Source organism: Plectropomus leopardus, chromosome 6, assembly GCF_008729295.1.
Source record: "Plectropomus leopardus isolate mb chromosome 6, YSFRI_Pleo_2.0, whole genome shotgun sequence".
NCBI classification, from domain to species: domain Eukaryota; kingdom Metazoa; phylum Chordata; class Actinopteri; order Perciformes; family Serranidae; genus Plectropomus; species Plectropomus leopardus.
The window spans coordinates 34,307,751-34,432,252 of NC_056468.1; the positions used below are offsets into that span (position 1 = coordinate 34,307,751).

The 124,502-nt window shown below is 39.1% G+C and overlaps 1 protein-coding gene across 1 annotated transcript; it reads left to right on the forward strand.

Annotated features, from left to right (window-relative positions):
- Positions 1-8,300: 8,300 nt before the first annotated feature.
- antxr2a (ANTXR cell adhesion molecule 2a) lies at positions 8,301-120,709 on the forward strand. Its single transcript, XM_042487620.1, has 17 exons — positions 8,301-8,814; positions 16,419-16,490; positions 20,301-20,372; positions 22,509-22,590; positions 22,703-22,807; positions 23,810-23,878; positions 25,477-25,557; positions 30,572-30,632; positions 31,806-31,901; positions 37,508-37,577; positions 49,188-49,266; positions 50,332-50,427; positions 58,679-58,729; positions 60,138-60,227; positions 63,860-64,030; positions 65,082-65,162; positions 118,507-120,709. Exons 1-17 carry the CDS (start codon positions 8,642-8,644, stop codon positions 118,543-118,545), a joined length of 1,488 nt encoding a protein of 495 aa, XP_042343554.1. The 5' UTR covers positions 8,301-8,641; the 3' UTR covers positions 118,546-120,709.
- The last annotated feature ends 3,793 nt before the right edge of the window (positions 120,710-124,502 follow it).

Consider the following 124,502-nt stretch of genomic DNA (forward strand, 5'->3'; position numbering starts at 1 on the left):
ACACATTGACCGAAATGTAATCTTGGAACTAGGAACAATCGGATATGTGATGGTGATTTACCGTTATGTGTTAGCTTTATGAAAATTTTTTATTTGAATTTAAAATATTTGAAATCAGCCGAATTGACCATCTCATGGAAGTCTTGGCTCGGTTACCGTAGCTCCCAAAGGCTTGTTGATGTGTTCATAGATCGCACCCTTAAAAGTTCGTAGCACCCAGCGTCTGACAATTGTGTTTTCCAGGTGGTAAAAGACACGAGATTCATTTTGTTGCCTTATTACTCAACATTACATCACTACCATAAGTAATTGCAATGGACAAACCACCATGCTAAAAGAATAACAAACCTAATCCTGCATGTAGCACAATTTGAGCACATTACACCCACATTAAGGATCTTCTAACCTTGAGGTGTGTCTTCTGTAACACCAGTAACTGATGATGCTGATGTAGAGTAGCTGATGAGTTTACTTGTTGCTGTGAAATGAAAAATGGCTTGCTAAAAACAACAAAAGACGGTCACTGTGTGCATAATTGCCATTTACACATATCAGGCAGGGGTAGGAGCCGTCTAACTCCCACACACACTACACTCATTACACTAACACACACACTTTTGGCTTTTGTGAGTGTTGACACTTGGCCTCAAGTCATGATTGATAGATGCTGTTTACTTGTGGGCAAGGCACTCAATTTCAACTTAAGATGCCATTAGTGACAAACAATGCTTTCTCAAAGGAGGAAAAACAAGCTAAAATAACAGTTATTAAGGTAATTATGAGTTATAGATGCCATTAGGGCTCAATGGATCTTTGTTATTGTGACTAATATTTCTTTGGTTGGGTTTTCTTGAGGTGCCTTGATTTTCTGACGGCTCTCCAATTATCGATAACGAGTTTTTTTTCTCTTGATGGAGCATCATAAACATGCAGCAGCTCTGAACTTCAAGGACCCTCAGAGGACGAAGCAGGAGGCTACAGTCTCCCTCCTGCAGAGCAGTAACGAAACATTTACTGGGAACTAAACCACACTGAGTCACAGAGGGTGGGAAGCTGATTCAGTCCTGCTTTCAAGTGGGTTTTCATCTGTTTTTGCAGTAAAGAAAACAGCCTAAGTCAATCAGTGTGACCTGAAATACTTATAAATATACTTAAAAGAGTACAGCCTTAGCAGTTTTTGTCCTCTATGAGTGAGATTGGATCTACCGCCATGTTTATGCATAAATTATGTCAAGTTGGTGTTATAGAATGATATTATCAATTTTAGTAAATCCTCCAGGTGTGCTTTATAGATATAAGCTCGCTTTCTTGCTACAGCTGATAGATTCATATACTAAAATGTGCAACTGCTAAAAGTAAATGATAGCTACTTGGAACATAATAACGAAGTACTGTATATAATTTTTTTACCGTCATCTGTTGACACTGTTTCTATGCTGTCTGCCATTTCTGCTGCCCTGAAACTTCACAATCAGGTATAATCGAAATCTACCAATTTTCCACTCATAATTTTAGTTTTTTTAATTATATTTGGAATGTAACATTGCAAACATGATCTCAAGGCATAATCAGTAATTGATTATACCTTGTATATTTTATCTGTTTTCTCTTTTATCTGTATCTTTTATTATGTTTTTATATTTTAATCCTCTGTAACGCACTTTGAACTGCCCTGTTATATGAAATGTTCTATACAAAAAAAGCTGCCTTGCCTTACCTATTTAAATAAATCATCATTTCCCTGTTTTAGGGGGTTCATGGCGGTGCAGCGGTTAGCACAGTCGCTTCACCTCAAACTCACTGGCCGGTCTGGACTGTTAGCATGTCGTCCCCGTGTCAGCGTGGGTTTTCTCCGGATTCTCCAGCTTCTTCCCAAAATCCAGCGACGTGCAGGTCAGGTGAGTTGGTGCCTCTGAATTGTCTTTAGGTGTGAATGTGAGAGCGAAGGGTTCCTCTGTGTGGTGACCTGTTCAGGGTGGACCCCGTCTCCCGCCCAATGTCAGCTGGGATCGGCTCCAGCGCAACGGCAACCCTGAACGAGCGGTCACAGATAATGGAGATTATTTCTGTGTTTTTGACCCTTTGAAACCTGGAGCAAAAAAAGGGGAAAAAAAGCTAAGTAAAGGCTATTTTTATAACTATCATCGTTACATATTTAAAATTATGTTATGAATTATTCATTTTTAAACACATTTTGCCTTTTTTGTGTGTTTTACTTTCTAATTCTTCTTTTTTTTTTTTTTTTTTACTAATTCTCAGGTAATGTGCTTGTACTTTTTTACTAATGTCCTGTTAATTTTGGGATGACTTGCTTATTGCCCTCTTAACACGTGTTTGAAAGAAATCAAGCCGACCTGCTCAGGTTTCAGAGGGTTAACAATGTGCTGGATGAAGGACATTTCTCCTACCTGCATGATAGAGTAACATTGTTTTAGAAAGAGGTCAAAGGTTTGTTGGTTTTCTTTGGAAATCTTTAAAAGATCCAGGGTAGACTGTTGGCAGGGATGCTGTTCGGCTTCTTTCTTAACAATTAGAAATATTTGTTTGTTCTTCCACTTTTGCATTTTGTCATGGGTTTATCTCTTGATTAGCTTCAACACCTCACTGCTTCCATAAATTAGCATTGTTGTTTTAACTGTCACTTTTGATTTCTCCCTCGGCTTAAAAGCCCCATGACAAATTGATGCACTACAACTATTTTCTCACGCCACTGGATTCTCATATCCACGTACATTTCCCCAAATAATGGGAAATACATGCTTGTTGTTTTTTTCTGTTCTCTTTGTTTTATGGAGCCCTGCTCAGGATACATCAAGTGAGGTAGCATATACTGAAACCAAATGGCGTGCAAAAGAATTAACATTCTAATTAAAATCTAATTAGACTTTGATTTGCCAGATAATTATACTCGTGTGTCGCTGTTCTCTGGACTATTCAGATTTGATGAGGTGTGTTAGTGGTAATTACCTCGCTGATATGGAGTTGTGTGACAGCGCAGTTTTCACACTGAGGCAAAACAAAAGAAAATGTAGCTCCTTTGTACAATCCGTGTTTTGGTTTGAGTAATTGGTTCTTACACAGAATGAAATGGGAGTACTTTCTGAGCAAAAGAGCAAAGTACGAGCTTAAAAGAATCAGGATTTAAATGCAGTTTCAGACATTATTATTATTAGTAGTAGTAGCAGAAGTAGTAGTAGAAGTAGTAGTAGCAGTAGTGGTGGTAGTAGCAGCAGTAGTAGTAGTAGTAGTATTGTTGTTATTGTTATTTTTTATTCTATTCACATTGCCAGGAGCCAGTTTTTAATATTCACTATGGTTTCATTTTTGTGCTTTCATGACCTATTATATGAAGGAAAGAAAATTACAGTATTTTAAAGCAATTATATTATTATGTGAGTAAATTAACGAGTGAGAAAGGACTCTAAACAAAATAAAAGACTGACATTTCTGCCTGTCAGATGCCCAAAACTGAGTATTATTGCATATAGCTGAACATTAGTCTGAAAATATAGAAATACACTTTCAATCAACTTTTACAGTGTTTACAGCTGTTGTGTTAGCATTAAGTTTTACACAGCTGCAGACTGGGTGCACTGTGCCTATCGCTATAGGTACGAGGAAATGTGTATATTTGATTTTGGGGTGAACTGTTCCTGTAGGGTGAAAACAGTTGGGAATATTTGAATTGATTAAAGGAAAAATAGGTGTTTATTTCCTCAAAAAGGCTGCAACTTTAACTTAATACAGACTACAACCTTTAATTTGCTGCTAGATTTCCATGGATGTTGTATCAGCTGTTGTGTCGCCATCAGCAACATACCTTGTAAAACAAACAAAGAAATGAACTTTAAATTGCAGCAATGGTAAAAGATATACGTACAAAACCCCTTCGCTCTGCGTTCATTGGGAACATGTGTTGCAGCAGATACAGGTAAACCAGGTAGAGCTTGGCGACAGCTGTGGAGTTTTTGCTTTCAGTGCCTGTCAGTGTTTTTATCTAATTCCATAGCCTGAAGTCACATCCTCCATGTGCACACACCTTGTTCAAACAACAGGCAATTTCCCGTATGTGCTGGAAAACACCATCTGAAGAAAGGTATCATTAGTGTTTATTGTCACCTGAGGGGAAGGTAGTTACAAAACGCAGTTACTCATCTCAAGTCAGTAGATGTGGGATGACTGTGAGAACATTTGCATCATCTGTCTTGGTGTTCCCTTGAAGACTTTTGGTTTTTGGACTGCAACGTGTCCACATGTTCATATTGCATGTGGTTAAATGGTGCTGTGAAGCTCGGAGGGTGGAGCGTGGCAGCAATCAGATGAGGAAGGCTTCGGTTTTATGCATACAGCTCGGTGGTGCACTGCCAGGTTTAGGAGTTCAGCTCCCTGCGTAGATCAATGAGTAGGGAAACGCACCAAGTCTGCCAGGGTTGGGGATTTAAATCACACAATGAGCCATCCATGCCGAGGATGGAGGCACCTGCAGCTTCCATAATGTGCCTTTGAATAAAAAGGCAAATTTAATTAAATGCTAAACAGAAAAAAATCCCCATGCTCCTGTATTGTTGCATATCATATCTGGTACGCTCAATGCTTTCGATGAGCGGCAAAATGAAAATATGTGCTTCTAATTGCATAGCAGTATTTAAAATGTAAATCAAGGCACAACTGATTAAGCATATATATTATCTATACCATATTCTCATAGAATGGGTTGGATGATAGCAGCACTGATTGTGACAGTGCACCTTGTGGAAAAAGCATGTATTTTCTCTGTTTGCCAAATATGGTAAAAAAAAAAGACGTCATCAGGTGGAAAATAGTAAAAATGACAAATTCCAGGACAAAAGCCCAGAATGACACCAAGAAATAATACAATGCAAGTTTTCACGCTGATTTTATGAATGGGTTTTAAATGGTGCATTTTTTGCACTTAACAGTATAAACAGTAGAAACTATTTAGTGTCGACAGTGTATTTTAGACTTATTGTAGAAGCTGAGCTGGAAATTATAAGATTAAACAAAAATACACAGTATTGCTAAAATGTATGCCATGTATGTGAACACAGCCAAAACTATTCAAAAAAAAAAAAAAAGAAAAAAGAAAAGAATGAAAAGCGTGTAAAATGTGCCAAACAGTCCACATATTAATTGGTGAATTAATTTTACTAATATTTTAATATTTTTATTTTATTAATTATTTTTTTATTATTATTATATTTTTATTTTTTTTTAATATTATGTTTGATTACTTCTGTTATTGTAGTTGTTTTTTGTATTACCATTAACATTATTGTTATTTTTTTATTTGTACACTTATTTATTCTATTGATTACTATTATTACTATTCATTTTTATCACTTTTTTTTGTTGTAAAGTCTTGTTATGTTGTCTTGGACCCCGGGATTTTTGTAAAATAAAGTCATTTTTAAGAGCAAAATCAATTTTATTTTTATATTTTTGTTTTTTTTTTCCCCTCTTATCTTCTCATGTCAACTTGAATTGTACAAAAATAATGCCGAAAATAATATTCTGTTTGAGTTATAGTGGAACTATAGAGAGGAACAGTCATCAAAATGTCAGGAAGCAGCACAGCTACAGGACAGTCCCTAAGTAACAGCTTTGTTGTGATCTCTGCAGATTTACATGTTGTTCTGCTTGTTGGGAGTTGGAGGGAATTTTTAAAACAACACCACTGAGAGGCTCTGAAAAGTCACTAAATAGCAATAGAGTCAGCACGTTAGTAGTCCTCTCCTCCCGTCACCCTGGGACTTTAGATCGTCTTGTTTGTTTGTTTTTGGACGTGGAAATGTTGTTTTATTGCACAACATCTGTAACAGTGTCCCCTACACCACAGTGAAAACACTGATTGACGGAAAATCTCGTCAATGGCGGGGAAAGAGTTTTTTAAAAAAAGAAAAACAAACAATGGGGGAAACCCTGCTGCTGACTAATGACATGTTGTGGACTGATCCAGCAGCTGCAGTTTGACACGCAGCATCATGCAGCGTGTGTAGTACTGGCGAAACGAAACCATGGACACAATGGGCGAAATCAAAGCATGCAAAAAGTTACATCCAGTACCTTTAACACCATGTTACCAGTTAGCTTTACAGAAAAGTTCAGTATTTTCTCAACAGTTTTATTGCGTCCTTGGGTGTGTTTCTGTTTTATGTTACTGGAGCAGCACAGACCAAAATTATTCTTGGGTACATTGTGAGGGTCGTCACCCTGTTCCCACGTGAGCTCTAAAAACTTAGAAGGAAGGAGAGAAGAAACTGCAGAGGGGGTTAAAAAAACGTAAAACGCTCTCCAAAAACAACTTAGAGGCATAACTTTAATTGTAAATTTCAGAACTTGTCCTTATGCAACATCTTTTCTGAAGCATGTTTGGTTTCACACATGGCAGACATTACATCTGCAGCCTCTTCCTGGTCACATTTTGCCAAAATACTTTCCTGTTTCCTCTTGGGTGACTGTTCCGTATTGGGAAAAGAGTTTTGGATGCTTGCTTTGTTTGCCACGTGTTCAAACTGTTTTAGATGAAGTCTGTCAGAGATTAGTGCAAGCCAAGATGATAAAAATGAGAGGCCCTTAACGTGGATGTCAAATTAATATTTGGAGGAATTGTGAAATAATGAGAAAGGGAGAAGATGCATGTTCCCATGCCTGTGCACTTTGTGAGGTTCTTCCAAAATGTAATCAATCCTAACAGATTGAAAAATGGGAAATGGAAATCATTTTTTGTATTTAAAGTTTTCTTTCTGTGTTCAACTCCACTGTGCTGTTGTGTTTGCAGGCCAGAAAGAGACATGTGGTTTTAAATGTATTACAAATGCAATTTTAGTTTTCATACAGGGCCAAATCTTTAATTTGCAACAGGCATCACATAATCTTTTGGACCAAATTTCCAGAAATAAACTCTAATTATTTTGTACATGCTTGGGCCCATCGGGAATCAAACCCCTGCAGTGGAAGTGCCTTGCTCTTAATCCCCTAAACACAGATTGCAATCACTTTTCTTGTGTGGTGTTCCGACGCCTTTCACGAGTAATGTGCAAATTGCACATTTAGAAATATCTAAAAAAAAAAAAAAACAAAAAAAAAAAACACAAAAAACAACAACAACAAAAAAAGAAAGAAAAAAAATGGCAGGAAAAAATACCCACAAAACTATTTAATAATTATCAGAATTATATATTGAAATTATGTCTCAGCAAAATTGTGCCTTGTTTTTATTTTTCTAATTTTTCAGGTATTTTTCTTGTACTGTTTTACTAATTTCTTGCTAAATTTTTTTCTTGTTTTTTCAAGTTATTCTTTGCCATTCATTGCATTAATCTGAAAGAAATAAAGCCAAATTGTTCAGGTTTCAAAGGGTTAACTTTCACAAACAGCATTAAATCTGTGCAGTCCAGATAAAGTCAGATATCTGACATGAGCTCTGACCTGTGTGAATATTAGTAATTTAACATTATTAAGTAGCCTTGTAGTAAAGATGATACAGATGTTATTGGGTGTGTGCACTGGGACCTCCAGCTCTGCAGATGTCCACCAGCTGGTTCCAGTTCAGACATGCGCACTGGACTGGAAACTGATGAGGCCTCTAAGTGCTGTCGGAATTATTGACTTGGACCTTGATAAACATTAAAAAACACCTCGTGAAGAATGTGCACTTTACTGAAACGACCAAATAATACAAAGTAAGACAAATTGTCAAAAGAGAAGTGACAGACTGAAATTGAATAATAAAGAAAAAACAAACAAACCAGCAAAAATATAAATAAATAAATGAATGAATGAATGAAAAAATAAATAGATAAATAAAGAGACAGCATAAATAATAAATTACCAAATAGCAGATCAAAATAATGTATTGACAATATTTTGTTCTTGTTTTTCACATGTTGAAGAGACTTAAATAACTAAAAAACTTTTAAAGAGTGGGATGATTTTGCAAAATTAGATTTGTGAATATAAAATTGACCTTAGAGGATCAAGAGGTTTTTTTCATAACTTTTAATGAGTTACCATTGCTTTCAAAATAAGGGTTTAAATAAGTGTGAAAGGCTTTTGCAAAGTTAATGAGAATAAATAGAAATATATCTCTGTTAGAAGCATCATCAGTGATTCCTGTGTCAGTGCATGTATAAAACAAAACTTTTCTTCATATATAAGCATTTTAATCATTTCCAACTGTGATGAAAAGAAAGAAAAAGTCTCGTCTGCAGCTCTCAGAAGTCCGAGCTTTGCAGGAGCGCTTGAACGCATCCTAACTTTTCCCCGTTGTGTGCAACTTTAGCGCCGTGAAGTTTGTTGTTAGCAGAGATTTTAGCAGTGGGCTCCCAAACAGGGTCGGTGTGAGCTCAGGAGGAGGTTATCGTTCACAGAGAGGATGTTAATGAGTTAACGGTGAGTCAGGAGGATGAAGAAACGACACAGCTGATGACGCCGGGGCGGTGATTTCCTTTATTTCGCGGGTCAAATCAGTTAACTTGGTTGTTTTGGAGGAACTTTGACATGTAGCTGCTCTCACTGCGGGATGCGCACTTCATATTCAACTCTCCCTGCGCTTTGTGAAACTTTTTAAAGGTTATTTATTGTTTTTTTAACACGAGACTTTACGTATTTTGTGACAACGATGTTGGAGAAGTTGTCACGTTATTTCACCGCGGAGGGTGAACTTTTCCACGGGAGGAGTCGGTGGACTTGTGCGGCGGTTGCGGTGCTTCTGCTCGGTTTGTTTGCTTCGTCCTGCTGGGCTGAAGAAGCATCCTGTCACGGAGCTTACGACCTCTACTTTGTTTTAGACAAGTAAGTAACCCAAAAACTCAGTCTGCTTTTGTTTCTGCCGTCTCTCATTGAAGCAAACATGTTGAAATGTGAGTGCAGTTTTGAATTGTTGCATCTGTGGAGGGAGGATGGATGTGATGGCTGAGGGGGAAGTGGCGTTTTGTCGCAGGTGTGACAGTTTTCTGTGACCCGTTAAATTCTGATTTGTGTTTTTTTTAGCACTGCACACTCTATTGCATGGTCACATATTGTATTTTTGTCTTTGTTTTACCTTTAATCATGATACCATTGTGTTAGGGCTAGATAACACATCTGGCCAAAACTAAGTGGACACTCTTAATCACATCTGGCAACCATGTGGACAGGGTTTCTTTTAACCCTCAAATTGCTCAAATTGAAATTGTGAATATAAAATACATATAATGGAAACTCCCAACTTATCGCATTTTTTTTACATTCCCATTAGGTGATTCAGAAAAGCCATATTTGGCAGAACTGCAATGGAAACACTTTTTTGGCTTTTCTAGGTCACATGATGCTTTGGCTATGTGCTTGTTAGTAAGAACTGACTCCCTCATGATGCAGCAGGTGCTGCAAGAGCTGTTATTGCTTCGATAACTCCTCAAAATTTGAGCGGAAGTTTTGGATCCACTATTCCTCTGTGAAATCGTGGACTATCACCTCCCAGAGATCCCTCATGCGTGGCCACTCCCACGTAGGGGCTGGCTTTTCCATTATTGCATATTGCATAACACATCTACGTCGCCTTCATTTGGAAATAATGACAGCAAGTGGGATGGCTGAAATAGAAATAAACCTGCTAATGTTTTGAACATCCATCGCCATGCTTCTAGGAATGTTATTGTGGGAGAAGAAGTTGCATAATGTATCAATTATGTTTGAGTTTTGCAGGTTCTCTTTGCTGTTGCTCAAACTACGGGCTCTGCTTTCGCATTTTTGTATTGCCCGCCACCACAACGGAGACAGAAAGTATGCAAGCAGATCAGGAGAGTTACCCGTTCTTCTCTGTCTCTTTAACTTGGACTGAAATCCGATCAGACGGTAGAAATTGGCAGTGTTGATGGAATATAAATCAAGATTTTGTTAGTGGACTTTCTATTTCTCACCTAAAATGTTTTCATACTCAATATAACAACACATGGGAGTTTGTATACAGGAAGTAGGCGCCATACTGCTTCCATGTATAGTGAAAATGAAGGCCGAAAAAACTGAGCTCAAACGGAGAAATGAGCTGGACAAATATAACCTAAGATATTGTAACTGACTTTCCTATTTGTCACCTCAAATGTATTCAGAAAAATATTTTTAGCTGTCATACAATGCATGCACGAATGCAGTGCATTCTGGTAGTTGTAGGTTTCCTTAGCAGAAGCGTCCTTTTTCTCTGTTTTCTCTGCTCATATAGCGCCAATTTCAAATGTTTTTGCATCTTTTTACTACATAGACATCCTCGATTTTTGTAAGGACGCTTTTTATATCCATGAAAGTGTGAATGCTGCAGTATGCAAAGACACAGAGGTGCTCAACATGAGCGAGGCAGCTGATAGGTACTCACCAGTATACTGTGGTTGGACTGGACGGCCTGAATGTTTCACTGGAAAAAGCAAAACACTTAAACTGCGTATTGTTCAGCATACTACTGACCAGTTCTAAGCTTTAGCTTGATTCAGCTTTATCTTATGCAATATATGCATAACCTACTTGCAAATATATAACACAAATAAGGTACATACTCAAAGACAGAATACAAAATTATAACCATCAATGAATTGCATGAAATTCAGAATTAAAAGCATAAAAGCAGCAAACATCAACTTATTTTCACCACAGTGTTTCAGGATTCTGAATAATAAGGCAACCGCTGGTTTCAGTTAATTTAATATTGAAAACTAACTATGTGAAAGTGATGTTATCATTGTGTTGTAGTGCTTTACAGACCTCAATCTGCAGCCACAGCAACTCCGGCTAAATAAAAACAGACCCGATGTTTATGGGGATGCATTGACAAACTCAGTTTCAAGCTTTTTTTTTTAAGCCTGTGAAGATTTCAAGGGATTAATTTAAAACAGTCTGCTTGGAAAGTTGGAGAAAACACACTCCAAAGTTTGGTAACATTGTCAGCAGTGATGTCAAATATATTTAATGTGCAGATTACAACATAAAAAACACCTGTAATATCCCTCAGAGTCGCATATTTCTTCTTCTCTTGTGTCTTTCTGAAACTGGTCTGATTGAACCTGGGAGGATCAGGTCTAGACTCAGTGTGGTTTGTGATTAATCAGATCCGATAGATAACTGAGGACTGTCCCTGTTTGGTCTGAGCTGTGTGAAGCTCAATGGTTACATGGGAGGAAGAAAACAATATGACAGACTTCACCGAACCACTCGTCTAACCATGACCTTTGTCTAACGCCAAACAACCGGTTTTATCTGTTTAAGGTTAACCAAATTGCAATAAGCTTCCTATAATCAATTAGACAAACTTAATTTTTATAGCACTTTTCATCCAAAAATAAACAAGGAAACACTGGAGGTAAATAAATAAAATAAAATAACAGATAACTAAGTAAAATATGCTACAATAAGGTAAAGCACTAAAAGACAAAACAGTAAAATATTAATAAATTCGATAATAAAACACTAAAAGATAAATCAGTAAAAGGTGATAAAATTAGTAACACGCTAAATGATAATGCTGAAGCTAAAATAGAATAGTATATAAATCAATAAAACAGACTAAGCGGATGAAATAAAATACAGTTAAAAAGCCGGACTTTAGAGGTAGGTCTCGAGTTTGCTTTTGAAGATATTAACATAACCTGCTATAACCGATGTACTTTGTCCAATAGTGTCCACAGGGTGATATGTATTGTTTTTCTAAATATGTTTTTAGGGTGTTTTACCTCAAAAGTTGGACAGTTAAGGAGGAGAGGGGGGGAATGACACTCGCAGGTTGGACTCGAGTCCAGGCTGCTGTAAAGACCTCCTGCAGCCTTTAATGGGTGACACTCTACCAGCTGAGTTAGAGGTCACCATGTGTTGTCCGTGTATTGTTCCTCTTTATGAGACATGCGGCCAATATCAGGGAGTGACCATGAGAAAAGGAAGAATACAAGTTTGTCTCCTCCTCCTCCTCCCTCGCTGTTACAAAGGAAATGCTTACTCAACCATGTTTTGTGAGGATTACATAATTTCAGCAGTTTAGACGGAAAAAGCCATCGCCTCTCGGACATCTGAGAGCAGTGTCATTGAATTAAAACTGAAGTCTACAATGTTGCATCCCAGTTTATTAATCGTTTCTGTGGTATGGCATCAGCTGGCAGGAAGTTCACCTTTAACTCTCTGAAACCTGATATGACATCGTTTTTTTGGCTGCGTTCAGATGCTTTTACACTATTTAAACCTCTGAAATTTCAGCAAACTTGTGTGATTTCTTTTGAAAACATGGCCAAAAGGCAATTAGCATCTTGGCAAGATTGCAAGAAATTAGAAAAAAATGACACTAAAATGACTGGAAAATGAGTTTTTAAGAGAAAGAAAGTATTTAAAGTTAACAATACTAAATAAAATAAGAGAAAACTATATTAATTATTGCATTTATTATTGCATTTGACAGAGTTGTAGGTTCAGTTAGCCTGGCTGTCCTTCACACCACCTATACGTATCAGCTAAGATTAAAATGCATCGGTGTCATAACTTTTATATCCTGCCATAATATAACTAAAAATAAGACCTCAAACATCACTGAGAAGCCCTTGAGTGTCTTGTGTTCATCTTGCAAACTAGCAAGAAATAATTGCATCACCAGTTGGAACAGACAGCACCACTTCCTGTGTCTTTTCTGCCCTCAAAGTACTGCTTCAAACATCAAACATACAAACTGCGCAGCCACATTCGGTCACATCAGCGACGCTCTGCAGCAGCGTCATGCACAAAGGTCTCCACTATATTACAGGAGAGTTTACAGCCCTGACAGCAACTGTTTTTAATCCTGTCCTCCCCCGGCTTGGAACCACGCCATCACTCAAGGCCGTTGAGTTGAAACGCTGCTCCCCTGACCCATTTCCAAATCACCCCACCCTCAACCAAATTGCTAAATTACAGGATGATGACAGAGATCACTGGCACAAGTGTGACCAAGCGCATAGATCTGCAGTGTTCGTATACTTTTGTAAGTCGGTGGTCTGTTTGTTTTACATATGCACATTTATATTAGTAAAACATAAAAATCTGCAGCGATTGCTCCGTCATCAGTCGGTCAGGGTGTCAGATAGTAGCATGTCTCTTTGAGGAAGTTTACTTTGTCCCCTGCAGATAAAATAGCTCTACTGTCAGACTTCCTGATGGTACTGATAAGACTAAGATCCAGATGTCAGCAGTTTGTCCTGCACAATCCGTAGCAGCTGCAGCATTTCTCCACAAAGAAACGTCCATTTTGGTTTTCTTACTTTAGTGATGTTAAAGTCAGAGGCCGGTTTATGAAAGCTGCACTGTTTGGTTTCAAACCGTCAGGTCGCTCTTTCCAAGGAAACGTCCCGTGAGGTGATGTCTTTAATGCCACTAAAGCCTTATTTATGCAGGCAAGTTTCACTGAGAGCCAAGCTCCCTTTTGCTGGAGCGACACAATCACACTCACACAGTTACACACATTCACACCTGGAAGCCGACCAGTACAGTCCCAGTCTGATGTGCTGGTCACTGAGCTGCAGTTTGGGTTTGAGGGCCTTCCTTGACCTCAGTGAGCAAATACTGCTTGTGCACTTTTCTGTGCATTGTTTTGTGGATGTATTTATAAGGATGTGCTTGCTTTAATTTATTACAAAGTCTTGCTTTTTTGTCCATGTGCTTGTGTACTTGTGTGTGTGTGTGTGTGTGTGTAGGGGGGTCTCCTGGTTTTATTGTATGAAGGACTTTGTGTCAGAGTTTTGCTTGCTTGATTGATAAGGCTACGCCGATCATTAGCACCATCAGCAGGTTACAGATGTGTTCTGAAGCAGTAAAATTAATTTGTCAATCCTCAAACTGCTGCACCAACGTTTAACCGCCGATATTTACCCTCTGACACAATGTTATCAAAGTGCTGCAGAGTTTTCCTTCACCCTCTCGGTCTTATCTTCTCTCCGCTGTGTGACCTTGTCTTTGGGCAGCAGGGAGGAGAGAGAGGTGCCATGAAAGATGAGCCTCCTAATGGTCAAACCCTTCTGTTTTATGTTCTCGGCACATACATCGAATTGCAATTATTGCTTTAATTACCTCGTTGTCGTTACATCAAGGGCACATTTTACACACTGTGGTCAGATTTACCTATCGAGGGGTGACAAGGGCCACAGGTTGACACCCATCTAACATTGGTTTGTCCTTGGTTTCCTCCAGAAACTTGGTTTCTGCCAGAAACAATCCTAGAAGCTAAAGGGAAGATTTATTGGCCATTTTTTAAACAAAGTTTAAAAAACAAAATTACATTCATCCTTGATACTGCTACATCTTTGGAGTTGAAGGTTGAGTTGATTAAAACCAGCAGCTACTATGAAGATTTAAGATATAAAGTCTTAATTAGTTTTAATGAGACAAAGAAAGTGGTGGAAGACATAGTCAGTGCTTTTTCCCACTTCAGATAGCAATACCTCAAAGAAAAAACGACTATTTCCAGTTTTCTTCATTTATATGGGCTAAAGAAAGGGAGGATTGATGGAGGAACACATGGATGAACAGAAGGAAGGAGGAAAAATAGGTTTGAAAAAAGGGACAAAGGAAAGCTGCAAAAGTGTGAATGAAGGAAAGAAGTAAAGCTGAATAAAAACCAAGAAAGATGTAAAATAATAAAATCAGATTTTTTTTTCTCTTTAAATAAAATTAATCTCACAATCCCAGCACTTATTAATGGATCCACCCCACTGGACTCATGCTAAATAGACTTTTTATTGAACTCTTCAATCTATTTTGCTTTAGTGCATTAGTAGTGGGCATATTTAAAGGGCCAGTTCAAAGGATTTAGGAACACATATTGGCAGAAATAAAGAATTGTTAGGTTTCTAGTTAACTTAGGATGAGTTTTATATCTGCACACAGAACGGGTCCTCTTCCACAGAGTTGTGTTTGTGTATCAGGCCTGTTTCAAGAAAGATTTGAGGTAATTTCCTTGAATTTGGCACAAACATCCACCTGGACTCAACAATGAATTGATTAGATTTTGGTGGTCAAAGGTCAAGGTCACTGTGACCTTACAAAACATGTTTATATGCCTCCAACCATCTCCAACCATTTGAACATCACTCTCTTGTGAACGAGATATCTTGAGAGAGTGAGACGCTTTCAGGGAATTTCTTCAAATTTGGCAAAAGCATCCTCTAGGACTTGATGATAAACTGATTAGATTTTGGATGTCAAAGGTCACTATGACCTCACTAAACATGTTTTTTATTCCTCTGTTTTGGTGACAGCTGTAGCTGGAGGAATTATGTTTTTGGATTGTTCTTCCATCCGTAAGCACGTCCCATTCTCGTGAAAGCAGTATCTGAAGAAGGATTTTCTTCAAATTTGGCACAAACTTTCACTTTGACTCGACGATAAACCAATTAGACTGAGTGGTCAAAGGTCAGAGATCAATGTGACCATGCATGTGACTCATTCTTCAAGAACACCTTGAGGGAATTTCTTAAATTTGGCACAGATGTTCACTCAGACTCAACAATGAACTCATTAAATTCTGGTGGTCAAAGGTCAAGGTCACAACTCAAAACCTTTATTTTTTGCAATAACTCAAGAATTTGAACTTTACTTTACTTTATTACACACACGTCTAATAGGATAAATGATGCTGTTTTATATTCAAAAAGCAGAGGGTCAGCTTGTTGCATCTTAATGTTCTTCAGAAACGCTTTTCTGGACGTTACTCAGCATCAGAATTTAGGAGCAGAAGGGGAGACATTTGGTTGGTTAGATACTGAATTGGTGACACTAATGTCGGATGTTTACCTTGAAGGTGTGCTGATTGTAAAGATCTTCGGTCCTGCCGGGTTGAAGATGCGTATGAAGCATCCGCATTTTAGAATTTGTTGCTTCTTTGCAGCGACATCTTCATTTGAAGCATATTTGAGTCTTGACAGATATAAAAACTGCAGCTTGACTGGTTTGTAGAGGCGTAAAACTGCTAGAAAGTAATTCTGTTTTTTATGCTGCACATTTCTTGTTTGTTTGGCTTTTCCTGCCTGTGGCTCCGATTGCACACCTGGCCATCTTTCTCTTAACTTCTGCCCTTTTTAAAAAACATTTTTCCCCTGTGTCTCGGAGAACCTGGCTCGGTCTGGAGGAATTGTTAATGCTGGCCTAGACATAGTTAGACTTATCACTTTGTTGATTTTTTCTTCTCCAGCCAAGTAGATTTGTAGAAAGGCAAAGCTCCTGTGAACATTTGCGTGTTCTAACAGCTGAAGTGGCTGCTATAGACCACAGACTTATCAGCACAATTATCCAGCATGTGGCTGGTGTTAATGTCCAACTGTGGTTGTGGTACAAAGCACAAATAGTGTACAGTATTTTACTCCCCAGCACACAATCTGCTGCCACTGACGAGCTGCAAACTGACTGTTGTTTTCTTGTTTCAGGTCTGGAAGTGTCTCCGCTGACTGGGTCGAGATTTACTCGTTCGTGAAGAACCTCACCGACAGATTTGTGAGGTGAGTGCAAAGTCGACGGTGGCAAAGTCAGACATTTTCTTTGGAAAGAAAAACAAAGTTTTGGGGGGTTTCGTAATGCTCGTATTTTATGAAATGAAAAGTGAAATTATGCTCCCCAGACTTACGTCCTGCAGATACTGAATGAAGCGAGGCCAAGCAATGATTTAAGATAAATATAAAAAAACAATAAAAGTAGCAAATATTAAGAGCCTTTTGTCCAGATAGATAATCACCATCTCTTAAAAATAGTATGATAACTGATGATGTGTTTATTACTGTATTTATTATTCCAAGCTCAACACTTTCTGATTAAATTTTAAAAGCCTAACCAGTGCCAGGAGTTGCACATTAGCCTTTACTGTAAACCTGTAAGCATTTTATATATATGAAGCAATGTTTTATGCATTATTCCTTGTCAAAAACAAACAGAAATAGACAAATAACCTCATCAGTTGGGGAAATAGTGCAATCACTTTGACAAAATACCTTTAATTTTACATCTGTTTAATATTATAATAGTTGTTTTATCGGATAAACGGCTATAATTAAAGAGCGTACGATCTGAGTTGCAGCCCCCACCTGTTTTCCAAACTATCAAATTGCAAAATCCATGACATCCTTTTTTTTTTTTTTTTTTTTTGCACATAATTCATTAAAAAGACGAAACCAGAGAAACCGGCTTGAAACGTTCAGCTTGCATAACGTTTGAGTCAAACGGCGCCTGCCAGCACAGTACAGACGGTGGCGACCCAGCCAGAATGAAGTGGTTGGTTGAAGAAAATAGCAAAGGCACCAGGTGGGAGTGGGTGGCAGAGAGGAGCAGTCTTCTGGGCTGTGAGAATGGCCATTTGCACCGGGGGGGTCCGGCTCCACACTTATCCCCTGCTTCCACCACCAGAACGGCTGACAGGCAGACAATGTACAGTAAAGCAAAAGAACACTGGAAGGCGACGAGGACAATCTGCTAAACAATGCTCGCTCACCAAGAGCTCTTCTGTTCTGCCATGTGGAGCAAACTGGACTACTTCAGCAAGCCCCCCCTCAGTCCACAGACTCCCACCACCACCCTCTGATATGTCCCTGGCATCGCTGCCTCTTTATCTTTCTATACTGTAACATATACAATCACAAGCTCCACTGCGAGCCTTAAGTTTGACGTTAAGTCGCCACCCACGATTTATCATCTGCGACTTGAGCGTGGTTAGTTTTTAGTCCACATATGACTCTGAAACTTGCAGACAGGATGTGGATGTATACGGCTGCTACTTGCCACCAGCCAAATCTGTCCGTGTGGCTTAAAGATTGTGCTATGTTTGCGGGGGAGGATCGCGACTGGGCCATGTGTCATGTGGGTGAGAAATATCAGCACCTCTCCTTATGCTCCGAAGGCTTCGGATCTCTGAAGGAAACACTTGTACGCTTAACTATCTGAAGTTTAACTCGCTCTGTGGGATGGCATCCGTGCGCTTTGTGTTTGGAGGAGAGACGGGAAGCAACTCAGTGCAGTTATTTAAAATCCTGTACTTTGTAACACTTTATTCGCTCAATCCATCTTGGAAGACTGCGTTTTTTTCCCCAATATTTCAGACGAAGAATCACACTCTTTGGAGTTACTGATTATTTATACTATTTAATATTTTCAGTAGAGATGCTCAGATAATATTCTTACCATATTGCAATTCTGATAGCAGTTATTTTAATTTATAATCTGTATACTATGCAGAAATAATATGGTGTTATTTTATGTATAAAATGAATATGAAGCTCTGACTATGCATTTAATATACATTTAATATTTTTTTTAGACATGTGCAGATGTTAATCATACTTATTTCAAATTGTATACTTACATATTTTTCGAAGATGACCCACAGCGACTAAAAAAAGTGTATTTGTCACATCAGTACAATTCTGGAGCTTTTATAAAATGTCAGCACCAGCTCCTTATTTTCTATTCAGTGTGAAATAAGTTGATGAAGTAAAACTGCTGTCACCTTGTAAGTGTTGTATCGCTGAGATATTCACTTTAACCTTGTTTTAGCTCGATGATTAAATAATTTTTTAAGATCTTAAGTTTTTTAGAAAATATTTAGAAGAGCGTGCAATCTTTTAGTTCATCATGCATGCTTCAAAATCTGTCCTGTGTGTCTCTTTTTGTGTGCTGAGAGAACAAGCAGTCTTTTAATTATAAACGCCAATAAATATGGATTAAAGAAGACTATTATTTTAGATAAAAACACATGAATTTTGGAAAAATGATGACATCGATCTTTCTTTAATATAGTTTTGGACTTTACAACAATCTAAAAATTATTGGAAATATTTGGATCAGGGGTCGGAAACAATGTGCAGCATGTGAATTCAATAAGCAGAATACTAATATCAGTCTCGACTCATCTTTATGTGCAGCTGTGCAGAAACGCTGGTGTTATTTGGAATAAATGGACATAAACAAAAGTGTGCAGCATTCAAATGTTGATTTAGAATTTGGATGTTATGAATGAAGCTCCCAAATATTCAGTAAAGTCTTAAGTACAGTATACGTCCCCTTTCAGACATAGAGCAGTGGTTCAGATTGATAAAAAACTGCTGTAAAAATCTTTCTGAGTACAGGGAAATGACTTCCGTGTTTCGTGTTGTGTTGTGTTATCGTGTCTTGTCTTATCTTTGCGTATCTTATCTCTTCTTATCTCATCTTATCTCATCTTATCTTATCTCGTTTTGTGTTGTCTTACCTCGTCTTGTCTTGCTTTGTCTGTCGTATCATGTTGTCTTGTTTTATCGTTGCTCTATTTTATCTCGTCTGTTGTATCCTGTGGTGTCTGATCTTATCGTATTGTCATTTCATGTCGTGTTACCGTGCGTCTTGTCTTGTCTCGTCTTGTCGTGTCTTGTCTTGTCGTATCGTGTTGTATAGTATCTGATCTTGTCTTACCGTGTCATTTTATGTAGTATGCTGTCATTTTGTGTCTTATCTTGTCACATCGTATCTTGTCTCATCTCATCTCAGAGAGTTTGACTGGTTTCTAACAGTTTTTGCACAATTCTCAACACAAGTGGGTGATTTTTTCAGGGACATTTTTACAGCTGGAGTCGTATATGGTCTTCATCTCTGTGCTGATCTAGTTTTCACATATTTCAGCAGGATGAATCCTCAGAAACCAGTTGTGTTTACAAAAGAGCCTGTCCATATTTATGAGGCAATGAGTGTGCTGTAATCTGACAGAGGGATGCTGAATGTAAACAGCACTGGTTGTGCAGAGAGGACTCAGAGACACAGCAGAGTGTCCACTGTCAGTTCACACCCTTAAACAGTCACAGGTACAAAGTATATATTTGTGTAACAGGATGTGTGTGTGTGTGTTTATGTGTGACTCACCAGCACAACATGTTTCCTGTCTGCGAATTGATTAATCACTTCCTTCAGTCCCACAGAAGCTGCTTTAAGTCGTACACTAATATTAGTTGACATTAAAAGAGCCCCTTCTGTTTGGTTAATTATACAGGCCTCTTTCATTCTCCTGAACTGAGCTGAACCCACTGAAGAGCTTTATATAAAACTGTCAGTCACACTGACTCCTTAATAGCCATCCTGAGCGTTTTACATGTCAGCCTGTGTGGGCGGTCAATAGAGAGGATGAAGGACGGAAGTGATGATTTTGTGGAGTAAGGAAGGAGAAAGCCCAAAGAGATATTACAGTATCGTAGTATATTGTGGCTTGGTGATATTCCATTTTCGGAATACGATATTTTGAAAAAAGTGGAGAATTTCTGGTTTCTAATTTTTGATATTTTTGTTTTTCTTTTCAGCCCCAGAATGAGAGTCTCGTTCATCGTCTTTTCGGCCAAAGCACAAGTCCTGCTGCCGCTGACTGGAGACAGGTACTGCACTCTTTAGAATACATTAATATCGGAGTCATGTCGTGTTTTACTGGTTTAAATAAAGCACTTTACAGCCAGACTGCTGCTTTCATGAATGGCTGGGCAATATGGCTTTGAAATAATATCAGATATTTTTAGGCAATATAATGATATGATAATTTGAAATCTCTTCTGAACCTTAAAAAGTACAAAATTATTCAATGAACTGCAGTTACAAATAAAGTAGCTGCTGCCGTAAGGAAAAGTTTCATAAACTACTGTTAGAATAAAGTTAAATAAATAGAAGGTAGAAGAAGGTAGAGCCTAGGTTTATATGTCATTTTTTAAACAAAATTACATTTGATCTTGATCCTGCTTCAGAGCTGAAGGATGAGTTGATAAAAATCACCAGCTACTATGAAAAAATCCGGTTGCTTGGGCATGTTGCTGCTGGTGGCAGCATTCAATTCCTGCAGTGCATTTTTTTTTGATATATAAATCCTGTCATAATGTTCAATAAAGCATGGAGTTGAATTAAGTACACTTATAGTAAAGTTTAATAAAATATTGTTAAAATTCAATTAAAAAAGCAGAACCCATGGTGCTTTTATTTTGAAGGACACGTCTCATGCTGAAAGTGTTGATGTTTTTTGCTGTAGACTTTAAGCGTTCGGTCAACAGTTGGATGCTAGCGTTGGCAGAAAGTTAAACTGTAAGTGCAGTATGAGGATTCATCCACTGCAAGAAGGAAACAAACTAACAGCTCTCTCAGTTCATATATTAATAGTATTTATAAATCAAAGTAGTGCTCCATGGTTACAAAATGCAACTAAATAGTCATGAAATGGAGCTCTGCAAAAACCCTGCTTTTTGTGTGTGTGTCTGTGAGAGGCAGCGAGCCGGAGAAGAGAGAGGGAAACACCAAAGCGACTCTTTTATGCATCTCATTTAATTTCAAGGAAGTCTTAACTTGGAATTTAAGGAGAATCTTAACTAAAGGTGCAATGTGTGACTAACATTTTGTTTTTAACAGCTCACAGTTACAAGAAGATGTAAATGTGTCAACTGTCACAAACCCTTGTATGTGTATTTGATCAGTGTGGGCAGTGGTGTTAATCAATAATCTAGATTGTTTTATGGTATCAAAGGAATTGCACATGATTATTGCACCATTGTGATGAAGTAAGTTGATAAGTCAGGTAGTTACTCACTAGATTAGCCCATAAAAGGCCTTCCTGTCTACAAGTAGTTGCTCTGCACATCAATAACTTCTGATAAAAGTTTTTATTGAGTATCTGAGAGCCCCATCACTTATTCTTAGAACCTGTAAAAAGGATATGAATTATTTTTGTGTCAAAATTTACAAAATTGTTTATTTTTTTATATATATTGCAGAGTTTAAGGTCCTTTGAGTTTTTTCATAATGAAAACAACAAAGAGACAATCAGGGCTGACAAAAAAATGATTAAAATAGATAGTAATACGGTATTATTAAGTAGTATAAAAAACATAAACTGATGTCAATATTCCTGTTTTCTGATTAAATTCATTGCTAAGAATAATAGAGTGTGGTCTCACATATAAGTGTGATCTTTAATTTCATTATACAGAACAAAATACATTTATTATGTGTTTATGTTTTAAGTATCAGAATAAACTTGTTATTTCTGAAATCAGAATCTCATTGTTATATGAAACTAGTACTCTTTCCAAAGCTGATATATCAATTTTCCATATCTGACTGTATTTACATTCATTTTACTTTGCTGTGGTCACAAACTGTGAAAGCGTTTTGCTGTTTTGGGCTTTTCAGTGATCTTATCCTCTTCTTGCAGGCCTCTGTTGTGAATGTTTGCTTGGTGACATTAGGTTGAGGTTAGAGGTTCAATTCTCACTGGGCCTTTAAATGCCAAAGTGCTTCATAAACAGTCTCTATTTTCATCTTTATTACCAGAACAACTTGTTAACGTCTGTTTTTAGATGCTGTGGTATTCAGCGTGACTGTAACCACAAGTTTCCACTAAATGACGTTTCACAAATGATGATACATTAAACCACAGTGTGAAAAACCATCATGTGAGGACTCTGACATGATTTCAGAAGAGCAGAGTGCATGTGGAACAAAGTATCAACAATTCATTTTGTGTGTGTTTTCAGATACGAGATCGAAGAGGGTCTGAAGCGTCTGCGGGACGTTAAACCAGCCGGTGAAACATACATGCACGAGGGCATAAAAGAGGTCACTTTACCCTCACTAATAAATCCAGTTACAGCAGATTTTTTTAACAAATATTCAAATGACTGTGAAATTGAGATGTAATGAAATGTTTGTCCTCCGTTCAAACCCGAAGGCCTCAGTTCAGATACAGAAACAAGGGACGAAGTCCTCCAGCATCATTCTGGCTTTGACAGACGGGAAACTTGAAGTTTACGTTCACGAGCTCACAGTGAAAGAGGTGAGATTCATGTAATCAAACAGTACAAGTTTTGTTGTGCAAGTGTCAAAATGGTGAAATTCTGCTGCTACAAGAGAGTTAATGCTGGTTCCCACCAAGCTGATGCAACGACTGTCCTGCTTCACTTAATTTCTAATTTATTGTATTTTACTTTTCTATTTTCCCTCAGTTTTTTTCTTTCTTTTATTTGTTTAATTAGTAAAATACTTATTTTTTATTTTTGTCTTAAATGCGATTTGGTGCCTCGACTTCTTGCATGTACCCATTTTTTTTCTTGTCTTTACTTTTATTTTCCTCTAAATATAAAATAAATGTCACTGTCTTGTTTATTTTTCATGCAAATATAAAATTTCCCCTTCTTTCTTTGAAGTATACTGTTTTTTGAAACTTTAATTTATTAAACGTTTTTTTATTTTAACTTTAAGTTTTGTTTAATTTTTCTTCAATTATGAAATACAATTCCCTTTAATTCTCTCTTTTTTTAAATGTGCTATTTAAAAAAAAGTTTTTAATTTTTAGCCTTTTTTTATTTTAACTTTTATTTTTGTGGAATTTTCCTCCAAATAAATAAATTGCCCTTTCTTTCGCATGTTTTTAAAATATGCAGTTTTGTCTTTCTACTTGCCTTTTTTTTATTTAACTTTAATTTTAGTTTAATTTTTAATCCCGATATGAAACAAATGTTCCTATCTGTCTCACTTTTTGCAAAATATTTACTTTTTTTTTTTTTACTTTTTTTATTGAAGTTTTTTTTGGTCTGACCTCATATTTTAGTTTAATTACTCTACAAGTTCCTTTTAAATAAAATAATTTTACCTTTTCCTCTCAGTCTTTAAAATATATTCTTCTTGTTAAAACTTTTATATATTTAACTAGTATTTTTTTATATATTTATTTATTCTGGATATTTAGTTTAGTTATTCTTGATTGGTCTCTGGACTTCCTGCATGAATTCAGTTTTGTCTCTGTTGTACATCATCTACGCGTATGTTTGATCTGCAGGCTGATGAGGCGAGGAAATACGGCGCCCGTGTTTACTGTGTGGGTATCAAGGACTTCGACGAGCAGCAGGTAGGAAATCTTTGGTCTTAATCTGCAGCAGTGAAACACCAGTGAAGTCTGTCACTGAATGTATGCCGAACGATTACATTTTATAGCAATATAGCACGTTGCCATGTTGGAGGAGTGCCAAGAAAGGTAAACACATGTAATGTGAGTGCCATTACCTGTATGCAAAACCCATGTCTTACACCGATATCATTGAAAACTCTCTTAAATCACTCCTGCAGCATAATCCACTTTTCAGATGTTCAGCTGCATGTTCAGTTTGCTCCAAACAGTCATTGTTTTGCCAAACAAAGGTAAAATATGCTGCTCGCAGTGCAGTTCTGGAGCTCCAACAACAGCTGTTCAGCAGATTTTAATTTTTCTCTAGTTTTACTTTGGTTTCTGGTTTCCTGTGGTGATTAGATGACATGTATTTATTTTTGATGCATTTTTCTTTATTGGCAAGTTTATTGATTGGATACACCTGGCTACTGGGGCTCTTCATAATGAAAAGACAAAAATAAATAATGAATAAGATACATGGAAACAAACAATAGAGCTGAATTTTTTTTATTTATTAAGTTAAAAACAATTATTATTAGGATTGAAACACTCCAGCAATGTTCAAAGTGGAAACTTTCTATGGGAATAAAATGGAAATACAGGTTATTTTCTCTGTCATTGGGCAGATAGAAACAAACATTTTACCAGATCATAAGAAGACGATTTCTGATTTCTGATTTCTGATTTCTTTCAAAAACATAGCAGGAAATTATATTGTATGAAAATATAAAAAAAAGAAAAAAAGTCTAAATTAAGTTAATTATTAATATGAAATGAATTAAGTAAAAAAAAAAAAAGTATTATTATTAATTATTTATTTATTCAAAACCACATTTTTAGGTCATTTTATTGTCACATTTTCCTGACCTTTTATAATCTGAGGGACATTTCTTGAGTTGCTTCCTTTTTAGCCATTTTTTCGAAAGAAATCAAACGTTCTCAGGTTTCAAAGGTTAAAAAAGCTCGTGATGCATCTGAACAAGAAAAAACTGATGTCTCAAAGGGTTAAGTATAAACTGTGGATTCATTTATGTTGGCTGTTAAATCAGTTATTGGCCTGCCGCACTGTTCACACTGTTTAGAAATTGGGAGATTTACCCGCCCAAAGAAAAATCTGATCTCTACTCTCATTTTTTTTTCTCCACAACTTGTGATATTTTACATATAATATAATGATAAAATAATCTCTAGAGTCGTATCACAAAAGATGTCAGATTGTCTGAGCTGCTCCAAAGTCAGTGCTGTCTGGAGTTTCACTGTCTCTCCTCAGACATGGTGGCCTGTCCCTTGTAACCATTGGTAACCATCCTGTGATGAGCTCTTATTAAGTCAAAAAACAAAAGGCAATATTGCTCCCAGTTTGTGTTGCAGTGATTTTTTTTTTTTTATGGTTGAGCAAAGTGTTTGCCACAGTCATGCCATCTGCTATGTCTCCTCCTGCCCATGATATGAAAGGAAAGACAGTGCTCAGTCATAAAGAGGGAAAACAGAAAAAGAAGAAAGCGGCGTTAAATCCGCAGTACTTCTTGTTTACTCAACTCTTTGACGGTTACCGACAGCTTGCTGATATCGCGGACACCAAGGACCAAGTGTTTCCTGTCAAAGATGGCTTCCACGCACTCAAAGGCATCGTCAATTCTGTAAGTTCGCCTACTTTCTGCTTGTGTGTGTGTGAGTGTGTGTGTGTGTGTGGACTCGTAGCCACCTCTGATTTGAGGTTGATGTATGAGATAAATAAGCAACACTTTGACACAAAACTGGTCATTATTTAAAGTTGTTTCTTCATTTTTTTTTATTATTTTAGAAATAAATAGTTAAAATGGGTAAATTTGGGATTCAGGTGGGCGGAAAGGCAGAATAATTTACTTAAGTTGGTCACAAATTTAGGCAAAAACCTCTGTGAACTCGCTGCTAAGCTGCATGGAAAATGTCTGTGGAAATAACTGCTCGTTGTGTCCTCAGTTTGTAGACGGAGAAGGAAATGTCTTTGCCACTCTGTAGCAAATTAAGACGCTGGAACTGGAGCAGCTTGACAGTTAGTCACTGTCCATATGACATCCTCTTCGCTGTGTTTTTATTGTGTCAAAACTCTCAGTGCAGCAGCAGCAGCAGCAGCAGCAGCAGCAGCGCTACAATACAATAAGTGCTTTTATTTTAGAGGATAAATTCAGAAGTGTCATCTTGTCAGTGCAGTGCTGTAATCAGTGAATAGCTGTCAGAGCGTAAGAGTCCCCCTTAAACAGTGTTTATACGAAGTTTCCCAAGCAGCCTCCTCGGCCGCTGCCAGCCAATTAGTGATACTTTCCATTTGCTGCAGCTTTTAGCCGAAACGCTGTCAGCCAAGGCGGGGGTTTGTATGGCAACATTTTTACATGAATGTGAGCCCGGAGCCCCGCGGAGCGCGCTGACCTAAGCTGGACTCGCATCTGTGTCGGAGCCGACAAGGCCAGCAGTGTTTAGGAAAAAGAGCAGAAGTAAGACGGAGCTGACAGACATGCAGCTGGAGGGACGCAGAGCCAAAGGGTGTGTCCTGTTTCTGTTGTACAACAACTTTGATTGATTACGGAGCTTTTAAAACATGACTGTAAAGCAAAGGAGGCTCTGAAACTGCGGCTGAAGATGCCAGGGTGACAATGTGCAGAGTATCTCATGCCTTTTAATCTCTTCTTCTCGTGTTTAAATTTAAATGTACGTGAAATGATGTTTTTAAAATTCCAACAGTTGCATGACCCCCAAATGTCATCCAAGGTGCTCTAAACTGTGTCTCGGCGATGCATCTTCTATACTTTTTGCAGCAAAATGATAAAAAGTGATTAAAAATGCAACCACAATTCATCCAAAACACTTGTAACAGTTGCCGGACCATTATTAACCCTTTCAAACCTGGATCGACAACATTTTTCTCGTGCTGCATTCAGATGCATTTCACAAGCATTTAAACCCACATTTTTAAAAAAAGGCATTAAAAAAGAAATTGATAAAAAGTGACGAGAAAACCACCTGAAACTTAGTTTTAAAAAGAAAGATAGAAAATGATCAGAAAATGATTAAACAAAGAAAACAAAAAAATACATTTATGACAATTCAGTTTATTTAGAATTATGTCACAGAATATATGTATATTATGTTTGTGTATTATTAGAAGTTTTTGTTTTGTCAACACTTTTTTTTAAGATCATGGCCTTGTTCATCGTTGCTTTTTACTTTTCTTTTCCTGCTGATTTTCATGTAATTTTCTAGCGACATTTTACTCTTTCTTCGTTCTATTTTTCGTTAGTTTTTGTGCATTTCTTGTTTAGTTTCTGATAACCTTGCTCCCATGCTCTTGAAAGAAATCAAGCCAATTTTCCCAGTTTTCAAAGGGTTAAACATGAATAACCATGACTAGCACCCTGAAAAGGGAAAAAGGAAAAAATGACACAACCTAGAACATTGTCATCTCTCCGGAGCACGTAAATCCAGCTTGTAATAATTAACATTAAAATATGTTTAAAGACTCTGACTGAAAAAAGCGGATTTGATTATGCTTCTAAGCTGTGCTGAGCTAAGATTTATTTTTTATTTCAAGAGCACACACAGAGTCCTCTTCACAAGGTCGTCCTCCCCATTAAAGTCTTTTTTTTTTTTTTCTAAAATGTTTTGTACAAGACTGTCCTGCACAACAACAAAAAGCTCCTCGCCTCAGTCCTCGGAGGCTTCGAGCACTGTGACGCTTCCAGCATCCAAATGAAACGCGCAGCATTCCTCTCTGATTAGTAATACTGGATTCCTGACTAGTTGGCCTCCTCGCTCCTCTGTTGGATTTCGAGGATTTGAGATCATCTGTGCAGCCTTTTGCTGCAGGATCCACCCCGCCTCTGTGACCAGCACGACAAAACTCACAGAGAGAGCTCGGCAAAGTTGTATTTTAGCGCCCATTCAGGACATTTATTTATACATGTTTTTGTGCACCTCTGGGCCTTTGTTGTCTGAGCTGCGGGTAATTTGGGAAAACCCCAAATTGCAAAGTAGCCACATCGTTATCGTTAACTTCCTTCAGCTGCTGAGCAGCTGAATTTAGCGACCTGTTCTGTGACGCCAACTTCAAGATATTATTGTGACGCAGAACCTGAAGAACCTTCCCACCCAATTATTCCCCCTAAATGACTAAACCATCCTCGTCCTCTCAGAAACCCCACCAGTTACAGCGCTGGCTGCGATATTGGGATGACTTTGAGTATTTGGACGACTGCCTCCTCTTCCCCCTGCTGCCTGTAAATAATGTTTGTCACCAGATCCCAGAGAAATGAAGAGCTGCTGTTTGAGTTCAACCAAACTGAGGCCTCTAATCTCAGCGTTCAGAGCTCATATTTTATTATCTACGAAACACTGACGTCCTCCAGCCCTGATGAATGACTTAATTTACTGAAAGTTCCTTAAAAAGATCAAGAATTTGACATATTTAAAAGTAAATGCTGCTGTTCCAATTTCTCATTTTGGAGCAGAAGTTTTCACATTTTTGTACTTCACAGGAAAACATCTGGCCCCATGCAAAAAGATATATGAACAAATTTTGTCTTTTTTGTCCATTTGTATTTTTGTTTTGATAGTACCCATTGATTTCTTGGATTCACTAATATTTTCTTATTTTTCCCCACAAGTTGCTGAGAGCATTCTGACCAAGACAAGAGAGAAAAATGTTGTTTTTTTTAGGCCACATTTGGTTTCCCCATGCAAGGAACCATGAGTTTTAGATTTGGAAGGACATTTTAAAAAATGTATGTATACACGCAGCTAAACTTAGATTACGTTTTAAAGTTATTATAATGATTATTAAATTTTAGGGCTAAAGAATGCCTTTATACTTGGTTCATTGATTCAAATGTAATGTACGGTCATGTAAAACATGAAAAACAAAATGTACCCCCAAAGTTTTGGAAAAGCCATTTATCCATTTCACAAACCTGTATAATAACACATGTGTTCAAGGACCGTTCAAAATTTATAAATCTGACAATAATGTCTGTTTTTACGGTTTCTGGTTGTGATAGTTGGTGTCATTTTGGTGATTTATAAAAAACAAATATTAAAAAAAACCCAGCAGGTTTTTTAAAACCTTTTTGTTTTATAAAAAAAGCCAACTTTATTTTTCAAAAATTACCAAAAATTAAAATAAAGCCCAAATGTTCTTTAAAAATCATTTTCTGTAAAGAAAATATAATTCTTAATTTTTTCCTTCAAAAATAAAAACTTAAAATAAATAAATAAATAAATGGCCAAAATGTTGGCCAAAAAATGCCAAGATTTTGAAAACATTTACCACAAGTAGAAAAAAGCCAAAATGTTTTCTTTAAAAATTGCCAAAAAATTGAAGCAAAAATATTGCCAGAATATTTTAATCAAAAATCTTCAAAAAAAAGTCCAAATTTAAAAAAGCAAGTGATCCCTTCCAAACCTAAGACATTTTTCTTTTTTAGAAGACTGGCAATCAAATAAACAGAAAATACAGCCACATGAAGTCATTTGCACCTTCTTAAGCCAAAATAAAAAACAAAAGTCTGTCCCCAGTGCTTAAAAAAATATTCAACATGCCTCCCCTTTTCTGTACCACCCCTTCTCCTCTTATTCATATCGATCAATCCTTTAGTTATATTTAAATATTCTGTTATAATCCTGATCTGAATGAATTTTGTGTTTAAATAACATGTTTAAATAAGTTCTTGAAATGATGAAAAAGAGCAAAAAGGAGTATTGATGGTGTTTTCATAGACCGTAAAGTCTTCTGATTTTCAAAGTCGTGGAAATTAATTGGTAAAAATGTGAATAAATCCTGATCTCAACACTGCTACCAACCTGCCATTATTTAGTGTTTTGGGGTTATTCCCTCTGCTACTATGGTAAGAAAATTAAGAAAAAAAATCTAAAATTGTACATGAATGTTGCTGCATGAGGCCCAATGTCATTGCTCGGGTCCCTCCATCATTTTAAGCTGAGGCAGGCAAACAGTCATTTTTTTTTTTCCTTTTTATCTCGGGCACTGCCAAGGAAGTAATTAGACGGGGAAAATAGTGGCACAGAGGAACAGCAGCAGATCCTTTTCCTCCCAGCTGTCATCTACAACCCTCTCCCCTTTTAACGATTCCATATCAAACCATCATATTTAATAAGGCCGCTGTAAACACTCCCCTCTTCCTCTCCTCAGATTGAAGTTTCACCCAACATCAAATGAAAGGTTCAAGTGTCCTATATTGCAGTTAATATGCTTCTTTTTACCGACTGTGTACTGGGATTTGCATAGTTTGTCCTTTGTTGATTTATTGAATCACAGCGGATAGTGCGGCTCCATGACAGTGGGCTCACACAGGCCTCTTTATATGATAATGCAGGATCCCGGAGGTTTTTAATAGAACTGAGGAATGTAATAGTCTTGCATAATTTTCCCATAAAGGCTGACACAGCTGCCGTTTCTCCCTCCTGTTCTCCTCGCCGCTGATATTCAGCGCCCTTCTTTAGCCGCCAGGCCCGAATCAGGAGCGAGACATTTCTCAGGTGTTGCACCCTAATCTGTTTTCTAAACTTGACAGAGCCGATAACGGCCAGGACTTGATGTATTTATTCTTGGCCCTCGAGAGATAATGTACCCATTTCTTTTTTTTTCTTTCTCTCATCCTCCAGATATTAAAGCGATCGTGCACAGAGATCCTGAGTGTGGAGCCCTCCAGTGTCTGTGTGAACCGTGAGTGGATCCTCCTGCTGCTGTCAGTCCCTGGAGCAGGAATCCTTCTTTTTACTGCTTGCTTAGTGAACTTATGACGTCTTTCTAAGAGGAAAAATTCCTCAGTTCAGCAAGTCTGCTTAGAGACAAGGAGTGGATCAATCACGTACACCATCGCGGGACAGTCGAAATCCCCTCTGAACCTCAGAAAACTGAAATTATTTAACATTTTGCAGCTCTTCCCAGCCTCTTTGCCTGGTTCTTTTTTTTTAATTGTGGCTCGTCATAGCACAATCACAACAAGTGTTGTGAGCTTTTAAGTTTCGTGCTGCTATGAGTACTGTATTTCTACATTTCTAAGCACAAAATCCACAAAATTTAAGAAGTCGTACAAGCTCCTGCATTGCCAACAACACGGTCCTGCAAATATTTCAAAATAAAATACCTTCTGTCAACAACTGATGGGATTCTGTCGAAACATATGTTGTCAGAGGACTTTTATTTTGAAATTTAAGTTTGCGTAAAACAGACGTCTTTGTATTTCCTCATCTCTGTAATAGAGAGAGACTTTTAAACTGAGGTAAAAGGTGATATAGAGTCAATATAGTTATAGTTATTTTATCCATTTGAGAATGCATTGTGTGTATTCTATTCTGATTTTATTTTATTTTTACATGCAGCTTTTATTATGTCTATTTGTCCTCTGTGTGTTTTGATGTGAAGCACTTTGTGCATGTAAATTCTTTCTTATAAAGCACATTGGGCTGCAAATCCTGTATGAAAGGTGCTTTACAGATACAGTTTATTATAATTATTATTGTTTTATTATTTATTTTTATAATTATTATATTTTCAATTAAATTCAATTCAGAAAAACTTGCTGTTGATACTTCCAGCCATCTCAGAACTTGAATATTACTTTGAAATCATTAGATTTTTTTTTTTTTTAAATCCCTTCACCAAAGATGGTCTGGTTTCTTACATTTTTATTCATATTCATGAAACTTTTTATATTACAGCAGTCGTCGTTTTTTAAACAGTAGGCGGTAAAAGTAAATGAAAACACGATTGCCTGATGTCAGATCGTATCTGTTGGTGTACAGTAACCAGATACACACAAGAAGAAACTCTACATCTGTAATATTTGTGGGTTCCTCCTCTCAGTCTTATCTCGTGTTTATTTACATTCCACAGAGTCCTTCGACATCGTCCTCAGAGGGAACGGCTTCACTCTGGGCCGCAGCAATGAAGGCGTCGTCTGCAGCTTCATCGTCGACCAGCAAACCTTCAGTAAGTGCTGCAAATAAATGGCTATAGTACATCCTGCATTCATATCTAGAGCAGAGTCTGATAAAGGGTAAGTTTGGTAGTTTTAAGTGAATAATGTGGACAACAGTTTTTGAAATGTGTTGAGTATAGAGTGAGACTGCTGCAAAACAGGCTGCAGTGTAACCACTCTGGCATGCTTGCACCGTCAGTATACATCCACTAAGAGTGCTGTTTTTGCCACTGACAGGCTCAGAATGTTTTTGTGAGTGAGCACATTTCCATTAACTGCGCAAATTGAAATTGCGATTTTGAAAGGCCATATTTTGCAAAACTGCAATGGGATGCGACTTTATGGATGCCAACCACCTTTAAACCCAATAAAGAAGAAAAAGTACAACAAAGTCATATGACGTTATACAAAACGTGACTCGTTATGTCAGAGATCTTGTTAACTCTTGCACGAGACAAAGAAATTACAGCAATATTAGATCGGCTTTTTTAGGTGGCTGCAATAGAAATAAAACTGCCAATGTTTTGGACAACGATCGCCATGGTTACTGGAGTGTTATTGCGAGAGGAGAGTTGCGTAACATCGCGAGAGAAGTCACATAATGTCGCTCAATTGAAATGCGGTCACCGCGCAATTGTGTTTCATCAAAATTTCGAAAATATTGCTTTCATTTTGCACAAATCTGTAATGGAAACCCAGCTGCTGTTTGACAATTTTAAATTTTTTATTTTTTTTTTAAAGAGCAAAAACGGCCTTGAAATCGCCATCGCCAAACCCACCATCCATGAGTCCATGAAAGCAAACAGTGATTCTGTCGGCGTTAAACACACTTCCTCAAAGTTCAAACGAAACACATCAAAACTCATGGAAGCCATTTGGGTCATGTTTCCTCTATTCCAACAGTCACCAACTCTGGTATGGTTAAAATTAACCCTTAATTTACCAAACTAAATTGTGGAAATATGTTTTTGTTTTTTTTGTTTTTGTATATCAGTCTGTGGAGTGAAGCTTTGGAACAGTTTTAATATGGAGCAAATATATAGCAAATATAAAGCAGCTTAAAACAGTTGATTGAAACGTGATTTTAACGAGGTACAGGGATGAAGAGATTGCTCGCCAAACACCAGGTGTTTTCACAGATTACTGTTTATTTATTTGGTTACTTAATATTCATTTTTCCCTAGTTTATCTTCCTCTGTTTTTCTGTAAATAATAATGACTCTCAACATGCCAGAATGAGTGTTTATTTAAATGGAGTCTGGTAGAATTGGCAATAGTGTTTTTGGGGCTGTTTCTGGTTAAACAAAAAGGATCTTACCCTTTAACAGAGAAGTATATATCTTTGTACGAATTCTTTTCTCAGACATTTAGAATAACAATCTGAGACTGTGAGTGGCGAAAAATAAGCACAAATAAGCAGAGTGTTATTTGTTTATTTGTTAGGATTCCCGTTAGCTGTGCCCTCAAGCACAGCTGTTCTTAAAAGTGCAAACCTGCTCAGAGTGGTTACACTGCAGCATGCTTAGCAGCTGCTCTTGCTCAAAACTGGACCAATTTTGAAAATTGTGTTTGTCACGGGGTCAAGTTTAAAAAGCACCAAATTCATTCTCTCACCAAAGAGCTCCCCTAGGATCATGCTCCTAAACTCCTGAGCTCAAACTGCAGCTATAAAGTGTTAATTTAACACACGTTTTTCTTCGTTTCTGTCGATATTCCACATATTCTGCAGCTAAAACTGCACACTGACTTTTCTCCCCACACGTATAAGGCAGTTTCTGAAGTTTCTTTTTTCTTATCACTATGAATAAACAAAAAAAATCCAAATGTGGAGTCACATGATAAATTCCTCCGGCCCCCACTGATATTAACTTAACTGTAATGTGTTTTTAAAAAGAAGGACATTTGTCATTATAGTAATGAACCCTTTATATTTTATACAAGATCTGTTTAAAACTTCTGTCAGTTAATCCGATATGAGCCGAAGTTTGACTGGATTAGAAAACGTCTATGTGTGAGCTTAATTCAGACCAGAAGTTAAAGTTTTTTTACTTTTCTGTTTGGTGTCTATAATAAAGGAAAGCTTTATTTTTTCACCAAACAGACCCACATTGCTACTTGTTAGTCGTACAGCTGACTGCAACACAGATCCTGCAGCCTGCAGTCATGTGCTGTTCACAGTAACAAAGACAAAGAATTCAGTGCTACTAAATTTGTCAAACAAGGAAGTCATTAGTGCAGTTTGAATCTCATGCATTACTGATAAAACCACAAAGGCTCACATGTGGACTTCTGCAGAACTCAAGACTCTGAAGGGGATTACCACATTTCATAGTGTCCTAATATAAGACATAGAGATGGAGAAGTTGGCATGGCAGTGAGCACTGTGTCCTTTGTGAAGGCATTATATGTACTTAAACTTTGTCCAGGTAGCTTTCCTGTTCCACACACAATATGACTCAGGCAATTGTTTTTATTCTCATTATAATGATTTTTTATTGAAAAGTTACAGAGATACTAGCTGTTTATTTAATCTTTGAGCACTGCTTTCAACCACGTCATAGTAGAAGCCTTGACCTTCAAATTCACCATAACTTGCCACCTTTTAATAGCTTTCAGTCTTTAGCTGCACTCATAATCGTCAGCACTGCAAATTTGAACTTTTGCAATGCAGCGCATCACATTTATCAGCGCAGGATTGGAAAACAAACCACATTGCACGTGCAAAAGTTATTTTTCTGCTGTAATCGGATCACAGCTGAAAGGTGGATATAGAGCACATTACAATAGGTGTCAACCAATGTTGGTTTTACAAGGCTGATATTGATACTGATATTGATTATGAGTAGTTAATGAGACCGATAACTGATATTTAGAACAGATATGCATTTGCACTAAAGATGAAAATCTTTATATTTTTTAATATTTAGAATTTGGCATACAACAAACCATACACAACTCAACATCAGATAGAGAGTTCCCAGCATTTTTTTAAGTCAAGTAAAAATGTAAATAAAAAATAGGTAAATAAAAAGTTTTACAAGGTAAAAGTTCCTCATATACTGACGCTTTCTTTGCACTTTTTAATTCATTAATTTTATCAGCGATCATTAAAAAAAATGCTGATACAGATAATCCGCAAAATGCTAAATATCGGCTTCAATAATCGTCCAGGCTGAAACTGTCGACCCCTGTGTACCAAAACATTCAGTCTTCATCGCAGCGACACAGGTTTGATCCCAGCCTGCGCCTTTTGCTGCACGTCATCCCCTCTTTCTCCCACATTCACTATCAACTAGAGGCAAAATGCTCCAAAAATAATCTAAATAAAATTTAAAAAACAACCTCAACAACGGTTTCTGGATGTCACAGTAGCACAAAACGGCGTCTAGTTTTGCGAGTTTTCCAGGTGTTCAGCAGTCAGAGAAATGGTGACCGTCGAAGAGAGCGAGAAACGGCAAACAGAGCTCAGCAGGAGTCAACACAGTCTGACACAGCCGACCCTGAGCCGACCAACAAAACCCTGATCACGCTGAACGCCACTCGGCTAACGGCTTAACGGCCAGGTTTCAGCTGTTTGTGGAAGACGGGGATCGGATCACCCGAGACGCGTGTTAATACCAGATGTAAACAGGACCGGATCCTCCGTTGTCCGACAGTTCATTCAGTGTGGTGCAGCACGTTAACCGACATGATATACGTGTGACGCGGCGCTCTGATCTCTGCTGTACGTGAAAACAAGACCAGATGTCAGCGGGGTCGGCCTGCGGCGTTGTGACCTCTCTGTGTGTGCGGAAGGTCGGCGCTCAGAGGAACGACAAACCCCTGTCCCAACATGTCTGTTATCTCACAGCGGCTCTTTATCTCCGTATACGATGAGAACAGAAGAAAGGAGGCTATGTAGGTCACTGTGCTCCTTATTTTGAGCTCGCAGTCTGTTCTGTCGAGAAATCCTTTTTCAGGAAGCAAACGGGATTTGGCACCGAGAGCCAATCTTTTCAAGCTCTCATTTGGCCGTGGGATCTGTGGGATCGGCGATTGCCAATGACAACACTTCCCTCCTTGACAAGTTATTTTTGATTTTTCAACATTTCAACTTGAGTAAAACACTTGAGCATATTTTTTTTCCCCCTTTTAAAAAAGAACTCTCCGAATCAGGAAGTGGCCATTAGCAGATGTCTTCCTGTTAGTCCTTTCTCAGTTTAGGCTGTCTCACATTCGCCCACTTGGGGCTATTTATTCCCTTATTGGCTTTTGCATGTGTTCAGCCCAGACCTTTCTAACAGTGGGGCACCTTATAATTATGGACAGGCATCATGGCGACTATGGAACACACACACCGCATATGTGGAACAGATGCCACAGTCTTCATCACCGAGTCAGCCGCAGCCCCGAGCAGACAGGCAGGGGGAAAAAATAATATCAATAATCTCAACGACCTGCGTGGATGAAGATGTGTCAGGCCTCTGTTAACCTGTGCTGATGAACACACACACACACACACACACACACACACACACACACACACACACACACACACACCCTCGCACACACACACAAACACAGATCATAATCCAGTCTGTCATCCTTTCCTGTTTTTTTAACCTTTATGCAACTCCCAGTGATACAAGAGTGCTGAAATGTCAAACATATGACGCAAAACATGATGTTCATATTATCATAAATCATACATATTATTATATTTAACTGATATTTAGTTTGAACGTATTTCAATGATCCTTCCCATGCAGTGCAAACGCTTGTTAATTGCTGGCGTATTGAGCTCTTTCTACTTAAATTTGGTAAAACTGAGTTGATAAAATGGATCTTGTAATACTGCTCATAAAAGCTGTGGCTTTGTTTCATGTTAAAGTAAATTAAATTGAGCATTTAGAAATAACTAAATTGTTTGCAGGTTGGCATTACAATGATGAGATCAGTATCTCAGAACCGAATCTTGTTTTTTCATAGCAAAGCAAAGTGTTTATGTGATTTTGACTATTTTTAAGTAAACGCTTTCTTTTTTCTAAAATATTTTTTTATTGAGGTTCTGGCCATGATTACATGTACTTCCAGTTCAGAATATTTACACAACCACTTTTTTAGGAGTTTTTGAACTACCTTAAGCAAAACACAAAACACCACACACACACCACTAAACTAATTTCATAAAAGGGTTAGACTAAATTGAGGGGAAATTCTCTTATTGCAGCTACTGACGAATAGAAAACGGGTTGAATCAAAGTAAACTTGACAAAAAATGCAAGACACAAAGAACGGTAGAAAAATAAAGTAAAAACACGACTATTCACAGTAAGAATAAAGACTATATACACCACACTACGTGAAAATTACTTGGAAATGTCATAGAGTGTTTCGGTATAAAATAATTCGATATAACCAAGTCCAGTCTGGAGGAGTCCACAGTGTCAAAGGCGGGTTAAAATTTGTCGACATTGTCATGAAGAGTGTACCAGTCATCCAGTCCAAGTGTGTCCTTAAAAATCCAAAATTTGAGAAAAACACAAATTTAATGCCGCTGAAATTTACAAATGGTCCTTTTCTGCTTATTTAGAGCAAATTCTGACGTGCTGTTTTGTCTTCTTGTGTTTCTTTACAGATCATAAACCGAGCACCGTGCGCAATGACTATCTGCTGTGTCCGGCACCAAAACTCTATGAAGTAGGACAGTAAGTAGCCAATGAGATTTTTTGTTATACGAGAGTGCTGGTGGAGCATGTTGGTGCTGGATATGGGTAAAATATTGACTATTTAAATCAGATCTTCATATATCGCTATCATATTTTGGCTTATCATAGAGCCTACTGCTGATAAAGTGTATATAAGTCCCACTGGGACATAAATAAAGACATAAAGCATAAAATAAAATTAAATAAAATGTGCAAACAATACAAAAATAATTAAAGAATAAATAAATAAAAAACAACATAATACAATAACAAAGCAATAAATAAAATGTTAAAAGCAGTCACAGTTTAAATCAGTCAGGATTCAAGGTATACTTTAATTAATTCAAAGTATGTGGTGCAAAATATAAAAGCAGTCTTTCCCAAGGTTTTCCAAAATAACTGATAGATTTTATGATGGCAGCGTTTCTATAGATGAATTCATTTTTTGATCTTGGCATGTAGACAACAGGAAAAGTGTGAAATTTTAATGACAAGCATCTTACTGTGAACCCCAGCATCTACATATGGGACCATATGAATATGACCAGATAAAATTTACCGTGTTCACCTATAAATCATTATTTTGCCTTTGATTAGTGAAGAAAAGACAAGCAATCAGCTTTTATAGCTGCATCAAAATCAAGAGGCTTGATGCAGCCGGCAGAGTGAATCTTTCTTCCTCTGTAAGAGATGCTTCCTCTCTCCTACTTTACCGATCTCACAACTCTTTCAAAACCACATTTTATTTCCTCTTTTCCTCATTTCCGCATTTTGGAATTTTTGGCATTTTGGCAATTTTGCACTGCTCTCCTCTGTGTTTCCAAGTCGTTTTGTTTCTGTTCTTTATGTGATTCACCCGCATCTCTCGTATATTTATATAAGACATTTCAATCCTCTGGGTTTTCTTGCTCTTACATGCACAGTTTTTCTCTTTTCTCCCGTGCCAATAAACAACTCCTAAATCTATAGATTAGCTGTATGTTAAAACAGTAGATGTAGGGATGAAGAGTTTGGTGTAGCGTAAAGACGCAGTAAACATTGTCGACGGAGCCCGACAGAAAAACACTCCATACATACAACCCAGCAAGATTTAAGTGAAAACAGTGTAAATATGCATTTATTCCTGGCTGCATAGCTATTGTTTGATTTTCAACGTCATCTCTTATAATCCCAAACCATAACAGATGATCGCTAAGGCATTCTAGATGGAACAACAGATTTTAATGTCCTCGATGACTGCAATCCAATCAAAAATGTATGATTATGAGTGCCGCTGGCTCCTGGAGGTCTTTGAGCTCTAAAACAGATTATGTATCATATGATGACGACGATGCTGTAACTACTCCGAATCAACTTGAACCTCACCTCGCATAATCCTCTCATATAACATCCAAACTGCTCATGATAACATGTTTTTCTGCCAGATGCTGAGCGACAGCGATGAAAGAGGAACATGAGTTTTTGAAGGGATGGAAAACATGAAGTTAGATGTGTTTTCACTTCTATTTGTTTTTTTGCTGGTTTGCAGATTTTTTAAAGGAGTTTTAAATTCTCAAATTAGATAAAGGCTCTACCAACAATAGATCTATGAATACTGAATACATTTTGCATTATGAGCGGACACATGCACTCTCACATCGAAAAATATATTTTTGCCCCCCTATGTCGATGCATACACAGTCCTGTGCAGTGCAAACTGTATTTACAGTACAGAGACACATGCATTTAAACTTTTACAAAATCTTTTTGTCCATTCAGTTGTTTATATGTTCTTTATATACATTTTGCATGTCTAGCTGTTTTGTTCCTATTAAATAAACACATAAGATAAATAAATAAATGGGAAGATAAATGGCCACTAGGAATCTATTAGGTAATTTGTTTTGGTGTTGAGTTTTTTTTTTTGTTCCTGTTTTTAAGTTTGTGCTGTTATCTCTAACTAAAATACCATTATACCGTGATCATTTTTGAGATGCTTAACATAACATGAAAATTTCATACTTTTGCAACCTGAAATACTATACGTGACATCTTTTTCCAGCTGACATTGCTTTCAGAAAAACAGGACAGTCACACAGTGCCGTGAAATCGATTTTCCTCACTCATCACTGTGAAGAAAATGCAACTTTTTAAATACAGCTGGTCTTCCAGCAGCAGCTACTGGAGAAGTGTCCCTTTGTGCTTTATCCAGAAATCAAGAGAGCAAAACAGAATCTGATATCTTTCATACAGCTCGCCAAGGACGCAGTAAAAAGATGAACTTGAGCAGCTACATCTGTAAGCCACAGGCCTACAGCGCCTGCCACGACCTGATAGGACCTGAGCCGCTGCTGATGCTACGTGCACGCCATTTGCAAAAGGCCTGCTTAATTAACTCTTGGCTGCCGATGGTGACCCATTAAGTAGTTAGCTGGTACGGGCGGTGAGTAAACACATCTGCTGGAGGGGCTTTAAAAGGATGTGCGACAGATGCAGCCATTCCCTTTTCCACGCTCCCCATTTAAATAATTCACCATGCACTGACAATCCCTGCACCCAGGACCACCTGCATGGAACAGCGGCGCCCGGAAACTTCCGTCTCCGTCCATCTGTCTGCTTCTGCTCCATCACCGCTACGGGCGCACAGGGCGCTCCGTTAACACGGCTCTACTCAGCCGAAGAAGAATCGCCTTCCATCTCCCCGTTCTCTCTTTTTAACCATGTTTTCTTCCACGTGAGGCCTTCTCCTCAGTGCTGCTTGAATTTCTGTCGTGACCTCATTGACGTGGATTGCCGGGGAACATATTTCAGATGCAGCAGTCACTTGAGTCGAGGTGCTCAGCTGCAGCTTCCCGTCCCAACGGGAACTCTGAGCAGGCGGCTCCAACATTCAGCCTGGATGTCCAGGAATCACAGCGTCCTCAGTTGGTCATCGAGCTGTGTAGGAGCACTCACGGCGGAGGCATCATCTGTGCTGACAGCTGCGGCATCAGGCTAGAAACACTGGCATCTGCTGATGCCCTTCCTTCCCTCCCTCCCCCTCCTCCTCCTCCCCGCTCTGTGTATCCCCATCAGGAGACCCAGCATCCCCTGCTGGGGCGTCGATGGAGAGGTTAAGTGGCTGCGCTCTTGCAGCAGCATGTCCTCACCTGGTGTTTTCACAATAACGGTGGAGGGTAAAAAATAACTGAGGGGGGAGTCGACACCTGCCTGACAGAGCAGGTATAGTATCTAATGCTAATGCTCGTCAATAATGAAACAGTTCGTCCCAGGGCTGCTGCTAGCGGAGGCATCGCTCCATCTGCGTCAGCGGGGGTATGAAGATGTCCTGCTGTTTGATTGTTCTCCGTGTTGCGGGACAGACATGTTGGATGTGCACTGATTTGATGTCACATGATGAAACTGGAGCAAGCTATCTTTGATTGAGTGATGTAAGGAGCAACTTGTCAGCTTTAGATCTTACATGTGCAGTGAAGGATGATTCAAGCTCTTCTTGGTACTGGAATACAAGGACTCCACCCAAATTATGTCAGACAAATTAGATTTGGCAGTTCAGACGAATATTGGATTTTGGAGAGTTTGAACAGGGTTTGGCGAGACATTCACAGTGACATTGATGTTCACATAATTTGGTGAACAAGCCAGCATTCTGAGCTGATGTTGCTACGCTGATGATGGATGAAATTGTGCAGCATTTTTTGTCGACATCAGCCAAACAAAAGCATGAGACTTTTGTATGAAGTTACTGTGAGCTGTGAATTCCTCATTTCTGAGCAGATGGCAGAAGGTAACGTTATCTCAGAGCCTGACTGGAAAAGGCCTGGTTTCCTCAAGACAGCTTCCTCCGGCTCTCTGACTCACCCTGCGTTTGAGTCTGCAGCTTCCTGTATTGCTGAGCAAAGTGGCAGAAAAGAGAGCTTTCGCCTGGAATACACTGCACGTGTGAGCAGTGCGTGATGGTGAATATGCTCAGCGTGTAGCTATGTTTAGGCCAAAAAGAAATACTACTTGGTGATGGTTGGGAAAATGTTTTGAAGATACATTCCCAAATAGAAACACAGTGTTGTCTCTGCAAAAAATACAACCAGTCATCATTGCACTATCCCTACTGGAAAAAAAACAGTGATGGGCTCCTAAAAACACCCACTTTTGGTGCCTAAAAAGCAAATGGAAACACAGTGATGACTCGCTTTGTTGTTTGTGGTCTTCAACGTGGCGTGCTTCTCAACATGCCGTCCACCATCGCTTCCACCTCCCGAAAACAAATTCAGCTCATATATTACATCACACTCGAATGAATTATGTAGGGATTGGGATCGAAATACAGTTCTGTTGAGGACCTGGTTCCGCTTTTTTGGAAACCTGAAAATCGATAACGTTTTAGTTCCATAAGGTTTCATGGTGATGTGTTTAAGTTCAGCTCGGTAAAATGAGTATTAGGCAAAGATAAGTAACACCGTCATGATATGTTCAAATGTGACATCAAAATTAGTTTTTGGCGAGAAACTTGAATAATTCATTTGTGTGGGTGAGAAATTAGTTTTCCCAGCAATATAAAATGGATAGTAGAGAAGGAATTATAACCTGTTTAACATCCTATTATGAACTCTAATTATTTTTATAATACATAATTAAAACTACTGATGCCAAGATCTTTCAAAGTAAGTATAAGAATTAAAATACAATAATTAATTTTTCTAAATCTAAATCACTAAAAACATGAGTGAAAGTGGCAGGAAAACAGTTCCCATTCTTTCAATATGACAATACGTTTTTTGTTAAAAACGTATTTTTGCCTCATCTTTAAGGAGTCTAAATTATGGTATCAAAATCAATAAAAATGAAGGATCCCTACTGATATGATACGTATGAAACGTGCAGATGTAACTGATTTGTGGTTTGCAGAAACATACAAACAGCCAACAGTTTCTTCTGGTGACTGAGCTGACAACTCACTGGAGTGCTCCTCTTAAGTTTTCAGCTGTCATGTCACAAAGCATCACTTTATTTTAATTCGGTGCCATCAGTCAGTTTGTTCGAGTGCACGTCACTCTTTCCAAATGGTGAATGTCTCACTCTGGAGCACAACTTCCCCTCTGGTCCCCAGGCTTTTCTGAGGCCGAGTTTCCTCGCCTCCGTCACAACTTCTGCCACACAAACCGCTGCAGAGTGATGACTCCTGGATGCCGAGTGACAGGCCCTGCATATGCTCTGCCGTGAATTATTCAGCCTCCTCAATTTTCACATCTTTAAGGGAAGTTTGAAAGCCATTAGCGTCACCATTGTCAGCCGCTCCAGCTGTATCGCATCACCAAAGCTTAGCGTCACGGCGGGCTTACTTTCTGACAGATTATAGCGAGCCAGGGGACAAAGTATTTCCAACGTGGAGCCAGAGATCTGCAGCGGGAAGAAGCCTTCTGCCATTCAACTGGTGTCCCTGGGAGCCCGCATCACTCTCTACCCAAATTTTGAGTGATCCCTCGGCCCCGTGACAATCTGCCCTCTCATCTCCTATTTATTCAAACATCACCATCGACCCACCAAGCAGCTGCAGCTCTCTCCTCAGTGTCGCTCGCTGCACTTTCATTGTGGCAAAGTTGAATGACAGCAGGCGTCGTTTTAAATGATTTATCCGGTTCTTTTGTAAAGTCACTAAGTTTTTTTCATTCTTTTCATACCTTTTTGACCCTCTTTGTTACCTGTTTGTGCTTTGCATAACTCACTAACAGCCCTTTTGCAAAAAAAAAAAGCAGAATTTAGAGCATAAACCTTCCCGAAAAACTGCGATTAACAATTTTCACCATCAATGTGTTTTTAATTATTTCGTCCATACGATGTCAAAATATAATGAAAAACACCCGTTATAACTCTGGATTCCTTAGCAGAATCTTCCAATTTCTTGTTTGGTCCACAAATCCAAATATTTTAGTTCACACTGACATGAAGCCTAGATATTCAGCAGCTCCTCCCATATGACAAGCTAGAAAGCATCAAATTTTGGGCGTTATGTTTTTGGGCTGTCAGTCCATCGCTTCCTTTGAATGAGACTTTGTTCATATTTGGCACAAACACTGACTTGGATTCAACAATGCACTGATTTGACTCTGGTGGTCACAGGTCAAGGTCACTGTGACCTTGTCTTTTTCATTCTTTTTAGCTCAGTATCTCAAGAACACCTTGAGACAGTTTCCTTAAATTTGGCACAAATGTTAACTTAAGAATGGACTGATTAGAATTTCGTGGTCAAAGGTCAAGATCACTGTGACCTTGTCTTTGTCATTTTTGTGAATGTAAAATCTAAAGTCTGCTTAAAATTACTTCAAATTTGAGGAAAAATTGCTGTTTGGACTTAATAATGAACTGATTTAAATTTGGTCTATCGTGAAGGCAATATCTCAAGAAATACTTGAGGGAGTTTTCGTTAAAAACTAGTAGTAGTAGTAGTTAACACTAACATCCACTTAGACTCATGAATGAACTGATAAGAATTTGGTGGTCAAAGATCAAGGTCAATGTGACCTTGCTTCCATCTCATTCTTGTGAAAGAAATATCTCAAGAAATTCTTGAGGCAATTTATTCAAATTTGGCACAACTGTCAACATGGACTCTAGGATTAACTGACTCAATTTTGGTGGTCAAAGGTCATGGTCACGGTGACCTTGCATTCTTCTCTTGCTTCTGAACACAATATCTCAAGAACCCCTTGAGGGAGTTTCCTCAAATTTGGCACGAACGGCCACTTGGACTTAACGATGAAATCAATCAAATTTGGTGGTCTAGTCAAGTTAACTATGACCTTGGGTCTGACACATTCTTGTTTATGTGATATCTCAAGAAGGCCTCGAGGGAGTTTCCTCAAATTTGGCACATACATCCACGGGGACTCAATAATGAACTGGTTAGAATTTGGCGGTCGAAGGTCCTTAAAACAAAATTTCACACAAATGTCAAAAAGGGTAAAATGATTAAGTGATATTATATATCTGAAAGGTCAAACATTAACTTCACTGTAATGTCAGTTCTGCAAACACACAACAATACTTCTCTGGCTGTTATTAAACATCATATCTCAGGAACAGAAGGGGAGACATTTGGTCAGATACTGACTTGGTGACATTAATCTTGAACTTGTGCTGATTGTGGATCTTCTGTGTGAAACATTCATGTTTTCACAAACACGATTGTAAACTCGAAGTGCAATTTGACTGTTGCGCAGTTACATACAACCACGAGGCTTTAATTCTAGTTTTTGGACAAATGATTTAAAGAATTAGGTTATTAACAAAATAGATTAAATTTTCCATAGAGCGACTGACTAATCATTTCAGCACTTATTGTAATACACTGGTACAGAAAAACCACTTCAAATAGACATTGTCACCCAATTACTAATCATTCTTTTAATATTCCTGGAAGTTAAATTGTGAAAATGAGAAGAGCATGTGTGACTTATGCCTCTGTGCTGGAGCAGATTCTGCCTACTCAACAGTAACTCGCTAAATTAGCAGTCAGTGTCTGCGGGAGGAAGAGAAAAGGCCTCGCTGACTATGGTTGGGTTGCGGTGCGTTAAGGATGTCCGGCGCTGTCAGCGAGGGGAGGGCGTTTGTCAGTGTAACTCGCTTGGGAGCTTTCCTCCTTCACACGCCGAGGTCCACACCTCCAGCTTGATTAACAACCTGCCCACCATTATCGCGGATTGAGGGTGTCAGCTAAATTAGCCTCTCCCCTCACCCATTCAGCACGAGCACTTAGTTAACATGCAAGGACCTGGAACGGCTCCGCTGAGCTGCAGAGGCGTGCAGCGATTCGTGAATCCACAGCGGACACAAAGGGATGTTTTCTGAGAGAACCCAACTGGTTCACACTCAAAAATGAGGACTTTTAATATATTTCATAGTGTTCTCGTGTGTTGAGAATTAAAAAATGTATGTGAAAGAAAGTAAAAGGCAGAAAAGTGCTTTCATTAATGGGCGTGCACAGTCGAACGTCCTCTGAACAGATAAGAAGGATCAGGTGCAAATCAGTTAACCAAACCAGCAGATCAGAGTGTGTAAAACACAGATCTAGAAATCAAACATTTAATAAACAAAAAACATATTTTTTGCATCAGACTGAAAGCTATTTGGCTTTTTTAACTGTAAAACCTGTCGGGGAAACTTTTATGTCAGTGCTTAGTCACCGTTATTCTGCTAAATTATGACATCATATGAACTTAGTCTAATACAGTTTGTTATGCTAAACTAGTACAGTTGTTTTTTTAAGAGCTAAAATGATTAATCAATTAGCTGCAACTATAAAATCAATGGCAGCTGATTGGCTGATAAGCTTTTAAATGTATTTTTTCTCCTCTGTGACAGTAAACCTAATTCGCTGATATTCTTAAGACCAAAGAGGTAATCTATCAATTGAGAAAATAATCAACATGTTCATTAACAGTGAAAATAATTAATAGTTGCAGCCTAAATTTCTCTGTCATGAAGTACATTTTAATTTCTTTGTGTCAAGAAGGTATGATAAGCATCTTATTGTCAGCGCTCTCACTGTACCACAAATCTCATCACTTAATTAAACCTTTTCACCACACCACACAATACGATAAGATACCCCATATTTACACATTAATCTTGGCATGAAACGTTTTTATTAATTATTTTTGTCATTTTAGTGTTGGTTGTATGATCCTGATCTGCGCTGAACCAGGACAGACTTTTGATGGTGCGACAGAGTATTAAGTTCTTAGCGTCACCTAAAAATCAAAACATTTACTAAATATTTCTTTGAAACTACAAAACAGTTCAGAATAATTGTCCACTACTTTTCTTGGGGTGTTTGCATGTCCACTAACAGTCTTTAAAAGTTCAATTTTTCTGTGTATTATTATCATTATTAAGCTTTAATGTATCTTTTTGCCACAAACATTTTATCTAATATTTTAATTTCTTTTTGTCAAAACGAGTCGAGCTCCTCGGCAGAAAAGTCTACCTTTCTGATGTTAAAAATTGTACCACTGATCCTAATAATGTCCTTTTATTTTGCACTTGCACTTATCTCTCGGCAAAATGTAGATTAACCTAACTCACACTAATAACCCTGTTCTTACCCCTAACAGATTTACAAAAATACTACTTACCTTTGGAATAACCTGCTATACTTAAATGAGATTAAAATGATTTGTCCTAAACTGAGTGTTAATGTGGTTAAAAAGCTGATTAGAAAAGTCTTTAAAAGCATTAAGTTTCGGATACATATTACCTTAGTTTAGCCTGCACTAAATCTGCTTTATTAATGAGCGTGCTCAGCTTAATTATGATTCACAAATAAAGATTAAATGGTGCAAAAGAAAGAGAGATATAATCTCAATTTAGACTACCAGATTAAAAACATGACTTAAACACCAGCATCATGAAATAACCAATTAAAAAAATAAATAAAGGGGGGCATCAACAAGTTACGTGTCAGAGTTCAGCGGGTTTAAAAGTTCCATGAATTGTGTTTTAAATATTCAGTAAATTAAGAAAGGTGCAAAGGAGTCAGTTTAGAATATTTAGAATCGGCTGCATAGTAATGGACACATGGTCTGGTCGCTCATCTGTTCTGAACCACAGGAGAATAGGTGGCCCAAGGCGCTGCCTCGGGCGAAATCCGAAGCAAAGCAAAGAGCTCTCTTGTTATTATTCCGCAGCACCAGTTTTTTATGCAGGCCTCCCCGTAACGCTACCACACACTCACAGCTGGCCCCTGCACACACACACACACACACACTCTGCGGACTTCTTTCTCTCCTCTTCTTTTTTTTGTGTTGCAGTTGCAGGGAGGATTTCAGGGCGCTTCACTTGTTCCATATCCTGAATTCTCATTAAACCTGCGGTAATTGGATCGGGCGTAATAGACATATGGAAATTGCGGTGCCGTTCATCATTAGGGTTTTAATTGTGCCCGTTTTGGCTTCCGCATTTTCCCCTCTAAATAAGTCATAGGAGTTCACGAGCCTTGTTAGAGCTCGTCAGGTTTCTTCATCCACGCACGCTGACGGCTGTGATAATGAGAGGATTTCCTCCCTCTGAGTTTGACCGTTTAGTTTGTACCCATTGTGTTCGTTACAAGCGTTGTGCTAATGTGAGGAATACTTAAACAGGATTTCCTGGTGAAATAATACAATTAATCCATTTATTCTGTCACTGGAAGTCATGGCAGATATTCTAGAAAACTACTGATTAACAACTTTTTAGGACATTACTGATATTTAAAAACAGTAAATCTAATGCCAATACATCAGCTGATAATCTGATGAATTTCGGTGATAATTTTTTTTGTATCAAAAACATATATTTTGGGTAAATTTCCCTCTTATTTATCTACTGAAACACTGTTCATGATCCATACCATTAAAAAATAAATAAAAAATATCTTTTTACATCGCTTTTCATCTAGCAACAGTGGGCCTTATCTCTGTGTCCACTGAGTTTGTCATTGATATTGAAGAAAACGCACTACACATTTTATTTTTTTGCAAATAAAAAGAAAATTTAAAAATGTTGGAATGTGCCCTTGCTTCATAGAGTCTGAAAGATATCAACTAGGGCATGATATTTACAGGTAAACAATTAAGATGGGGGAAAATCAATACATGCCATTATCATATCGATGCACAGAAGCAGAGTTTTTTTTTTAAATTATATAAATTAATAACATTACAAATGAAAATGTAAGTTTTGGTAGCTCTGCTAAAATAATAAAATCTGTTGCTTTTTCAGTTCTTAAATAAAACAGATGGTGACAGTGTTTTATTTTGGGGACATAATTTTAATTTTAACAAAGCAAATAAATCACAAAATATAGCAATATGTTATGGCAATACTCAACAATTTGCAACACATTTAAAATCACAATAATGTTGTTGTGACTCATGTATCGTATCAAATTTTGTATCATGATATTATCATATCCCAGATACAGAATACTGAATCAGACATATTCAATAGATTCTTGGGGGAGAAATTATTATTTTAATTATGAAAATATATGCATTTGCTTCAATTTAACAACTGTATGTGAAAAATCTAAGTATGTTTAATATGCTGGGTGTATAAAATCTAAAAATAGGTGCATTTTTCTACATTACAATTTCCAAACTAGTGAATAAAGGTTAGAAATATAAAAAACATATGTGCATTATGCTACAATGCACAACACAATTAACATATATCAGTTGTAAGTGGTAGGAAATATAAAATTTTTGGAAGTAATTGGGGGTCCGGTGTCTGTGTCAAGGACACTTGGACACTAGAAGCTCATCTGCAGACACAGTGACCCCTTCTTAAACAAAATAAGAGTCAAAAATACCTAAAAATGCAGCATATTGCAACATTTCTGCACTGTTGTTTCAACGTGCATTTGTCAACATTTACAGCAATACCAGAAAGATGATATTGGAACAAATATTAACAGTTTAATATGTAGTTACATCTTTTTGTCATGAATTGTATTTCTTGCAAAATAATGAGGGACACCTGGAGGAAACACTGATGAGCAGAGACAGTGCTTTCTCTTTATTTAGCTCACTTTGTTCATATCAGATATGGTTTATTGAACATATTTCTGTGACTCTAATTAAACTTTTGTCTTTGCAGGACTATGGATGTTCTGATCAGCCTAAACAACGGCAAGTCCTTCATCTCCAGCGCCTACACCATCACCGCCTCCACCTGTGTGAGTCTCAGTTCATATTTACATGTCTTAAAATGTCATCTAACTCACTTCTGACAGGAAAACCTCCTTCACTACTCCGTTTCACAACCTGAGCCTCATTTCCTCAATTCATGTTTCAGTTCACGTTGCTCGTATTGTGATTTGAGTCTGTGATCCTCGCTCGCTCATCCCCTCTTCCGTGTTAATCATGTGATTAATCTTTTTGCACCAAAAAGTGACTCCATAGTTTCACAATGTGTTTTGTATTGTCATGCATGCAATACTGAAGCACCGAAACCTTTTATTCAATATAAAAGATTAATAAGAATTGATCCAAGGTTAAAAAACATAATTGATATTAAATACTTCATAAATAAGGTTGAGTTGCTTCTTCTTCTGCCCGCGGAGTGAATGACTGAAAACACGGACATCGCCGCTCTGCAATTGCAAATCACACTGTGGTTGAAGGTGGAATTACGGCCTGAATGACAGAAATAAAGCGTTAGTTTTTCATTCTTTCACAGAAGTAAAAAAAACCTATTAAAAAGCAGATTTTTTTTTGTCTGCACTGGTATGCTGCACTTTCTTTAACTGTGCTCCCTCTTATTATTTATTTATTGCTCCTACCTGCCTGTTGGCACTATCATATCTTGTATACCTATCTATCTGTCGATCTATCTGTCGATCTATCTCTATTTATGCATATATACATAATACATATAAACACACGCGCATATTTGGCCACACCTCTTAATCATTGAATTCAGGTGTTTCATTCAGTGTATAAAAGGTGTATAAAATCAGGATGAATGTGCAAAAATTCCCACAGACACACTCCGTATTAATGCCTGTGGATTTAGATGTCATAAAATCTCCTGTAGGTGTAATGTGAAGGCGGCCCAATACTTTTGTCCATATAGTGTATATACTTCAGGATATATATATATATATATACATCCCCTGAAGTCTGCATGTAGTTACAATGCACCTATCCCTAGGTATGGATGAGTAAGTTATAATGATAATAATAATAATAAAAATAAAAACAATGATGATCTGATCACTTTTGTCTTTCTCTCCTTGTAGTCGGATGGTTTGGTGGTGGCGATAGTCTTCCTGGTGCTGCTGATCCTCGTGGCTCTGGCCCTCATGTGGTGGTTTTGGCCTCTTTGCTGCACAGTGGTGAGTGTTCCCACAATGCTCGTAACATCGTAATATTCAACTTTGGGCAACCGGAGCCGATGGCTCAGTCACTGTGGTTTTGTCTGGAGATAACAGCAGGTTCAAAAACATGCAGAAATAACTCATATGTTGCCTGTTTCGCCTGCAAAATAATCAAAATAATGCTCACTGCTCTCTCATCCAGATCTAATGGTTAGAAACATCCTGTTGTTGCAAAAGCAGCTCGGCTTAAGAAATAGTTTTGTAAGCACAGAGTTCAACTGGAAACTGGTTGTTGACATTAAATTGTAGTTGGGGAAGCAGACCAAAGCGTGTGGAGTTAGAAAGCCCAAAACTGGAACCACAAACCAGTGCTAACCAGCGGGTCAGCCCGGGTTTAACTGCGTTTGAAGGGGAAATGGTATCAAACATCTGCCAACCCCATCACCGCTCGCTTACCTCGTTCGTCCACGGTGGCATAGCAACACCACAGAGGAAGAACCTCAAACAGGAAGTGCAGAGCCCACATCCTGCACATGAGCGGCTGAACACACTCGAGTTCTGAAGAGAAGAAGTCGTTTCATGTCACAAACAAACTGTTAAAAACAAAACAAGAGATTATCAGGGGGAGAATGTGAGTGACAGATTGCATGAAAGTTAACAAAAGCTCTGTTTGCTCGGGACTAACATTGGGCCTACCTGGGGACTGAAGCGATTAATAATAATCACAGAGATTATTTGTGTTTTAATCACAGTTGAATCTTTCATGCTCATGCTCCAGCTTAAAATACTTACTCTGTTTTGGTAAACACAGAATTATTTTTTTTTGCTAATCCTGTCAGTCAGTGTTTCATTTCAGCTGCACTTTGTGTTTTCTTGCTTTCTTCTTCGTACTCCTCCTTTTACCATTCTTATTGTTTTTCTTTGGTGATTGCAAACTTCCTCCCTTCATCAAGCAGAAAGTGTTTTGCTTTGCTAGATAAGGACAGGAAAAAATAAGAAGGGACAAATATAACAATTTCAACAAGGTATTGCACGCCATAAAGTGTCATTGATGTTTTAGTTCGTCATCCGGCACGATTTTTTCAGCACTGCCACCAGACTTCGAAATTTGACCTCAAAGAAACCCAACAATCAGAGCGCACCAACAACACCTTAAAAAACATAGAATTACGTACTTTTGACAGTAGGTACATATTATACTGTGGAAAAATTCATTGACATCATGTTGCTATAAACTTAACCAACCAGCCAAAGTAACAAAATGATGCATTTTACGAGTAAAGATTGACATCAGTTTTCTTGGGCTGAGTTCAGATGCTGTCCACAAGCTTTTTAACCCTTTGAAACCTGAGCAGAACATGGGGAAAAACATGGGGGAAAAGGCAACTTTCCCAAAAATTGCAAGATATTAGTAAAGGTGACCTGAACATTTTTTTGAGAAGATTACATTTTTAATTTCAGATTATTATAATTATTATAATTTAATAATTAAATTAATAATTATGTCACAGTAAGACATTTATGTATAGACTTATTTTTTTTAATTTTCAGCACTTTTTAGGGTTCATTTTCATTTTTTTAAAATATATATACTCTATTTTTGTGCTTATTTTCAGGTAATTATTATTATTTTTTACTAATTTCTTGCTAATTCAGGGCCATGTCTTGTTTCTTTGCCTTCTCGACATATTTTTGAAATAAGTCAAACCCTTTTGCTCCAGTTTCAAAGGGTTAATATGTTCATTTCCAAGTATTTATTTGTTATCTTCAGCTTCAAATTTTCCTGATCAAATATTCAACACAAAGTTTAAGTTTGGAAAACAAAACATCCTCAGTTATTACTCAGTGAACGGAGCTAATCTGCATTGTGGGAAACGTGTGGGAGCGATTTGATCAGATCTGATTGATGGTGCTGGCAACATATCCGAAAACAACCCACCAACTTTCATAACATTGAGATTCGGATATTTTTAATTCCTGATTGGTGCACAGAGGTATGTGACAACAAACTAAGTTTTGCCCTCCTAGAATAGTGCAGAGAAAAACCGCACAGACACAGATTTCTCATGTGAAATATCCAAAACTGTTTTAACTCAGAAAATATTGAGTTCCTGTAGGATCTCATCACTCATGATAAGCAGGCTGTTTGAGAAAATATGTTTTGAGGAGGTATTTTCAGTTTGCATACTTTATTCTTTGCCATTCGCTAATGATATATCCGTTATTGTTGCTCGACTATGTCCTTCCTTAAAGTAGGCAAGTTAAGGCCATATTTGGACGAGAACAGCGTTGCTAAAAACAGAAAAGTCTTTTTTTTTGTGTTGCCATAAATCTGGATCCACATTATAACATTATGAGAACGGTCCTCATGTACACGGATCCGCAAAAACAACCGAAAACGCTGTAGTATGCATGCCATGCCAGTAGTTGGCAGTGTAACTTTGTAAAGAAACACCATAGAAGAACACCGCTGCAGCTGTGGCATCACCGTTCTTGCAGGATTTGCGCATCGCCAGCTTACACAGCGACATAATGGGTGGCGTTTTCAAAAAATAACACTCGAACTCAGTTTCAAAAGTTTGCATTTTCAGGACCCCAAAACGCTGTTGCCCAACAGAAGTTTAATCATTAAATGCGAGAAAAACGGCCCCTAAAACAGCCTGCAGAGAGTTATTCCTAGTTGTAAATTTAGAGGAGTATAAATAAATATTGATACCATTAAACAGTACCAGTACCATTAATGGTAAAATATACTTCTACTCAAAAGGTTGTAAATGCTGAGAACGAGGTAAATGTGAGCGTGCCGGAAGTCTTGGAACGACAAAATCTATAAATCTGACTAAAGTTCAGCAGCTCTGGTGATTAAAAGAGAATTATATTAAATGTGTTGTGAAGGTTGGAAGGTTATTCATTAAATCCACAGATCGCTCACATGTCAGCGGTCCCTCGTGAACACGCTGTTTGTCAAGGCTGAACTTGAGGCTGAGTGTTATTAACAAATCTTGAATGTGCGACGAAACTCTGAGCTCTCCTTTATTGTTTCCCTTTCAACTACTTGACTGCACATCGGTGGAAGGTATTTCTGTCTTTAATCCATTGTTTAAACTTTTCTTTAGTGTGGATATTCATGAAAAGTGCTCTCATCCCCTTTGGAAAAACAGCCTCACCCACTTAACCGTTTACAAAAATCCACAACAGATTATCGTTTGGGGCTATGAGCGAGGGGCTGCAGATGGTGCACCCTGGTCTTTTTCTGTCTCTCTGCTTTTTTCTACCGAGATCTGATAAAGGCAAATTTACCCTCCACCGCCGCTCTCTCCCCGCTCACCCGCGCCGCCCCTTAAATGATAGACGTCACCTGGCTTTGTGGACCTGAAGGGAGCCCATCCAGGATGAGATGGAAGCATATTTTGGAAAACCAACAAAGGCATTAAAATGTAAACCCCCTGCAGCATGTCTGGCCGCGGACGTGTTTGTCTTGGTGGAGAGAGCTGCTGTTGCCTTCCATCGAGGGACGCGGCAGAAGAGGAGGGCCATGTGTGGCTTGTTAATATTTAAACCCCCAGTCTGCCAGGTTTCAGCAGTCGGGATGAGGCCATGCACACACACACACACACACACACACACACACACACACAACCTCTTTCCCACAATCCCTCTCTCTCGCTCTGTTTCTCTCCCACATGGATTGATGCCAAGAGAGAGGTCATACAAGCTGTGGAGTGGTATTTTCTTTGTTTATGATTTGTTTGGAAATTAAACTCAGAACGGCGTAGCCTTTAGTTCAAATCAAAGGATTCGGGATCGGAGATTTAGTTTTGAATGACATCGCCACTCCGTCCAAATTCGAAATGATTCACTGCTAAATTGAACGCACTTTTGGACACATTTTCAACTCAGTTGCTATTTAATAATCTCAGATTACTTCTGTTGTTTTGTGTTGAGGCTTGTCGGTTTTGCTTCCTAATGCAGAACGGTCGCAAAAAACTGGAAAAGACGAGGAATTCGCAAATAGTAATTTCCAGGCCTGAATGAGTTTTGGAAAAACACTCAGTGTACCTTGGACGTTTTGGAAAAGTCATTGAATTTTGTTTTACAGACCTGTGTAATAACACATCATGTGTTCACAGACTTTTGAAAAGTCGACAATTTCTGTTTTTACAGTTTATGGCTGTTTCTTTAAAAATCCTCCAAAGGTTTTAAAGAAAAAAAAATTACCAATTTTTTAAATTTTTTTAAAGAGAACATGCATTACAAACATGTGATCCCATAGTTTGGAACACATGTTTTCTAAAACGAAAAAATCTTTAAAAAGAAAGAAAAAAATCACCAAAAAATGTAAATGAAATACAATCTCCAAAAATGTTTTCTATGAAAATCGCCAAATATTTTTAAAGCAGCTAAGATAATAATAGAAGGCCAAAACTTTTAAATAAAACATTTCTCCATGTTTTCTTTAAAAATTGGCAGTAAAATAATACAACAAAATACAACTGTTTAAAGTTGTATGCTCATCTCCTAAGCCAAAATAAAAAACATAAGTGATAATGAACAATCTCAAGGTTATATTTAAATTTACAATTCTAATCCTGTGCTGAATCCTTTTTTTTTTAATAATAGATATTTTACTGTTATTGTTATTATACAGTATGAAAAAGAACCGATGAGTGATGAGTATCCACGGTCATTTCAGTGAATGTGTGGTCTTGAAAATTTGTCTCAAAGTCATGGAAATTAATAGGTGTGTATGAACCCTGAGAGTTTTTATCTCCTTGTGTTTTATTTCCCCTGAGAATCGTTCTTATTTTCTGAAATCAGGTTAATTGGTCCGCAGTTAAAAGCCCAAATCCATTTAAAAATGTCTGAATATGCTACCTGCCACTGATCCGTCACGATAAGCCTCCCGAAACAGCTTGACACAACACGGTTTGAGCCTGAGTTTGGGAACGGACGGATTATCGAGTCCAGTTGGACAGTTATGGAGACAGCCATATGGGGACGATGCCCCCCGGAGTCGTGACTGCGGTGGCGAGCCGCTGGGGCCTGGTGTCAGACGGCTAAGTATCCCGCGGTTTAGTTTTTAATTACGACACTCTTCACATCTGTCCATCAGGTAGCTGGGAAAAGAGCAGCAGAGCCCCGTCATTTGTATAATGCTTTATTTATCCCACAATATGTCCAGGAAATCTGCTGCGTAATTACTTAATAAAAAGAGATAATCCCGTCAACGTAAGGTGTGGCTGAAATGACGTTAATCAGCGTATGGAGAGGCTACCAGTGGACCTTTACTGGATTTGCTGACAGCCAGTTGTGTGTCAGAGAGCAATTAATTAACCCTAATTGATTATTTTTCATTATTCTAATGACAACAGTATGTGCAGAGTGTGTCGGTATCCCTGCGCTTAACAGTGAATGAAACAGCTGTTAGGATCTATGATATGCCATTATTACATTGCTCTTTTTTTCACCCTCCAAAACCAATTTAGCAAATGCATAAGCAGCGATGACAGTGAGTCTTTGATGACTAATGGACGAGGGTCTGCCTTCCACTTTGCCGCACACCTCAGCTTGAGATATGTCCCCGCTGTAATTATATGTGCAGTATTTATAGGCCTCTGCGCTCTGCTCTGTGCGGAGTCACGTCCAGGACTGTGGAAGAGGACCGTGAAACGAGGCTTATCTCAGACCAACCTCGGGAAAATCTGGGTGGAGAAGTGAACAGGAAACAGTGTTTCCTTTCTTATCGACTTCTGCTGATGAGCGAAGCACTTGACCTCGTTTTCATTATCATTTCAGTACACGTCCATAAACGTGACGTCTGCAGTAATCTTGATGTTGACAGTCGCTCCCTCTGTTCAACAAACAGCCCAGAACTCAAAGACACTTAGTTTAAAGGAAAACTTCATGTACAAAGTGATCATTTGTATATAAATCACTCACATAGTGTTACGTTGAATTTGTAGAGAAAACTTTTCTTGCATGCTTCTGTGATGAACAAATAATCCAAAAACTGAGAAAATTCTTGATGAATTAAAGTCATAGGGGTCCACACTGAACAACAGCATATTAATGCATACTTTTACAAACACTCACACAAATGTATCCATTTGTCTGCTCAGTACTTCCCAAATACATGCATTTTTACTACAGTCAAGGCTTTTAGGTATCTAGCAGTGAGGATTGCAGGTTGCAATCAGCTGTAACTTCTCCCAGGTAAAATTACTTCAGTGCTCAGGAGGTTTTTATTGTGTGCCAAAAAATATACCCAGAGGTCTTTTTCTCTTTCAAACAAACACATCAGGTGATTAAAACAGAGAGAAACACTGAATAAAGTAGTTTGACGTTACAAATCAGTGTTTCTCTGACACTGTTTGACATGTCAGAGACAGGCTGTGTGCTCACCTTTTTTCTGTGATAACTTATGATCCAGACGTTAAGGAGGTTTTTACCAAAAGGTGACTTATTTGCAGAATGGTTCTAGTAATACAAACTGGTTAAAACCCTGAATGAAGCAGTTTTGCATTAAGAAAATGGTGTTTTTCCCAACTTTGCTAGTAGGGGGAGGGGCTTCTAACTATAACGGCAGGCCCGAAAATGAGAATGTCTCTATCTAGAACCAGAGTTTGTTTGGTTTGTCCGCTCGGGGCTACTGTAGAAACATGGCGCTGCAACATGGCGGTCTCCGTAGACAAGGACCCGCTCCCTACATCGATATAACCAGCTGGTGCCAAGATAACGAAAACACAGAGACCCATTTATATATATAAATATATCCCACTAAATCCTACACACTGAAAACACTCAGGTGTGCCACGCTCAGTTGTGGCAAGGAGCGGCGCTGAGTTCATGAGACTGTTCATGCCAAAGAATTTAAAAAAAATTTCGGTTTTAGTTTCAGATGTCTAAAAAAAAAAATTGGCACACAGAAAGTTGGATTCTGTGATTTTTAAATTTTTTTTTTACAGTAACTGGTAATATGTATCTAAATTTTTCAGAAACATTCATAAAAAAAGATGAATATTTGGGAAACATTGCCCAAAACCCTCTATTATTTATTTTTATTTTTAGTAATCAAAAATTGGTCTTAAATTTCATTCCGGTTAGTAATTAATGTAAAAATGCTAAAATGTGCTGTGGGTGAAAATTATAATAATTTTGTTGGAACCAGATAATAGCTTTGACTTTTTTCTTGATGAATAACTGGAATAATTATCTGATTATTTGAATTAATTGACTACTAATTTCAGCATGATGCGCTGCTGTAGTAAAGGGGTCCGTGCATTCGTAGTCACCAAAATACCACAATTTCCAGAAGACTCAGACTGGACTTCTGATTTCGGAGAGCTGCAGCTCTGCTCTCTGTAGTGACGATGACTCATCTCCTGTCCTCTGAAAACACAGAAGAATACACTCCGTCTCTGCGGCGTGATCCCTCCTCACAGACGGATTTGAGTGGCAGTGGTGTCTTCAGCAGTCCTGCAGTAAAAAGTTGGACATCAGTATGTGAAGCGTCTGACTGACACCTGACAAATGTCACTGTCAGGCTGCTCTTTGCTTTGCGATGCACATCTGAAAAACCCTAGTGGAGGCATCTTGTCCTTGAGTGGAATCACATTGTGGACAACCTGCTCCTCAGGTGCCGTGTCATCCGGTGTTGTCATGAACAATGCCGCTGGGCTGGTCACTCTGCTGCGGGAGAGGTGTGTCGTGGTTATGTGTGTGTGTTTTATCTCTTTTTCTGCTGCATGTGTGTGTGCTGCTGCTCATCTTCCACGCAGACGGGGCTTGGAGCGGAGCCCGAGCCTCCTCCTCTGTATCTCATTGGAGCTAATTAACTCCTTAGGACTTTATGATTGGGGGGATTGCTTGGGAGCACTGAACCCCATCCAATTAATTAAGAGCTAAACGGGCAGCGGCGCTCGCCCCAAAGACTCCCCTGTCAACAAGTTGATTTTCAGCTTTTCTTTATTTTGCACGGGGGGCCCCTGATGTTGGTTTACAAGCAGAATCCTTGTAATCAGTAGTCAGCGGGGCGATGGGGTGCCAGTTGCAGTTACAAAGCAGCCTGGCAGCGGCAAGCGTCTCCGCTGTGCAACGAGCTCGGGGACGTCTCTGTTTGACTCAGTCACCTGTCACGAATCACCTCCGTCAGCCTCGTCTGCGCTTGTCTTGACAAGGTTTGAGCGTGTGTGTGTGTCTGTGTGTGTGTGTGTATGCGTCCCCTGATGGACTTTGTGCTGACTCTCTTCTGCTTTTTCTGTTTATCCAGGTCATCAAAGACCCGCCGCCGCCTCCTCCGCCTTCCCGTCCTCCACCACCTGTGAGTACATCACTATAGTGTTGTCATAACACCACAATAGTTCAACTGATGCCAGTGATATTTTTAAACTTTGTGTACCATTACAGTTTAGTAGATGAACTATAAAAATCGTCAAGCAAGACACAAAAACACGGGAAAAAAGAGTCCAGATTGGAAAAGAGCAAACTTACCATAAAGACTGATGAAGACTTACGTCACACTGACGCCACAGTGTGTCGTTTTACTTTTTTTTGTGCAGATAAAACCGACGAGACATTATATATCAACTCTTTTAAACCTGAGAAAATATTCTTGATTTCTGTCACAAACATGAGAAGAAGGCAAAGTGCAACAAAAGAAGAAATGACCCAAAAACTAATTAAAAAATATTTTAAAAATTCCAGAAAATTAGTTAAAAATAAAACTATAAGAAACTGAGAAAAAAAATCAAACAAGGAAATTACCTTGATGCTAGACAAATTATATTTCTGTACTATAATTTTAAATATTTGAATCTAATTTTTTTTTTCTTTTTTCCCTAGATATTTTTCCTTGCTTTTTAAAATAATTTTTTGAACCTGCTAATTTTTCTTGCCAAGTTGCTCATCACCTTTTCCCCCCATGTTTTTGAAAAAAAAAAGAAAATAAAACGTGCCCTAAAATACTTGTAATAGGCATCTATAAGCAGCACAGCAAAAGCAATGTCTCTCCAGCTTTCAAAGGGTTAATTAGTGATCCTTAGAGGAGCTGATAGGTGGATTTTTTTGGACACAGTTAAGTTCGATGTTTCCCCGTACTTTCGGTACGTATGTATGCTAAGCGACTGTAATCACCTTTAAACTTAATGCGCAGACATGAGTGCTTTTCTTTCAGCTCTCTGAAAGAAAGTTTTTAAAATTTAGAACAATTTCTTAAAAAATAATTAAACATTTCATAAGTTTCTGCTTGGATCACACTGAGAAATTTCAGCTGATTTGTTGTTTTCCTGACCTTTTTTGTGTTGAATAAGCTATTCGTCATTACTGGAGAATAATATCATACCATAAAAAATCTGACTCATATCTCCGTCATCACAATATGCACAAACAGGTTTTGCTCTTTAATAGATTGTAGGAGCTCCTTCTGTAAGACTGGATTCATCTGCTGAGGATTAAAAATACTGAAGGAAGTCATTTGAGTAAATGAAGTCATTATTTGGTTTGAGAAATCCTTGAACCACGTGGAAAGTAAGAATCGATGGCTGCAGCAGAAGAATGGACATGAGCGCCACTTCCTTCCTGACAAAATGACATAAATGAGTTTTTCCTGTTGAGAGGAAGCGCACTCAGATATTGATAAATGGGATTGTAAGAAAATAGGACCATAGTAAACACAGTCCTGCAAAAAATAAAGTTTGCAAGTATGAGTAATTTCCCTTTTTCTTTTCAAGGAGCCGGAGCCGCTGCCCAAGAAGAAGTGGCCGACCGTGGACGCCTCCTACTACGGAGGAAGAGGCGCCGGAGGGATCAAACGCATGGAGGTTAGAGCCTAAACATCATCCCCCAACATATTGCTTCCAGCAGCATGAAACACTTTCATCACGCTCACAAAGACACGTCTCTTTCATTAAGTTTGACGTGTGGATGTCCTTGAAGTTTTCTCGAACAGCAAAACATCACAACTGAAACCCTGTAAAGATGAAATCCAAGAAAGCAGAAAGCAGCTCAGCTCTCACAGATGTTTTTCTTTAGTTTCTTCAGAGCAGGAGTACTCGCTCTGCTGAGGGGCCGATTTTGTAAAATGATGAGAGGCCAGGGGCCAGCCTCATACACGTGTCTAGGATTTTAGGAGCTTTCTCGGATTCAGGACGTTCCTTGGATTTCAGTACGTTTCTAGTATTTTAGGACATTTTTAAGTTTTTTTACAACATCTCAAGGATTTTAGTATGTTTTGACGATTTTAAAATGTTTTATTGATTGTAATTACTAGGATTTTAGGACATTTCTTGGATTTTAGGACATTACTAGATGTTACTAGATTTTTAAGATGGTGCTTGGATTTTAAAGCATTTCTCAGATTTAAGGACTTTTTTTAGTGTTTAAGGACATTTCAAGGATTTCAGGACATTCCCAGGATTTTGGCATGCGTCTGGGATTTTAGTTCAACATTTGTAGGATTTTAGCATGTTTTGAGGATTTTAGATGGGTTTTTTTGGATGTTTATAAGATATTATGACATTTCTGTGGCTTTAGGACATTCCAAGGATTTTTGTAGGTTTCATATATTTAAGCTGTTCCTTGGATTTCAGGACATTTCAAGGATTTTAGTATGTTTCTCTGATTTCAGGATGTTTTCAGGATTTTAGGGCATTAGGGTCTTAAGACCTGTGTTGGTAGATCCTCCACTGGCACTTTTGATAAAAAAAATTCTATTTTGATGCTGTTTTACACACTCTGGCACTTTATGTTTACTAAAAGTACAAAAAGGATTCCCAGAGTGAATCACTTTATTTTTGTTGTGATTTAGAAAACTGTTGGGGGGTCTAGATTTGACCCACGGAGTTGAGTATCATTGGTTTAGAGGAAACTGCTGACAGTCAGTGTTTCTCTGAAGCTACAAGTTTTTGGAGTTACACAGGGAGGAGGAGGAGGAGGGGGAGGAGGAGGGGGAGGAGGAGGACCGGCTGAGTGACCGGCCGGGCCGCTGCCCTCGTCAGTCCATGATGCCTCTGACATGACAGGCCCCTGCCATCGCGTCCTTGGCCGTCCGAGCCTGATTGGATCAAGTCATCGCCAGGATGAAGGATTGAGTGCTGCTGTCAACTTGACATATCCACCTCACCCACCTCACCCCCCTCGCCTCCCCGCCTCCCCCGTCTCAACTCCCAAACCTTGGCAGCCGCTTTGTTATCCTCCTTTGGGAATCCAGGTTTGAAAGGCGAGCTCCCCTCGTCATCCTCCCTCCTCCTCCCCCCTCGCTGTTTTACCCCCTACCGCTTCTCAGCCCCGAGGAAGTTGGTGGCGTTGCAGGGATTTCCCAGCATCCTCAGGGACCTCCTATCTCTTGACTTTTTCCCCCACGAGTGTTTGCGAGCTGCGATCTCGCTCTCTTCTTCCTGCAGCAGGTTGATTCCCAGCGACAGGCCCGTCTCCTCTTCTGAAGCCTCCCCCCTGCGTATAGAGAACGAGGTGCTTGTTAAGATCAACCTGCGCTCTCCTCTGAATCCACATTTAAGACGCCGCGCTGAGAAAAAACCACCTCCACCGCTTTGCCGCTGCCAACATTTCAAACGAGTCGGCCGAGGTGACAACGTATCTTTTATTCATCGCGGCCCTCTCTTTACTTGATGCGGCGGGCCAGGGATGTATCCCGGAGATGATTCTGAAAAGCTGTTCTATATTGTCACGGCTTAACCTACAGCTTGAAAACTGTGTCACTAATTAATCACCTCTCCCCGTTCATGTGACGGTGGATTTTTTATCTCCTCCTTGCAACAGATGTGATGAATTCAATTAAAAATAGCAGGACAGCTTAACCAACACACAGGCCTGCATTCACACGCTCACACAATGTCACATTATACCACATGTAAATGTGCTTATTAATAACAGCAAAAACAGATTTTCAGGTCATTTCGTTATCTTATAGATAATATAGATCGCAGTTATCCAACTCCCTTCTCATTATCATATTTATCCTTTCTGTGGTGGTGAGCTCGTCAGTGGCTGAGAGTGTGTCCCGCCTCCTCTGTCTGCTCATTATTATTATATTTAATAAGTTAAGAATGTATAATATCGTCATTTTTTTTCTTTGAAAACCTTTTTTCATAGTTTTATTTAACAAAAACAACTACAAGATGCGTCAGGTAATAAAGAATACAAACATGCATGAGAGCACAGATAATGACACCCTGCACAGATCATTTATAAGATCCTGAGCTAAATGTCCAGAAGATGGGGAGACAAACTCTTGCTACTGTTTGAAAAATGAGAAAATTAACCACCATGATGTCATAGTGATGTCATCAGGTCATCTCATCTTTAATTTATAACAGAGAGCCCGTGTAACACACTGGGGTTGTGTTTCCCTCGACTTGAAGTCAAAGTGTGTTTGGATGGATGCCTGAAATAAGGTGTGTGATTAACACAAGCTCAAAAGACTTTGGTGTTTTGCTCTTCAACATAAAGTACGTCAGTAAATACCCCACTCGTGAATAATGAAGCTTTTATGTGTCTTATAAAGGCAGTTGCTAACAGGTTAATAAAGGACATTAAACACTGTCACACTGAACGTGGCTTTACGGCCTCGTTGTGGAGGTGACTTAAAGTCGTGTGACTGCAGTGTAGTTCGTTTACAGCCCAACATTAGCTTTTTACTTCTGCCCGTTGCAGAAAAAGTGCTTTTCATTTTTGAAGATTTTCTTGCTGAACGAAACCTTTAAATATCATCAACGTTTGTTTGTCAAAGCAGCTTTTTTTCTGCAAAAATCCAATGTAAAATCCCACAGAGTCTTTGTAAAGGGAACCAGGGCAACAGTAACTTTTGGATTGGCTACAACAAAACGCTATTTATTTATTTTTGGCTCTGTGGCTTAAGTGCCATCCTTATTTTTGTATTTATTTATTGGTTAACTGTTTGTCTCAATAAATGTAAGAAAAACTGAAAAGTGCCCACCACAATTAACCAAAGGCCAAGAGGATGTCCTCAAGATGTTTTATTATTTCATATTAAAAATATATTTTTTCATGTTTGAAATTTGGAGAAAAGCAGTAAATCTCTGCAGAAGAGAGAAGCTCGAAGCAGGAAAGGTTTGACATTTTTGCTGACTAATGTTTCACTTACATCAGATGAAGAACTGTGTTGCCGTGGAAGGAGGACGACCGCTCGCAGAGTTGTTCATGTCATCCGTCTCTGTCTTTATTTTATGTTTTGAAGCAAACATTTCTTCATACGTTTTCATCAGTGGCCAAACAACAACGTTGGGTTACAAACAGCGTTTATACATTTTCAGACAGAAGGCATCCTGTTGACGATTACCTGCCCAGCACTACAAAAGACTAATAATTGAAACACCCATAAAATATTCTGAATTGTCAATAGTGAATATAAAAGCAGCAGAATGAGTGATTCTTGTCTCTTAAATTGGTCCTGTGTGTGGTTTTACCCGTCCAGGTGCGCTGGGGCGAGAAGGGCTCGACCGAGGAGGGCGCCAGGCTGGAGAAAGCCAAGAACGCCGTCGTGTCCATACCGGAGGATGTAGATGAGCCAATGATCAAACGTCCATCGCCGAAACCTGCCCCCACCTACCATCAGAACCAGAACAAATGGTACACTCCCATCAAGGTGAGCGCCGCAGCCGAGAATCTGATACTGATGAAGATCCTCACTTTTTGGCAAAAATCTGTTTCAGTTCTCTGTCATTTGATGTCTTATGTAACAAAGTCATCTAAAGTCTGGGGTCCACTTAGGTCAAGTGAGAATAAGTTGTCTGATATGAGCCCCAAAAATCATCTTTGAATCAACACAGGATCGCTAAATTTCACACCAACAGCACATGCTGCTACCTGAGCCAGCTTCGTTAAAGGGAGATTTTGCCAATTTTCAACCAGCTTTGTATCAAAACAGTTTACTTAGTATGTGTAGCCGAACTGTGGTAAACCTGCTTCCTACTCACCGGTGCCTAGATCTTCACCAGATTACTTATTTTGCATTAATTTGCATCACCATGTAGAGAATCACTGACTCCCATTGGCTCTTGCTTGAATTACAGGCCGTATTTACGTATTTTTGTATTTGCCGCCACATTTGCAGCCACCACGGACTCAAAGAGTATAGAGCAGGATCAAAAGATGGACCTGGCCTTCCTTTTCTCTCAAATCCAGACAGAAATCAGATCAAACAGTAAAACTAAACAGTGCTGATCCACTTTAAATCAAGATTATTTTACTTCACTGTCTATTTCTCTCCTAAAATATTTTCAGAAACATTTTTAACGCCCTGTTTAGCTGTTATACGAGATCTTTTATTACCAGCCTACCGCCATTGTTTCAAACGGATGAGTCAGCATTACATCACACACCAGCGGGAGCATTTATTGGTCTGGTGTGAAGCAGTGCATTCTGGTAGTTGTAGGTTTTTTTAGGCTTGAGCAAAAGCATCTTTTTTTTTGTTTTCTTTTGTCATGTAGCACCAATTTTGCTAGTCTTTGCATCTTTCTGTTGCATAGACAGCTCAGGTTTATGCAAGGACCCTCTTTTTATCGATGAAATAATTCAAGTATGTTATAGGCTGTTAAAAAGTTATTAATGGTCTGTTTAACTTTTATTTTTTTGTTACAAAGGCAAAAAATGGCCTTCAGTACTCAAAGTTTTATGTCATGTTTCTGTATTATCAGGGTCGTCTGGACGCTCTGTGGGCTCTGCTTCGGCGGCAGTACGACCGAGTTTCCCTCATGCGACCCACAGATGCAGACAAGGTAAGTCACTGAAAATAGCCTCATCGTTTTCCACCTCTTGACACTTTGGTTCCCAGCGGAGAATTTATTTGCAGAGAGGCCTAAAATACCAGCCGTGCAGATACACAGAGGCACGGAGACTGCAGGAACAGTGGAGAGTACGTGGGTGTTTTACTGTAGGGTGTGTGTGTGGGATACAGTATATCAGCATCAGAGTGTTTTTAGCAGCACAAACCTGCAGCCTGAAGCGAGTGAGTCAAAGTCTCATCAGTGGTCATCTGTGCAGTTTGTTGTATTCAGGGATATAAATAGAGAATTTCCTGCATCAGTCAGCAGTGTGGACGCGCTTCTTCTTCTTCTTTTTTAGACTGCTTAATGTTGCTCTTCTATAAGTCCCCAGTGTGGATTAATTTAAGTATTTTTATCCTTCCAAATCTTTTGAGTCACCACAATTACAGTTAAGATCTCTTTATTTTATTGGGGAATTGAATTACAGCTGCGGAGGCACATAATCTGTGTATGGCTCTGAGCAGAGGAAGCTGCTGGCACCATCGAGCATTGTGTTGTTGTTACCTAACTGTTAGCTGCAGCTGCAGCAGCTCACTGTGAGAAGCATGACGGGGACGACCTAATATGGTCAAACTCTTTGACTCTTCTCAGCCTCCGTTAGAGAAAAGGAAGCGTATCTGCTCCGCAAACCGACGCACTGAAACACGACGCCACACAGGCGGTTAGGAGAGCACGCCGCTCACAAACCGCCACCAAGTCCGTTAACCACATGTTTTCATATGTTGTTAGCTTTTTTAAGGCAGCTGTGAATGTAACAAACCACACCATCTGCTGTGGACACTGAGCTGTGTCTCAACATGAATAATATACATTAAAATCAGTTTGCGTAAGAGTGCAGAGTGACGTTGGAGCATTTAGATTTAATTTCTGGACCAAATCTGAGGCCAAGAAACAGATTTTCATCCCTCCTCTTATATTGTCGTTTCAAACCTTTGTGCAGCACAGACTCGTGTGTGTTTTCCTCCACTTTGGCAGGCACTTCTGATCATCTTCACAGATCTCTGAGAACAGGAACCATAACAGTTTTTTAAAGCTTCACAGAATGACGTCAGACTGCAAGCGTCTCAAGCGAAATAACGTTTGCTGCTCTGCAGAACATGGAAAGAAAGCTGAGCTGCTGTGCCAGCTGTGAGCCTGCCAACTGCTACTCAGGGCGTCAGAGAGCTCTTTCACAACAGCAAAGTGCCAGAAGATGCACCATGAAAATAAACAATATCAATATTTTTTTACCTATCATGTAGGTAAAACTATGTGAAGATATAATTGAAGCTAAATTTAGTTGTAATGTATCAGTTTTTAGACATGCTTCTTGCATATATCCAAACTTTTTTATTAATAACTATATTTCAGCATGTTGTTTGAGCCTGCTGTGTATTAAGTGAGGGATAATGGCTGACGAAGTGTCCATTTTCGGTTTTTAATGACTGATGTGGAGGCGTGACGAAGTCTCATTAAGCCGCTTGTTAGCAATCGCCTTTTTTAAGAAGCATAAAAGCTTCAAAATTCACAAGTGTGGCGTTTACTAATGTGTTTTATGCTGCAGAACAAAGGCTGAAAATCAAGCATTTTCACTGTATCAGAGTTTACGGCAAAAGATCTTTGTCGTACATCTTTTTCAGAATTATATACATTTAAAACAATATTGGTCAATATATGGATATCGGAAATTTTTGAGACCGAAGAGTTCCCGCCGTAATTACAGAATCACGTGCATTATATCAGTACAGACGAAGAAATAATAACATTAACAACTGCATTCACTACCGTAACTCCCAATATGGTGTTCCACGGCATTTCCTTTCTGTGGTTGAGCTTATAAAACGGTCATTTTTTGTGGTTTTCCGCCTCCATTAGCTTGTCCTTATCCATGTTTTTGGTAGTGACCTCTGAAAACCTCTGACCTGTTGACTCCAGGTCTGGATTCGCTCATTGTGACGTTTTGTTGATGTAGTTATGTGAAATCCAATCGGACGTCAACAAAAAATTAACCACATATTTTACTGTTGTGTTGCTGTCTGACTTCCTGACTGCTGTGTGCTTGATTCTGTTGAATTGATGCGAAGTGCTCCAGCATCCAGCAAAAATAAATGCCTTGCGTATCTGATTCACAAAGGTCCAGACTGCTGGAGCTGAGACGGAGTCGATTCACTACACAGTGGAGCCAGTGGAAGTAAACACACACACTAGAGTGTAATCTATTTGTTCTATCTGCTGTGGCGGATCGGAGCCGGACCGCCCACAGATCTGGTGGAAATTAGGGGTAAAATCCTCTGATGTGTGTGTTTTGAAGTACGTCTACTGTTTAGCATAGCTCAGTGGGATTTTTGTCGCCTTTTGGTTTACTGGCGTTCTTCAGCAGCAGCACGTACTTGAATATTGCCCTCCTGCTTTAAGTACTGTTACAGAACGTTCATCTGTAAAGCATCCAAATTTGCACCTGCCTTCATGTAAATAGTGACCTTTTCCTCATAAAACTCTTGGTCCTTGGGCATTGGGTTTTCATATAACATTACACAACCAGATAGTGTAGAAACTGAATAACATACCGAAATGTTGCCTAAAGAGCGACCTCAAAACCACTCTCAAAACCGTTTGTTTTCTTTAACAGCCGTGCCTTCTCTCTAAGGGCCAAAGGCCTCAAGTATGATGTGAGCTGGTTTCACTGTCATGATAAATTGTTAACAAATGGGCCGATGCTGTTTGTGTTGTGTCATTCGATGACCAAACTTGCATATTTTCAGCAGTACGCTTGTTGGCAATGCTGCTGTTTTCATGTCGAAATGACAACAATTCCCTCGCCCGGTATGCGTCCGACTGAGCAGAAAGAGGCAGAGTGAGGAAACATCGTGGCTGCAGCTCCCACAGTGAAAGACGTGATAGATGTCCCCACACAGGAGGTCACCTCAGTTGCTCCGAGCAGCAAACTGTTTGGAAGTGTAGAAAACAGAGAGCGCGGCTCGCTGGTGAGTAAACGGGTCGTGTCAAAGCACTGAGGATGGAAAAGGACATGGAAGAAACGCTGCCAGCGGAGGCAGCGGCTACGCTGGCTGGCTTCATTCACAGGCCCATCGCTGCGCCAAACTCCACTTTAAGTCTTTGATCGAGAACGTACACAGCGGACACGAGAGAGAATCAAACAGGAGGCCGCGCGTGTTTGAAGTCTTAACAGTCTGCAGTGCATAGAGGCTGAATATTGGTAAAAACACACATCATTTATTTTTAAGTGAGTCATGATGTTTTTAAACCCCCCGCTGGCAGAAATTCAACACAATATTCCCAGCGTCACTGTGAACAAAATAAACGGAGGTAAACATGTAAATGATTTAATCCCACTGTATTTTGACTGACTTTTTAAGCAAACATTAATGTACCATAACACTGCTTTGATTTGATTATTTTTTTATTTTTTGTCATTAAAATGTTTCATTTTAACAACAGTCAAATAAACTGACTTTTAGACTTTATACAAAAATACCAATTATAAAGATATAAGAGGATCCACAGTCAGAAAAAGGGTATTATTAAGTATCGTTCTGATGATTAAATGAGGATTTTTACTGCGCTCTGTTTACCTCCGAAGTACAAAAAGTCAGAAAAAGATTAATGGCCATTGTTAGCAATAGCTGTTGATGAGAAAGCATTAAATTGTACTGTGGGCATACAAACACTGTGGCAACATGTCCAAAAAGAGAAGTTGGACAGAAGAGGACTGTGAGTGACTTAGAAATATGTCAGTCAAATTAGATTAAGCTGTTCAAAACAAATATTCTATTATTTATCCCCCTTTTCTTTTTAGAGTTGCAGAGTTTGAACAGACTTTGGCGAGACGTCAATGAGAGATCGACATTCACATTGTTGAGTAAATTAGCTAAAAATGCTAACAACAGATCAAAATAAAATCTGCTAAAACTAGATATCAAACAAAAGCCAGAGACTGTATGGTATTAAGTTACTGCGTGCTGTAAATTTAATACTTTAAGCAGAAGGCAGAAGATAACGTTATCTGGGGCAGCTGCCTCCATGTCCGCAGCTGCCTTTTCCGAAGAGCGGCATGAATACCTGTCGGCTCTCACTCGACAGATACTTTGGGAACCGAAACCTTCCTGTGAATCGGCTGCACACTGACTGATTGTTCCTCCCTTTCTCTGAGTTGGAAGTGCGGTTTCACGGGACGTTCCATTTGAAATTTCTGACTCTGAACCTGGAAATTCTGAAAAGGAACGAACCATTTTACCCCAAATAAAACCCATGGCGGTCATGCATAACTCTGGTGAATATGGCGTGTGGTTTAAGTAGCAGAGCATCAAACAAAGACTTGGATATTTAGGATGGAAACTCGGCATCAGTTGCCAAACCCAAGTGAGCGCTGCAGATCTTTGGTTTCACTGTCCAAGATAAGAATTTTTAAACCAGTGGAAAATAAATCAGAGCCGTCTAATGATGCAGTGTCACCTTTACTGACACATGTAAAAATGATTCTTGTGCATGCCTCCGAAAGGCACTAACAGTTTCCATGTGCTGGTGATATCATATAGCTGATATTAGACTTTTATTTGACTAGTTTTTACCTGCAACTGTTCCTTGAGTCCAGTTTTACTGGACTTTTAAACACTGGATTTACATGAGTAGCCCACTGTTGGCTTTATTCAGACTGTCCCAGCTCTCTGTTTTAGTTATTGCCTTTTTCCTCGCTGCCTGTCGCACCTTCAGCTTAAGATTTTGCCCATATACTTTTATTTTAACCCCTTGAAACCTGGATTAACATCAGTTTTCTTGTGCTGTGATCAGATGTATTCCACAAAACCACAAAACCTAAGGGTTTGATTTCTTAAGGGAAAAAAAACACACTGGGAAAAAGGCAATGACCAACCAGGAGGAGGTTATTAGAAAATTATTTAAAAATACATATTTTTGCAAAAACGATATTTTATATTATTTTAATTTTCATTTAAAATGATTTTAAAAGAAAATAATATATAGGTAGTTTTTTAAATTTTCAGTATTTTTTTCTTTTTTTATACTTTTTTTTTGCTTTTCTCTGATAATTTTCAATTTGCTTATGTATCAAAGGGTTAAGATGCAAAGTTTTTATTGTTCCTTGTCTCGTTATCGAGCGGATGTTGAGTCGTTAACTTTAGCTGTTGTCGGCCTCCAGCCTGGTCCTCGATGAGACGTGCGAGTGATATCGGGCTGAACGGATAAAGCTGATCAAAGTGAGGGGAGTCTGAACTGTCCGGTGGGAGGTTAGGCGTAGATGGCAGAACGGGCAGCGGTGACGTGGAGAAGGGAGAGGAGAGGAGCAGCGGAGGGAGGGAGGGAGGAGAGGAGAGGGAGCAATGGAGAAGGGGGAGGGAGGGCCGCGGTCTTTGATGGCGGACAGGAAACCTCCAGGGTCATGAATTTTTCAGCGGGCTGCATCCGCGGGGTTACAAGGACTCGTACAGGTGTAAGGAAGCAGGTTGTCGCAGACATCTGTTCAGCACGGGGACCCGGGTGTCCATGCCACCTCCTCACCTCCTCCTCCCTCCATCCTCACCCCTCTTCCCTCCCTCGACAGTCTCCCTTCCTGACCCCCCCGCTTCCCTCCCTCCCTCAGTGCTGCCGCCCGGAGCCAGACTGCTGGATTGTCAGCAGATGCAGAAGAGAGACAGAAAATGAGAGTGAAACAGTTTTTTTTTTTATTTTTTTTGTGGTCTCACATTTAGCGCCCGAGGGCCTTCAACACCAAAGGTAGAGCGGGGGTGGACACAGCTGCAGTGCCGAACTTGCCCCAGGCACAAATAAAGAGATCTAATGTGGTTTGACTGTGTTGTCGGTGAGACCGGGGAGCCGGGGAGGCACTTCAGAGCCAACTTAGCACAGCAACATCTGCCGCCAAGTTTTGCCGGGGATCGACTGGGGACAGCAGGTAGAGGAAGGTGGCAGGCAGAGAGAGGGAGGGAGGGAGGTCGGCCTTATTCTGGCGCTCACTCTTTTTGAAGAGGCACCGGTGTTCATTTTTTTTTTTTTTTTTTTGGCAGAATTTTTTTCCCCTCATCCCCCCCCCCCTCCAACCTTCACACTATTGTTTTCTAAAAGCAGCTGTCCACAAAATGTCAAAACAAGGTGTGCAATCAATGATGCATCACCATACATTAAACCCTCTGCCTACAGAAACACACACACACTCACACACACACCAGCCAGAAACAGAGAGCAGGCGTTGTGTGTGTGTGGATTTCCAGTTGGATTTCCATTTGTTCCTCTTGTTCTCATCTGTTCCTCACCAGGGAGACGTGTGGGCTGAGTATGCCGCTGTGCGTGGACGTTAATAGTATTATCTGATGGCCCTTTATACTATTGCTGAAGCATATTTGTTGTTGAGTTTATAAAGTACTTTTTTTTTCTCCTTGAATGTTTTTAGATTAAAAATATAAATGAGGTGATAGCTGCTGGTCCTTCGGGGTTAAAAACACAGAAGAAGAACAGAAGCAGTGTGTCTCCTCCCACAAGCATCCTGGATATTGCTCAATATCTCAAATTTAAGCACAACATCTGCAGACATAAAACCAAACTGAAAATCCTTCCAGCTCTCTGTCACTCTCACCTTTCTTGTCTGAGTTATCACATGTGACAACAAGTATTTTAAATTAAATAGACCCACTATTCTAATTTTCAGCTTCATACTTGTTTTTTGGTTCCACCTTTAACATGTTTCAGTGTTCAAAAACACTCTATTTTCCTCATACTTTCTATGCTGGAACACCTGTACACCCCCTTTGTCTGAGACGCTCCGTTTCAGCGCCCATCTGTCGAAGAACCCCTCCCAAAAAAGCCCAATTAGCTCTGATTGATCACTGTTGCTGGCTCTTCTGTATCTCAGCAATTTTCGCATTATTTTTGCAGCCAGGGAGTTACTGTAAAGGTAAAAAGCATGTAGCTACACGTAGTAGTGTACTCACAGCTGGGGAATAATTGTATAGAGTGGCACTTTATACTGTTAAAAATCAACGATAAATACTTCTAAACACAACCAGACATGTTATGACAGAAATATGATTTGAAATCTTAAAGAAATTTACAACATCAGCAACCAAGATTACATATTTCTCTGACATTAGCACGTAGCTACATGTAGCAGTGTACTTGTAGCCTGGGAACGGCTGTATAAAGCAGTACTTTCTCCCATCAAAAAATAACCAAAACAAGCTTCTAAACATAACCTGTCATGTCCAAATATGATTACAAATTGGGGCGAACTTAATATCAGCAGGCACCAAGCTCACGTTTTCCTGATATTAGCATGTAGCTACATGTAGAATTGTATTTGTAGCTGGGTAATGATTATGTATAGTGGGACTTTATCTTGTTAAAAGTCACCAATAAAAATTTCTCAACTCATTCTGACATGTTTCAGCAGGATTATGAATCGTGGTCAGGAAGAAATTTACAACATTTGCTGCCAAGTTTACTTTTCTCTGATGTTAGCAAGTAGCTACATGTAGCTGTGTACTTGTAGGTGGTGAATTAGTGCATATAGGGACATTTTATCCAATTAGAAATCAAAAAAGCATATAACTACAACCAGGCTTGTTTCAGCAGGAATATGATCCGAAATCTCAAAGAAATTTACGATATCAGCAACCAGGATTACGTCTTTCCCTGACATTAGCATGTAGCTCCATGTAGCAGTGTAGACTACATAATGTAAACACTTGCAGTAGCGTGCCTGGAGCAAAAAAAAAAAAAAAAAAAATCTATCACTTTTGGACATCACTTTGCAGCCAAAGTAGAAAAAAACAGTTGAAAACAGTATTGAAAACAATTTGAAGCCTGAGGTTTTTGCTCACAGGGGTAACTTTTGCATACAGTTCCTCAGTATTTTAAACTCTGGCCAATGAAAATTTATCAAGGACATACTTGCATGTACATAATCCTCCTGCGTAAACTCACAAGAGGGTGCATGAGCAGAAAGAATGTAAATCTCTGGACTGTGCTGTATAAACAACCAGTAGAAGAGAGTGCAGGATTTAAAGCTGCCGCACTCATTATACTCGATAAATCTGTAAAGTCGCTCACTGTTTGTGAGGACTTGCTGTTTACATATTACTGTATATTGCATTCTTTTGGGTTTTGGACTGTTGTTTAGGTAAAACAAGCACTCTGACGACATTACTTCGGGTCCCAGAAGCTCCTGATACAGATTTTTCATTATTTTGTGATATTTCTTAGACTAATTGAAAAACAGAAAACTAATAATAAGCCTTACTGTAATATTAAAGCCAACAAAGTAGTTCCATTACAATAAAATTATTATATAAGTAGTACTAAAGGAAATAAGATGTTAGAGAGCACAGTATGACCTTGTTCTTTGGAGGTTGTTTTAGACAAAGTAGGAACTAATCTAGACTGGATTCAGGAGAAAGACTGTTGAGATTTCCCCCAAAAAATGCTCTGGGAATCTAGATCACCCAAAACTTTATTAATATATAATTTACAATCTTGCATGCATAATAAAATGCATCAGTTATTAGACATTAGCCTTAATCCAAATTTAAAATATTGTAATTTTAGTTATTCTACAGTTTCCTGAAGCTGGGTTGATTTGGGCGCAGTTATCCCCGATCTATATCACGTAATGTGACAGTCAGCTGTCAGTTGTTCTCAGTAAAACTTGCCAAACTGAAATCCCTCAACGCTCCCTTCAATACTGTAGACGAAACGTTACCGGGCGTGGCGATGTCATTCTGGCAAGTCTTTAACTAACTTAACGTTATTCGTGCAGCACGTAGTGTTTGTGTATGTTTGCTGGCTTTTAGCAACGTTACACACATCGACATTAGTGAGTATGTGGCCAATGGGAAACACTCGGCGCACTCTGGCACAAACTGGACCGTTGGTAAATTCGCTGTTGGAATGTATTCGGTTATTAATGTTCGGTTATTCAGAGCAGTGCACTCTGGGAGTGTCAGAGCGTGCTTTGGTTTCTGTCCGGGGAGAAACTGAACGCTATGTTGCTTCGAACAACATCTCTCTCATTTTAGTGCAGAGCATCAGATTGGATTTAGAAACGCAGCCGGCGTCAGAGGGCAGGAACAGATAGAGCCGCACCACGCCGACTCTGCTCTGCTCCACGGCTGTCGTCGTGGAGCAAACTCACAGCTGTTCTCTCGGGTAGGCTGGCCTGCTGTGGCGTCCTGTGGGCTCTTACACTGGTACACCTTCATATATAAGGCAGTTCTTGGTCTGCTCCCACAATTTCATCATGCAGAAAAGTACCGGACAGTACTCATGGTGTTCTCAGGACCTCTTTACGCTCTCGGTCCCAAACACTCAGACAGATATTGGGAAAATGGCTTTTGGGTTTTCAGCACCCTCAGCCTGGGATTTGTTGCAGAATGACTTGAGACTCAAGGAGCTGGTGTTTTTAAATGTTTTTAAATCTAAAATGAAAGACTTAGAAGTAGATTCTACAGGATGTCGATGTTTTTAGCCTGCCAGGTTGTACAACTGACCCCCAGAAAGTTTTCTTTTGACTTTTAGATAAGTATCTTTTAATGCAAATTTTAGTGCGTGTGAATTGTGTTTCGTCTCCCTCTGTGTCTCTGTCCACAACTTTGTGTTTTCACTGCTGACTGTCTCAGCCATGTCTCCCCTGAACAAGATATTTTTGATCTCAATAGGACCAATATGATTAAATATAGGTTAGATAAATAAAAAAATGAATAAATAAATAAAAAGATAAATAAATTTATGCTCAGGTTTTGTAGGTACTTCATGACACACTCAGCTTTGATATATGTGCATCGTTACCATTTCAAGCCACTTTTCTTGAGGCTTTTAGAAACCACACAGATGCAGAACTCGTGAGGCAGTAAACTACAGTCGCAGCAGCTCCTCTCTGCATCTTCCTCCGCCTCTCATTCCTCAGCTGGTTCATCTTTCCTTCACGCTGCCAGCGCTCGGTGCCCCGGCTGTGACAGCGTCTTAATTTAACAGCCGTCGGTCACGTCGTAGACGGTGCTGTGGGAGCGTTTAATTAAGTGACTGTGAGCAGAGGGACTCCACGGACCCGCTCTGGAAGAGTCCCGTCAGATGGAGGGAGGAGACGGAGAAAAGGACTGATGTAAAAGGGAGGTGTAAGAAAAAGAAAAAGAAAAAAAAAGGACAAGGCTGGCAGAAGCCGAGGGCCACCGAGGGTAGAGGTGACAGTCTGCTTGCCTGGCGTAGCCTGGCACGGCTCGGCACGGCTCGGCAGAGCTGTCCTCGGAGGTCACAGCAATACATGGTTTATTTCCCCTTCCTCAGCAGCTCAGCGGAGCACCTGCCGCTTTCTCAGGACTCAGTTAGGATGCTGAGGGGTGCTGCGGAGGGATTGTTTGCATGGAAATAGAGCCAAGTGAAACATTAGAGTGGAAACTGGACGAAGATATTTGCTTTTCGGGTTCAATATTTGACTGGCATGAAGGTGCTACATGTAGCATTTTAACATCAGTAAGTCATCAGTAATTACCACATTCATTTTGAGACATGAGTGTAATTACTGTAAACAAACACGACCGCGTCTGAGAGCATTGGCAGCCTCTCTCTCTGGCCTCTACACTACATTTTTACATTGCGAGCCACCGGGTCACATTTTGTCGGAAATGTTCTTCCAGCGCAAATGGAGCTCAAGTTTCTCTCAGAGTTTCTCTCAATGGCAGATGGTCGAGGAGTGAACGGCTGAGAGGGGAAAAATAATTTCCAATATGTTTAACATTTCCAGAAAGGAAAGCTTTGATTGCAAGAGGAACTGAAGAGGATTGTGGGAAATGTAGTGTTTTAGGAGCATTACCACTGATTTTAAACACGCGTACCGTACATTTACGCCTGCAAGGGTTTTAGGATCTACCAGTATTGGCGATAACTGTGATGTTTAACCCTTTGACACCTAGACTGACTTAAGTTTTTTCGTGCTGCATTCAGACGCCCTTCACAAATATTTAAACCTTTGAATCATGAGCAAATTGGTGCGATTTGCAACTATATATTTGCAGCTATATATTTATAAAAATTATAGTCTTAAAAATATTTTTGCAGAATTTTTATAATTTTAAAGCATATTATATATGTAACTTCCTTGTTTTTTGTTTTGCTTTCCCTTTTTTGTGCTTTTTTTTAGGTAATTTTCTTGGACTTTTTACTAATTTGTTGCTATTTTCTGGGTCATTTTTTCTTAAGTTGCTCATTGCCTTCTTCACATGTTTTTGAAAGAAGCCAATCCAATTTTCCCAGGAGAAATAATTAAATATTGATATCATCTTAATGATACACATGAGATAATATCTTGTAACTTTCCAGCACATCTTCAGTCTTTTCCATTTCTTTATATTCTTGCTTTGTCTCTCTTTCCCTCTGTACACTTCTGTTTTTAGTGTTTTCATTGACCAGAAAAGTGCCAAAACTGACAATAAACAACGATAGCTATGAATTTGACTGATAGCACTATATTTATTTATTTATTTAATATTTCAGATTTTCCATAGATATCATCATGTTATCAATATTGTAAATAATTTTGGCCACAATAATCGTGTTTTAAATATTGTGTCACTTCTACTGTCTACCATATTTATAAATTGTGGCCCAATTTCAGATTTCCTACCTTATTCTATCTATTCATTGCACTGGCCTGAGATTTGTTATATATTACCAAAAAGTATTCGCTTTTATGGTTTTCTCCTTTATTTTACCTGTAATACTTATCAGACAGACAGTTTGAAACCCTTCCTAAAATGCATTCAGTCAGCTGCTAAAACAGCAACCATTTCAATTAACATTTGTGTTTTCATTGTTATTATTATTTGTCTTTCAGATCTAAATTTCAGTAGCTCTTAGTGTGAAAGCCAGATGTTACAGCGTCTACATGCACACAGCAACAGGAGCAAAACACTTTGAACTGCAAGCGAAAGTAACAAAGCAAAGTGAAGTAAAAATAAAATAATAACAATAAAATAGTGAATTCAAAAACAATCGTGCAGATTTTACGGCTGCTGCACAAATAACAAAAAACATCACAGCTGCAGCTGCAAAAGGTGGAATGGGTTGAGCACTAAGATAATGTCTGAGATAAAACATGGTGTCATCTTGATAGAATGAAACAATGATTTTCAACCCATCCCATTTTATAAGAATTAATACGCTGAAAGCATTGTAGACTACGCACAAGTCTGTCTCATTATTCTACAATTGAGAAAATATATATATTCTGTCAAAAAAATAACAAAAAACATGGAAATTCTCGATGTAGGGGTTTTAGGAAGGCAGCATGTCAGCCGCTTAAAGAACAGAGTATCACTGACATGTCGACATACTGCACAAACATACTGGATGATTAATATCACCAGCAGCAGACTAGATAAACCCAACTCACTACGCCACTGAGTCAGATTTAAATACAGATTTAAATACTGGACTGCAGCCATGCCATAGGATCAGCAGTAAACCGGCTGCCATACTGGTTGCACTGGTGTATCAGTATGTACTACTGGGCAGGCTGGTAACATGGAAACGATCCAAGAGAGGAAATGTTTGCCTCGCAGGAAATCAGGCGGCCTGTGAGATACACAATGACCTATTTAGATAATACAAGAGGTCAAACAGCTGCGACGGCCTCCGAGTCTTAAAGAATGGAGTGAGAGTGGATTGTTTTTTTCTCTCCGAGCTCGGCAGAGAGATTCATTCAGCAGACTGTTGATTCAGTCGTATACATAAAGGATGTATCTCACAGCTTCTTTCCTTTGCATCTTTTGTCGCTTGATCTCTGCATGTAAAGCGGAGCAAACATTTGCTCTGTATTGTTAAAGAGGGAGAAAAAAAGCAAAAAAACGTAAACAGATGCACACATACTCATCCTTTCACGCTTTCCCCATTTGTTGCTTTTGTCTTGTCGCATTACAATGCCACACTGAATATGGTGAGAACATCTTTCTTGAAACTAATAAAAGCCGTCAAACTGTATTGTTCAGTGTTAAAATAAATGCCTGAGAAGAGCCAAAGGATGACACATCCTTGAAGGTTTTCGGTGTTGCAGAAGGCCCACGTTTTGCTCTCTCCACAGCCGTTGAAAGGAATAATTTGGTACCTAAACGTCTGATAAGACAATATGCTAATGTGGTATTAATATATGCCTAAAGAAAGAGTTGACAGCAGCACTAATGCAGTATAAACACAGGCTGAATGCATGCGGGGGGGGACTTCTGCACGTTGACATCAGTCAGGATGTTTACCATCACAGATAAATACCTCGTAGAAACAAATGTAACACTTAATTTCACAATAAAAGGCTTTAATGGGAAGTAAACAACCTGGCAAATGACATTAAGTTGAAACGAAGCCCCAGATCAGAGAGCATGAGATTTCCTAATTAACAGGGGTAATTGGAATTAAACCAGAGCGTCGCAAATAATGAAGCGTTGGGAGAAGAGATGAGGCTTCATCGAACGAGGCTGCAGTTCACTCTGAAAACACAAAGACAGAAAATAACAATCAGACGTTACTCATGCTTGACATTTAACCCCCAAACATCATCGTCACATTTATCTCTCCGTGCTGAAGGGGAGGAATTTATTTAGTGTGTTTTTTTTCTGTGTGGGTTTTTACTCGAGACAGAAGGGTTAATAGCTGACCACCGTTTTAAAATCCTGCAGGGGCTCTTCATTCTTTAGCAGCCCAGTTGCCCGAAAATTAATGTAAATTTCTGCAAACAACACATATTTAAATTAGCACGGGCAATATACTAATATTATATGAATATTGTGATATTAGACTGGATAATGTCTCAGATTTTGGATAATGTAATATTATTAAGTGCTGTTTTTTCCTGGTTTTAAGGCTGAATTACAGTTCAGTGATTAAATTTACCAAACTGTTATAGAGGTTAGTGAGCTACAAAAATCCTGTTGTGTAAATATTTTGTGAAAGCATCATAGTTAACCCTGTAATGTTGTTGCCATGTCAATATCGAGGTATTTGGCCAAAAATATCACAATATTTGATTTTCTCCATATCACCCAGCCCTATGTTACTTTTGCACGTTATTATATTTGCACGCATGGTCAGGTTTAGACACAGAAACATTTAGTTATTGAAAAGATCACGTAAAATATCCATTTTGGGGGGCACAATGCCTGCAGGAAAAGCAGCAATGTCTGTAAACAAACATCTGCTTTTTGTGCCCCTCCCTGCCAACAGGTTGCCGCAGAGCACCACGTTTGGAGCATAAAAGGTAAATTAAAACAAACACAAGAAGCATGACAGCATCAGCAGAGTTAAGTACTTTAAAATTGCAGGTATTTAGAAACATGAATATTCTCCACAATCCTATTCAGGCATCTGCAGACAGCTTCAATATAAATACATGAAATAAAAAGATTTCTCTTTCATTGAAAACAACCAAAAATGAAACCAACATTTCATACTTGCTAAAACAATATGAAAAACTAGTAAATATCCAGTTCTAACTATCTCCCTCGCATGAAACAAATCAACTTTCATGATTTTTTTGTGGCATATTTCATTGCTTATCAAGGTATTTAGCGTTGGCGAAAGCAGTATTAAGCCGTTTGTTTTTAAGATAAAGTGCATCATAACTAATTTTTTAATATAGTGCACAGCGCCAGTAAGGTAACATGATGCCCCTCTTGCTAATAAATATAAAAACTGTAATGTCAGGTGTAATTTTCTTGGTACTACATGCAGTGCAGTGATCCGCTTTATATTGATGCATTTCAAGTGAGATGATGTGTTGATGTGCATTCAGTTTTTTTTCCATTTGTCTATAATAATGTCAATTGATTTGTGTTCTTCCGCGCACCTTGGAGGAAGTACATAATGCGTATAATGCAGCAGGTGAAGCCGTGTTGGTGGTCGTGAATTGCAGATTTTTCTGCAGTTTGTTTGTCAGATGAAGTGCATTGCAAATATTTTACCTAACCTAATGTAGTGCACATTATTTCACTTGCTCATGGCAAACTCTCTGCCAGTACGGTGACATTATCTCGCCTTTTTCTGATAAACGAAAACTCAAACATCAGGCGTAAATTTCTTAACACATGCAGTTTGGTCTGCTTTATGTTGCTGTGTTTCATGTGAGATTCTCTTCTTTTTTTTATGACACTTCACGACTTGTTCAGAGGGTTTGCGTTTGTTTTTTCTCCCGTCTGCCCATAATAATCTCGATTGATTCGTGTTCTTGCGTGCACCTTGGAGCGAGCACATAATGCACATAATGCAGCAGCAGCAGCAGCGTTGGTGGCGGCGGGCTGTGCGGGTAGCGGCGAGCCCTGGGCCTCATTAGTCCTATCAGTGGACGGCCTTGTTAGCCCTAACAAGTAGCCAGCTGACAGCTCCATTCAGCCGCCGCTCCCCCCACAAGAGAAGTGACAGCTTTAACTACGGCGGAGAGAGCCGCCGATTTATGAGCCGCGCCCGTGCTCTCTTAACCAGATTAGTTCTTTTTACATTAACCGAGGAAAAGTAGGGCAGATGTCTGTATGACTGGTTGTAAATTTGATAATGACCGCCATGTTAATCCCCCCCACCCCCCCTCCTCTTTCTCATCCATCCATGCCCCCGCACGGCAAGTCCAGGCTGGGACCTGGCTGGTAACAGGATTACCAATGAGGAGACCCACTCCGTGTGTGTGTGTGTGTGTGTGTGTGTGTTTCTTGGAGCAGGAAAAAAGGAAGCTAATTGTTGTTGGTGGTGGCTGGTTGGAGGAGAAAAGTGAAAAGGAACCTAATGTGGAACAAAACAGAGAAATAATAGAAAAATGAGAAGTGAGAGATCAGGACCAAATCCCTTTTAGTTTTCTCCAGAATTGTCAGAATTACTGTCTTTGCTAAAAAAAAATTACCCTGTAATGACCATCTAAATCAGTTTTACATCAAAATGCATACTAATTCACATAATGTATTGCTGACACTTGATTGGGTTTGAAATTTAAAAAGCAGCTAGAGTTTAGAGGCTCATTAAAAGTGTATTTGTTAATCAGAGATTTTCCAACTTTTAATATGCTGAATTCTTATAAACAAAAAGTTAACTTGTTTAAACAGTTGCAAATTGACTTGATTTCTTTTAAAAAACATGTGGACGAGGCAGTAAGAAACTTGACAAGACATGGTCCAAAAAATAGTAAATTAGTTTACAAAATATTAAGAAAAATGTGCAAGAAAATTACCTGAAAAGAGCCAAAACAAAGAAGTAAAAAAAAAAGAAAAATAACACAAAAAACAGAAAAAGTGCTGTAAGAAAAAAAAACTAATATGCTCAGGTTTCAAAGGGTTAAAAGTATTTATGAGGCCATTGGATGCTCTCTATGCCACTATTATGGCTGTTTAAACGCCTTATTTTATCTTGATTTAATTGAGTATAAATGCTTTTTTTACGAAGCATTTACATCATAGCACGTTTTTTATCCTGTTGTTCATTGTTTTTGCATAATTCTATTCTTTTTTTAACTGCATTTGCATATTGGTTATTTGTTTGCTTATTGATTGTTTTAAGGTCTTTGTTTGTTCGTAGCATCACTGAATATTAGTGTCTCCCTCGGTTGATTTCCAGAGTCGCACCACTTTTTGTGCTGCATTTGGACATTTCACACAAGTATTTAAACCTTTGAACCCTGAGCAGATTTGTTTGCTATATTAAAAAAAAAAAAACATGGGAGAAAATGCAGTGAGCGATTTGGCAAGAAATGTTTTGGATATTGCAAGAAATAAGTAGATTGAGAAAAATATTTTTAAAAAGCCACAAAAAAATGATGAATTATATATTTAATAAATTCACATGTTTGTTTTTTAAAATTATGTTACGGAACTGTTATTTTTTAAGACTTTTTTTCAAGCAATTTCATTATTTTTTTCTTTTTTTTTGCCAGTTTTCACGTTATGCTTTCTTTCCTTTTACTAATTTCTTGTTAATTTTTGGGTCATTTATTCTTAAGTTGTTTATTGCCTTCCTCCCATAATTGTTGAAAAAAATTGCTCACATCTCAAAGCGTTACAAAGAGACAGTATGACAAAAAAGATCATTTTTGGGGTTTTATGTTGTTGTTTTAAAAGTTCTTGTTATTAGAGATTGATTTATAGCAACAACAAAAGAATATCAGAACAAATCAGGTCCTCAGCAACATGTCACCCAAAAAAATGAGGTAAGAAAAAAAAACAAGCTGTTTGTTTGAAATTTTAATATTCCTCCAGATTTAATGTCATTTATGTGCATGTGAAGATTTCCTCTGATCAGTTTTGGATTAGCTCTTGTTTTTCTCGTCTCTTTAAATCTCGTCGTGCGGTGAAATCCACTTTGAACAGAGCTTATTTCACTCGGCTAACAAAAAAAGTGTTTTGTGATTCTGGTGTTGTTGTCCTCGTGTTGTTTTTTGGGCCCCCCCCCCCCGTGCTGGAGGTCTCCCCTCTTCCTCTCTTTGCTGATCGGTGTTGTTGTATTTGGGTGGCCGGGCTGGTACCTGCACCCTCTCTCCTCCACCCCCTCCCTCCCCCGTCCTCTCCGCCTGATACGATCTAAACTGATGTCCTGCCGGTGCCTTTTTTCCCAGAACCCCTCAGACTGGTTGGAGCGGTGGCGGTGTCGCCGTGCGCCGAGCCTTTTCTTCATCACCTATTAAAATCAAAGCCCCGTCGTTTGGCGAGGACCGCTGGGATCTTGGCTTTAATTAAATTACATTATTGTTAACGTCAGCTTTGCCGAGGCCGGCTCTGTCGCGTGCACTTTGCCCTCCTCCTCCTCCTCCTCCTCCTCCTCCTCCTCCTCTTCGGCTCACCTCCTGACAGACATATAGAGGAGGAGGAGGGGGGATCACACATACATGCAGTAATGTATTCTAATGCCCTCCTCCTCCTCCTCCTCCTCCCATCCATTTGAATTTTTAAAAAGATGGAAGCGGGGAGTCATGTTATGCAGGGAATATGTTCACAGTGAATATTCAATTAGCCCGCTCGTATTTTGTATACATAAATGTAACGGTGTGACGGTGGCGGCTAATATGTAGTGAAGGGCCCTCGCATGAAGCTCCATGTAATCTGATGCGCTCTAAAATGTTTGATAACAGACGTGCGTTATGAATAAACATGTAAACATGTGGACCTCAGATTGTAATTCTCATGCTGAATGTACAACATGACACTTCTGAAGTTTCTTTAATCCTCTCGCTTTGAATGAGTCTCTATAATTCTCTTTTTCTTCTTTTATTTGCTTGTAAAAAAAAAATCAGATTTCGTCGGCACATCGCCGTCACGCAGGCTCATTATGAATATTTTTTTTTATCTGTTTTGGAAAGAAAACATCCTGAATGTCTCCCCGCCGAGCCTCTTTCCTCCATTGTGAATAGAGCGGTGAAGTGTCACTAATGTGGCTCTATTCATTGGTTTTCAGGCCTCAGTTTTGTCACACACCTCCTCCTCCTCCTCCTCCGCCTCCTCCTCTGTGCTCCTCTCTCTCTGCTGTCGTCCTGTTGCTCCTCTAAAGCTGGTGGCTGATAATAATAATAATAATGATAATGAAAATGTTGCAAAATTTCCGTCAGACATGGCTGACCTCTGTAGTAAGTGAATTTTAATGGAAGCGTGCCTTTGGGATCCACGGGCTTGGAAGGCTTGATTAAAAAAAAAAAATCACAAAATAAATCAATTTTTTTTTAAAAAAAGATATTCAATTCTTTTTCTTAAAGAAACCCCAACTCCCAAAAATAAAATAAAATAATTTAAAAATCTTTAAAAATAAGCATTAAAATAAATATTAAATATAAATAAGAATACATATAAAATATGGCAAAATAAAAAACTTCCTCCTAATAAATAAATAAATAAATAAATACTACTACTATAAATAATGATAATAATGATGATGATAATAATGATAATAGCTTGGATTTATATAGCATTTTTCAAGAGACCCAGCGATGCTGTTCATGTTAGACTGCACTCAAGTAAACAACGTACGTTGATAATACTCGCTCTCTTAACGGTGAATTTGTCTTTAAAAAATCATAGATTATTGTTGCTGTTATTGTTACTGGAGATAATTCAGAGAAGAAAGCCCAAACATGCTGTAAGACTGCATGAAAGCAGCTTTATTAGTTCATGTTCTGGTTTTCCGGTAAATAAACGTGAAAATATGTGGATCTTTAAACACTTTGCTATTAGAGGTACATTTGGTATAAGTACACACAATCAGCACACAAACATAAATATTGATGTCATCTTTTCACAATCACACTGCGGATCAATGACCCTGCATCTCTCAGCTGATTATTTTTCTCACCTCCAGGTCTAAAGCGTCTTTTGGGGCATTTTTTTTACCCAAAGTTGCTGAATGCATCTTTTACACGCTTGAGTAGTAATTTAAAAACATTTTCCAAAATGTTTCTATAATATTTGCATCCTTAAAAGAGGATTAACTGTCATGTAACTGGAAATGACAGATGTTTCGTGTGTTTTATTTTATTCATTATCATTTGTTTATCATCTGCGTTTTTCGTGTTACAGTCAGGCACTGCAAGATGCTAATTGTATCCATTTGAATTGACCTCCAGTGACCATTTAAGTGAATTAGCCGCGTCCCCGTCAGCGGCTGTGAAAGGGTCACTCCTCGTCCAATTACTGGCTCCACCTCGTTAACTCCTTCCACGCCAGGCCCTTACCATTTTTTTTTAACATGAGCTTAATTATGCTAATGAGCTTAAGCATGCAAATGGCCCGGGCTCTTTCATCCTAAACTGTAGGCTCAACAGCTATTTAAAGACGTTTTAATTCCTGTTTGACACTGATTAATTCTGTGTTAAGTGACCTCGGCTGAGAAGAAAAAGCCTCTGAGAGACTCGTTACATCTCAGCATGTGTGATTGGTAGTTTGGTTTTTTTATACTTGAGAAAATGAATAAAAAGACCAAATTATTTTCTTGTAAGGAGAATAAATTAAAAACTGGACCTTTCTGACATTTTGCAGCTGTTTAAATCGCATCAGCAGCTCTGCTTGTATTTACTGAAAACAATCTCTGTCAGGGTTATGGTCATGAAAAACCTCAAAGTAATAGAGTTAGTAAATAGCAATAGCAATTGGAAAAATTGTGAAATTTGGTTTCACAATACTTTATTTTTAAGAAGTGATGTCCGTCAGAAATATGAAAATCCAACAATAATTTCTGTTTTTAGTCTCTGGTTGTCAGGATATTTTTGAAAAAAAAATCTAAAAAAAAAAATTAATTGTCACAAAATTTAAAGAAAATAAAATCATCTTTTAAAAAAAATCACCAAAAATAAATGAAATTTAAAAAATTAAAGAGAAAAAAAATCGCCAAAATATTTTCTTTAAAAATAAGCATTAAAATAAATGCAAAACATGTATGCCCCTCCTCTAAGCCAAAATAAAAAACACAAGTCCCTTCCTTGTGCTTAAAATATAATTTGACATGCCTCCCCTTTTTTTTTGCACCACCAGTGCTGATTCAGTGCTGAATTCATTATTTTTTTTTAAATTTAATATATACTTTAAAAGCTATTATATAAAGAGTATTGCTGGTGATTTCAGAGAATGTGAGGTCTTTCAAATTTGCCTTAAATTTGGTAAAAATGTGTCTGAACGGTGTCTGTGTGACTCTACTCTCCACGTCTTGTGATTTAAACAGATGTCTTCTTTAAAGATGCTGCTGAAAGCTTTTTATTTTTTTATTTTTTCCCTGTCCTTCCTTCATGCATTCACACAACTGGAGCCTGAGTATCCCATGAATAAATTACAGTGTTTCATAATTGATTGAGAGAAAAGATGCAGATGTGACAATAGTTGGCAAAACGTCCCGGCGGCTAATTGAAAACACTGTTGAAGGAGTTCCAGATGTAGTTGTCATTTCTGTTTGTTTTTTTGGGTCCCACCTCAGAAAGTCTCATTTGCAGTTATTTTTGGAGAATCAAGCATTCATCTCCATAAGATTCACTCGTCTCTCATTTGTCTCGCCTCGTCCACGCCACCATTTTTGAGGAAGATGCCAGTTTTACCGCCTATTTTATCAATATGTCATTTATCATTATAATAGATGTATCTGATGTTAATGGCGATAGTTTATAAAACAGCTTATTAACCTTAATGACAGTGTGATCTTTTACAATTGATAGGTTGTCTCACCTTCAATTACACTGAGTAATGATGATACAGATTTAATTAATGCTTAAGTGCTCTAATGGCTTTTTTCATGGCCGTACAGCAGCTCGCCACCGCAGCATCAGCGGGGGTTCCCGTTATTGTTTGTTATTTATTTATATTATTGTTTGCAGAGATTCACATAGAAGCTGTCTTTAACGGAGGTTGAAGATGCACAAGACTCAAATATGATTAAATAAGGCTTATTACTATACGTGCAACTAAAATGCAAAATGACTTGATTAAAAAAAAAAGAGTTACAAGAAAATTACCTGACATTTAGAAAATGTAATAATTAATTTAAATTTTAAAGAAAAGTGTTAAACTGAGGGAAAAAAATCAAACAAAAAATGTTTAGATAAAATAATGAATAAATTATAAAAAAAATATATTAATTATAATTATAGTTTTCTGAACATTTTTTTCTATTTTTTTATATTATTAACTTCACGCTCAGATCATTTTCTTGCCACCTTTTCCTAATTTCTTGTAATTTTTCAAGTTTCTCATGGCCGTTTCCACCATGTTTTCAAAAGAAATCAATCCAGTTTGCTCACATGTGAAAAGCGTCTGAATGCGTTACGAGAAAACTGATGTCGTTCCGGGTTTCAGACTATTCAGACGACCCCGAAACTATTAGTTGAATATAACTGTAGCATACTGTGATGATCTGCTTTCATCAGATAAAATCTCCCAGCTCCCAAACACATAAAACCATCAAAAAAACCCCAACTAAACAAAAAGTATCTGTGTTCCTGAGTCGTCCCTTTGCTTCTCGGCGGTCCGTCTGTCTGTTTATCTGAGTCTGAGCGAGTGCCTCGAAAGCGCCGTTCAATCCCACTGTTTGGGAGCACAGATGCACATTCAGTCCTGTGTTCTCTGCAGTCTTAATAGTGTTAACCCGTCAGCTGTCCCCAAACTGAGGACACAAGCGTCTCCAGTGTTTTCGCCGCTAAGCCGGATTTTCACTCTTTTCTCGCCGAGCGAGTGGCCAACACAAGTTCCACTCGCTTCTGCTCGTCTCCACTGAAGATCTGATTTTCTCTCCGTGTGCTGATCGCTGCTGCTGTCTGTCACAAAAACCAACTCCAGATGTGCTTTTTTTCATTCCTCGTTCAGACATTTTCGAGTTTATTTTTGTCACAGAAAAAACATTTTTCAGGCACTTTTGGCCACAGAAAGGAAAAAAATTATCTTGAAGTCTTTAAACTCCCACAAGTTTCGACCTCACAGGGTTTTAACACCATTTTCCCAACTTTAAGAGCACCTTATGTTTCCCGGACTACATTTGAAACCAATCAAGCAGCTGGCCTCTGCATTTTTCTGTGTGTGTGTGTGTGTGTGTGTGTGTGTGTGTGCGCGTGTGTGCGTGCGTGCGTGCGCCGCGCGCGTGCGTGCGTGCGTGCGTGCGTGTGTGTGTGTGTTGGATGCTTTGGATTTTTGTGTCTTTGCACAGTTTTGGGGACATTTGCAGCTTACATAAATCTCGGTGGCTACTGAACTCAGTTCTTTGTTTGTAAAGACTAATATGTGAAAGAAAACGTGACTTTTTAAGCCAGCGACGATTGTGAAGCAGTGGCACAGAATTTCTGATCAGAGCCGTAATCTTGCTGGAATATTCTTTCATCAAATTGATTGATTTAAATCGAGGTTTTGGCAAAGATCGTCTATGGCTTAAAAGAAGATTCAAGTGTGAAAAATAAGAGCGTGTTCATATTCAAAAGTGGAGGAATAAACAGAGAAGGGATGGGAATCACCAGAGCCTCCCTGATACCAGCTCATCTCGATACTTAGGTCACAAAACAGTATATTTCCATTTTTCATTTTTTTGCAAAGTATTGTGATAACATACTGGATATTGCCATATGTTGTGATCAGGTTCCTTTCTTTAAACTATAAAAGTCAAAGCAAAGAAAAAAAACTCTTTACATATAGCAAAGTTCATTCCCGGTGGAAGCACGATGTGCTGCAAAGTGCAAAGTATAAGTTGTAGGCACAAAACAAAGCCGTCAACTGACGATTAAAGCGATTCAGATCCATTAAAACTAAAACATAAACCTTTTAAAAAATATAATTATGATGAATAATAAAGCAATAAAAGATACAAAGACGCGAGTCAGAACTATAAATTGAATAATACATAAAAATTAAATAGAAGAATAATACTAAAAGTAGACCATTAAAGAAGAAGTGTTTGCATATTTCTCTTTATAGTCACAGCAGCCGGAGTCTGAGCCTGATTAGTTTTGCACGATGAAACTTTGTCTCACACAGAATTCTTTACCTACTTTCTCTTGTCTCCTTTTAGTTCACACTGTCACAACTTCCCGTATCCTCCCCTCCTCTCCCTCCTCCTCCTCTCTCTCTCCTCCACTGTACATCTTTTCCTTCCTCCTCTCTCGCCGCCTTTGTCTGCTGCTTTGGTGTCTGACTTTGTCCTCCTCTGCGTCTCTAACACTCCCTCTCCGTCTCCATCCCTCTCTGTCCGTTCACATCGGGACGAGGGGGCGCTGGGCGCCTCTGACAGTGCTCCTAATTAAGACGTAAAACTTGTGGGCAGCAGGTTTCTGAAGGTTACACTGTCTATACCGCAGGAAGTGATAAAGAATGGAGTCACTGATGACATGTGACGTTTTCACCGGGGATGATGCAAACCGCTGCTAATGAAGCCGGGGCTATGGAGGAGAGAGCGAAGGGGACAGGGGGCCTCTGTGTGTGTGTGTGTGTGTGTGTGTGTGTGTGTGTGTGTGTGTGTGTGCAGGTTTAGCTCCAGAGGCCTTTGGGATTTCAGGGCAGAATATTTGAGTCAATTAGACAGATCGAGTACGTGCGAGTTGCTGCCCTGCACTTGGACTGATAGGTCCATTTTCTCGCACAGAGTATCTCGACGGTCCTGCTGTCCACTGCTCCGATGATGTAAGATCATCTTACGGCTCAGCGATGATTCAGCGTTCGTTATTGTGGACTTTCGGTTGGGGTCATATCGTTATGGTGCGATGCATATTTTACTGAACGCAGTTGTTTGAATTTGTGGTTTCAGGTAGATTTGTCAAAGAAGTTGCAAAAGAAAAAGTACACATGTGAAGAGTTGCGATGCAGTTAATGTCCGTACGTGTTCATTTTTTTAAAAACTGCATTAATCTTCAGAGTACATTTCTGTCTTTTAGAGGCTGTACCAGTCGGGACTTTAAAGCTGGAGTGATAAACTGGTACTTGACCTCTGACGTCAAGATATCTGAGTGAAAATGGGTGTGATTGGTGCCCATGAGTCTCCCCTTTGCAGACACGCCCACTTTATGGGAGTCCAGTGCAGTTTTTTGTTGTCATTTGATTTCTCATCAAGACAGTCTGAAGACTTGCTTCACCATGTCAATATGGACTTCAAAACCTTTTTGTAATGCAAAATAATGCTCTGGAGAGGGACGTAGTGACATCTTGTGCCAGCTGGGAATGTAAACACATTAATTTCTGAAAGCTTATCTCCTCTGTGGTAGGGCTGGGCGATAAAACGATAACGATATCAATCACGCTAAGCTTTTCCTCGATTGAAATTCGAGATGTAGTCGATAGAACGCTTTCCAGCTATGTCCGCTCATTCTCCGCCGGTGTCTCAGAATTTGCTCTCATTCAATACAGAGGACAGAATAAAACAAGTTAAAAACGAACCATCAAAAAACAAAATCAAACACACAATAAATAAGAAAACAGACTGCCAGCACTCACTCAAAACAGACAAGAAAATGTAGATATACCCGTGAAAATGTCAAATCATTGTCGTGATGACCCAGAATGTAAATCAAGGGTCAGAAATGAAGTCCTGCACAAGTGTGGTCTCTTTCTTCTGATACGTTCTATAAAAAGATCCCAAATCTTATTAAACTTGGCGTGGGAGTCAAACAGAATTTCCTCGAGACGTAGACAAGAAATCATGTGATTTAGCCTCTTTAACCTGTAAGTTTAACACGTCAATAAATTAACTGGTCGCTCTCGTATGAGTGTGAAAAGAGACTTCATGATTCGTACATTTTGTCAGGGATTTGGTTTCCTTTTGCAAACAATAAACACACATTTAGATTTAAGACGCACCTGCTGTCGGTCTGTATTCTGTTCTGTTTTTAAGGTAAAATCTTTGAGTTATTAAGTGACCCAGAAAAGCATTCGTGCTTCAACCATTCAGGAAAAAAAAGAACTGTTAAGTCACGATGGTTTAAACTAGATAAAAATGAAATTAAACCGTATCCCAACACGCTCCCATCCGGACGCTACATCGGTGTCATATTCCATCACCGCTGCACAGAGTCCCGTCTGCTGGCGTGCGGTGAAGGCCCGAGCATCTGCAGCGACTGTATGAAACCTGCACACTGTAAAATATAAAAGCTGAAGCATGAGTCAAGCTGCATTTTCCGACAGCGACGTGAACGAGAAATTGAACTGAAAAGCGAATGCATAAAACATGACAGCTGGCGTTCTCCTTCAAAGGAAATAATCTTGACACAGTGTGTGGAAAAGCGCATAATAAAAGACTAGAGGACGAGGCGTCGCTGATTAGCATGCATGTCACCCTAACAGTACAGCTTGACTCCCCGAAAAAACTTGGAAACTTGCAACGAAATGCTCTCGGCCAGTTAACGTAACATCATATGTGGGTCCTCCTGGTGAAATCTCCTCTGAGACTCGCATTGTGCTCAGAGTAATGAATTACATGGCCACCAACCTCGCCATCAGGAAAACAGCAGTTCTATTAGCCTTTTTAATGCCGTGCGGTGGAGAACGGAGCCGCTCCACTCTGTGGAATAATTACACTTAATACTGAGTGTTTGAGATGAGGCTTCAGGCGACTGTGAATGTCTGTACTTCCCAACATATGCAAATAAATTAACATAATGCAGATCGCACTCAGATTTGTGCTCATGGCAGCAGCAGAAGTTGAAACGAGTGTTGACCCACTGCAGAGCCGGAAAAACCTGCTTAATTAAACAGTGCAATCAGTGTGACTGCAGGGCTTAAAATCATGAAAAGAGCAGCGGCGCAAACTTCTTTTTCACACTTAGAATTTGAGTTTTGGAGATTTTGAGTTTCTGACTGATTTATCAGAGATATTGGCTTCATATAGACGTTTCAGTGTCATATTTCAGTATCAGTATTGCTTAGTTTTGTCTTTCTTTGCTCTAAGCTGATTTAATAGTAAACTCTCACTGGTGGGATGAGAAAAAAGTATAACTGTTGGTCTTATGTGCAGATATGCACAAAAAAATCTGTATTTTATGTCATTTGACCCATTTTTTTCACATTATATTATTATAGTAAACTAAGGCTGCAACTAAAAAATGTTTTTGTTATCAAGTAATCAGTCAGTTTTTCTCTTTTTTTGATAAATTTATTAATTTTGAAACCTGCAAATATAAGGCATTTATGCTTGATAACTTATCAAAACAATTTGAATATGTTTTTTAAAAAAAAATAAGTGTGTGACCATTTTTTTCCCTTTTTAATTACTTTATTTTTTATTACAAAAGGTCAAAATACACACATGCATGATAACATGGAACATAATAACAACATCATCAGTTCAAAACAGCAAATTAGTGAAGGGCAGCAGAAAAATGTATTAATTTCCTGCTTCCTGACATATCATAGCTGGGAAAGTGCATGAAAAAGGTTCAACAAAGAGGTTTACCCACTGCCTGGGGCGAGTTAAACGCCACTTCAGTGGCGTAAATATGGCGTAAATTCAGTAAATATAGCAACTTACAAGTGGAAAAGAATCAAACAAGCTGCGAGTTGAGAGTTTTTATTTAAAGAATTTGTAAAAAGAGAAGTAAATATTGACTTTGAGCAAGTTGATTTCTGACCCACAAGTGAAAAAAACATTAACATTGAACCCTGAAGTACAGCAAGACTGTGCACACACACACACACACACACACAAACACACACACAAAAATGCCTGTGTATAGTGTTTCCCTAGCTTTGTAGCTAGCTGTAGACAGGTGGAAGTAGTTTGCAAAACCTTTTTCGGGAGGTGGTTGACACTTAAATGGAACATTAAAACCACACGTCTAATTTGGCTGCACACTGAGTAAACAAACTCTACAGAATCCCACTCTTCTTCTTCTCCTTCACCAGACTCTACTGTAAGTTTGTGGGAAACACTAAGATGTATCAAAGCATTTTTTTAAAAAAAAATATCCCAACATGTATCAATCACAATAACTTGTACTATATCCACATCCCCAAAAGTGGCCTTATTTTGCTGTTAAAACACACCTCTGCACATGAAATGCTGTCATTTGCTCGTAGTAGAATAACGTTCATGTGTTGATTTCACATTTTTTAAAGAGAGAAAAACAAAATCAGACACGTTGGAAAGTGAGAACAGATTTTTAGCGTGCATTTGAAAGTAGAAAGTCGAGGTGAGAAAGGCTCCCATCACCTGAGAAATCGCATGGTGGTCGTTGATGTATTAAGTTGACACCGATCTGGAAAGGATCCGAGCGTGATTATTGACAGACAGGAATACTACTTCCCCTGCAGGATCACTGCGAGAGCGACATACAAACGTGAGCAAAGTATGAAGGAGATGCAGACAAAAAGCCTTTGTGCTCTCACAGGAAATTTACATTTATGCTCGTTTCTCCATACAGCGTCCTAAACCTCAGGTGACCTCTCATTTGGCAGGTGCTGTAATTTATGCAGCTCACTTTTTAACTGTTTGCTGTTCCAACCTTCCCTCCTCTCCATCCTACTGATTCTGTGGAAGTGCCCTCAAAACATGTATTTCTCTCACATGCAACCTGCTCAGATACTGCAGAATAGTATTTGTTAGAATTAGTATTTGTTTAAGTTTTATTCCCAGTTCCATAGTTAGGAGCAGGCGTTGTGCAAGTACAGGGTACAAAAGAAAACTTTATCAGGGTTTGTGCAGGTTCACTTGTCCTGGGAGATTTCAATGTCGTGGCCAAGTGGGAGGGCAGATAATATAAATAATGTCCTCATCAAGGGCATGTAGATTCATATTTCCAAAAAAAAATTATAAATTCAGATTTTCTTTTGCATTATTTTCCCCAAAAATAGTCAAAAGACTGAGGTGCATAAAATTGCTATTTAAGCAATATTAATGTAATAAATGCTAGTCTTCGTTCTTTGAGGCAACACGTAAACACAATAAATGCAAGGCAATGTGAGCATCTATTTATTCCTGTCGCTCGCTTTGTAAGCGAGGAGAGACAGCTGATTCATGAAGTTAAATTAAGCAGTATCGATACGACGCCTCCTCATTTCACTACAAACACCTAAATAATGTGGCACCTGGCTGAAGAAAGATCGCCAGGCAGCTGAAAGTTTCCCATAAATGACGATGGCTTGCATGTTACGCCCAGACTCTGCATGAGCTCACTGAACTGCTGCTGCTTGCAAGCTTGTTTTGTTCTCGCTGACAGTGTTGCTGCAGCGCTGCTGCAGAGCTGCATGCTGCTATAACAACTGTATTTCCACAATTGAAAGAAATACCTCATATGTAGCCGCTCTCACGTATAAGGGGCTTGCCTTTCCATTATCACTTGCACAACACGCCTACTCCGCCTTTGACTGTAAATAATGACGGTTAGTGCGGTGCCTGCGATAGAAATAAACCTGCTAATGTTTTGAACATCCATCACCGTGCTGCTTGGAATATTGTCGCATAACATCACTCTGTGGATGTGCAGTTTTCTCACAATTGTGTTTTATCAACATTTCAGAAATAGCTTAAGTTTTGCGCAGATCTGTATGGAAGCCCGCCTACTGATGACTTGGGTCCACATGAGCTGATGTGCAATTTTCACAGGGAATTATTTTCACTGGACATTATGGCTGTAGAGATTAAAATATGTCGCAATTTGACAGGTTCAGTAAAAAACCACTCCTCCTCAGAGGTATTTTTTTCCTTAACGTACACTCTGTTTTGACTGCCTTGCACCAACATGATGCGCATAATTATTTTCTTTTGACAATATAAGATTGAGCCGTCAGACATGAACACTGTCTGCAGTACGAGCTGAGAGTACAAGACGGAGGATAAATGCGTACAGTTGGACTCGCACAGTGATGTCAGTGTACATGCAGCACAGTTTTCCACCCGTGGCTTCTAAGCTGGTAAATCTCACCCTCAAACACGACCGCAGCGCCGCAGCTCGACAATTCTCACGAGTTCATTGGTGTGAGCATCTGAGCCCAATGTGAACTCTAGCCCAAATGTGACACACTGGCTCTGGCCATATGCAAGCTTTTCACCCCTCCTCCCCGCACTGATACTGGTGTTGTGAGTACACGAGTCATGACTGTTGGCTGCGGCGACACTCTGACTCACATAACCCCTCACAAAAGATCTGGCCAAGCTCCTTCAGCCCAGGCCAAGCCAGGCCGTCTCTGCAGCGTAAGACTCTAATTGATTTGATGGACTTGTGCGCCGTTCACACCCCTTCCCCAAACAAACAGTCCGCCCAAGATCCGTCTCCATTGAGACAAAGAGGCAGTGCCCGCCCTCCTCTCGCAAAGCAGCACTGAGCGAGCGCCTGAGAGGGCAGCGTCCGCCTGCCAAACTTGTTAGTTTCACTGCTGGGCCTCGGGGAAGGTTTGAGCATGCTGTGCGCCGATTCATCACACTGCAAATCAAGACTCCCACCCCCGTTCTTCCACCGACTCCCTGGTCAACCAGAGTTGACTCAAGTTCACAGTCGTCGTTTCCGTGTTTGTAGCCAGGAGCGTTGACGTAAGGACAGTCGTGAGAACGGCAGAGGGCGGTTCCTTAAAAAAAGCAGATGTGTTATTTGTATCTGGATTGATTTAGATGTAGAAAAGTCCAAGACCTCCTCTAAGTGTGTGGCTCCCTGTGGATCTCTTAAAAACACTCCCTGATTTTGCACTAACGCAACAGAGTTTTGTCTCAAAACATAAACAGTGACTTCCAAAAAGGTTTGAGAGGGTTATTAAAGGATACTCAACTGGCTGCCTCAGGGCCACTTTGGCAAAATTAGAGAGGGCTCAGGGCCAGTCACAGCAGCTCCAAACATTGCTAGGATTTAGGACATTTCTGGGATTTTAGGACATTTCTTGGATTTTAAGACATTTTTTAGGATATTAGGACATACTAGATTTAAGGACATTTCATTCTTTCTGTAGTATGTGTCAGAGACCTTAGGACATTTGAATGATTTTTATTGTGTTTCTAAGATTTTTGCAGATTCGCAAGATTTTGGGATATTTCTCAGATTTCAGGACCTCTCTCTGATTTTAGGACATTTCTAGGATTTTTTGCACATTTCTATGATTTTAGGACATTTCTTAGATTTACACACGTTTATAGGATTTTGGGACATTTCTGGGTTTTAAGGACATTTCCATGATTTTAGGATGTTTCTAGGATTTTAGGACATCAGGGGCTTAGGACATCTGTTGGGGGGATTTGGGGGATCCTTCACTGGCACTTTTTTTCATATAAAAACCTTTGTGTTGACGCTGTTTTATACACTCTGGCACCTTATCACTGGGCTTTTGGGTACTATAGAAATCTAAATCATCAGTTTCACCAAACAATCTGAGAACAATAACAGGATCAAAATTCTGAAACTAAATCAGAAACGCAGAGTCCTCTCTTAGGTTGTTCTGTGATCCAACACATACAAATAACTATAAGACGAGACATATAAGACCAATAAGAGATAAAAATGACAGGTGTGCATGCATTTTTCACCCAGAAGTCAAAACTAGAGGTATGCTCTGCAGTCAAAATGCAGGTGAGATCCTCTAAACAGGACTCTGTCACCCTGTAAAGGCAGTGAGCTGACTCTGCAGTCGTGCTAAAGTGAGAGAGGCTCCGTGAGCTGGAAGACGGGAGGTTAGTGTGTCAGGAGAGTCGACACGCTGAGCAGGAAACGATGAGTAAAAGAGCCTGTTTAAGACAGTAGAGAGGATGTGGGGCTATTTTAATCTAAACTAAAGTGCTCAAGACAGTCAGCAGTTTTGCACAGTTTGCCAGAGTTTGTCTCCTTTTTTGTCACAGCAGCTGCACAGAGACGGTGCGATTGAGTCATTCAGGTTCTCACAGACTAAACCGAGAACAGCAGACAAAGTTAGCGACTGTAGCTGGTAAAGAGGAGGAACATGTAGCAGCACATGATTCAAAGTATGTGAGATCATTTCTCTTTGTGCGGTTAAAATAGCTTCACTGGTCCGATGGTTCTGACAAACTGTAGCTCCAAAGCCTTTTTGTGTCAGTGCACGTGCTAGATATCGTCTGGCGCTGCAGCATAAAACTCTCGGCGTCGTTGTAGGAGAAAATACGTGGAAATATTGTGGACCGTACACATAATGTGACGTCACCAGTTGTTTTGCGGACTCCTGTTTGGGGTGTCCTCGTCTTGTTTTTGGAGCCTGAAGTGATTTTGATGAGAGGTTGGAGCTGTGAAGCAGTGAGGGGTGGACCCGCCCTTAAATGTGAGTCACTAAAAATTCACCCCTGTATGGTTGTCATGAATGTTAAATTAGCCATCGGGACCAAAAACGTTTTTTTATATCAGGCTGTAACCATGTTTATTTGTTCTGTAAAGTTGGGCATTTTAACATGGATTTCTGTGCGTGTTGTCTCTGTTTTGGAGCCAGCCTCAAGTGGCCGTTTGAGGAACTGCAGTTTTGGGCACATCTGCATCGGCTTGAAATTTCAGCCTCGTTTGCTGCTTAGGAAATACTGATCAGTTTTGTTTCTGTGAGATTGTTTTAATAATATAATAATAATAGTAATCCTTATTTGTATATCACCTTTCATACATGAATTGCAGCTCAAAGTGCTTTATATACAGGAGTGCTAAAATTAAAGCCTTACACACGCACACACACACACACACACACATATATATATATATTTACAAATATAAAAATGTATACTAAAAAATAAAGATAAAGACATTATTTAGGGTCTTTTGGAGTCTTTTTGCCTCTGCATGGTCAAAAATACATTGAATGCAGCTTCAAAGTTCTTAATATTAATAATAATATTATTTTATTGATACCTGTGTAATAAGCAATTCTGCTTGTTGGCCAGATTCTTTATCAATTCCCCTTTTACTGTGAGCCAAAACACAACAGGCAGGTTTCCATTAACCCTTGAAGTTGCACAAATTGAAATTGCCGCTGTCAGTGTTAAAGATATTATGCGTTTTGCGTCCTCCGGTCTTATTTTGTCTTGTGCAAAGTGCAGACATGGTGAGACGCTACAGTATGATGCCGCAGTTGTGAGACATAAATAACCTTTATTTAATCAAGGAAACTTGCAAAGGAGGACATCCAGCAGACATATTTCAGTCACATATTGGCTTGAATCAGGTGCACAAGTGGCATGAAGATCATTCATTTTAAGATTTAGCAAATCTGCATATTAGTTTGTTTATTTTTCGCTGACTTTGTGGCTTCACTTTTGCCCGAAAACAGCAAACAACCTGTGTGCAGCTGAACTGATTCTTGTAGTTTGTGTTGTTCATTGATTTATAATGTCACGTTGATTTTTAATGATGTCTGCTGCCTTTATTTAGCTGTATTTGGGTTTTTGAGCTCTGTGTGTCTGTTAAAATGCCTGTCGACGGTCCACCCACTGTGTGCTGCTGCTCATGTCTTCACTGCTCAGGTCACATTAACCCAGTTCTCACAGTTTGTAGCCCATGTTTAAAAAAATATACACACACACACACACACACACACACACACACACACACACACACAAAACACCTCCCTGTTGTCAGCGTGGCTTCAGGCTCCTTCACGCTGTTATATTTCCAGCATCGCTGGCCGATGATCACATTATTTACTGCTTGTATTAACATGCGGCTTGATAAGCATATTTTCCTCAGTAGAGCTAACAAGATGCTTTATCACCGAGCCTTTCCACCCGGCGAAGCAGGCCGCCGCCGCCGCTCGCTCCTGTTTCCACCCGCTTAGTTTACAGCCTCGTAAATAACAACTTTTCTCCTGTTGAGATTTAAAGCTGGAGTTTTTGCTGTAAAATCAGATTTAACTTTGAACATGAAGACAGATTTGGGTTGTGAGTTATGAACACAGAAGCTTTAGTGTAAATCAGCCGTGAGCTCTGCTAAATAAGCAGAACAGCTTTGGAATATACAGCACGTCAACGCAGAGTTAATATTCAAAATGCTGAAAAATCATCAACAAGTTCGTCAAACATGGATAGTTAAACTTTTGAAACCTGAGCAAATTTGGTTTGAATTCTTTCAAACATGGGGAGAGGACAACGAGCAACTTAACAAGGCATGGCCCAAAATAAGCAAAAAATGAGTTTAAAAATAAATAAATAAATATATTCATGAAAATTATCTGAAAATAAGTACAACAAACTACAAGTAACAAGCAATTTTTTTTTTTTTTTCAAAAGTGCTGAAAATACAAAAAAAAGTTCCAGAAATAAAAATGTAGTATAATTATTTTTTTGATAATTTTCTAGAAAGCCTCTTCTTTTTTTAAACTAATTTTTAGGTTAAAAAAATTGAATCACTTCTTAGTAATTTCTTGCAATTTGTGGGACATTGGTCACTGCATTTTTTCTTTTTTCCCTTTTTGAAAGAAATCAAACCAATCTGCACAGGTTTCAAAGGGTTAAATCATTAAAATTGTGGGGTTTTTTGCTTTAAATTTTGTACATTTTTTAGACAGAAGTTTCATTTTTTGGTCAACATTTGGAATATAATTAAGGATTTATGCAATTTTAAACTGACATTTTTTCAGAGATATGTAAAGTAAAACTAGTAGATATTAACACAATATACTTCACATCCTAAAGTCTTAAATTTTGGGTTAAAAATGCAAAGAAACATCAGATTTCTGCAGAACAAGAATGAACAGGGGTTATTATAATTATCATAAGACAAAATAATAGAAAAGAAAACCTTTAAAACCTTTAATATCTCAGATAATGCAGAATAAATCATTAAAAATGACTAAATGTGTTTAAAAAGTAACTTTTCTGTCTGTCAGAGCTGAAACACTAATACGCAGCTACAGATGTTCATGTACTGGCAAAGATGAAATAAACCAAAATTGTCAGAGAAACTAATAATAACTAATTCATCAACTCGCAACGCAATTATCTCCTTTGTGCCTTTGATTAGACACAATTTCCCATTAATTCTTTTTGTTTTACCTTTTTTCGTAATTGTAGTTAATCATGTCAACTGCAGGAAAGCGTTGCATGTTTTTGGCAGGCGCACGTCGGCGCGTCATTAGCTGCAAATCTGCATCTTTAATTTGTTGATTAACTCTTAAAAGAGAGACGAGGGTTGTGATCTCTCTGCCGCTAATTGCGTCTGAAGGATCAATGATTCAGTAATGATACAAATATGAGATGTTGCTTTTTTTTTTTTAGATTTTTTTTAAGGAATCACTTATGAATATTCATTTCAAATCAAATCCACAATTAAAAACAATTTACACACATGAAAGAGAAACATACAAATAAACCTTTTTTTTTTCGCACTTGCTCCAGATTCATTTGAGGTCAGGGTCGACCCCGACCAGCCTTCCCTTTCACCTCTCGACCGGGCGCAACGCCAAACCCATTTCCTCCTGCATTAGTCTCATCAGGGACTTTAATATGTGCCACCCTGTAGGAGGGGAGCCACCCTGGCACGCGAACAACACACACACGCGCACACACACAAACACACCGCCCCGTCTTGACAGCTCACTCCAATTACTGGCCCTCCCTGTCGCATGGCCTGCATCTCCGCTAAGAGCAGATCACATGTGACCCCGTCCAGCATGCCGCTGGTGGAGGGGGGGAGAGGGGGAACCGTGCAGGGAACAGGAGCAGCAACACACACCCACACACACATTTACACACACTGAGGGGACGCTCTCCAAAAAAAAAAACAAGGCCAATCAAAGAGCTCCATTCCAGATCTTCAGCTACTTGAAAATATATATCCGCTCGCTCCGACAAAAACACGACTGGCATCAAAGTAAAGCACATCGCTGCGAATGAGTCATCCTAAAACCTTTGTTTACTAATAGGTTTTTGAAGATTGAATCATCTGTGGTTTTTTTTAAATATTGACAGATGAATTTAAGGCAACAAAGTTTAGACCAAATGGATTTTCAGCATATTTATTTTTGGAAAGGAACAGTTTTTTTTGAATGATTAATATTAAAGGCTGTCTAAATGAAGATGCATACGCAGGCTGCTGTGTTAAAAATGATGCACAATAGTCACAAATTGGACTGTTTGCAACAGCAGCTTCATTTCACTGAAAAATCATAAAGAAATGTAAAATGTTTTGGCCTTATTGTCACATCAGAAATGCGACTGGAAAGCAGAATTAATGTCTCCAGTCGCGCTGCAACTAATAAATATTTTCATTGTTGATTGTTTTCTCAATTAATGGATTAGTTGTTTAGTCTATAAATTATCAGAAAATGGTGATAAATCTGTGGTCAGTGCCTCCCAAAACTCAAGATGAAGTGCCTAAAATGTTTCGTTTTGTTCACAACCCAAAGAAATTCAGTTTACTGTCATAGAGGAGAAAATAAACCTGAACATTTTCAGATTAAAGAGTCTGGAATGAGAGATTTTTTTTTTACATATTTTTCCTATAAAACATTACTCAAACTGATCCGTTGATTAGTTGTTTGGTCCGTTAGTGTGTCTCCAAAAGCCTAAAATAATGTCCTCAAATGTCTTGTTTTGTCAGCAACCAAAAGATGAAGAAAGAAACCAGAAAATGTTCACATTTCAGAGGCTGAAGTCAGAGAATTCTTTCCTTTTAAAAATTACTCAAACCCATTAATGGATTAGTTGTTTGGTCTATAAATTTCAGAAAATTGTGTAAAATATTGAAAATATTTAAATAATGTCCTAAAATGGCTTCTTTTGTCCCCAAAATATTCACTTTAGTGCCATAGAGGAAGAAAGAAACCAGAAAATACTTACAATTAAGAACCTGAAATCTGATTTTCTTGTGAAATATTACTCAAAGTGATTAATTGATAAGTAAATTAGTTGGCGATTAATGTAGCTGTCGACAAGTTATTGATTAATTGTTGCATCTCTAGTCTCCAAACTTGAGTTTATTATGAAGTTAGAATAAATTCATATCCCTGCACACGTCACCTTTACATTTTAACACCAGCAACTCTTTACTTTCTTCCATATTTACATATATGCGTCCTTTGTTGCAGTTTTTATAGACTTTAGAGATTTAATAAGAAGCTTCTTCTTTTTTGTTCATGTGAAATAGAAGTCAAATAAGCACACACTAAAACAGTTTTTAAATCAAATATCATCTGCAGCCTCGAGAAAAGACAAACTACTCCTAAAATTTCCTTTAATAACAACCATCAGCACATTGCCTCGATCACAGGGAGAGGCCTTTGTGTGACTTTATGTTAAAAATAAGAAGAAATCCTTTGACTGCAGATCATCATCACTACACTTCATATCATATAAACAGCAATTTTCAGGATTTGTCAATTTAATAAGCTGTTAAGAACGTGCACACATCCCTCCTCCTCCGCAGTGATACTCAATTTAAAGATCAGGTGCTTTATGGCCTGCTGACAATGAAAAGTAAATTGATAAACTCTAGATATTTAGTTTTAGACTTTCACTGTAAATAAGGTGCCACAATGCATAAAAAAGCCCCCCACAACCCGACATCCTCAAATCCCGGAAACGTCCCTGTGAACACCTGATCTCTGCAGAGTCACTGCAGCTGTTTTTAAACTATTGCTCATTTTATGTGATTAATATAGTTAATGGTTGTTTATTAGCTGGCCTTTTGTGATTTTGCAGAAGTGGCCTCTGGGCAGAGCAGATGAGCGTCCGTGCTATAGACGAAACATTTCCTGTGTGACACTGAAATCATGGATGCTGTTAATACATATTTCATCATCAGTGGTGTTGCGTGTATCTAAAAAAACCCTGAGGTTCGAGCAACAGCGGGAGTTCATCCCATGCAGCACGAAACAGACACATTTTATGCTGGAGTAACAACAGGAAAAAAACATATTACACATTCTTTATTTAACCAAATCCAGGAGCTGTTTGGTTGATGTGCTCGTGGCCCGCAGACACGATGTGAGCTTATGTTTTAAGTGCAGTTCTGAGTGTTTGTGGCGTCTCTCCTGGCCTCTCTGAGGACAGTTGCGGCTATGACACGTAATTTAAAAGTACAGATGAGCCCAGTGGCTGTCCGCGGACGCTGATACACTGTGGCACCCGGAAGAAAAAATTAACAAATGGCCCCCCTGCTGCATTTTGGGTTTGTGTTTGGAGTCCTTGTTCAGAAGGCTTGCACATGTTGTGTGAGCGTGTTGTGCGGCAGATATGAGCTTTTGGGACACTGAACAGCTGCGTGTCCACTGCAGAGCTGCCGTCTTGTTTTTGGGTGTTTTTGGGTGGAATCTGGGTGCTGCTGCAGTTTGCATGTGTGCTACAACTTAGCATTTTGTCTCATCTTTTAATGCTTTTTTTCTGTTTTTCTTTTGCCAACTAGCACCTGAGAAACTTTTATCTATATTGTGCTTTTCTGCAGAGTTTTAAAATGTCACACTACAATTTTTCCAATCTGCCCACCTATCTGCTTTCCCTCTCAGCTCCGAAAGCCGCTCGCATTTTTAGAAATCACACAGAAGGCTAAAATTGGCTCAAACTTAAGGTATCGCGACCCTTCAGAAGTATTTAAACTTTTATCAAAAGAACACTGAGCTCCACGCTGCTTTTTTTCAGGGGCCTCTTAGCACCACTAAAAGCTGTGACTAGTTCTTCCTACAAGCATCTGCTTAGCACTACTAGCTTAAAAAAAGAGACACAGGGATGTTTTTGTGAATGCTTTGCACAACAAATGTTAAAATCTGCAGCATGTGGGCATCACGTGGGAAACGGAGGGAAGGATCTGGGCGACAAAAGAAGTCTAAATGTAAGTCTGTCGCCTCGCGGTCGTAAAACAGGCTATCAGCTGGCTCACACGTCGCACAAAAGTACCATTGTAGCAGGAGAAGGTGCAGTCTATAAACTGGCTCTTCCTTGACAGACAGCGTCTCAGTCAGTCCATTAGCTGTAAACCCAGTTGTCTGGCTGGAGTGGGTTGACTTGGACGCGGTCTGTCTAACTCACTTCAGCACGTATCAGCCCGAGAACAATCTCTCCTCTGTCTGATCCTCCTGGCACGGCTCCACGCCGATCCTCCCACGATCTCCCTCTCTTATGATTATTTTATCATTTTAAATTCTTTATGCCGCATTGCCGTGGCATCGTCCCCGCTAGAGCAGAGCGGCGCGTTGGCCATACAGTACATTCACACTACAGTTATTTGGACGGCGCTCCGGTGTGGCTCTGTCCCGGTCCCTCGGTTGGATTCTGCTCGTCCATTAGTGCCATCTGTGCCTTCCTGCGCCGTCTGTGAGGGCCCCGTCGACGCCAAAACGATTGGCATTTCTCTGGAACAACCAGAGGGACGGTGCCCAGAGCTTTTAGCTGCCAATGATGTGCACTTACTCTGAAAAAAAAAAAAAAAAAAAAAACAGAGAGGGAGGGGAGGGGGGGTGGAAGCGAGCAGGAGGCCCCGGCAGGAAACAGCTGCACCTACAGTACTGCAGCGTCCATGTTCAAGCTTCAGATACCACTTATCCCTGCACCAGCAGACAGCCGATACAGAGTCAGGAGCTGTGTCGTTTCAGACATTCAGCTGGCGGTGTTGACTGGGTGCACGAGTGAGCAGGTACAGGTGGACAGATGCTGCAACAGGAAACAGAATAAAACACGCAAACCGGGCCAGGTCGTCTGAATAAAAAGGTTTAGTTCAGTTCTGAAATCAAGCGAGAATCCTAACCCTCCTTAACCAACATGTTTTCACCAACAACATGCTGCCATTGTTTGTTTGTTTGTTTGTTTATTAAGAGCTCCTCGAGCCTCTGCTTTAAACAGTAGCTGCTCTTACTGGGCTCTGTGTTTTTTCAATATTTCATTTCTAGATTGCATGAATACACATACTCTAACAATCATACTCAAATGTTAACCAATACAACACACAACAATCAACACAAACTCAAAGACTGTCTAACACTGCGGCGGCTGTGGCTCAGAGGTACAGCGGGTCATCCTCTAATCTGAAGGTCAGCGGTTTGATCCCCAGCTCCTCCAGCCATGTCGAAGTATCCTCGGTGCTGCGTCATCAGAGTGTGTGTGAATGGTTACTGAGTAGCAGGTGGCACCTTGTACGGTAGCCGTGGCCACCAGTGTGTGAATAAGTGTGTGAATGGGTGAATGTGACGTGTAGTGTAAAAGCGCTTTGAGTGGTCAAAAGACTAGAAAGTATACAAGTACAGTCCATTTACCATAGTAGCTGTACATAATGATTTATCTCATCAGTGATTGAAAAAATAAAATACCTCGAAACTTATCGATTAAGTCACAAGAACAAGGTAGCTCAAAATCGATTTCATATTTTCGAGACCATCAGAAGTATACATTAAGTAAAGAGTTGCACACTGTTCCATGTGTCCATAAATACAGTCTTAACTTTTTGTGAAAACATATTGTATTACTTTCAGAAATCAACAAACTTGGTAATGAAGTCCATGCCACCATTGCTCAATAGTGCATTTTATTAAACTATTTCTGCAAAGAGGCAACAGAAAACGACTCTCTGATGTCTGCAGAGTAACCTAATGATTGTCATGCTATTGTGACTTCGCCATATGGTTAACCCTTTGACATAATAATTGCTTTCCTTTCCAACATTTCTTTTTTTGCATAACATGTAGGATACAGACTGGACAGTCAGATTCAGCTTTTAAAAAATTTTGAGGCTCCTGTATTCTGTGTCCAATATTACAAGAAGTTGTAGATATAAGGAGGGAGATCTGATACCTTTTTAAATATCTTGTAGTTCTTCTTTCCCCTAAAAACTGAGCATAATGAAATAAACTGAGGTCAAACACTTTATTCCAATCGAGCTATTAAACAGTCATCATGCAGTTCAGACTGAAATGAACAAACAAGAAGAGAAATCACAACACAGAGCTGCACAAAGAAGTTCCACTGACTGAAGGCTGATCAACATTATTTCCAAATGGCCGCGGAAACCTCAACAAAACAACAAACTGCTCAAACGCTAACACTCTCGCGATGGTTCGGACCAAAGAACCCGACCTTTTTCTTCACCATCAGTTCCTCTTTTCTCCGCTCAGTAAAATATTCTCCTGTCTGCAGGAAACGGGAGCCAGCGATGCTCTGACAGTCTGCGGACCATATGCTGCTGCCTGCTAGCATAACTTTTTACTGCAAGCTGTCACTCACTCCCTCTGTGCTCCCTGGGTCAGTCAAGTAGCCATCAGAGCCCGATTTCCCATCAGCCACTGCTTTATTCACACTGAGGCTCTCTGTTGGAGGCAGTGTTTCTGTTTGAAAGGGATGAGATGTAAATATGGTGTCAGAGGTTCGATGTTTTTTATCTTACGTTTTGATGGTAGATTTGTTATTGCTGTCTGTTCAGGATTTGGATTTTGAGGGTTTCTGTTTTGTCCGAATCAACACCAATATCTAATAATATCACGCCTCCTCGTACACAAAGACGAAAATTTAAACAAATGTTTGTTGTGGACAAACTTGACTGGTCTGCACAGACCTCTGACTTCCTCCCCGTCCAACACGGGGGACGAACTGGAACACCGACCAGGAGCCAGACCTGATCAACCCGCATCTGTGCTGGACCTCACTAATTATCTTACAGGTGAATGGGAGCAAATCTCTGCAACCAAAATCTGGTGAAAAGCCTGAAGGCAGAAGAGTGGAGGCTGTTAGATCAGCACGTTAGTGCCCATTGGTTTGGGTTGAAACCAGAAAGGTTGAAATGTTTGGACCACCTCGTACTTTCAGCCATTTATTATAAACGGTAACAATACAGGCCTACAACATATAACAGTATAACAGTATAACAGTATAACAGTACCTCTCACTCATCTGTATTATAGCCCTTTAGCACTAACATATACATTGAAGCATTATGACATGGATATTAATTATAAAAAGGGGGAAAAAATCATCCTTAAGGTGTTAATGCTTTTTCAGCATCTTCCAATATGTCTGCTAAACTAGTGGTAGCAGTAAAGTAGTAATAATCGTAGTAGTAGTAGTATAGTAGTAGTAGTAGTAGTAACAAGAGTGTTTTTTTGCTGCTGTGCCGACGTTAGATGTGGCAGAGGGCCTTATGTTTGCAGGTGGTCTGTCTTTATGTGTGTACGTCCCATTCTCGACAACGTGAAATCTCTAAAACATCTTGAGGTAATTTCTTCAAATTTGGCACAAACCTCCACTTGTTCGAAACAATGAACTGATTAGATTTTGGTGGTCATAGGTCAAAGTTCAAGGTCAGTTGACCTCTTGGTCGATGTCTCAAGAAGGCCTTGAGGCAATTTCTTTAAATTTAGCGCAAACGTCCACTTCCAGTCAGCTGGAAGAACTGTTCAGTTTTTGGTGGTCAAAGATCAAGGCCATTGTGAACTTGCATCTGTCTCATTATTGTCTCATTATTGACACCTTGAGGGATTTATTTATTTTTTTCAATATAAGCACAGACGTCCACTCAGTTCTGTAAAACCAATATCTCATTTTAGGGAATTTGGTTGTTAAAGGTTACTGTGACTTTGCGTGCATCTTATTCTCATCAACTGGATATCTAAAGAACGCCTTGAGGAATTTTTTTCAAATTTAGCACAAACATCCACTTTGACTGAAGAATTAACTGACTTGAAGTTGGTGGTTGAAGGTCAAGGTCATGGTGACCTTGCATCCATCTCAATCTTGTGAACATTTTATCTCAAGAACACCTTGAGGTAGTTTCCTCAAATTTGGCACAAACGTCCACTTGGACTTGGCGATGAAACGATTAGATTTTGGTGGTCAAAAGTCAGCATCATTTTGACCTTGCATCTGTTTCATTCTTGTGAACGTGATATCTCACGAGTAGCTCCAGGGATTTTTTTTTTAATTTAGTGTGTTCACTTGGACACACGGATGATCTGTTTAGATTTTGGTGGTCAAAGATAAGGTCAATGTGAACTTGCATCCATCTTATTCTTGTGAATGTAAAATCTTTTGAGGGAATTTCTTTCAAATTTGGCACAAACGTTCACTTGGACTCAACGCTGGGCTGATTCGATTTTTGTGTTCAAAGGTTAGCATCACTGTGACCTTGCATTTGTCTCATTCTTGTGAACGTGAGATGGCCTTGAGAGAGTTTCCTCAAATTTGGCAAAAACGTCCACTTGGACTCAAAAATGAACTGATTAATTTGGTGGTCACTGTGAACTCACAAAACAGGTTTTGGGCCATTACTCAAGAATTCATACGTTAATTTTGGTAAAATTTCACACAAATGTCTAAAAGGATAAAATAATAAAGGGACATTTTATATCCAAAAGGTCAAAGGTCAACTGCACTGTGACTTCATAATGTTTTTTGTTTTTTTTTAAAAAGTAAACACTTTTCTGGCCATTACATCTTAAATCACAACATCGTAACTGAGGGACAGAAGGGGAGACATTTGCTCGGACACTGAATCGGTGACACTTGTGTTGCTGATTGTGGAGATCTATCTGCGTGCGAAGCGTCCGTGTTTTCACAGACACGGATGTAAACTTTAAGTGCAGCTTGACTTGTGCACGAAGGCAAACAACCACGTGGCAGCAAATTCTAGTTTTATATAAATGTTGTCCTCCCATGTACCTTATGTGCTTGTATAATCTTTATTCATCTCTTTACAATGAGAAGAACTGCCCGAGTTGTCAGCGAGCATCATGTATTTGGCCGAGTCTCAGGTGGCTCTGATTTCCCAGCAGGCCAGATGGCAGCGCTGTGTGGGCAGTGTGTGTGTGTGGACGAGGGGCTGTGAGAAGAGGGCCAGCAGCCTCGTGGAGGGAGGATTGCTCACACCCTGGCTCTCTCCTCTGTCCCCGTGCAGCTGTGCTTCTCCCTCCAACTTGAACTTTTAATTTGTTCAATATGTGGCAGAGGACACGGAGTAAAACAGAACACATGTCTGGTGGCTGAGGCTCGACAGGCAGGGACTCGAAGAGGGATGATGACACTGTGTGGTGTTTTTTATTTATTTAGTTATTTTTTTACTTGTAGAAGTCTGCTGCTTCCACCGCAGAGGAGGACAGTTGGTTTGATAAAGGAACAGTTCACACTTTTACTCATTTCTTCTACTTAGAGTGAATTACTTGCCTGATGTCAAACTGAATTACCTTCAGTTTCCATCTTCAGTCTGATATGGGAATCACTTTATTCTGTGGGGGAGCAGGATTTAATTTTGCCAAACCCATCCCTGAAGACCATCGTATCCACTTAACTAACGCCTTTTTAAATGGACACGAGGTGGGTTTCTATCAACCCTCAAATTGCAAAAATTGATACTGTGAATACAAAATTTGCATAATGGAAACTCGTCAGTTACCAAGAAAATCCTATTTATCGCATATAAGTTTTTACAGTCACATTTCAGGCAATTTGTAAAAGCCATATTTCACAAAACTGCATAGGAAACACCTGTTTCGCTTTTATAGGTCACATGATGAACAAAAAAGAGTCTCTACAAGAGCTGTTATTGCATCACATAACGCTTCAAAAGTTGAGCTGATCATCCAGAAGTTTTCAATCCACAGTTCCTCTGTGAAATCATTAACTATCAGCTCCCAGAAATCCCTCATACGCAGCCACTCCCACATATAAGGGGCTCGCCTTTCCATCATGGCTCACACAACACGCCTACGTGGTCTTGGATTGGAAATAATGACGGCTAGTGCGGCGGCTGCAATAGAAATAAAGCTGCTAATGTTCTGAACATCCATCGCCATGTTTCTTGGAATATTATCACCAGAGGAGAAGTTGCAGAACATCACATAGTGGAAACGCAGTCATCGGACAATTGTGTTTTATCAACATTTAAAAATATCGCCTAAGTTTTGCGTAAATATGTAATGGAAACCTGCCGTTTAATTAGTCACTACGTGTTAAGTCGTGCAGAAAACTCGCATGTGAACAGATAATCCAGTGAAGGTGATTTGTCAGTTTGGGAGACGCCTTTTCACCTTGAAACTCCGGCAGAGTTTTGTGGACCATAAAACTTTACCTGACTTTCCATCCACATGAGGGCGAGTAAATAATGACTGAATTTCATTTTTGGGGTGAGCTGTCCCTTAAATATTATCTTACACATTCTCTTCGTGCTATGACGGCAGAATTCCTTGCGATTTCTTAAAACCATCTGAGAAACCAAAACTTTTCCCAAACCTTTTTTGGGGTTAAAGGGTAGAAACAGAGCACGGCTTCATGCAGTAGAGAGTGGGACGTCTTTAGTGCAACAGCCATACGATGCAGTGTGGAGTTTTCTGTTGAGCTCATTAACATTTTGTCAGAACAACAGACACGTGTTGGAATAATGTGATGAGTGTTGCAGTCGTCCTGTCGCTGTTGGATTAAGTAAGCCCTAGATTAACTAAGATACTGTATAGGCTGCAAAGCTCTAATGTGGAAAAAAAAAGTCTCTGTTCTGGTAATAAAATCTTTCAAAGCCTGTAGCTTATCACTGCAAAATAAGCATCTTGCAACTGGATTACAACTCTCATGCTTGCAAGTGTTTTCACACTACAGTCCAGATGGGAGATTCGTTCTCTAACCTAAATGGATGCCTTCATTCGTGCATCTTTTTTTTTCTGATATTGTAAATGTGACAAACTATACAATCAATTAATACGACGAGCCAATACAAATATTTGGAAGGGAGCTAACTCGCCATCAGCTGTGTTTATTTCCTTTTAGTTGTCTCCAAAAAATTGTTGTTGTTTCAAACTGGTTGTGAGGAAAAGACAAAACACATGGGAACTTAAGTTTTCAGTTGTAGTTTTGTTGAATTAGTAGATTATCCGAGATTTATTTTTTGAATTCTAGAAGGAAAGTTGAGAGAAAAATATCCGTTAAAACGCGAGTGTAACTTCCACGGGCTGACTCGTGCTCAGGATCAGATGCCACCAGACCACAAAGTGACGTACTAGTTTTCTAACAGTGTTGATATTTTGATTTTAAGATGAACTGACAGTTTGGACACCGTCCATCATGTGGCTGCAGATTCGTGTACCTGCGCACGATGAATGGATTTGGGTGGGAATAAAAATATGACTTTCCATTTCTTTGGTGAGTTGCAACCTTAAAGCTGTGCCCACTCACTGAAAGCTATTCATGCACTCGGAAGATGTCAAAACAAATATTTCAAACTTCAGTTTCATCTTCAACTGTATCCGGAGACGATGTTTACTTTGGGTCATTGCTTGCAGATGTGGTTGTTGTGCAGGTGCACTCAGCTGAAGCAGGGTAGTTTGGACGTGATTCTAGTGTTCACAATTATAGCCAGCATTTGTGGTTTTATGACGTCTTTTGAAAAGTGTGCGCAACCTTCCAGCCTTTAGTGATCTTTCCACAAGTCCCACATTGAGGTCGTGTAATATGAAAGTGGACCTACACGCTTAAAACATCCCATATTTTGGTATTTGACATCAGCAGTTCTTACACAGAGATTGGACTATACAGCCTTGATGATGTTACTTATTTACGCATGCTTCGCATTTTACATAGAACTGTGGCATCATGTCGCTCCAGTTTGTGATTTTAGACAGCATGCTGGCATCATGAAAGAGTCGTGACGAGCGTGACGTTTAACACAACAGCATTGGCCTCAAGTGTGACATAAAACAGTCATCAGCAGCCTTTTCTGAACAATAGCAATGGCCTGACATGGCAATAACAATCATTTATGAGTTATATAGTGGCTGATGTCATCGTCCGCCTGGAAGATAATGGTATAAAAACAACTTTATTTCTATAGCATCTTTAAAAACAGAGCTTACAAAGTGCTTTGACATAAAAAGCAAAGTTGAAATGGGATACATAAACGCAATACAAAAACGGACAGCAAACAGTCTTACTGAACACAAGTGAGACATATGAAGGTATAGTTAGGATAACATTAAAACCAGAGAGCAAATAATGCAAGATGCAGGATGTAAAATGTCAATTTAAAATATTTAAAAGAAATAGACTAAAAAAGACAACAACAGAAACGTCGTACCTGATATACAGAACAGTGAAGCACAATATTCCCTTGAACAGGCAGTGTAAACGTGGCTACTGCAGCTTTCCAACATGTAGAAAATAAGACATAAAGTTCTCTTTCAATTAATAACCATTTAATTTATTTATCTTTTGTTAAAACCGCTCTGAGGCGTGTGGCACCTGATGTTAGATTTTGCAAACCTCATTTTGCATTTTTGATTTAAATCTCTCTACTTTTAGAGAGAAAAAATATTGCTCAGTACCATCATGATCCTTTCCAAGAAGCATTTTTCAAACAATATTTTAAAGATAATAATTATTATTCAGAATTTTCATGTATCAAGAGACATAAAATGACCCAGAGTTTGGTTTGAGCTCTACGTCGCCGCTGTCTGTGAGTCTCTCTGAGCTCCTCAGAGAGTCGCAGCTCTGGGGGACTCAAGCTGCTCAGGGTGCGAACACTGCGAGAGATGAGAAAGAAAATCAAATACACACACACACACACACACACACACACACACACACACACACACACACTCACACACACACTCCACTTCACTTCTGGAGCTCTGCCTTAAGTTACAAGCCAACAGTCCAAGTGACAAACATGTTGTCTGAGGACTGGGCAAATGTGGACCTCTGCAGCTCCTGTCAACACGCAGCGAGGGCCCGCTAACGAGACTCTGGTGGAGGTGTTTAAACTCCGGTCAGATCAGGATGTAGTCCACAACATGCAGAGCTGGGATCTTTCACATGTTAAGATTATTGATTACACAAGATTTTACAATTTTACAGAATCTGGAGTAAACGGAGCAAGAGCCCTGTGATTTTTGGCAGCATTGTCACTCTGTTGTGTTGTGAGTTTCTTAAAAATGGTCTGACTAATACAAATTTTATTAGTGTTGCAAACAAGTGGATGAGAATGATAATCAACAGTTAAAATAATTGATTAAATGTTTTAGTACTTCATCCAATACATGCCAACATTTAAACAGTACGCTCCATCTTCTTGGCTTTTTTTCTGCCTTTTATCATCGATTACTGAGTCTCTACGTGTGTATTATTTACACTGAATATTTATAATATTTGCTCCTGTTTTAAACTAAATATAATTATAACAGCAGAATAACAGATTGATGTGACAGATTACCATTACACTGTAAAAAGAAACAAATTGTTTTAACTCAAAAAAGCAACTGCCTTAAATTTTTCAGTTGGCTGAATTTAAGAGGATGAGTTGAGGTAATTTTTGTAATGATTGAACTTGACTTCTCAAATTCAGTCAGCTTAAAAATTTAACTCTTTGGATGAATTGGCTTGGTTTCTTTTAAAAACATAGGTAAGAGACGATGAGCAACGAAAGAAGAAATTACCCAAAAATTGGCAAGAAATTAGTCAAAGCATACAAGTGAGTTACCTGAAAATTAGTAAAATTTAAAAAATAAATAAGTTTAAAAAAGAGAAAATGACCTGGAAAATGTACTTAAAGATTATAATTATTCTGTAACATATTTTTTAAATATGTTATTCTTGAAATTAGATAGAATACAGTAGTCTTTCTTCGTCTTTTTCTTTTTATCCTAGACATTTTTCCCTAGCTTTTTAAAAATAATTTTCTAAATCTACTATTTTCTTGCAGTTTTGGTGTATTTCTTGCGAAGTTGCTCATTGTCTTTTCCCCCACGTCATCCAAATAAATCGCACTAGTTTGCTCATTAAGGGTTCGTAAGCGTAAATACTTGTTAAAGTATTTACGCAGCACAAGAAGTGATGTCACTCCAGGTTTCAAAGGGTTAATGCAACTTGGACACTAACTTTTTTTTAGTTAGAACAAATAATTTCTTTTTACAGTGTAGTAAAAGCACCGATGTTTGTCTCTTTTGCTGCAAACTTTTCTGCTTTTGTGTGTTTGACCTCCAATCTGTGAGCGGTGGATGTTGTTCAAATCAGTTTCATATTAAGGTTTGATTAGTTTCAACAGAAAGTCAGCGCGTCTGTAATGAAGCGTATTAATCACAGTCTTCGTCTGGAAGTGGACGCCGCTCTCTGTGACCCCCCGCCTCACCCCCTCCCCTTGTCTCTTCACCTCTCCGTCTCCCCACCTGACTCATCCGCCCGTCTATCTGCAGTCACGCTCCCGTCCGTCTGATGAGATTTCGCTGACAGTCCATGCTGACATATTCAGACTATTGTTCTGCCGCTCCGGGTGGCACAGGTGGGCCTCCGTCTCTCCAACATGGCCCAGTTACAAGGCGGCGCTCCCTGCCAAGTCAGGCCCCGCTCATCCGGGAACAGGGGAGCTGGAATGGGTTTGACCGTATTGTGCTGCACCTGCTTCGCCCTCGCACCAGATCCCCCTTGCTTCGCCTGCCATTCTGCCGCCGCAGAGAGCACTTCTTCCCTCACCGAGCCCCCCGCGCCGTAAAACCCGTAAAATCCACTGAACTTAGCCGCTCTGATGGCCGCGGCCAAAACAGCATCTGATGTGCCTTATTTGTTGACTGTGTGAGATTAGTTGCAGAGGGTACACGTCGAGGGGCTTACCATGCAGAGATGGAGCGAAGCCCCCACCCCTCCCTCAAACACCCAGCAGCCCTGCCAAATAATGAGAAATGGAAGATTCTCCAGCTTGTCTAAAGCCCTCGTCACAGTCGGTCCGTGCACACTTCTGCTCCCGAGCCAGACTGTAGTGCAGATACTGTAAGAGCTCCCACACCAGAGGAGCTGGCTGCTGAGTCCTGCGTTCACGCTGCAGCCCAGGAGCCTCGGCCCTTTCTGCCCATAATGCCTCAGTGGGAGGCGTCCACCTGGACTGTGTCAGGCCTGAATGTGCTTTTGTTTTCTCCAGCAGAGAAGGAAAGAAAAAGATGTGCAGCTCAAATGTTTGCACATTTTAATGCAAATTCAGATCACGTGTTTAAAAAACAGATTCTGTGCTAATTAGGGTTAGAGGGCTAGAGAGGAGTGAGGGGTTAAAATCAAAATTTTCGTTTTTTCCCTTAAAGCAGCTCAACTTGTTTTGTTTTGGGACCATTTTTCCAGAATACGGCCAGTCACCACAAACCAATACATGTTTCTGGGATTTTAGGACATTTCTTGGATTTTAGGACATTTTCCGGAATTTTGGAGGTTTCTGGCTATTGGGACGTTTTTAGGATTTTAGGGTGCTTCTCTGATTTTGAGACTTTTTAGGACATTTCTTGGATTTTAGGAGGTTTTTGGCTTTTAGGACGTTTTTAGGATTTTAGGATGTTTATCGGATTTTGGTATGTTTGAAGGATTTTAGCATATTTGTGAGATTTTAGCACATTTCTGGAATTTTAGGATGTTTTTAGGATTTTATGACATTTCTAGGATTTTAGGACAATAGGGACTTGGCTGGGACCTCTGTGGGGGGTTCAGGAAATCCTCCACTGGCACTTTTCTTGATCAACAAGCTCTATTTTGCACTGTGCCCCTTATGTATACTAAAAGTACAAAAAAATCCCCGGTGTTATCACTTTATATTGAATTTAAATTAGAAGATTTTTGGAGCACCATCCGGCACCCTATCGGGGACCAGATTTTCCCTTCGGACCTAATTTGAGTATCACTGCCTTAACATAATAATATTAAACATTTTCGTTTATATAAATGTTTGTTACGTCACTATACATCCTCAAACTAGTTACCACAAAGGTGACTGAGATGATTACTCACTAATATTGAAGTATTGCATTATTTATTTATATATTTACAGTTTTATGGACTGGGTGTCAGAAGCGACAGTTTCGGAAAAAATGCTGAATTAAGTTACCGGTGATGCAAACTGAGCATTTCCTGCAGCTGCAGCTTCACGTTAAAAGCATTAAACTGCAAAAACATGAGTCAACTTTTGCTATAAAGGACTCACAGGAAGTGAAGTGTGTTTGTCTGTGAGATATTAGATTTTCAGGTTTTTTTGACAGCAGATCAGTTTGAAATATTGTGGGCAGTAATAAAACAGTCAACAGTAGCCACAAACCAGCACTTTTCACTGCACACTGCTGGCCAGCATAAAATCAGATCACAGTTACTCACAAAATCATAAAAAAAATCACAATTATTGCCTGAAACAACACGTTTTTTTGCTGCTCCAGAACTCTGTGACCTGCAGGGTTAAACCAGCAGTAACTACAGGTGTCGCCAAATCAACCGGGACTTAAATCTTCATGATTGTCACTTTAAAGCCGCTGGGCTGTAATCAATTAAAAACATTTTTAGTCAATTATAATCACCGAATTTCTTTGATTTTTTCAGGATTCTCACTCGGACGTCGAGTGTGATGCAGAGGGATCCTGTAAAGCTTATTAGGGACCAAAAGCTGCTGTATTTGTGAATATTGTTGTCCAGCAGCTGTGAATATCAGTTTACTTTTTCAGCTCTGACTAATGACCGAACACTCATCCCTTAGAAAGTCTAAATGTCTCAGTCAACCGAGACTATAAATACAGATTAAGTGTGTAGTCGGCTCGGAGGGGACAGCCATAAATGGAAGAACATATTCGGAGTCACCTGTTGGGACGCAATGAGAAATCAGAAATGTGTGGACAAATTATTTTTAGGGCTTTGGCGAGACAAGTTTTATTTTACGCTGTTGTTTTAGTGCTATCAGGAAATGCTTTTCCAAACATGGTGAGTCTTCGGAGAAAAGATCTGGAATATTTGAGAAACAGTGAGAGAGAAGAGACACCCGCAGCGCAGTCACATAAGAAACCAGGCCACTCAGAGAAATCTGGAAATTCAGAAGACATATTTAATCGTGCAGGATTTGCCTGTTTTACTGTACACGCTGTTCATCACATTTCTCTCCTTCCTCTTCTCTATTTTTGAAACAAGATTGTCTTATTTTTAGCGTGTTAAAGGACCCTGTTTTTGTGATTTGACGCTGCAGCTTGATCTGGTTTTGGCCAGTGCGTTTGGACAGGCGACACAGTGAGAGGACAGTCTTTGTCGAGCGAGCACACGTTTTTTTTTTCCTTATTGGATTTTGTGTGTTTTTGGGCTGTGAAAAGCATCTTTTTCAGAGCGATTTATTTCTGTTTCAGTAATATTGTTTTAATTTTGGCTGCAAGGGACGCACCGCTGCGAGTCGTGATCTTTTCTCTCATGGCACAATGTGCCAAAGGGACAATGTCTCTGTCCGGAGACTCTGCCACGTTCATGTGCACTTACACAATACAAGATTCAGTTATGCATCCACAAACAGTTTTCCTCATCAGTCTTCTCTGTGTCACAGTAACCTGATATTTTAATCTAAAATTAAAGGCTGCATTACAGTTAAATAATGTCATTTTCAGAAGTGTTATAGCTGTTTTATTATTTACATTTACCCCAGGGGTTTTCGCGGGTCCTTGAAAAGTCATGGGAAATTTTGTCCATAAAATGTGTAGGAAATGGGTGCTTTTATTTTTGAGTTTTAGCCTGTGATTATGTGGCTTTGCTCTCACCCCAAAAGACATTTGTGTTGCACATTAAAGGGTAATTTCACCCAAATTACAAGAAAAGAAAAAAAACACATCTCACATTTTACTTGTGATTTCAAACTTTGAGAGACATCTTCTGACGAAATCGTCCTTGTAAAATCAGGCATTTTGAGGAAAACTTGTTGTAATTTTTCAGTGCACCGAGGAGCACAAACAAAATGGATTTACTGCCTTTGCATTTGTTATCTGCATGGACAGATATGATTTGAAAATGTGACTTTTTCTGTCGGGATTCTGTTGGACTTCTGCTGCTGTCGTCAGACATGATGCTGCTCTCTGCCTCTAAATATTTCCAACCTGTTCACATGTTGTGACCAGGTTACAGCGAGCACATGTAAACACACAAACAGAGACGGAGAGAGCTGAAGAGGAGGTGCAGAGAGTCAGTGTGTGTGTGTGTGTGTGTGTGTGTGTGTGTGTGTGTGTGTGGTGTGTGTGAGAGAGAGGCCTGCTGGCTGCTGGGATTCGCTGTGTGAGAGCTCCCTCTTGGTGCCAGTCGGCCTAGTGTTGGTGAGCAGGATGCTGCTGCTGCAGCGAGAGGCTCAGACAGCTGCCCAGACACACACACAACACACACACACACACACACACACACACACACACACACACACACACACACACACACACACACACACACACACACACACACACACACACACACACACACACACACAGGGAGAATTAAAGTGAGATGTCTTTTTTTTGTCAGTATTTCTCAGAAAGGTCGTGAGAGAACAGGAACATTTACTGCTCGTTTAGACGATACTTCAGTTGATTTAATTTTAATAATTAATTTCTAATTTTGGACTATTTATTTACTTTATTCACCTGGAATAATAGTCTTATTAATTTATTTGTCGTGAAGCACGTTCTCTATATGTTTTATGTGTGTTATTTTTGTATGACCTCAGAATTTCATCACATTTATTTTGTGTTTATTTAATAAAACATCCAGCTGTTTTTTTCCTCTCTTTTGTTTTTTTGTTATGGATTGAAAAACATATTTTATAAATGTACAAATATATTTAATTTCTATTTATATATTGCCCTTAATTGTAGTGGTATTTTTTTTTTTTTCATTTATAATTTTATTTCTGTATGTTTATTTATTTAGTCTCATTTTATTTATTTATTTAATTTGTTGTTATGGTTTGTAAAAAGTATGATTATAATTATTATTATTATGATAGTACTTGCTTATCATTATTATGATTTTTTTATTATTATATTTATTATCATCATTATTATTATTTCAGTTTGACTGTTATAAAAGAGTCAATTATCAAAACATGATGAATACATTTTCTATGTTAATAAGATTTAAGAGAAATGATTATATATGATAATGAAGAATATAAGCAAATGAAAAAAACTTAATTGCTGGACTAGAATAACTTTATATAAATTAAGAATGACGTGGTTCTTAATTATAAAAGTTATAAAAGTAACGCTCTCTCTCTCTTTCTCTGTGTTTTTAGGGTCGGTGTATTAATTTCAGCCGTGTGCAGCGTCAGTAGATGAGAAGGAGTGCTGCGTGAAAACCATCATGTGCTGATCGCTGTGGACACCAGAAGAACTTCAGGTTTTTTTAATGAAGATCTTTAGTCCTGCGGCTCAAACCACTATCTGTTCACTCGGCTCTATTTTGTGCACAAAGTTTCCCTTCTGGTTTTCTGCTCTTTCGTTCTTTGAAGCACACAGGATGAAATGTTAATATTAACTCTTATTCATTAAGTTATTTACTGCCTTTTTCTATCACCAAATATGTTTTTTAAAATAAAAATTAAGGCGCCCCTGAACTCTCAGACTCAGTTAGCTTTTCGTGCGCACCAAAGGCTTAACATATTCTGACCATATTGTGCCTTCTGTGAAAAACCTAATTTCATGGACACAGACGGAAGCTATCTAAAGAAAGGGGGAAAAAAACGCAGAAAGGGGCTGTTTGCCTTTGGCGTGGAAGTCGGAATAATCCCAGTGGGCCTCACAAGTGCAGAAGTCCGTCGCCTTTTGGCAATGTCTCATCACGAATCCTCTCCAACTTCGGCAGTGCTGGATGCCTGGCGGCTGCCCTTTGACTGGCTGATCTTGTCATTTTAACACTGAGAAGTGCACACGCATGACAAATTGTAGACAGGATGCCCCAAGGTATTGGAACGCACCAAGACTTTGCCCTGTAGTTTTTCGTTCTTTTTTTTTTTTTAAAGACACCTTCCTTTCATTATGCACTCGGGACAAGAAAATTAATAGAGCGTTATTCGACCGCAGGACAGCCTCCTGACCACGATGATCTCCAGCCACGTTTGAGGGATTGATGCCTTTAAGACCTTGACATGGCGCTTGGTGTTTTTTGCCCCTGTTTTCAGCGCAGTCTGCTCTCTGCTCAGCAAGGCGTAGCACATCACAGCCCATAAACAGGCCCATCAGTTAGGACTTTTAAGATATAGATACAGCCACGTCGACGCTCCTCTGCCCACCGTCTCAATCCTCCGAGGGCTCCCCGGCCGCGTCACAACCCACTAGTTCTTCCCAGCACCAGAATATCAAAGTTTAATTAAAATAATTAAAGGCAACAGCAAGCAGCAGCCTGTGAAGACTTGGCTGTCTCTTTTTTATGCCTTTTGACATTGAATGACCTATTACTGCGTCCCGCACAGGAGAAAAAGAGGACACGGCGCCACGGTGACGCCGCGCCACGTCCAAAACGCAAACCCAAAGTAACGGATGCGATGGACGGATAAGTATTGTTCATTTCCAGAAATTATCTCCCCCCCTCCCCTCCACATCCAACCCCCTCACCCCAAAAAGCAGGGTATATATATTTGTATATATGGTGGATTTCTCAAGCGCGCTGTCATGACGCCAATCCCAAATGATGTTAGTGTGAGCGGAAACACTGTGGGGGAGGAAAGGGGGCAGCAGCTGAAGAAAAAGGCTCGAATGATCCAGTCACTTCGGATACCGTACTTCAGATGCAAAATGGATATTCGAGTCGAAACCTGACAAAGCGCGCCGGCTTTGACGGGAAGCGGTATAGACAATGACCAGTGGCTGGGTCAGTGGGATGTCTCTGTGCAAGCAGGGAAGCTTATCAAATGACACTAAAAATAAGTTCAACAACCATCAAGTTTGAGGGGGAATGGGTGAGCGTCTCACATTCGGTGGGCGCACACGCAGGACGGGGCGGCGCGCAACACGCCGGCCCTAATTATTCCTTTGTTTCCTCTCCGATCGCAGGGACATAAATAATCCCAAATCGAATCCTCGGGGTGTGCTGGTATTTATGTCCGACTTAAACGCTTTTAGCCTCTTGCATAATTTTCGCAGGCTGACATTTAATAGGCTCATCAGCCTCTTTCCGGACGGAAATTTTAAGCACTTAGATCTTGTCTTTTTTATGTTACAACCAAGAGCACGGGAATGTTATTAACCCGAACTAATGAGATATTTACATAGCAGTCACAACATGAGTCGGCCCGCTAATAACACGTCACACGTCCCCTCTGTGTCCCTCTGTGTCCCTCTGTGTCCTCGCCACTCATCATTACACGCCACAGTATTCATTTTTCACACCTATTGTTGTTGATCTTAAAACAAGATAATTGTTGAAATTCTTTGTGCCTTTTTTAAAATGACGCCTTTGATGGAAAAAATATATATTGTTATATTTCTGCATTTGTTAAATGAGATTGTAATGTCATTAACCCTTTAAAACCTAAATGGTCATCAGTTTTCTTCTTGATTTCTTTTTAAAACATGAGGAAAAAAGGCAACTTGGAAGAAATGTCCCATAAATTCCAAGAAATTAATATAAGGTGACAAGAAAGTTTCCTAAAAATTTGTTTTAGAAAAGAGGAGAGGATTACAAGGAAATGGTCCAGAAAAAAATGGGAAAAATGTCCATAAAACTATAAATGTAATTATGATAATTTATACATTTAAAATGATGTTACAAAAAAAGTCTAAATTATGTTAAATGAATACATATATTTTTCAGCACTTTTAAAAATCATTTTCTTGTTTGTTTTGTTTTTTACTGTTTTGTTTAGTTTTTTTTGCTTATTTTCAGATAACTTTGTAACTTATTTACTGATTTTTGTGTTAACTTTAGGGCCATGTCTCGTTAAGTTGCTTGTTGCCATCTCCAAATGATTTTGAGAGAAATCAAACCACTTTGCTCAGGTTTCAAAGGGTTAAACAACAAAAAATATCAACATTCCAGCTTTATCACCTTAAATACAACTTAAAATTCAAAAGGTAGATCGTCACAATTGTTGATATATCTTCATTTTTGTCAAAATTTCATTCAAATTTTGGATTTAATTCGATTTGCATGCACTACTTCCTGCTCAGTACATCATTATCAGCTCATTTAAGGTGCAAACATTGTAAATTATCATGTCATTACCTTAAAAATTGTACAGTTTTTATCTTTCATATTTCTTTTTATACTCATGTAGCATTTTTAATTCCAGGTTCGAGTCACACAAGCTGCACACATGTGTGTGAGTTGCAACCAGAATGCCAAAATCGTCTTTTATTGCAAAGCTTTTTTTAAAAAAAAAAGAGTTTTACACTGTTTTTATTTTGTTCTTGTTTTACACTGCAGTCTGTTGTGTTAAATATACATCCTATGAAAAGCGAACAGTGTTTTTGTTTTTTCTCTCTCTCTCTCTTTTTAACACGTGTGTGAGCTGGTAGGGGTGGACGCGCTAAAGGCGATCTTTAATTGGGCCCTTACAGATTTATAGGGCCCGACAGGGAACGTGATTATACAGTGTGTGTGGACAGAGGAGTGGACAGTGTGCAGCCTCTCCCCCTGTGAAGTCAGTCACCGGAGGCACCACACACACACACACACACACACACACACACATACACACACACATATGCAGAATCCCTCCAAGGTCTTTAACGCCCCAAAAATGAGGTCTTGCATTTAGTAAAAATATGCGCTTGTACACCTTCTGCTTTGTCCACGGTTTGCATGCTGTGACAAGATGCCAGATGAGGTGTGTGTGTGTGTGTGTGTGTGTGTGTGTGTGTGTGTGTGTGTGTGTGTGTGTGTGTGTGTGTGATTGGATGTGTGTGTGTGTGTGTGTGTGTGTCCTTGTTTGAGGTTTAAATGTCAGAAACATCTCAGGTTTTTGTTGTTTAATTCTCTTCTTGTGGAGGTTTTTTTTTTTTTTTTTTTAGCAAAATTAGGTTATGATTTTCATATCTGCCTCTAAAAGTCTCAAGAAATGATCTTGTGTTGTCCACACACACAATGATGTCAAATAGCCATGTAAAGCCGTGTACCATACTGTACCATACCGTACTGTACCATACCGTACTGTACCATACCGTACTTTACCATAAACTAAAAATTGAGACAAAATAAGCAGTCGGAGAATACCTTTTCTGTCAGCTTTGGATGGCTTGGATTAACTTTGTCGGCATTCATCTTTATTTTCTTACATTTTATAGACAAAACAATCTGAATCACAAAATGAAAGACGTTTACTAAAAGTAAAAAAAAAAAAAGTTAGTTGCCGCGTTATTTAAAACACAAATGCATCGACTTTGTTGCAGCTGTACTGATGAGCACTGAAGAAAAAGCCACGGGAGTCATCATCTCATTGTTTCCTGTCTGTTAGTTTACTCAAGTCTTGATTACAAACATTTTACTGGAAACAGCTGCATCAAACCAAAAACCTAATAAAACCAGTGCGTCATTGTGTAAATTCAGCGTCCCCGAAGCTTTAACTGCTGACTGTGTAAATGTGACTAAAAACATCGCGGGTGTGTCATCGTGATCCACAGACAGCGCGGCTCCTCACTAACTCAGTCATCCCCATAAGCTGATTACTGCTCTCAGCTGACCAGTTTACGCCAGCAGCAGCTCTGGGAGACATGAGGGAGCATATTTTCATTAAGTGTTTAAAATCACAGAGTTTTTTCATGAAAATATCTGCTGAGCTGCTCTGTTTGTGGTTGTGCTTATTAGCAGCAGCGTCAGAGCTTCAGGCTGCTTTCAACACAGCTGACTGCAGGAAACACTCAATCCGACTTTATTATTCATCCTGTAAAACATCACGTTTCTAGACTGAAGTTTAGTGCTCAGCCTCAGTCCAGACAGCACAGACAGTCCTTTATTTATTTATTGATTTATTTTACTCCACAGTTTTGTCATAGTCTCTGAACATTACTGGAAAAAGTATTGGTTGATGTAGAAGTTCATGAATGGTAGAAGTTTATCTGTTGGATTTTGGTTGATTTATTTTTTAAACAACGTCTACGTAATGACTTTTTTTTGCCTGGTTAACCCTTTGAAAGCTGGATCAGCATCACTTTTCTTCAGCTGCATTCAGACGCCTTCACAAGCATTTCAATATCCTGAATCTGACCAAATTAATGTGCTGTTTTTTGAAAATATGGGGGAAAAGGCAGTGAGCACCTTAGCAAGAACTGTGGTGCAACTTGCAAGAAATTAGTAGCTTTGAAAATTTGTCTTACAAAAGAATGGGGAAAAATATCCAAAATATCAGCTATATTTATAATTAGTTCTTATTATTTTAAAGCATTTCTTTCAGTTCATTTCCTTTAGTTTTTTTTAGATTTTATTTTGTTTTGTTTTCCCCCTAATTTGTATGTTTGTTTGTCTGTTTTTTGGGTTTTCTTTTTTCACTTTTCACATTTTTTTGTACATTTTTGGGTCATTTCCTCTTAAGTTGTTCACTGGCCCTTTCCTATGATCTGATAGAAATCAAGCCCTCAGGTCTCAGAGGGTGTCCGTCACTACAGGGATGATTTTACATTTAGATTTCGGTTGAGCGGATGGACAGTGCCATGATGACTGGCTACGTAATCTTTGTTATTTCCTTCTGATTGCTGCCTTTTTTTCTTTACTTTATTTTGTGAGTTTCAGACCCAAAAGAAAAGGAGACCAGCATGATACGCTTGGACCTTTTGAAACTTTGTGTTTTTCTCTTTCGGTTTTTGAAATCAGATTTTCCACAGTCCTCCTTCAGCCTTCAGTCAATCCAGTTTTTTCACACTAAATTCTGAGCAAGAACTGGGAAATGCAGGATCAAGTCCCAGAAGAACCAGACAAAAAATATCCAAGATGCACGAGATGAATAAATCACGCAGGAAGGATAAATAAAAAGAGACTGAAACAAAAAATCTAAAACAGAGCAAAAGTCTGTGGTAAAGAAGTACAGAAAAAAGGTTAAAACCACCAATATGACAAACATAAATAACATATTCATCCTCAAACAATAACCTCATCAACCCTAGAATTAAAACAACCTTTCAATGTAAATAGTAAAGATACATTTTCTAGTCTCTAACATTTTCTGTGACAACTTTTATTTAGTTTTTTTATGAACTGGCGTTCTGTCATAGGGGCTCGTATACCACGCTGCCACTCAAGCTTATACATGGTGTGTAATGTAAACGCGCTGCGTGCATAGGAACACACTGCCATAGTTGA

Bases quoted from the DNA above. Each gene is read 5' to 3' on its own strand.
- antxr2a (XM_042487620.1), top strand. From the start codon at position 8,642: ATGTTGGAGAAGTTGTCACGTTATTTCACCGCGGAGGGTGAACTTTTC. The intron at 20,373-22,508 runs GTACTGCACTCT...GTGTGTTTTCAG, and splicing joins CTGCCGCTGACTGGAGACAG to ATACGAGATCGAAGAGGGTC. The intron at 23,879-25,476 runs GTAGGAAATCTT...GGTTACCGACAG, and splicing joins AGGACTTCGACGAGCAGCAG to CTTGCTGATATCGCGGACAC.